The following is a 144,179-nucleotide window of genomic DNA, read 5'->3' on the forward strand; positions in this document are numbered from 1 at the left end:
GGAGTATTCTTGATCAATGGCAATGCAACAGTTGCATTTGATTGCTTATAAAACATTCTTTGAGACGTATTTAAGATGTTGATGTTCATGGTTTTCTCGCAAAACATCAATATTATTCAATACCTCGATGGAGATTCTATAATGCATTATGGAATTGTCCATTAGTATTGCTGATAGTATTATGTGGTAGCTGATCTCCACGGAGGTATTCACTGTGAAGACAAGATATGGTAAAGTCATACATTAGAGTCTGATTGTACAACACACGTGTTATTGCCATTGTGCATAGAAGGAAATAGAGAAACGAGTAATAATGTGAAAATGATGAAAAATGCAATAGGTGAGATCGCGACTGCAAGTTTCTTGAGAGTGAGATAATTTGCTGGGTAATTTGGCATACAGCTGGGGAAGTGATGTAATGATTTTTAAGTTGGAACAAATATTTGATACAATATTGAAGCTATATACTAAATAAATTAAATACAGATTAACTAAATTAGACGAAGTGCAAATGTTAACACATAAAGACTGGACATCACATTACATTCCAATGATCACAACGATAATCAATAGCGAGACACACATGCATGTATACACACTTGCCCATCCACACTTGTCATCATACACTTTCACTTATATACTTAAATGCATATGTATATACTTATTTACTTATATTTATATTGTCCATACATACATATACACATATACAAATACTTGTTGGTCTTAAGGGCCCCGAGTGGCCGAGTGGTCTAAAGCGCTCTTCGTTACGGATCACTGCCATCTCACCTCTGTCTGCGGCGGTTCGAGTCTAAGATTCAGCCAATGTGGGTATGTGAGAAAGCTTGCCAGTAGCTTCTCGTGGGTCGGTGGTTCTTTCCGGGGTTTTCTCTGGTTCTTCCTCCATCATTAATACTGGCCGCCATGTATAGCCTATCATGTGCTGCAAAATGGCGTTAAACCCCACAACAACAACAACAACAACTTGTTGGTCTTAAATGTACATATTCCAGTAACTGAGCTTAATGCCATTTTTGTCAGCTGAAACAGCATTACTCAAACAGTTAATGCACGAGACACAGATATAAAACACACTGTGTGAACAATGCTAAGAGCCGATCAAAATCACTGATACAAGTTAAAAATAATTAGCCGCACATGCAGATTGGGCTAAGCGACGGTTGAAAATGAGTAAGGAGTACACAAAGATTGCAATGTGTACATCATTATTGCATAATTATTGAAAATATTTAACTTGTGTGCACAATTTATGAATTGGAGATTACGTATTTTAATTAATTAATGTGAATTAGGAATATACTGGGATATCTTATTCTGACTTTACACAGAATATCTCACCTCCTACTTCCCTGAAGGAGATATTCGCATCCCTTGTCCAGAAAGAATAGATTTTATTCTTTTTCTAAAGTTATCTCATTTTTTAAAAAAGTATTTGGTTATACTTAGTCTTGGTTAAATCTTCAGTCGTGATGGTTCTATTTTCATTTATTTTCAGTTTCCTTTTCTCCTGCATAACAATAGCTCATGCACGATTGCAATCATTCAAAAATCTTTTGACTTGATCACTGACAAAACCCAAGACGTTGCGTGTTTCAGTTCCTAACAGGATTCCATATTAAAGAAAAGCTGCTGACTTCTGTCACTCATGCCCATTCCTATGACATCCTGCCTGTGGAAAATGTTGAAAAACCACTGCAGCCTAAACGGATCAACAACTTAAGCTCCCCAAAGCATTTGAATGAACCCAGTCATGCAACCTATCTACTATTATTTGGCATACAGCAATGGATAGACAACTCTTCCAATTGAAAACGGGAGAAAAATCAATGGCAGAGCTAATTTTGCTGTATAGTAAGAATAAAACCCATTGAAATGTCAGGGCTTTTATTATAATAACTAAATAGCAATATATCTTGGTTACAGTTGGTGCTTCATGGCACAGCAACACAAGTAGGCAATTTGTGTGAAGTGCCGTGCTCAAGGACACACCAAGGTAGCTGACCCACGCTGGGTCTGATGTTAGGATTCGAACCAGCATCCTTTCGTTCGCGAGTCCGGCACGCTAACCCCTGAGCCACAAATATCAATAAATAACACAGCAAATGAATTTTAAATTTGATCTGAAGTAATTATCTCTGATTAGATCGATGTATAAGACGTCTAAAAATCCTGACTCCCAATTTTTTGTATCATGACCTACAAATAGCGCAGAAAATCACACTAACAGGCAGGAAATCTAAAATCGTAACATCTGTACTCGTATAGAAAAGTGCACAAAATATGCAATAGGTACACGATGAATTAGCTCAGACTTGAATTCGAATGTATGAGGAAGAAAAAAAAACCACATGTAAGCATGCAAGACATATTTACAATATATGTTGACCATGTAGTAAGAAATGGAAAGACATCATCGTGGTCCTACGCACTACAAACTGAAATGACAGTGAGCTTTTGTTACATCGTGTGTTAGTTTTGCAGTGCTCCAATCACCAATGACTTTTATCTTGAGCACTGATCAAATACAGGAAGTCGGGTGTTTTAGTAGAAGAATCTATATGATGACCTTTTTCGCTAAGAGAAGGGCTACTGACTTCTATCAATCCTGGCCGTAACAGATAACAATTATATATATATATATATATAGAGAGAGAGAGAGAGAGAGAGAGAGAGAGAAAGAGGGAGATTTCATTATAATATTTAAGCTCATCCCTCTTCATGCCTTCTAATTGATCAATATTTCATATATTTATATTTTTTGTCACAACTATTTCATCAGACTCTATGAATTCGTTTGGATCGTATTGTGATGAAAGCCAACAATAACCGGTGGACAAACCAGAGATATCCAGGTAAGGTACCGGAGGAACCTCCAAAAAAACAAGAACAAACTATGGCGGCGTCCAGTCGTGGTCGTGGCAGAGGCCGGGGACTTTTGCAGCGTGAACTACCTACAGTAGGTCAAGGGGGAGACTCAGATGCAAAGGTTTGTGTGCTATAATACAGTCTTTAGTTGTGCACTCTATAGCGCAGTATAATGTTTTAGTGGAGCTACTTTTTCTGCAGATTTGCTACAGCCAGTGAATGTTACGCAACAGGATCGGATTTTTTCAGAATTGTTGATGTTGTTGTTGTTGTTGTTGTTGTAGGGTTTAACGCCATTTTTCAGCACAAGAGAGGCTATACATGGCGGCCAGTATTAATGGTGGAGGAAGAACCCAGAAAAAAACCGGAAAGAACCACCGACCCACGAGAAGCTACTGGCAAGCTTTCTCACATAACCACATTAGCCGAATCCGAGACTCGAACCGACGCAGACAGAGGTGAGATGGCAGTGATCCGTAACGGTGAGCGCTTTAGACCACTCGGCCACTCGGGGCCCCTTTCAGAATTGTAAATATATCAAAATTTAATGTTTTATGCATAATTTGAGCTTTTCGAAATTCTTAGAATAGACTCGTCTATTTTGAAATAAATGCAAATGATGCATGAACTGTCCTGGTTCGGGGAGGCTTCCCTGGTATTTGTGTATTTTAGGTCGCTCCTTAGTCCTACAATGTTAGGCCGATACATTAGTCCTGCATGTAAGACATTGACGCTGATGTTTATGTTTTGGGCGTCAGGGTCTTACAGCCTAACTAACAGCACTGTGTGTTGTGTTTTGATGTTGACTAACATCGTAATGAAAATCAAATTTTCAGGAATGTCTCACAACTGTCAATTTTCTACAAAGTAAAGTCATAATGTTTTAGTCAGACTTTACTTACTCTGGTGTCTTTTCTCTAATAAATTCAAATTCTCACAAATGAAATGGACCTGTTTTCAAGTTTCGTTGGCCTACATTTCATTTGACTGGAAAGCGATGAAAGCCGGGAATGCCAAAATCGGGTTAAGTTGAAAATATTATCCTTAACGAAATGAACAAAACTATATTATTCCTATTGGGTGAGGGGCTGATATCACCTGTTCATTAAAGCTGCAATTATTTGCATCTAAATTTGGCTGAACACATCAGTGTACATTTTATACACTTACCGGTATTTCTCGTGGCTGTGGAGCTACCATCAGCTGTAGAGTTCTTTTGGTGACACCTACATTATATTTCTGGAGCACAGCGTTCGTTTGGTGACTTGTAAGTTTACCTGAAATAGCAACACTATCTGTCCTGTGGCCATTTTGAATTTCACGCTTTATATGGCTGTTACCAATTAGGGTATGTGTCTAAAGTGTATGCAGGTTTGTTCCGGAAAGATTTCTTGCAGCAGAATTGCACATTTTAATGAACAGGTCACATCAGACCCACATATCGTACATCAGTATCAACACAGATTTGGAGGGGTGGGTTGATTTATTGGACCACTACGATGTAAGAGATAGCATATGTTGTTTTTGTTTTAGTGCTATGTCTTACTACCCAAATAATGGCCTTGTATAGCATGTTCCGATGTCAGTTGACATAGGAATGAGTAGTCAGAGTTTCAGGAATATCTCACATGCTTGGCAGTCCATTAATTTATGTGTAAATAACATACTTACTGTGCTGTCTTTATCCTGGCAGAATGAAAATATAACACTAGCAAATGGACACATTTTCATGTTCCGTTGACATATATTTGAATTTGTTGCAGTGCGTTGGTAATAGAGGTGTGCCGAAGTATGTCAGAGATCTTGCTAGGATTTTAAAAGTAGGAGTTCAGGGCTCCAATTTTGGTAAAAATAGGAGTCCCACCATCAAAAGTTGCAGTCCCTTCTTTCCTACAGAATCAACACGGATGTGAGTGCATCTATTTTTAGATGGAGAGGTTTTCGTAATGTAATCACTCACTTTAATATAGCTTCATTACAACAGTCCATTGACAGGATTGCAGATTTATGGTTTATTTATTTGTCTACGTCCTTGTAGTAATTTTAGGCAATGATTAAATAGTATCTGATTTGCTGTTTTTCCCCCGTATTTTCGCAAATACGTGTTATGTCGGAAAACAACTTAGACATAAAAGTGCATCTTGTGAATTCCATAACATAGCTTTGTCCCATACGTTTCTGACCTACATAATTTGCATTTAAAGTTAAATCTTTGATAAAATAATACCTTGGCTTTGCTTTCAATGATTTGTGTATTTTTCTGAAAATATTTGCCCGATGATTTACGAAACAATCTAATAAACTGGTACATCCCAGATTTAGTGAAGTCTGCCATTATTTCCCATTAGGCCTACTGGTTCACTTACAGTTTCAAACTAATTTTATGATGAAATAGTGTATAAGGGGCGGTTAATATATATCCAGATCACCAATTCTGAACTTAAAACACATGTTTGTATGTTTTATCATCAAAGGATATCATGCAGGAAATTGATAGTTGCTACCTTACTCGGAAAAAGTTTAATGGTCAGTCAGCTATCAGAACATATGCTTGTGAATGGGCAAGAGTTTGTTTGTCAACGTAATTTATATCAAAACTAGGCCAAGCTACTAATGTCTTGATGAGTACATTTCGCTACAACACTAGAACTTACCGGAATAATGCAAGGGCATTTTTAAAAAAAAGTAGGGTCAGTCAATGTACCTATTAAATAGCTCTTGTTCGTCCATCAGAGTGATATTGAATTTTGTCAATTCAAGTAAGGACTTATTCCAAACACTAAGCTAGGCATCACACACTTTCTTACACTTAGCTACTGTCCTATCCGAACTATCAGTTCTAGCAGCTTTAGCACTCTTCTGAATCTCGTTACAATCTTCGTAAGTTTGCCATTTAACCCCAAAATACTTATCCAAATTTATGAATGGCATTTTGTCTAAGTCTCAACATGTTTTGCTTTTGAGGTTACGTGCACTACTTATTCCAATAAATTCGGAAATGAACACAATAACAAAAGCTAAAGTTGTTTATTTGATGTACTTTTATAAATGACCACATGTACATCTCTGGGTCTTTCTGACTCTGAATTCAATCACTGTAAATATAAGTACATTTGCCCACCTGGCCGCCAGTCAAAGCCTTTGAACTTGCCGCCCAGCTATTGCGTCATGTTCTTTTTGATGTACTCTTATAATGGCAACATGTATGTACATCAGTGGGTATTTCAGTCACTGAATTCTGTCCTTGTAAATATCAGCATGGCTAATTTATCCACACATTTTCCCACAAAGCAGGTGGCTGAAGCAGGACTGGCAAATCTTTGAATTTTGCTGCACACCTTTTACGTGCATACGGAGGACTCCGCCTCAGTGATTTTCTATGTCCCAGATCAAAAATTGGCGCCCAATGACGTGTAATTATGCGTTTCCAAGATCTCTCTATGTTGAAGTAGGTTCATATGGGAGATATGTTTCATGAATGAAATGAAACATTGCTTACAGTTCCAATAGGCACACTATACATGTATTTTTATTAATTTTGTTAAAGAATATTTCAACTTAACCCGATTTCAGCATTCCCGGCTTTCATCGCTTTCCAGCTAACTGAATGTAGGCCAACGAAACTTGAAAAAAGGTCCATTTCTTTTGTGACAAAAACTTTATAACTTTACTACGTAGGAAAGCGTTGTTATTGGTTGCCAGTTGTGTGTGATGTTCCTGAAAATTTGACTTTCGTTACGCTGTTAGTTGACATCAAAACACGCTAAACAGCGCCATTATTTAGGCAGTAAGACCTATCACTCCCACAGAACAAAAATATCGGGTGATGTGTCTTACGTTGTAGGACTTGGTTGCCCCATAGTCCTACCACAGGAGTCTGATATTTTATTAATAAAGTAAGACGAAATCTCTGACAACATGAAATCACCTTATCAGTACTATACATTAACACAAGGAGTGCTAGCATGACCCAACCCTCCACTCGATTCGACTGTTTTCGTGTGATGGTCGTCTGAGAGTTATGTAACAATAGATTCCAGAGCAAGTTATATTCAGCTGTAATGTTGCCAAAAAGATCACCTGCTGGTATATGTTTGTTGCCAATAAGGACAAAAAATCACAATTTATAACATTGGTGAAGCTCAAGGCGATCCCTAAATATTTCACACACTTAGCAGCCCATATCAGCACTTTTCTACAGATTAAAGTTATAATGTTTTAGTTAGACTTTACTTACTCTCATGTCTTTTTCCTACTAAATTCAAATTCCCACACAAGCAAATGGACGTGTTTTCAAGTTCTGTTGGCCTGCATTTCATTTGGCTAGAATGCAATGGAAGCGGCAAATACTGAAATCGGTATTCTTCATGAAACATTGAAGGAGTCGACAATAACACTATTTTCCTCTAATATATTAAAGTTTATCCTCTGTTAAATGTGTGTCTTGTAAGTAATATATGTTACACTGTTTATTTTTGTAAGATGATGAAAAATATCCAAACATTTTTCAAAATCTCCAAGTCCCCAAAACTTGGGAGGTAATATTTTTATGTTTGAGCTATCCATTTTCACTATAAAAATATAAATTCATCATGCTTGAAATGTACCATGTTTTGTGATCAGTTGAGAAAGTGGTGATAAATACCAAATATAGATTAAGAAATATTACATACGAAAAGCATCAATGGATTGATATATGCCAGGAAAATGTCCACCTAGAACTCTAGAACGCACACATACACACATAATGATTTGCCACAACTATTTGGGAGGTGAAAATCACAACATATAGGATCATCAACATTATGCCAGCAGAGTTACTGTTTTTGCAGTTTTGATTGACCTTAAAAAGACATCAGTTTGATTTTTTTCCCCACAAACTTTCACACACAATTCACGTTTATTCTTGTAAAAGAACAACTCCTAGCCTGTTTAAAAAGCAAGTGTACATGAAAATATATGGTTTTCTTCATTTCCCTGATTTTTGAGAAAAATCAGTTTTTTATGTCCAGATATGCTGTGGAAAATATGGGCAGATAACCTTCCAACCTGATAAATTTGAGTGTAGAACTGTCAGTTTTGTACCTTCGGTAGTGGAGAATATACCATGTGTAATTCTGAGGTTCTATTTTGATCTCCTGCACCATTTAGTACTGGCGTCTATTACGGTTGCATTGAACTATACTTTATCAGACAGTTCTCAGTTCATTCCAGTTGGACAAGTGCAGTCTGGGACATACAGGCTTGTGGTATGTTACTTTCAATGTTCTAACCATAGAAGTCCAAGACTTACAAAAATTAAAAAAATATGAACAAAGTAAATGGAACCTTAGATCTTAATTACTAACACATTCATGCATTTATATTATTTATATTACCTGTTTGAGTGTATGGAAATATAAATGAATGCACCTAAGTCAGGTAGGAATCTAAATAGTTATTACTACAAAAAAAGCTGGAGATTGAATATTTTTAGAAGGAAATTTCACTCCCTAACTGACAAAAGTATATAGTTACATTATGTTTGCTAGTCTGTGCCAAATTTTTCTCTGCATCTTTTTAAATTTAAAACAAATGATGATTAATATTCATGGCCTTAAATTCCTGTTTCTTCAACTGATAAATGCCACTTGGGAATCATGACCAAAGCAGTCTGACCAACTTTTAAGACTCTTTACTGCAATTCTGATTTTGCCAGTACTAAAGATGCATTTATTTGTGGTATTATCAAAACTGCCCTAAAAGGTGACCATTCACATATATTAGACAACAAATGTTTGAAGTACATTTTGTGGGAATTAAGCGAGGAATTGAAAGTTTTACTGCTGCAGTGGGACTTGAATTGGAGTGTCAAAATATCATGTGTGAGTCATCAAAACATTCATAAGTTCAGAACCCAAAATGATATGGGCTGTGGAGGCTGCACAATCTGCAATTCAGTAGCAGGTAGCTAGACTCCTACTGTGTGGGATTTTAGAGGAGGCTTGTAGCTGATAAATTCATTTGTTTGAGCCAACTTTTATATGCAGATAGAATGTCTAATCTATCTTTATCAATCCATTTTGCTGAATATTTAATCCAACTTTATCAGTCCTTTTCACTGAATGTCTAATCCATCTTTATCAATCCATTTTGCTGAATATTTAATCCAACTTTATCAGTCCTTTTCACTGAATGTCTAATCCATCTTTATCAATCCATTTTGCTGAATATTTAATCCAACTTTATCAGTCCATTTCACTGAATGTCTAATCCATCTTTATCAATCCATTTTGCTGAATATTTAATCCAACTTTATCAGTCCTTTTCACTGAATGTCTAATCCATCTTTATCAATCCATTTTGCTGAATATTTAATCCAACTTTATCAGTCCTTTTCACTGAATGTCTAATCCATCTTTATCAATCCATTTTGCTGAATATTTAATCCAACTTTATCCGTCCTTTTCACTGAATGTCTAATCCATCTTTATCAATCCATTTTGCTGAATATTTAATCCAACTTTATCAGTCCTTTTCACTGAATGTCTAATCCATCTCTGTCGATCCATTTCACTAAATGTCTAATCTATCTCCATCAATCCATTTCATTGAATATCTAATCCATCTTTATCAATCCATTTCACTGAATGTCTAATCCATCTCAATCCATTTCACTGAATGTCTAATCCATCTCTATGAATCCATTTTGCTGAATGTCTAATCCTTCTTTCTCAATGCATTTCACTGAATGTCTAATCAATCTCTATCAAGCCATTTCATTGAGTCTAATCCATCTCTCATTCCATTTCACAAAATGTCTAATCCATCTCTATTGATCCATTTCACTGCCTGTGTATTCCAGCTCAATCAATCCATTTCATTGAATGTCTAATCCAATTCTCATTCCATTTCACTGAATGTCTAATCCATCTCTCTCAAGCCATTTCACTGAATGTCTATTCCATCTCTGTCAATCCATTTCACTGAATGTCTAATCCATCTTTCATCCCATTTCACAAAATGTCTAATCCATCTTTGTCAATCCATTTCAATGAATGTCTAATCCATCTTTCATCCCATTTCACAAAATGTCTAATTCATCTCTCTCAAGCCATTTCACAGAATGTCTATTCCATCTCTGTCAATCCATTTCAATAAATGTCTAATCCATCTCTCATTCCATTTCACTGAATGTCTAATCCATCTCTCTCAAGCCATTTCACAGAATGTCTATTCCATCTCTGTCAATCCATTTCAATAAATGTCTAATCCATCTCTCATTCCATTTCACTGAATGTCTAATCCATCTCTGTTAATCCATTTCACTGAATATCTAATCCATCTCACATCCCATTTCACAAAATGTCAAATCCATCTCTATCAGGCCATTTCATTGAATATCTAATCATCTCTCTCAAGCCATTTCACTGAATGTCTAATCCATCTCTCATCTCATTTCACTGAATGTCTAATCCATCTCTCATCCCATTTCACAGAATCATTCCAAACACTTGCTGTGAAATGCTAATTTCTGAAGGAGTTGACAACTCTGTATCAGTCTGTTGAACTATAATGTGGAAATGATGACACATTTAGAGGCCATCAGTCTCTTTTTTGCAGCTTGTGCAGTTTTCCACCATATCCAGTAATGTCAAAGAGCAATGTTATGTATATATTAATTTTATTTGTTAGTTTTTTTCCCGCCAAGATTATAGGTTATGTATAATTGTATATGGGACTTGACCTTGTCCAGAATCTAGTTCACTGTGTACTTGACCAGGAACATTTGATTTTATTTAGTCAACAAACAATATATAGTTAATATTTCTCTAGGAGTATTGGTTAAATATTAGGATCATTATCAATAAAGGTAAACATGTTTTTTTTTTATCTGCGTAATGGATTTTATCTTGTTGATAGCTTTACATTTCTAGAAATTAACTTTTGACCTGCATCCTTGTTTTACTTTTGTGTCTTAGTTTTTTTAATATATATAATATAGTTTACTTCAGAAATTACTGAGTCTTGCTATAACATCTTTAGCAGAATAATTGTTGTGTTCGGGATTTGATTTTGATATGATTATTTATTCAATTATTGTTCACTGGAAATACAAAGTGCTTTTCAGTAATATTCTTGGACAGAAACATTAATTTGTAATTATAGTGAATTCAGACAAGAACATTTTGAATTATATTTTTATGGTTTATCACAAGACTCTTAGCACGTTGCCACATTCCAATCTACTGGCACATTAACATATTCAAGACTACAGGCACATCAATTCCTTCAATATTGGAATTTAATTGGAATTCAGTTTTTGAATTTTCCTAAACTTGTTGGTTTTTGCTCTTTTCTGTTAAATAGATTAAAACCATAGTCATAACAGTAATAACAAATGACAGGATCTGATGGACACTGATAAGCAGCATTGTTCTATTGGCTATTCAAATCACCAGTCATATTACAAATTTCAGATTTCTAATGAAAAAAACTTCATTTAGAACATGTAGTTTCTACAGATAACCCTCCCTAACAATGCAGTATTTATTTGGATAGGTTACTAAAACTAAGTGGATCAGGTATTCCAAAAAGTCAGCCAGACTCAAACCTTTATCAGTGCCGTTCAGGTTTAATTTAGAAGTTAGGCTTTATTTTAATCAGATTTTGATTTATCTGACTTTGAAACAACCCTGGGTCTCCATCTCAGTCTATCTCTACTGCCAGTGCTCAAAGAATATTTTTTTTAGATAGGCACCGGGCTGGTGACTTAAATTAACTCAAAAGCCCTGACTGAAATTCCACAAGCTTGGACATCAGTTTCCACATGCCCAAAATTTCCCCTATTTTAATATTGTCACACAACATTACAATAGCAAAAATTCGAATATAAATTCATAAGGGTTCAAAGGGTTTTGCAGGAAATGCAAGTGCTTCACAAAGTAAAACTCCATCAACCAAGAGTTTTGAAATTTATTTTTGTTGGGATTTACTGATAGCTAACCTAAATCAAGTTTAAAAAATGAATTACACTTGAACACTATTCTGACAACTGAAATGACCATGCTTTGTATTGTATATATGCAGTAAAGTCCGAGTTCAAAGAAATGTTGCTGTTGTTCACAAACTTGTTAAAAATACAATACGTGTGGCTAAAGCATTCTAATTTAAGGCAATAATGTGAAATAACTTTTCTTTTTGTACAGGCATCTGTCATCACTTTGATTTACCTATAATGGGTTGTTCCACTTCTTGATCCTACCTATGCTAATTAGCATAAACTGCAGCCTTCAGACACATCTTACTAGCTATTGTCAGCCAGCAAAGTAATATGTGAAATGGCAGTTTGTACCTGGCCTCTTTGACTTTAATTGCAGCTATTGAAACTGCCCAAGGGATAGTTTTACATCAGCTTCAATCATGACTATTTACCATTTATACATGCTACATGTAAGGGGCATATACTGAAAGTGGTGGTGTTTTTTTTTAATTGTCTTGAAGATTACTGAAAAAAATTGTGTTTTCTCGAAACACAAACATGTCAGTGGGTTTGTGAGTACCAAATCGTAATTTTAGCATGACATGCCATGCTTCAGTCTGATTAAAGTCAGATCTCAATTTTACATAGGACAGTGGTGATCTGATTTAGATTGTATTTTATAGCAGGTATGTCAACATCTTGAAAATACATCAACACATTTCATCAGCATGATCAAAGTTTCCTCAGGCAAGTTAAAAAAATTCTGCAAGCAACACAGGCACCTCACCTAGAATACAGGATGGGCCTGATCTAAAATTAGAGGGACCCCATGCATCAGGCTATCAGATAGCACTGACTGTTTGGCCTGTAAACCTTAATTTCAGTAGAGATGGCATATTTAGATGAGTGAAACATACCATTCACCTGTTCCAGCTTTCTCATTTTTAGTTTACCTGTCTATAAAGACTAGAGCTTTTTCAGGTATATCCCTGCATCCGTCATGCTTCCATCAACACTTGCTTATTACCTATACAGATGCCTTAGTTATCATCAGATTTTCTATAAAACTTGAAATTTGGGATGACGTCATCAGGATCTCAGACAACTTTGAAAATAAGTTAGATCCATGCATAGGAATGAGGTGATTTTGCATCTCATTGACTGAGATTGTTACCAATCAAGAAGTCATATTTATTATCTGATTTTGATTGTATTTGGAATATGCACTTATATCAAGGTCATCGATGACTTTGATAATGAGATCAATGCAACTAAATTATGCGATCTTTTGTCAGATTGGCTGGAGTTGGTATCATTCATGTGATCCGATTTTGATCCAACTAAAAATCAAGGCCTTTGTCAGCAAGATACAACACTGATTTGATGATGAGTGAGATCATCACATATTTCTGACTGACTCTGCTTGCCACCACTTAAAAGGTTGTATTTCTAATTTGATTGTTGATCATACTTTAGTAGAACTCTTTATATCATGCAGATATCAAATACATATAATTACTGACAAGATCAATGCATTATTTATTAGGTGATCTTGCAGCTAACTGAACTTTGTGTTTACAGACTAGCAAACCAACGAAGTCAGCACAGAATGTGGACGGAGCAGCTGGAGATGGTGGTGGTGGAGGTGGTAGCAGTGGCAGCAACTGTCTGAAGGACATGGAGGACATGCTGTCATCTCTAGCACTAGATATATCGGAACAAGATCTAACAAATATTTATCAGCTAGCTGAGTCATCTGTGAAAGATGACAAGGATTTGAAAATTCTGGCTTTAATGATTTATAAAAAGTGCATGAGTGACAGAGAATTTGCCAAATCAGGAGCCTGTATTTGTTATAAATTAACCAGCCTAGAAGCAAAGGGAGCCAAGTTTAGATCGGCTTTACTTAGTTTAGTGCAGAACGATTTCACAGGTGATTTTATTTTTTTAAATTTTAAAGTGTTGATGTTTATAAAATTTATTGTTTAAAGAAAGAAACTGTACTTTAGCATGTAAAGCAAATGGAATTAAAAGCAAGGCTACAGAATCATTTGTCACTTTAAAAGTATTTCAAATGTTCTTCTGCCAGTTTCTTGCTTTATTCCTGATACCAGGCTTACCAGTCCTAACACAAACCTGTTAATGATGAACATCAAGCGAGACAGCTGCTGGTACCATTTTTATGTCATACCAAACATTTAAAAAATGGTACTAGCAGCTGCCCGGCATGGCACTCGGCATTAAAAGGTTTGTGTTAGGACTGATTGGCCTCGTGTCAGGATAATGTGACTGCTGGGTGGGACATGATGCTTCATATTTGCAGCATGATGCCCCAGTGCTAGACATCACTATCAACTGCCACACTGCAGACATCGTAGTAAAAAAATTGTTAAAAGCTACATTAAAATCCAAACCACACACACACACACAGTCTTTATTTAAGTCCTTCGGTAAGCAGTCACAATGACAAATATACCTAAATTTAATTTGATTGGAAAAGAGGACATGGAGAAGTGTAAAAGAGGTAGTAGTGTATTGTATGTGGTTTCTAGAGCTTGGTACCCAGTTGTTGATTCATTTTGATGGTACCATATGCTGTTTTTATTGATTAGCAGCGGGGCCAATCAGTGTATGTAGGACTTGAAATTAGCAGTACTGTGCTAGCCTGAGGCTGTTAAATTTTCTGTGGGTTTATTAGTTTTTATAATTTCAGTAGCCTGATAGCTAGTATGTTTCAGTTGTAACTAGTAAGCCATTGTAGAAAGGGCTAATGAAGATTCAGCAGGACTCATAAAGTGGTAGGTGTTATACGGCTTTTTTTTGACCCTAAAATTCCCAAATTTTCAAAAATGTTATTGATCTGATAATGTCATGGCAATGATTGTATCAACATTTGAAAAATTAGTTTAAAAATTATTTGGGTGTCAAATAGCCATTTTATGCGGACATTTGAGTTATTTTTAGAAGTTTAAAATGGTTCATATTTGGCAGCCAAATTCATATTTTTACCAAATATAAAGGTATGAAAAATAACCTTTCGCTAGAATATTGTTTGGTACAAGCATGTGAAAATGATAAAATTCGAGTACGTCAGCATTCATTGGTACTTTGCATTTTGTTTCGGGACTTTCTGGTTTTGGGACATTCTGATTTTGGGACTTTCTGGTTTGGGGACATTCTGATTCTCTAAATATTGGGATGAGGATAAGTTAAATATAGAAGAGGCACTTGAAGGAAGTCGACCCACAACAGCAACAATAATAACAACAAGCAGCTGTAGTATTATTTTACTAATGGGGTCTATAAAGCAATGGAGTGATGATAAAAATAATACAATCAATATTTCCAGTTTGATGAATTACTTCAGTACTGTGCAGTTTCACAGTATCCTCTCCCGAAGACTAGATCTCCAGCTGACAGTAAAATGGAACAGAAATAAATAAGAGTGTCACATAGTTACTAAAGAGTTATTTTGTGTTGATGAAATGGATTATATTGCAGTGTTATGAATTTTTCTCTACTTGTAATGGAAATACTTGTAATTATGCAGTATATGCTTTAAAATGGGATAAAAGAATTTTTAGGAGTAATTGATCTTATCCCAAAAAATCCCACTTGGCAAAAGTGGCCCATACGTAATAATTTGCCTGACATTACTAAGGCATTGGAGTGGCATAGTGTTATTGTGCTTAACTCCTGAAATTGTCAATCAGCATTTTGAGCGTGTATGGGAGCATACTTTTTTATTTTTAGATTCTATATATAAGCACATTTTCTTTTTTCTTTTTGCCTTCAGTGAATTAAGATTCTTCCACATGCACTGTTTTATTCTTTGTTTTTTCTCTCCATGTTTGAGAGAGAGAAAGAAAGACATGCAATAAGAAGGGCCTTATTAAAAAAAAGAAACATGAGAAGACAGAATCTTTTGAGATCTATCTTTCACATTTTTATTGGTGTTCAGTTGCTGGATTTTGTATGTTATATGTTTGTCTTCTTTTATCTTATAACTTAAAATGTATGAGCATGTTGTGTGTGTGCATATATATATATATATATATATATATATATATATATATATATATATATATATATATATATATATATACTCTGTGTGTGTGTGTGTGTGTGTGGATCATCGTAATTGGGCAATACAGTCTGCCATAGCTGTTCCATTCTTTAAAATCAAATTATAAATGAACAGTTCAGTTGTGGGTCTCACCACTGGTGGAAAAGCCTCCTTATCCTTATGTAAACAGCCTCGTTCAAAAAGTCTCGAAGTTCATGGACTGTGTGTGTCTGCCCGTGCATTATCCTTGTGCACAGACATGTGAGAGTTTGTAAATTCTTATGCATGAACACGATATTGATACACATATTTTTCACACTAGAAATTGTGCTGATTTTCCTGTTTAATTGTTCTAACACTAATATAAATTGGTGTATGTCTTTTCAAAGTTTAGTTCTGTGTTTGCATACTTATGAGAAGGAAAATGTTACCATACCAGCTTGAAACTCAGTGTCATATGACCTAGTGTATTTTAAGTTCAAGGGGTTGGTAATACAAACATCCTAAATATAAAATTCTGTGGTGTGTATTTGTATATTTATAATGCACTATCCTTCATTTCTAAGATATTTGATGTCAAATTTAAAAACTCCAGGGATATAAATGCAATAATATGTTAAATTCTCTGCCTGATATTTATTTTAAATCTGTTTTGCTGCCATTTTGATGTTTAAATAGGAAGTAAGTTCACTCTTGTAAAATTTGAAATGTTGACTTTTTAATTGTCTGTCTTAAGTCAGGCATAATACGTAATCCAATTATTTATCATGACTAGACAGTGTATACCATAGCTATGCCTTCTGGTTAATAGTAAAGGAAATGTTAACATGTCATTCTGTGACATGTATTCTTATCCAGAGTATAACTTGTGAACCATTGAACTTTGCCACAATATATATATTGACTAAATGGTGTGTTGCATTTCATAGTCATGCCCCATAACTCATTTTTGTCGTGGCAGTGGGAAATGTTGTCCTGTGACTTGTAGTTTGTTTGAATGATAGCTTTTGAAACACTGAAGTTATTTTAATGAAACCTCTAGTGATATAACTTGACCATATTGTGTAATATATACCATAGCCATGCACCATGCCTCAGGGTCAGGGTGATTACATAAGTGGCCTCTGTCCGTGCAAGATTATAGATTGTGAATCACAGTAAAGATTGTCTGTTTATGAGTATAAATTTTGAGCCATTCAAAAGATGTTAATGAAACTTGAGCCTGTTATAAGGGCTAATGCAAGTCAGTGGCCTCTTTCTTTGTCCATGTTGTCAGTTGTTTTGCATCTACAGGTACTTGGACAAAACGTTACTCAAACCCATACTTTACCATTCAGTAGTTAAGTTCCTTGCTTAATGGTCAGGATCATTAGTAGGAAAAAGGTCACAAATCAGTTGTTGAGCTTTTTGTTTTAAGTTAACATAGCATTCAGGATTTTTTTCCCATACTGGTACTTTGATCATTATATCCCTTCTTAAAGTTTAAGACATGCCTTTTAGGAGTTTCTGTTGAGTTTCTTTATTTCAGACAAAATCATGGTACATTTTAATCTGTATATGTGTAAGACAGAATTTTAATAAATGTATGAGACAGAATCATGGTACATTTCACCCTATGTGTTAGACAGAATTTGTATACACGTGTGAGAAAGAATCATGGTACATTTCACTCTGTAAATGTATAAGACAGAATTTGTATATACATGTGTGAGAAAGAATCATGGTACATTTCACTCTGTAAATGTGTAAGACAGAATCATGGTACATTTCACTCTGTATATGTGTAACACAGACTTTTTATCTGTTTAGGACAGAATCATGGTATGTTTCACTCTGTACATGTGTAAGACAGAATCATGGTACATTTCACTCTATACATGTGTAAGACAGAATCATGGTATATTTCACTCTGTACATGTTTAAGATAGAATCATGGTACATTTCACTCTGTAAATTGTGTAAGACAGAATCATAGTACATTTGACTCTTTATATGTGTAAGACAGAATCATAGTACATTTCACGCTGTATATGTGTAACACAGACTTTTTATCTGTTTAGGACAGAATCATGGTACATTTCACTCTGTACATATGTAAGACAGAATCATGGTACATTTCACTCTATGCATGTGTAAGACAGAATCATGATATATTTCACTCTGTACATGTTTAAGACAGAATCATGGTACATTTCACTGTAAATTGTGTAAGACAGAATCATGGTACATTTCACTGTCTGTGTGTAAGGCAGAATCATAGTACATTTCGCTCTTTATATGTGTAAGACAGAATCATGGTACATTTCACTCTGTATATGTGTAAGACAGAGTCATGGTACATTTCACTCTGTACATGTTTAAGACAGAATCATGGTACATTTCACTCTATACATGTTTAAGACAGAATCATGGTAAATTTCACTCTGTACATGCTTAAGACAGAATCATGGTACATTTCACTACATGTTTAAGACAGAATTATGGTAACTTTCACTCTGTACATGTGTAAGACAGAATCATGGTACATTTCTGTCTGTATATGTGTAACACTGTCTTTTTATCTGTTTACATTTCACTCTATACATGTGTAAGACAGAATCGTGGTAAATTTCACTCTGTATTTGTTTAAGACAGAATCTTGGTACATTTCTCTCTGTAAGACAGAATCATGTTCTCTCGGTAAAATGTATTTCAGTGCAGATACTTATTGTTAGTCGTAAAACTTCAGTTTTTGTTAAATATACTGTATATACTTGCTAATAAGTCTAACTGGACAACATTACACAATTCCCTGGCATATCTGAGTTTTTGCAATTTATTATGAAAAATCAGTCAAGCAAACAACTTTGACCCTGGTCTGTATTTGAATTAAGTGGTGGCATATCAAGGTCTGTAATGTTTGCAGTTGGACTCAACTTAGAATAAAGTATATATCAGAATGCAAATGAAACATTTCGCTAACTTTTTTCATTTTATTATTTTAATACATTGAAGATTATTTGATACAACATTCACTATAACAAACATGAAATACTATAATGTGTATGCTTTGATTTATTATTTTGCTTTATTTTCAGTGAGAGAAGAAATTAGAACCAGTTCTAAGTCAAAATATCTTAGTTTCCTGACTTTAATGTGTCAGTTGTTTGGCATAATGAAAACAGCATCAGGAGAGTCTTTAAGAGTCCTTGTTGCACCACTATATGATTGTCTAGAACTTATAGTCAACACACAGGGTGCAGATGATGATGATGAACTGGAGTGTCTCTCCTTGCAGGTGAATTCAAATGTCTAGTATAGTCTTGTGTGTCTGAATTTAGTTTGTGCAACTCGTGACAGCCTGGATAATAAACGTAACTATATGCCTTTAGCTTAAATAAGTGAGTTTATAGATAGTTTATAGATGCTTATTATTGATATTGAAATTTACCCTTGATAATAATACATGTAAACTTCGTATGTTTACACTTACAACAGAATTTAAGAACATATTACATGAAATGGTTGATTTGATTACAGAAAAAAGATGAAATAAAAACAGTAAATAGATCGGTATGTTGCAAAGATCACTTTTTGCAGACTTGTGGCAAAAATGAAATTTTTGGCATACTCTTAGCTAATGCAAACATAATTGACCTAAATGTTATATTTGTGTTTGTTGTTGTGTACCATTATGCTTTAAGCCTTTGTCTTGGTTTTTTTGATGCAGACTCATACACTAGATAAACCATTCTTTGTTACACACCAAATAAATTGATACAAAAAGGGATACACTGAAATCAAGTACAGAAAGCCTGAGGTGTAATGAATATGCAAAGCAGGAGTCATTGAATATGGAAACCCCAAGTATGAATCTCAGCTTTGCAAGGTGGTGGAAACTCCAAGTACACATCGCATGTCAGGAAACCATGAGTTCTGAAACTTTTAAGTACGCATAACAAGGCAACTTTGATACTTGAGGAGGACATGGATAGAGAAGCTACAGTCTAACTCGTGTCTTGGTCGTTTCTTCCATTTGTCATTTAAACAATGGGATGGGTAGCTTCCATTCAGACGATGCATCAAGATATTTCATCATAACATACATGTTTTCTACATGCACTTGAAAAACTGCACCATTGAGACCATGGCTGACATTCACTGACTTTATTGACAATTACTCAACTCTTGGTAACAAATAAAGGCCTTCTATGATTTGACATTTTGACATTAGATCTGTTTTAGACCTGTCTTGCTTTTTCGCTGAAATTTCATTCATAATGACGTGTGAATAAAAATGTATTGAATGTGTATTTACTCACTTGCTCAGATGAAATGACCTATGTCGTTTAATATAACTAAACAGTGTTCTTTTGAATCAAAGTGTACCTCCACTTTCTTAAGTTTTGTTCATTATTACATGACATCTGTTGGAAAATATTACAAAGATGGCAAAATCCCCTGCTGGAGATAAGAGATGGTCTATAGTCCTGCACACTCTGTCCAGCATTGCAGTGTGATTGGATTCCGTGCATGCTGTATCCTGTCTTGCACTATGTAATCAGGGATGTCTGTATTTGTTGATTCCTGTCTTGCAGGGTGTACATTGGGTTTCCATAATTGTGATTCCTGCTTTGTAGGGTGTTCACATGGTTTCCATACTTGTGGATTCCTGCCTTGTGATGTGTACTTGGCATTTCTGTACTTGTGGATTCCTTCCTTGCCAAATGCTCCAATTTGTACATGGGGATTTCAATACTTGCTTATTCTTTACTCGCGAATTCAGTCCCTGTGACCAAAAAGTTACATTTATAAAATGTTGCAATACTTACAAGCTACAGAAATCTTATTCGTATCCTTGATAGAACATTTATTACACCAGGACTTTTATAATTAGCAGATTTGCTCAGGCATTTGTGGCCACATTAGATGTATAGTTTTAGAGCCAGTCTATTCATAGTCAGAAAAATTTTGTGTAATTGTTGTCTTTTGTTTAATTACTGATTCAGAGAGTGTGCAAGGCCTTTATAAATAAATTAATGGTTTACTTATAAACTCCTCTGATTGCACAGTAATTATCATAAATACTCACTTTAATTAAAATGCATTGGCAAACAATGTAGACTCTAATCTGCTGTCACATTATGTGCCATGGCAAATGCAGATCTATGTAGTATGCAGTTGGACTTATAAGTGAGTATAGATGGGAATTCAATTACAGTATTTTTTTCATGACAAGACTATGGGACTTTGCTAATAAATTAGACAAGAAGTACAGACCTTTACCTTTGTTGGCCATATTACTTAAATAGGCAAGACATACTCTCTTCACATATCATCATGTAAACATTAGACAGACAATAATCTTAGCAGGGATCCTACATTTTTAGTTGAATACAGCAGTTGATGTTGAAGATATGTGACTGACAATCTTTAGCCAAAACTTAAGCATTATATACAGTGAAGAAACAGTTGAATAATTATCTCCTTGAATGTCAGTGTAACTTAAGACGTATTGTAATATTATACCAAAGTTTCATTTGAATGCAGCAACAAATGTAAAATACCTGTTATCTTTCAAAACTTTAACACAAAACATTTAATAATGTACACAGTGGTGAACCAAGCTTTCTTCTTAAGCAGGCTAGACTAGCAAGAAACTCGTAACACAGAAGCATGTCAAATTTAGACATACTGAAATATTATCATAAAGTTTTAGTTGAATGCAGCCATTAATGTTAAAGCTGTTATTTTGAAAACTTGAACATCATTGATCATGATGCTTATGCCTATGAGGGAAGACAGGGACTCCTAGCATAACACAAACAGGTGATGCAGACAAGACAGGGACTCCTAGCATAGCACAAACAGGTGATACAGACAAGACAGGGACTCTTAGCATAACACAAACAGGTGATACAGACAAGACAGGGACTCAGCATAACACCAACAGGTGATACACAGACTGTTGGAGACAGGCAAGACGGGGAAAACACAGGTGAGACAGAGCAGACAAGGAATCCTAGCATAACACAGACAGGTGATACAGGCAAGACAGAAACTCCTAGCATATACATGTGAGACGGGAAAGAAAGGGACTCCTAGCATATCAGGGGATAAACATCAGACCTACAAAAATATTTGTTTTACTTGAATGCAGCAACTAATGTAGAAGATGTGATTTTCAACTTTAATGCTGATAATGTTGCCACTGGAAAAGTGATTACCGTATCTAACAATGCTTGTGCAGCTGCAACAAAAATGGGAAGTGGGCTTACTATCAAGCATGGGGAGTGTTCTGCCATCAAGCTTGGGGAGTTTACCATCAGGCATGGGTTGGAGGCTTGCCATCAATCATAGGAGGAAGTTTATCATCAAGCATTGGGAATGGGCTTACCATCACGTATGGGGAGTGGGCTTGCTATGAGCATGGGGAGTGGGTCTACCATCAAGCATGGGGGAGTGGGTTTGCCATCAACATGGGGAGTGGGCCCACCATCAAACATGGGGATGGGGCTTACCATCAGACAAGGAGAGTGGGTTTGCCATCATCTTGGAGGCTTCTTACCATCAGTCATGGTGAATGGGCTTACCATCAAGCTTGGGGAGTGGGTTTGCCATCAGCATGGGGAGGGGGTTTACCATCAAGCATGGGCTTATGGTTGAATAAATAAAGGATGCATTTTACAATCCTTTTCTTGTTAAATGCTATATGATATTTGCAGTGTAATCTCTTCATGTTCTTCATTTCAGCTACAGACTATTGGTAAGGAACTGGAAGGACAAGACAAGGCTAGGATGACACGGTTACTTGAAAAAATTAGAACCAAAATCATCAGAGATGGGTTAGTACAGGTCAAATTTAATTTGCAAAAGTTTTTGTATTAATCTGTTGATAAATTAGCAAACCATGTCCCATTGTCAGGACTGTGAAAAAAATCTGACACATATATTGATTAAAAAAACTGCACAGATATCCAGGTTTTCCTTCATACCTACATTAAATGGGGGACAAAATAACACGTTTACATGTTTAGGAAATTTGTAAAGTTGTCTGGCTGCCAGACAAGTGCATTTTTTCTAGTCTTGGCTATGGTATTATGTTAAAATCAAGTTTGCAGAGTTTACATGAGGGTGTGTTCAGATATAATCGGCATGAACTGATGTTTCATTTGTGATTATCTGCAGGGTTTTATTAGGATTTTTCTACGGCTGTTCCATTTAAACATTCATGGCACCCAGGAAATGACAGTTTAATATATGTGTGCCAGGGTACTTTGATTTCACGGAGTTCATATTAAAATGATAAGAAAATTCTAAATTGCATCAATGGGTGAGTATCCCACTTTACAAGTGCCTTGCCTGGGTCCCATGTATGTTTTAAATGGAACAGCTCTTAAGACTAACTGTTAAAACACAGTCAATGCTTTTGCCTCATAGTGGCTGGGGTATATATTAACCAAAGTGTCCATCCATTCATTCTTAACTCTGGCACACACTTGTATGGTCATTATTGAAGATGCTCATATTGATCAATCTAGAAGGTTATTTTCGATTGGGTAATGTTTTTTTTTTTTAATAGAAAATGCTAATTGTGACCTGAGAACTATATAATCTTGTGACTGTGAGGATTTTACCAGTCATGCTTTAACATCTTGCACCTTCAAGTTGTATTATGTTGTGACCAGTGTGTGCTGAATTTTATTTTCTTCAAATTATTGAATTCAGGTGATTATTTTCTCTGGAAATATGAAAGTTATCTGATACAATTCTTGGATAAAGACAGTCACTGGAATTTATGCTGAATTCACACCTAGAATAATATTTCTGGATTCAACATGAGACTGTTGACACATCAGCACTTCCTAGGCTATATCAGACACATCATTGCCTCCAATTTATGATTTCTATGTGACTTGAACTGGGTTTATTAGTAGGACTTGTCTATAATTCAGTATCATGTTACACGTCTATGCTCTTAAATATAAGTAACAGAAAAGAGTGAAGCACAACAAGCTTTGTAAAATTCAACAAATAATTTTCCCTCCTAGAATACAGAGGTAAAACTGTAATAAAAAGGAACACGGTATTACAAATCAAATCCCAAATACAGTGAAACCCCGCTATAACGCACCCCAATTTAACACAAAGTACATGAAATAGTGTATAAATAAATTGGTATCATTATGGAGAGGAGATCGCGTATGGATTCCAATATAATATGATCGTGGCGTGGTTCCTGAAATTGGGTGTAAAATGTTTATTATCATTTTGGGGGAAGAGTTTGTGTATAAATTTTATTATAATCATGGCATAGCTTCTGAAATTTAACAATATCACCAGGTTCTTAAAGTGTTATGCCAAAGATAAACATTATCGGAAATGTTACTTATTACTGATCCAGTATTTTAAAAAAAGCCGCCAGCATGTTTGCTGGGCTTGGTAGTGTTATTAGACGCAATTAGTTGACCAGTAAATAATGTCCGCTTTATTAGCTGGAAATTGAAAGGGTATGAAATTGTACATGCGTTCAGCTTTTTTAAAAATATATAAAAGTAACTCGTGACATTTGCAGGCATACTACACTTAGTTCTCGGGTTTTACATGTGCATGGGGTTGGCTTATGAACATGTTATTAATTTCCTATTTTTTAAAAAAATAAAAATATTTTACCGTTATGGAAAAGCAAGTTCACAAATGCAATTCGTTCTCTGCACTTTGCACAGACAAATTGATTTTCATTTTGGGGAAGAGATCGTGTATGTATTTGAACACAATACGATATATAATACGATTGTGGTGTGGTTCCTGAAATTTTAAATACATGTACGTGTATTTTTCTCGCACCCGAAAAAAATACTTTTTTTAAAGTAAGAGAAATTGTGTGTAAAACGTTTATTATCATTTTGTGGAAGAATTCGTTTATGAATTCAAATATAATACAATCGAGGCTTGGCTTCTGAAATTTCACCAGGTTCTTGAAGTCTTATGCCAAAATAAACATTATCGGAAATGTTACTTATTACTGGTCCATGAGTAAAGCCAGTAAGTCGTCTTTGTGGTTGTCTTCAATTAATTCTGTATACAATCATTGCTCAAACAATAGCCGACATGTGTTTCTTCTTTAGCTGCATACACAGTCAATCAGCAGACAATGCGGTGGTCGATAAAAGATTCTCACAATTTAATAAACATCAAAAAACGAAAGCCGCTGACATGTTTTCTGGGCTTGGCAGTGTTATTAGACACAATCAGTTGACCAGTAAATAATGCCCACTTTATTAGCTGGAAATTGAAAGGGTATGAAATTGTACATGCGTTCAGCTTTACATTTTACTTTAAAAAGTGACTCGTGACCAATGCAGGCCTACTGCACTTAGTTCTCAGGTTTTACATGGGTATGGTGCTTGTTTATGAACTCGTTATTAATATCCTATTTTTTTATAAAAATATTTTACTGTCATGGAAAAGCAAGTTCACAAACGCAAATCGTTCTCTGCACTTTGCGCCATGATTAGTATAGTAGTTATTACACGTTCTTTCGATATTCACAAAATCTGAAGTAAAAGTTACATGTACGCTGAAAGCATGTGTTGATTTGTAATTATTCTGTTGTAGTCGTTCAGACGAATAGGCATACAAGCATTAATTATTGGAAATTTGCAATGGATAAATGTACATGGAAACGCATAAGAAAATTTTAGCAGTATGAAATTTGTACAGACACCGTTCATATATCCTGTAACGTAATGAACCATACATATGCTTTGCCTTTCTTAACCTAATTTTGCTATTCATTTTTTCCATTGAATTCAGACACATAATGATGTTTGACAAAATTATTGAATGGTTTAAATATGTATGCAATTTTTGCAATGGAATTACATATTTTATGTATTAATTTCAGCCCCGATGGTACGATATCAGACAGCAAGTAAACGGTGTTGATACTATGTTTATGCTATATATTAGATGTTGAATTCAGATACAGTGATTAGGAAAAAAAAATATTGAATATCGTAAATCTGTGTGCAATTTTTCAGTGGAATTACATGCATTATAGATGAACTGAATGCCACGATGGCACGATAGTAAATGGTGTTGATACCCTATTCATCATATACATTAGACATGAATACATGTATATGTGCCAATGAGTTGTTCTCTCAAAAAGTAAAATACTGCAAAACCCCACATTAACGCGACCCCGATATTAACGTAATCCAATTTTGTGGACCCAATTATCGCGTTATAGTGGGGTTCCACTGTAATCTTAGATTTACAGGCTCAAGTCCTAATAATTTAAAGTCTTGAATAAAATTCAGTAGAAGGCCAAATTAAATCCAAAGCTGAAGGTGTTGATATGTATGTTATAACCTGTGTAAGGCTGATTTGTCAACAGTCTTTTGTTGGATCACAGTAATATAATTCTAAGTTTGAATTTCCTATATATTCTAGTGAATGTCTCTATCCAAGAATTTTATCAGAGCACTTTTGTATTTCCAGAGAAAATAATTGCTTGAATTCAGAATTTTGAAGAAAAAAATAGATTCCATCCCAAAGTAATACTGGACTCAACATATAATACAACTTGATTGTCTTAGAATTATTACCCAATGGAAAATAACCTTCTAGAACAATCATGATGTTTACAAAATAAATATAGTTACTATTAGAAACTAGAATCTGGACTATGTCAAATACGCTAAGGAAATTCCAAAACATAGAATTAGACCAAAATATACATATTGACTTATATTAATGATTCTGATTTTAAACCCATACACAGTGAGAATAATTTGGCTATGTATTAGTTGTTTACAGAATACATTTAAAAAAAGTCAATTCAGGTCAAGCAGAAATGAACTTAATTTTGGATAAGGTCATATCCAAAATACAATGTATTACAAGAGCTTGTAATGAAATATAAAAAAATTATTAAAAAGATCCCCTAATTAACAAGCAATGCAAATTAAATATATATGTGTACATATGTTGCAGTTGATATATACTGGATATGGCATAACCATAACAAGTACCACAAATAAATTACAAGTAATAGACAATTCCAAAAACTGATTTTATATATAAGATTGAACATCCCATCAATGTCCAGTGATTGGTAATGCATGAAGTAGAATCTGACCTTTTTCTTTTAAATTAATATATCACACACGAGTGAAACAACATTATATTTTCATAGATTTCAACTTATCTAATAAGGTAAACTTCTTGAAAGTTCCATGTGGTTTCCTGACTGGTGGGATAGATTAATTTATGTAAATACATTCCAGTCAGCTGTATTTTTCACATTTACCACATTTGACACATTGCCTCTGGTCACTGATGATGTGACCATTCATTGTATGCCCCAAAAATATTAAAAAATACAGCATCTTTTTAAATATGAAGATATGTCTATACAAAATATTATAAAGCAAATTTTAAAATAAACTTTAGTCATTTTCTGGAGCCTTTACAGAGATCTGTAGTCCTAGTCCATTTGTATTTAAGTAATTTCATGTATGTGGTGGGGCATCGATTTGATTGTTTGTAAACCCATTTAGTTTCATATCCGTATTATAGGTGTTCAGCTCAGACTCGCTGCACACTGCTAGAGCTGGTGGAATGTTACTGCCGTGGATGGAGACAGATTCCAAATGACGTTACAAGATTCTACTGTGATACCATGGCTGACATCCTTGCAGGAATGGTCATTTAAAAAGAACAAGAATATGGAATTATTTAGAAAGAAGAGATTTTTTATAAAAAAATTAAACTTTATGGCACACAGAAAAACATTACAGTCAAGCACAAAAAATATTGTTTTACTGTCATCTCTTCATTGTTAGGAAAACCAGTTTATTGCAAAAGAGAGGATGTTGTGTTCTAGTTTTAAGGCACAGTATGACATCTAAACCAGGTTAAAAATAAACTTTAAGGCAGATTAGGAATGATTCATATATTGGGGGATAAAAAAAAACATATCAGAGAGGTGCAATATTCAATGATTTTAATTGTTTGGGTTCTTATATTTTTTTTAAATGCAGAACTACATGTATGAAGTGTGTGTTTCTGAATGCATGAATAAAACTCGGCTTAAATATAATCTTTTATGGTAATATTGGGCTTTGTAAAATACTGCCTCATAAGCAATTTATGAAACGCTGATGTTTTGTAAAATACTGCTTACTCATGAAATACTTGTGCCTCATTGCAGCGAGGTAAAGGTTTACATTACTTTCTCCAGAACAGTAGATAAGCACATTTGAAGCCAGAATGATTTGTTTTACCAGAGGCAGCAAGCTTTTAGACAAAAGTTTTATTTTCTAGTCACAGCATATAAGTATTTTCCAGTCTCTTTGAAAGCTTCAGTTTAATCATTAGTGTTCCACAGTAATGTCATTGAGAAATTGTAATTACAGGGAAACCCCCAGTATAACCTGATGGTCATAGGGCCATTGTATTATGTTGTGCAATATTGAGACAAGTCAGTGAACTAAAGAAAATGGTGGATGTGTATCCTCACAACTCAACAAGATGGTGGTGGGGGAATTAGTTTAGATACTAACTATGGCAAAGTGTATGTAATTAACCTTAAGTACAGTCATCTTTCATATACTTAAATTAGTTCAGATACTAACTAGGTCAAGTGTGTGATCAACCTGGTGTACAGTCAGCTTTCTTGCACTTGAAATTAGTTAAGATACTAACTAGGTCAAGTGTGTGATCAACCTGATGTACAGTCAGCTTTCTTGCACTTGAAATTAGTTAAGATACTAACTAGGTCAAGTGTATGTGATTGACCTGATATACAGTCAACTTTCATACGGTTGAGATTAGTTCAGATATTAACCAGGTAAAAAGGTATGCAGTTAAACTGAATGCCCTATTTTGGACTGGTAAATTGATTTTGACATGAAGGAACCATACAATACAATAAAGAATGGTAACCTGAAATGATTAAAATGGGGAGGGGGAGTAGTTGCTTGCTTGTAGAGAATTGACTTTCAGGAGGTGGCTGATTGAATGAGAACATGATGAAGCATAAAGGTAGTTATTGGTTTTTGTGTGATATTTTGCTATTACAATTTACAGTTACTTAATATGTTAGGTAAACTGTCTTATCAATGATAAGGATAAGCTTAATGGCATTGTTGTCTGTACTTGAGTGTATATGCCATAATGGCATTGTCAGCTGTACATGATTGTATATGCCATAATGGCATTGTCAGCTGTACATGATTGTATATGCCATAATGGCATTGTCAGTTGTACATGAGTATATATGACATAATGGCATTTTCAGCTGTAAATGAATGTATATGCCATTATGGCATATTCATCTGTACATAATTGCATGTACCATCGTGACATTGTCAGCTGTACATGAGTATATATGCCATAATGTCATTATCAGCTGTACACAAGTTAGTATGCCATAATGACATTATCAGCTGTATGAGTGTGTATGTCATAATGCCATTTTCAGCTGTACATGGGTGTGTGTCATAATGTCATTGTCAGCTGTACTTGAGTGTATATGCCATAATGACATTGTTAGCTGTATATGTGTATATGCCATAATGGCATTGTTGGCTGTACACGAGTGTATTGGTTGAACATGAGTGTATATGCCATAAGGGCATTGTTGAGTGTATATGCCATAATGGCATTGTCAGCTGCACATGTGTATATGCTATAATGGTATTGTCAGCTGTACAACTTGCATATGTCATCATGGCACTGTCAGCTTTACATTAGTATATATGTCATAATGGCATTATCAGCTGTACATGAGTGTATATGCCATAATGGCATTATCAGCTGCACATGAGTGTGTATGCCATAATGCCATTATCAGTTGTACATGTGTATATCTGCCATAATGGGATTGTCAGCTGTACATGAGTGTATATGCCATTATGGCATAGTCAGATGTACATAATTGCATATACCATCATGCCATTGTCAGCTGTACAGGAGTATATATGCCATAATGTCATTATCAGCTGTATATGCGTTAGTGTGCCATAATGGCATTATCAGCTGTACGAGTTCATGTCATAATATGATTGCCAGCTGTACGAGTGTATATGCCATTATGACATAATCAGCTGTACATAATTGCATATGCCATCATTACATTGTCAGCTGTACATGAGTATATATATGCTATAATGTAATTATCAGCTGTACATGAGTTAGTATGCCATACTGGCATTGTCAGCTGGATGAGTGTGTATGTCCCAATGCCATTATCAGCTGTATGAGTGTGTATGTCATAATGCCATTATCAGCTGTACATGAGTATGTATGCCAGTTTCAGCTATACATGAGTTAGTATGCCATAATGCCATTGTCAGCTGTATGAGTGTGCATGTCATAATGCCATTATCAGCTGTACATGAGTATATATGCCATTTTCAGTTATACATGAGTGTGTATGCCATAATGGTATTGTTAGTTGTACATGAGTGTATATGCCATAATGGCATTGTTGGTTGTACATGAGTGTGTATATGCCATAATGACATTGTTAGCTGTACATAAGTGTATATGTCATAATGGCATTGTCAGCTGTACATTAGTATATATATGTCATAATGGCATTGTCAGCTGTCCATGAATGTGTATGTCATAATGGCATTATCAGCTGTACATGAGTGTGTATGCCATAATGCCATTATCAGTTGTACATGTGTATATTTGCCATAATGGGATTGTCAGTGGTACATGAATGTATAGGCCATAATTGCATTGTTGGTTGTACATGAGATATGCCATAATGGCATTGTTGATTGTACATTAGTGTATATGCCATAATGGCATTGTCAGTTGTACAAGAGTGTATATGCCATAATGGCATTGTTGGTTGTCCATGATTTTATATGCCATAATGGCATTGCCAGCTGTACATGAGTGTGTATGCCATAATGGCATTGTCAGCTGTACACGAGTGTATATGCCATAATGGCATTGTCAGCTGTACATGAGTGTATATGCCATAATGACATTGTCAGTTGTACATGAGTGTGTATGCCATAATGGCATTATCAGCTGTACATGAGTGTATATGCCTTAATGGCATTCTCAGCTGTACATGAGTGTATATGCCATAATGGCATGGTTGACTGTATGATGCTTTTAATGGCATGGTTAGCTGCACATGTATTTGTATGCCAATTGATTGAACAAATATTATCAGGCTATAGGCAAATAAATTAGATTAAATAAAAATTATACTTAATACATCAAAGACAATTATGGAGCACTGTTATTAGCTTTATTGTTGATGTACATGTGAGATTAACCAATAATAGCTTTTATGAGAGCAGAAATCGTAAAAATAACTAACTTACAGAAAAGTGTGATTAGAGACTTAGAAATGTTCATAAATAAAAATTTCAAACGACTGGATCCTTTTAAGATTTTAAAGTTCTTAGAGAATTATTTATCTTAAGGATTAGGAAGCCACATTGCAACCATGTTATCTCTTTTTTTATAGTTATAACAAAACATACTGTAGTGGGGTTTCCCAGTATGTGTTAGTTGGAAGAACCCATTACAACATGCAGTGAGTCATATAGTCTCTTGTATTTTAGGATGAGTGTTTTACTTGCCTACATACAAAATTCATTTGAATTTTTAGACAGTGATTGTAACTAAATCAGTTTAAGCAATGGAAAATAGGTTTTGTTTTGACCATACCATCACATAAATACATGATACACCTTATTAAGGCTACAGTGTACCTGTGTGTCAGGGGTTCACTTTGGACCATTCCATCAGAAGAAATCATGGAATAGGGTGTTATGGTTAACAGTATCATTATATAGCATAGCAATTTTTTTAATGAAAGCTGTAGTTGTATGAGTCAAGCATCTGTTGCAAGCGGACATGATTCATTCCATCACTATTCAATAGTATTATTCATTTTCATCCCAGCTAATATGTTTACTTTCTTTCACTAGTGTTAGTAGAGTTAATAGTGTTCATATACACATTTATTCACCATTCATCAGAATAATCATTCAGTTTTGTAACTAAATTAATTGTATAAGGATAATTTTAAAACATTAGCGTGGAATTGATACAAGTATTATTTATTATTCTTTTATCTATTTATCTCTTGATTGTCATGATCAGTCAGTTGGTACCTTTTTCATCATTGCTTGATTCACAGTTAATTTTCTTTTACCTACTGGTTTGTAATTATCAGCTTGCACAAATAATCAATGCATTTATTTTCCTATGCACCTGTTCCAGTTGTTTGCATTGGTATCACCTTTCCTGCAGTGCAGTGAAATGTTCTGACATGTGATACACTTGTATTACTATTATGGTCACTACCCACCTAAATACCAGGATTTCACAGTGAACAGACAGATAAGGCCTTATTTTAGTGAGCTCCTTCAACTTAAGTGTACCATTAAGGCTTTGGTTTAGTGAGTCCCTCCAGCTTAAGTGTACGATTAAAGCTTTGTTTTAGTGAGTCCCTTCAACTTCAGTGGACCATTAAGGCTTTGGTTTAGTGAGTCCCTCTAGTTTAAGTATACGATTAAGGCTTTGTTTTAGTGAGTCCCTTCAACTTAAGTGGACCATTAAGGCTTTGGTTTAGTGAGTCCCTTCAACTTAAGCATACCGATTAGGCTATGTTTTTGTGAGTCTGGTTAACTTAATTGTTTCATTAGGTGCCTTCATGTTTTAATGGGGTTCAGTTTAATAAGACTGCATAGGCTCAAATTTCTCAGTTTTGTGAGTGCCACATTTATAAACTTGTGTCACAGCTTCGTTTTTCTTGAAGAGATTTAATATATGATAATTTGAGTAAAAACAAACATGGATATTAATTTGGCAATTCTTAATTCAGGTTTTTAAGGAATGAATTTATAACAGTACAGAAATGTAAAATTTTTAAATGTTTGGTGTGGGTTTATCATTGTTTTATTTGCCAAAAATGTTTGTTCCAGATATTTTATGTAAAACTAGAGTGTATTAAATGATAATTTCGGTTGCATAAATGTCTGTATCATTTAAGTGAAATGTTGGTTTTATGCAACTTTAGCTTTTTGGAAATTACAAATTAAAGTAACATTAAAAAATGTGTTGGTATTATGTTGTAATTTATCAGTATGCAATCAGTATGAATGCTGTGTATTATTACAAGTAAAACAAAAGGCAGACAGTTTCTGTTGAATAGTATACATGTTTGGAATATCAAGCATGAATACTGATTTAGAAGGCATTGCACAGGATTGTTTTTATGTTTAATTTGAAATAAACATACGTGATGTACAAAACATAATATTGTTCTGACTAAAGTTTGCAACATTCAGAGTGGAGATTTTACTTTACAAATTGTTTAAATTAAGACAAACCTTGCATTCTTATTTATTATGAAAAAAATACAGCATACATTATACAACATGGGCTACCTTTCAACCATTACCCTTCACTTTAGTCACAGTGGATATCACATTACAAAGATTAATATTTAAGTTATGCATGACTGTGCACATTTCGTGACATATCAGACATACCAAATTGTCATATTATTTAGTAAATGTTTCCGTAACAAGATATAAAATTCATAAGATTTGTGTTCCAAAGATCCACTAGTTCAGCAGTGCTTCAGCTATTGATTTTAGAGGCACTGGGTAAGAGAGTTTTTCCTCTTTTTTTCTTCTTCTCCATCTTGTGGCATTTTTGTACATGATAAATGATGGTTGCATATACTGTAAGATTTTCAAACATAAAAATCACACAATTGGCTCTCATGAAGCAAGAATTAATATGAAACAAGTGAAAATATGTTCGAAAAAGCAATTTTTGTAATTTCATCAAAGGTTGTATGTCCTAAGTAAATTAGGAAAAGAATCCAAAATAAACCCCATATATCAAGGTTATCAAGTGATGTCATTTTAAATTTAAAACTACTAGAATTTTGTCCGCTAGAGTTTCTACAAATCAGAGTACAGTATACAATTCTTCTGCCTAGTTTCAATAAATGGAGTGATATTTGTTGGGAATGGGTGACAACATGACAAACCCACATGCACATGATGGTGGCTTTTGCTGTTTGCTGTTTTTATAAAGCAATGCCTGTCAATTTCAGCAACCTTTAACTGCGAGTCTGACTATAATAATTATCAATTATTTAATCAGGTAAAATAATTAGCTGATACATTTGGGTGAGAAACCTTTTCAACCACCACATTGGTGCTTGGTTGTTTTGACTGAACAAATCTACTGGCTATTGTTTACCTTGGATTGAGCAATGATTGTATACAGGATGTATTGAAGACAGACACAAAGCAATGATTGTATACAAGATGCATTGAAGACAGACACAAAGCAATGATTGTATACAGGATGTATTGAAGATAAACACAACGAAGACTAAAATGTCCTTAATGATGATTGTTCAATAATAATTTGATTAATGATGGCTGTCACGTTTGCCTGCCCGCGATTACGTAAGTTAGGAACAAAGGAATGGGTTAGCGCAATGAGTATGTTGACCCTGCACTGTTGTGGCAATTTTGTTTGTACAAGAACTGCCCTGTTAGGTGTTAACATTCGCATATAGATGTTAGAAGCTTTGTTCTAAGAACAAAGGACCCTCAACACTATTGTAAATCTTCCCACTCTGACAGATGGCCTGAGACTCGTCTGTTAATCTGGACCGACTGGGGGTAGAATTGATATCCAATCAGAATTGAGGAAGGGTGGGGCCATAAATTCGAACCAGAACTTAACAGTCAGTCGGACTGATAACGAATTAGTGATTTGTAAGCCGTCGTACTGGTAAAGCAGAATATAATCACTCCGAGGGAGCCACTCGTGATTTGGAGGGAAAACTCTTAGTACATTCTAAGGACAGAAAGTTTCGTAAAGGTCAGTAAGTTATTTGCTCGATTGTTGCAGAATGTTACGGCATTGTAATTGTAATTAAGTGCAGTATGTATATTTACTTACTAGAATCGTTAGTACATAGAACTACCCTTGTATTGTTTAATTTACATGTGTACTTGAGAAATGAGCTATGATTATGTAGATTGCTCGCTCGTCAGAATTAATATTGTATTCGCTATTTAGTTACTTCATAGTAAACTAGTGTATTTATTCATGTGATATTCTAGATTTTGCCATTGTGAATTAAATGGTAGCTTGTAAAATGGCTACAGTGTGTAAATTTAAATATGAATATTTGAATATTTGTGTACACTTGTGGGAGTGTAATGTACAGAAATGTGTCGGATTATTGTGATATTGTTGAGAATAATGAGATTAAGGAAATATATATATTGATGTGACGCAATTTAGTGATTTCTGTATGATAAGTAGGATACCGCTCTTATTGCAACGTTGTTTCTATAAGAACGTGTGTGTTTTTCAATGTGCACAAATGCGTGACCAAAGATGTAGATAACCTTGATCTGATGATTGATTGATTGTTGATTTAGTGTGAGCGAGATGGCTAACACAAAAGCTAACTTCCTTGTGTTTTTCATAGGAAGCTTTTGGGGACAGAATAGTCAAGTCCTGAGTCTCAGAGAGACAGGATAGAAGTAGACAGAGAACAAGGTTCGTTGAAGGAGAAATAGAGAATAGAAGTAGACGAGGAACAAGCCTCATTGAAGGAGAAAGAGAGAAAGAAAAGGAGGAGGAGAAAAGAAGACAAAAGGGGAAGAGGACAGGAAGAATCGGAAGGAGGAAAGCAATTGGCATAGTAAACACAGATGAGTAGAAACCAAGTACAGGGGAAAGCCATCTTACATTAAAATCACGTGATGAAATAGGTTGTCACATGGTCGAGAGGAAGTAGATTGGTTGAGAAATTAATATCGTTTAATTTGTATTAAATTGTTATTCTTTTGGATTTCACCTTTGTGTTCTTAATAATTTAATTGCCGGTATTGCTGACTGGGGGCTCTGAGCTTTACCTCTCTCTATCACTAATTTCACTTCCTACAAAAACGAGCCAGGGTGGGAATTCCTCAGTAATTCAAATAAATATTGGGAGCATCCCACCCCAACGCATAACAGGGAGTCACATAGAACTTCACAATGGCCAGCTACTGAAGGATCCAACACCTTTTAAAAATAAGCTAAGATCTAAGTGCCGTAACTAATGTTTGATACATTTAACACATTAACCCCTGGTGACGAGTTAAAGTGTCAGGAGGTAGTAGCCTACTGCCGAGCTCTGTAGCATCAAGGTCATGTATGATACACTAAAGTGGGTGGTATTATAGATAGGTAGATAGATGTAGCTCTACAATGATACCAAATAATCTGGAATTTCTAGTTGCACTACAAAATACAGAGGGAAAGACATCATTTTTTGAACCCAATTTTTTTCAACCCAAAATTCGCCCGTGGTCAGAATCTGAAATATATGTCTGGATTTTAGAGTTTTTGGTCTCTGATCTAAGGTACACCAGTATGAACTACAAACAGACAGATGAACCTTTGCAAAAAGTAGGATAAGATGGGCATTTGGAATAAAGAGTGGTCTCGATACAAAAATAATGGGTTTGTTAAGCCCAAATTATTTTTTTTAAATCGAACTTTTACCCTTCTGCTCATGTGCAAGCCAAATAGCCAATGAAAAATGATGTCTCTAACACAAGTAGGCAGTATGTTATTGCAAGATCACCTGGAAGATGGTGTTTTCGGACGTATTCAGAACTAGCATTCAAAATGTGTTTTCTAGTCTAATTTCAGACGAAAACGACAAAAACCTCCAGGGTTAATGTGTTAAGAGGAAACTATTACAGATTCTGCAGCATTTATATTTATACAAAGAATCAGTTAACACATTTTGCCAAATTATTGAGTCATTTAGTCTGACACCATAACCATTAAATACATCAAGAAATTGAAAAATTGTGAATGTTTAGGAGTCACTCCACAACTATATTATTATAGCATGGTTTCCATTACAAGGCCATGAATAAGGTCCCAGAGTTCTATAGTAAAAAGCAGTTACTACTATCAACAAATGAAATTTTAATGCATTTATTCCTATTCTGTACTAAACTGAAACTTATAAAATAATTTTGCATCAATTTTAAACAGATCAGTTTGAGGTAGCCTGAATGGGCAATATATGGAATGCAAAATTATTAAAGGTCATTACCTCATTAAGCCTAAGTTAGCAGAGGTTACATAAAGCTGATTAAATATATTCAAAGGTTTATTTTATATTTTTCCATTTATGGTTTACGACTTGATAAACTGTTATGATGGGTAGTCTGATTCAGTCAAAACTAACAAAACTCCTAACTTTGGCAGCCTTTTTAATGTCAACTAATATAGAAGCACATGTGACTGTTCAAGTGGGAAATAATTTAAGACTACCTACGTTGCAATAAGTCGCTAATCTCTACACTAGGTTAATACTTCCATCTACAAAGAAAAGAAACGGCACTTTAAAAAAAATATCCTCTTGCAAAGCTCATTCAAAAATTGCTTTGCATATGTAATTTTTCTGACAGTATAACATTCAGGAAAATAAAGCTGAATAGTCAAATCATGGCTACACGATTTGTACATGAAGGATAAAAAAATAAAACCATAAAAGAATCAATTATGTGCGTGTCCGATAACAGAATTATGTTGTGGAGTGATTGTAGCCCCACAATTTTCCCTAGCATGACTGCCAACTAAATTATGTTTGGGAGTGAGGTTTTCTGTAGGACTGTATAGTAACAGCATTTTTGATAAGTGTGTGATTAGGATTTTTAATGTAGCTTTAACAATTTTTCAGTCATATCGCTACGATGTATGCAGTGTGGCAGTTTATAGTGATGTCTAGCACTGGAACATCATGCTGCAGACATGTAGCATGATGTCCTACCCAGTCACATTATCCTGACACCATGTTGACCAGTCCTAACACTAACCTCTTAATGCTTATTGCCTAGTGAGGCTGCTGTTAGTACCATTTCTGCAAGTCTCAGCTGGGGTTTGAACCCTCGACCTCCCACTTCTGAGGCAGACGCTCTAACCACTAGACATTCTGATAAGAAGAGATTGTATGATTATTCTTTCCATATACACAGTGACATCTGCTAATAGAATTCTGTTAGACCCTTTATGAAAAGAATGTACAATAATTCTTTGAACGTGTCTGTTTGCTAACAGAATTCGATTAAAATAATTTAGAAATGAAAATCTGGACTTGATCTAACAATGCTGTGTACACAATATAAAGTTTATAAAAATGACAAAGACGGTGTTGTGTTCATTATTTGTAATGTATGCTAGCAATACTGAGTAATTAATACAAAATGTTATGAACTTGAAAGTATGCATACTATCAAATGCAACTGTAAACTGTTCAAAATATTTTTAAAAGAAAATATTTAATGCTCAAACCTGATACAATATTTAACACAAGAAAACGTGAAAGCATCAAAGAAAATGGAAAATACATGTACAATAGTATAATGGCAGAATAAGTTATATCCTTTCCAAGTTTTGTACTTCAAAAAGCTGATGACAATGGACCAGACCTTCGTCTTGTGTACAGCAAGTTACACCACATGAATAGTATACTTACTTTTAAGTCCAACTGCAAAATGCACAGACCCAAACCTGCTATCGCATAATGCACTTGCACATCTAAGTCTATGCAGTAAGTAATCAGAAAAAACCCAAACTGCATAGGTCCTAATCTTCTGGCACATTACGTAAATGCATATCAGGGTCTATACTGTTTGCAGTTGGACTTTAGTTATAACTGAGTATATACAGTTAATTAACAGAATACATTCTACAGCTAAATCAACTACCTGTACTTAAGAACAACTATCCTATTTTATGTCACACCTTTCCAAATTAGAAATTAGTAGCATTGAATACAAAATTAATGATCTTTATCTTCTGAAATATACAAGATTATAAGTGTAGTAAATATTATATATTAAACATCAGAAGGAATAAACATGCCTGACAATTACCTGTATCATATTTTACTGAGAAAAATACAATGAGTCGAATGCACAGCACCACTTATAAAATTCAGTATGAACTAGTTTATGATGCAACAGTTATGATGACAAGATTATTTACCAACTGTAAATGTAACACATGGACAACACCAGGCAAGATTATCATTTCCAGTAGGTGAAAACAATTGGTTTACACTGTTCTTACCATTAAGGCTGTCTTGAAAATTCTCAAAATTACATCACCATAGAATTTTTAAATTAATATTGAAAAATAATGGGAGTAAATTTATACATGTTATCTGCAATAAACATTTAGTTCTAAAACAAATATGGCAGGCAAGAATAAATTTGTTCAATATCAAAGTTAAAGGCCAAACAGAAACCAATTCAGTCACCTACTTGAGCCAGCATATTTTTTATTGAATGTCAGTGATAACACAATAAATTTATGAATTCTAAAATTGTCTCAAAACTTTGTTATATGGCAATAAATAAAACATGGATTACAAACATTTACATTTTTTAATTAAAATTTATATGTAGTGTATTATTGCATAAACTACAAAGGTAACTAACCAAAGGTAATTCTTGTATCCATAAATTGTAAAGTTACCTACGATAACAAAAACTCTATATATTTATTTTTAGGCAAAAGTCAAAATGTAAGTCCCACATGAAATAAATTATAAGTGGATCAACTGGATACACAAATGGGAGAACACAAAAGCATTAGGATTAATAGGAGACTGTGGCACTTTTGGCATTCTGGTTTTGGTAGTATTATCGATAAAGTAAAGAAACAAAGAATATGATATTTTACAATGAATATACAATTAACTCCTTCAGAAAAGTGCAAATAATTTAAAGTAAAAAGATGAAAGTTTTTATTCACTCCACACATTATGTATTATAACTCCACAAATGATTTACTACAGTATCTGACAAGCTACAGTGAACGGCGGGTAATAAAATCTCTCATGATACTATCAGCATTATGCAGCTTTTCACAACAGATACACTATACAAATCTCTTAACTATGTGTATCCATGACAGTTCCTTTAAAGACAGAATGGCTGATCATATTAGGGATTTAACTCAAATGTTTATATCTAATTATGTGGTAGTATCATGCAAAGTAGGAATTCAGTACAGTCACGCACTGTAGGCATTCATGGATGTCTGTACAGTCATGCAGAGTAGGCATTCATGGATGTCTGTACAGTCGTGCAGAGTAGGCATTCATGGATGTCTGTACAGTAATGGAGAGTAGGCATTCATGGATGTCTGTACAGTCATGCATAGTAGGCATTCATGGATGTCTGTACAGTCATGCATAGTAGGCATTCATGGATGTCTATACAGTCATGCATAGCAGGCATTCATGGGTGTCTGTACAGTCACACATTGTAGGCATTCATGGATGTCTATACAGTCATGCATAGTAGGCATTCATGGATGTCTGTACAGTCATGCATTGTAGGCATTCATGGATGTCTATAATCATGCATAGCAGGCATTCATGGATATCTGTACAGTCACACATTGTAGGCATTCATGGATGTCTATACAGTCATGCATAGTAGGCATTCAGGGATGTCTATACAGTCATGCCTAGTAGGCATTCATGTATGTCTGTACAGTCATGCATAGTATGCATTCATGGATGTCTATACCGTCATGCATAGCAGGCATTCATGGATGTCTGTACATCACAGTCATGCATTGTAGGCATTCATGGATGTCTATACAGTCATGCATAGCAGGCATTCATGGACATCTGTACAGTCACACATTGTAGGCATTCATGGATGTCTGTACAGTCATGCATTGTAGGCATTCATGGATGTCTATAGTGTCATGCATAGTAGGCATTCATGGATGTCTATACAGTCATGCATAGTAGGCATTCATGGATGTCTATACAGTTATGCATAGTAGGCATTCATGGATGTCTATACAGTTATGCATAGTAGGCATTCATGGATGTCTATAGTCATGCATAGTAGGCATTCATGGATGTCTGTACAGTCATACATTGTAGGCATTCATGGATGTTTATACAGTCATGCATAGCAGACATTCATGGATATCTGTACAGTCACACATTGTAGGCATTCATGGATGTCTATACAGTCATGCATAGTAGGCATTCATGGATGTCTATAGTCATGCATAGTAAGCATTCATGGATGTCTGTCATGTCTACAGCAAACTGATCTGTGCTTGACATCTGATCATAAATGACAGGTGGTCACTCAAAACTACCCAAATCAGGTTTTACAATATTATCATTGGGATAAGGTTAGGACAGTGCAACAATTACAAGATGGGTTCATTCAAAAGCAGTCTCTTATTTGGGGATAAACCTTATTATCATCAAAGATAATGCTTAAACAGTAATAATTATAGGATGGGTTTGTTCAAAAGCAGTCCATTCTCATGCTTGGGAATTAAAGTTTAAAGATTAAAGTGAAAAGACAGAAAGATACGTGTTCTGCAAAAACCATCATCTTACCTGACCCAAAAGAAACCCAATGGGAATCATTGAAAAACTTTAATCTGAAGGGTGAATACAAAACTTGACCTGGTGTGATTGATGCCACTGCTAGCAACACCGTAGAAATGATCCCCATGTTTTTGCTTATTTTTGCTGATATCATATTCACACGCCTATAATGGCCATATAATTGTAAACAGCACAATCCCTGACCTGTAAATGCATCATGTGAACCCAGAGTAGGGTCTATTTATTTATCATTTCACACTTTATTTCTTGAAACCCAAAGCAGAATAAACAGCAGTGACTGATATGTGTATTATCTGGCATCTGATCTGGGTCTAAACTATACTGTTCACAGTTGAAAGACAACTACTCTCATGTGCTGTTTATTATGTGATACCTGATCTGGGTCTATACTGTTCACAGTTAAGACACAAACGTTCTCAAGAGCTGTGTATCATGTGATACCTGATCAGGGTCTATACTGTTCATAGTTAAGACACAAATAGTCTCAAGAGCTGTGCATTATGTGACACCTGATTTCAGTATATACTGTTCACAGTTAAGACACAAATAGTCTCATGTGCTGTGCATTATGTAACACTTGATCTAGGTCTATACTGTTCACAGTTAAGACACAAATAGTCTCATAAGCTGTGCATTATGTGACACCTGATCTAGGTCTATAATGTTCACAGTTAAGACACAAACCGTCTCAAGAGCTGTGCATTATGTGACACCTGATTTCAGTATATACTGTTCACAGTTAAGACACAAATAGTCTCATGTGCTGTGCATTATGTAACACCTGATCTAGGTCTATACTGTTCACAGTTAAGACACAAATAGTCTCATAAGCTGTGCATTATGTGACACCTGATCTAGGTCTATAATGTTCACAGTCAAGACTAATTTGCTGTGCATTATGTGACACCTAATCTGGGGATGTATTATTCATAGTTCTGAGACAATATTCTGATATGCTGTGAATTATGTGACATCTGATCTGAATTTATGCTGTTCACAGTTCCAAGCCTCTTGATGCACTGTTTAGTACCTGATGCATAATCTGGATCTATACTTTTCACAGTTCAAAGACACATTAATTGATGTGCTGTGTATTATGAGACACCAGATCTGGGTCTATGCTGTTCAGTGTTAAATGACAAAGACTGATGTGATATGCATTATGTGACATCTGATTTGGGTATCAGTCCCAAGACATGTGATCTGGCTCCATACTGTTCATAGTCCCAAGACGCATGATATAGCTCCATGCTGTTCATTGTCCCAAGACTCATGATCTCGCTCCATGCTGTTAATAGTCCCAAGACATGTGATATGGCTCCATGCTGTTCATTGTCCCAAGACTCATGATCTGGCTCCATGCTGTTCATAGTCCCAAGACACGTGATCTGGCTCCATGCTGTTCATTGTCCCAAGACTCATGATCTGGCTCCATGCTGTTAATAGTCCCAAGACACGTGATATGGCTCCATGCTATTCATAGTCGCAAGACATGTGATCTGGCTCCATGCTGTTAAAGTCCCAAGACACATGATATGGCTCCATGCTGTTCATTGTCCCAAGACTCATGATCTGGCTCCATGCTGTTAATAGTCCCAAGACACGTGATATGGCTCCATGCTGTTCATTGTCCCAAGACTCATGATCTGGCTCCATGCTGTTCATAGTCCCAAGATACGTGATATGACTCCATGCTGTTCATTGTCCCAAGACTCATGATCTGGCTCCATGCTTTTAATAGTGCCAAGACACGTGATATGGCTCCATGCTTTTCATAGTCCCAAGACACGTAATCTGGCTCCATGCTGTTCATTTTCCCAAGACACGTGATATGGCTCCATGCTATTCATAGTCCCAAGACACATAATCTGGCTCCATGCTGTTCATTTTCTCAAGACACATGATATGGCTCCATGCTTTTCATAGTCCCAAGACACGTGATCTGGCTCAGCCAGAGAATATTTACTTACATCCAATTAAATACACCCTTTTGCTAAACAGTTTGAATCAGAGGTTAGAGAAAACAGTTTTGTTACAATGAATTTACTTTGCTAAACAGTTTAAATCAGTGGTTAGAGAAAACACTTTTGTTACAACGAATTTATTTATGAAAAGGTTACAATGTCTTCCTACAAGGCCAGTAGAAGAGAATTGTGTAATTTCTCGATATAATCCATTGCACTTTCAATACAGAGACTATCATTTACATGCATGCTGCAAATTAACTGAAGTTTCCATCCCATAATATTTAACCTGAGCAATGTCATCAACTGGATGATGGCCAATGTCTTCATGTTGATCCAGTTAATTAAGACGAGACATGAAAATCGTCAATCGGCATGCAAGTTATTTCACAGGATACTTGTAAATTTAATAACAAAAATACATGAAATGAGTTAATTAACAGAAGAGATGAAACATGTTTGAGTTGTGCATGAGATAAGTCAGTTGTGACTTGAAAATTCAAATAGTAAATGCATCAATTTTATTTACTGAAAATGAATGAAATACAAAATATGGTCATAATTTGTTTTGTTTTTTGTATAATTACTGTGTTCATAAGTTTGGTACAAAATACAATCAGTTACTAAGGTAAAGTAGATTTGATCAGCACCATTTTCAGACCGAGACATCTACAAGTCCTAAGAAGTCTTTCAGTGAAAACAATAATAGTGATGAGATCTATTTCAAAATGGCCACCATGGCAGACATGTTGGAGGTCAGATTGGCACATTTTCATTTAGGACCATTTAAACGTCATATTCGTCAAGGACAATTTACAAGTTGCACAAAAGACTTTTAGTGAAAACCTTATAGAAAACAAAATATCCATTTTGGAGGGATAGCAAAAACATATTTTCAAGATGGTCACCATAGTGACCATGCCAGCTGTCAGACTGGTACTATTTATTCAGGATAATTTACAAGTTATGAAAATCTTTAAGTGAAAACCCCAGACCTGCCAACCCTGACGAGTCCGTCTCAGTAAGGCAGTTTATTTTATTTCTGTAAGATGGACAAGTTTTCAGTAAGGTGTAATATCAATAACTGCTATTACAAAGCTGGAAAATGTAATTAAAAGTTTGATGCAGCAACGATAAACATTGTGTTCAAATGAAAAGTTTGTAAAGTATGCATGGAGTTTATTTACCACATTAGAGTTGCACAAACATTAGACCCAAACCCTATGCAACTCAATGGCTTGTTGCTATCTCTCAACTTGACGTAATTCTTGGAAATTCTTTGTCCATTTCACATGACGACGGCAATTATATCTCCGACCACGAGATATACTCAAATTGGCACATTATGACCAACAAACATAATTGTGTCCTTTCCAGCTTTTAATCACAAGAATCTGAATATTCCTTTTTATTCTTTTGTTTTAATTATTAACACTTTTTTAAAAGCTTATTTCCCTTTTGTCTTAAACATGCATATTCTGGATGCTACTGTAATTTTTTTAATATAATCAACCGTTTGATCATGAGACGCTTTGCATAAACAAATAGGTGCAGTTTAAAGCATCTGGGATGCTGCTGTAAAGTTAGTCTGGTTCCCTTACTTATTTCACTAATCTTAATATGCAATCTAGATCCAAATCAAAGGATGGATGAACCGATTATCTGGATTTTTGGCAAGAAAAATTTTTCTGTAGTTTTTCCTTCCATGCCACAAGTCCGTATTTTAAGGGTAATTTTCGTAAGACATACGGCAAAATCGAATGAGTTGGCAGGTCTGCAACCCCATGCTGATGTGGCCATCCATTCAGGAAGTGTAGTGATAATAAGAGATTCAATATATTGGGTTTATTGGATATTCAAGAGACACCATTTTCATTTTGGATCACCTAATCACAGGAAGAAGAAAAAATACGCCATGGGTCTTGACATTCCTTTCCATAGTTTTGGAGGAGTAGTGATAACAAAGAACTGCAAACATACAAAGGACAGATGATGTAAACAGACCCATTACATATAATCTTCAGGTCTTCAACCAGTAGAGCTAAGAATCAAGTTCTTTTCTAATGGGTTGCATTGAATTCCTAAGAGGGCAGCACCATAAAGCTACCGTACAACTAACTTTTAAAAATCCTAATATCAATCTATTTCATTTGCTAAGCTGATCAACATCAACATTCTTCCTGCATAAATCATCTTAGTTGTTCCAAGAATTATCAAAAGTTGTACATTATAAAAATGCACATTCTGCTATTAATACTGGCACCAAGATCCAGCCTGAATCACATGAAGCTTATCAAATAATTTTAAATTGTGAGACACAACCCATTACCCAAAAAAAGTTACGCATACTGTCTGTGACATGGCATTTACTATGCATAACTTTATTAAGTATATGATATAAAAATAATTTCCCCATGCCCTTCAAACATTGCTTTATCACGTTATATACCTCTCTAAAATGCAAGAGGGATTCTTCTTAAAACTGTTCTCACTGAAAACTGCAGTATAGCTTCCACACAATGCTATGAAGATATTTAACTGTGACAAGCATTCATTCATTTCAAAAGTGGCAGAAAATATTATACAGCTGAATCTCCAAAAACAGAGCTCTATGAAACTGATCTAATTTTATAGGAAGCTGTTGGTCACAGTAACCTATTTTGGGTCTTAAAAGCAACACCGCTCAAGAAGCACTTGTACAGAAAATTTCACTATTCTTAAAATATCACATATAAATCCTGATAATAAAGTACACAAAAGTCAATGGAGAATCTTCTACATTTAATAAAAATGCAGACAACACAAAGTGTCATTATCCTTGAAACATATTTGTTGGGCTTAATATCTAAGTCAGTGTTGCAGAACTCTTTACAATACACAGACACTTGCTATCATTCCTCAATAGACAATAGTACACAAACAGGTCATAATAAATGATCCAGCAAAGAAATGGATGGATGCAGAACTCTTTACAATACACAGACACTTGCTATCATTCTTCTATAGATAATAGTACCCAAACAGGTCATAATAAATGAGTATATTGCTGCATCCTCTACTAAGATGTTGATTGTATAATTATATAAACCTGTATCTGCCAGAGCAGAACAAATTCTAAAATAACTGAAGCTACTTGTTATACACAAAATTCCACCACTTTTGTAACAAATGAAGGACGAGTTTTCCTAGTACTTTGGCACTGTAATTATAGATTGTTCTGCAGGAAATTCAGAACCATTGTCTTGTAATGTTCATTGGCCTCATGGTTTCTTATCCCATGTCTCTCATTGGGGTACACCTATAAAACAAAAAAGAACAGGCTCTTGATCCCATGTTATATAGAAAATAAGATCCGGATCATAAACATATGTCTCTAAATACTCTTATGATCTTTTCTGGACTTTCTTTTCCTTATGTGTCGAAAGAGAATATATTGTTATGTGACTATTATTTGAGGAATGACTAATGTATTCTGGTTCATTTTAAAAGCATTTTCTATTCTTGTTTCATCAGGGTAACAAAATCCAGGGAAGATAATTACTATTGGGTAAAATCATTTAGTTTCATCTGAGTTATTTTCCCTTAAATTGTCCCATATGGCCGCTGGATCTATATTTTGTTATTAATATTTAGAAAGACCATAAAGTTTGCAATACAAGCTATATTTGGAAAAAGGTATTGGCCTTTGTCTATTTAAAATAGGATAATATGATTTTTGTCTTTTAGTGGGGCTGGATTCGCGAGGTAGGTGGTTAATATTCCTAATATAAAGTGATTGGGGAACATATTCGAAGGAGAAGCAATCTTAACATTTCTTGATGATGTTGCTGTAGCATTAAAAATGTGTGTTGGCTATGTCTCAATTGTAAATGGGATGACAACTGTAATAATGATTTTATTTCCGCCTAACTTGTAATCTGCTAGTGTCTTGGTAGCCCACTGTACTTTATCTGCACAGTCTCTTTTGTGCTGAAAAAAAGTGCTGCAGTTAACCTTGTATGTGTAAGGGCTGCCTCAACCCAGATGTCTTAGTAAAAATCTTGATTTAGCACAAAGAAAAATAATGACAAGTGTAGATTTCATTTCATAAGAAATTACCAATCCTATGAAACTGTTAGAGCTTAAAAAAACACACTTTGTCAAAGTCAGTGGAAACATATATTCCAGGAACATAAATACTAAACTTAACCTGACCAGCTCAGGTGTGAAATGTAGGCCACAGTGACCTTATTTTGGTTATATGACACTGTTCCCACCAGGAAACAAAACACAAGATTGTATGCTGCCAATAATCCAAGAGAAACCTAAATATAAAACTCAACTGAATTTATTTAAGTACACAAGTTAGGCAACACATTCTAACTTTGATTTTGACTTTGCTGAACTTACCAAGTCATATTTACATACAAAACTGCAAGACTCATCAGCAGTCCATGCTTCAAACACTGACCTAATCTTAAAACTAGAGAACATTATGTGCCCGGTCCACATCTTTGGAAAGATATAAATATATACCTTGACCTTCTATTTTGTACAGAATACAACTTATGTAACCTACCTGAAGCTGGTATGGCTTGCATGCTTTCACTAAGGCATTTATCAGAGCACTGGTGTGTTGAAAATGAACATTCTCGTCTATCAGGCCATGAATAATCAATAGGCGGTTATCTCTGCAAAACAAACCACTCATGTTTGTCATGTCATCTATGAAGCAGGTAGACAGAGGCAATGAACATCAGCATCACAATATTCAAAGATATCATTTATCATAAATCTGATTTTTCCAAACTTCTTGAAAAATCTTCAGCTAAATGTAATGCCTGCCAACTTGCTTCATAACACTGTTACTTTTTATACAAGCAAATATATATCAACTGAGTAAAAATTAAGCAGATATGAAAAAGGAAGTTATTTCATCCATTTAAGGAAAACCAATTTCTCATACAAATATCTTACTGATCTGGAAAGTTGTCTACGTAGGTTGTGACAGCACCACACTGATATCCCCGCCGGTTGTTGTCTGGCGTATCCATGTAGCGTTCTGTGTATCCAGTGTCATACAATGCCCAGTCCACCACAGGGGCACCTACTATTGCCACCTATAACATGAATAATTTGAAAATTAACTAATTAGTAGTATAAAGTTATTATGACTCTATGGACTTAAAATGAGTAGAAGAAAGAGTAAGAAGCATCAAGCTTTGTAAAATTCAGCAAATGTTTACTTGGCTAGAATACAAAGAGAAGATGTAAAAGAAGAACTTAGGGTATTGAGAATTAAATTCCAAATAATCATGTAATTACTAACACAAGTCCTAGTGAATAAAGTTCTGAATAATCTTTAGTGGTATTCCAAATAATTTCCAATGCCGAAGGTGCTGATATGCATGTAGTGGCCATTAGTCTCTAATGTACTAATGTACCAATGGCCTAAACTGTATTGATGTGACAACAGTCTTTTATTGAATCAGAGTAATATAATCCAAGGTTTCCTTGCTTGAATTCACTATAAATCAATCAATCCTCTCTGCGCCATCTGGTGCTTGAGGTGACAGCAAGGGAGCACCATTTTGGTCTGTCGGCTGCTGTTATGGGGGCGGTCTGCAGGGTGAGGCCTCTGGTCTTGAGTTCTCACTCCATGGTACAGCGCCAGGTCTCTTTGGGTCTGCCACGGTTCCTTTTCCCCTGTGGAGTCCAACTCAGTGCCACCCTTGGTAGTGAGTCAGGGGGCATTCTGCAGACATGGCCGAGCCATCTCCATCGACGAGTTGCAATGGTCTCAGCGATGGTGTTTGCGCCCGCTCTGTTCCAGAGTTCCTCATTCAAGATCATGTTTGGCCAGAAGATCCTCATGATCCGTCGCAGGCATTTGGTCTGAAAGACTTCGAGCTTGCGTTCTATGTTAGCAGTGGTCTTCCAACATTCTGACCCATACAAAAGGACGCTCAGCACGTTGCTCTTGAAGATACAGATCTTTGTGTGGGCGCTGAGGTTTGTTGTCCTCCAGATGGGCTTCAGCAATGCGAAAGCCTGGTTGGCCTTGCTGATTCTTGTGGTGACTTCCCTTGTGCAATCTCCATCCGTGGTGACCTTGCTGCCCAGGTACGTGAATTCATCTACTTCTTGCAGTGGCTGGTCATTGATGGTGATTGGGTTGCCCACTCTAGTGTTCTTCCTCAAGACTTGTGTCTTCCCTATGTTGACTCGAAGACCTATGGTGCTTGAATTCACTACAATTCACAGTTAATGTCTTTTTCAAAGAATATTATAGAGCACTTTGTATTTCCAGAGAATAATAAATAATTTCACCTAAATCACCAAAATCAAAATCTGAATACAACAATATAAATGATTTCTGCCCAGATGTTATTTCAGGAATGACTAGTTTTCCAGTAAACATGATTAATAAAAAATTCTAAGACATGAAAAAAAACCTGAATGAGGGACAAAAGTTCATTGTTCTAGAAGAATCTAAGTTATAATAGGAAAGTCAGTTACTTAAACCACAATAAAGCATGTGACAATCATCACAGAGACCAGGTCAAGCTAAATGAGAGAATCCCAAGCAAGAAAGCAAAGGATGAACTTGTGAATGTTGTTCAGCAGCATGGATGTGGTCAAAAAGACAGGTCTTTCCATGACCTGGAGATTAACTGAAGCAGCAATGGTAATAGAGAAGGGATGCTGAACAGCTCTGTCGAGTACATGAGCCATAAGCAAGACTGACTTAAAGGAGTCTGTCAGTGGGTTTCTTAATGGATGGGTTTAGGCTATGGGTGAAAACTGCCAGAATGTTATTACTGTGATACATTGTGATACAGGACAGTGTACTGCGATACAGATTAAAATATTTTGGAAAGATCTGCAAAAGTGTAAAAACAAAATTAACGAGTAAACAAGATGTCAAAGTTCATGTAACTGTAATTTCTTTTAAATCTCTTTAGAAGTATAATGTTGAAAAACTTCCTTACACGTGGGTGTGTCTGAGCTGCATAGGACAGGCCAGTTTAATTTGCATCTTTTTAACTTGGGCCACATTGGCAGTTTTCTTGGGGGCCGTCTGTGGTGTGTACCCCTAATGACATGTTACTAAATAAAGCACAATAATGCTAAATTCTGCATAAAAATGGTTAAAATTCTTCCATACATTCTGAATTTTTTAAAACAACCTTCTGCATCTCCATGCAAACATTAATGTAGTCATTTCCAAGTGAATTATGGTGTGTCTAATGTTAATCTCGTGCCATGAATTTGGAACCACAAAATACCTCTTGATTAACTAGACTAGATCCATGATCTAAATGTATGCTGTGATGGTGGACGAGTCTATTCTTAAAAAAGGGGAGAATACCACAGAATAGCTCAAACAACATCCTGTATACCTACTATGGGTAGAGTGACTATCTTCAGCCACCTTCAATTTCTTAAAAAACCTACATTTAAACCTTTCAGTTGAAAACAGTCAAATGTTGCACACACCTTACAGTTAAGTAGATGATATGAACTAAGATAAATGCAAAAGAAAATTACATTAATTATCTTGTTCCTAGGAATAAATGATGACTTGCTTACAAAACTGGTCAAGCTGAGCGATGAATTAAAAGACCACAGGGCAGGCAAATAAGATGGTGCTGAAAAGCTTATTGTACAAGAGTCACACAAATGAAGTGTCTAATATTCATCTACAATGATGATAGTGTCAGATTTAGTCAGAAAACAGATGGAGCATGCTTCCTGTAATGAGAAGAATCTAACTGATCACTCAAATTGATGAGATGGCAAAAAGTAGAAGGTTTTTTTGACACCTTGTCAAAAAGAATGCTGATTAGACACAACCAGTAATTGGTGATTTATGGGATTTGGCATTCATCCCACTATCCAAACAGTGACCATATTTATTTGAGCTCTGTCTTGACAAGCAGAAAACTCTGTAGCATGTTTGTTGCCAAAACAAGCCAAAAGAAATGGTGAACATATACTGGAGAGAGGGGGGCTTGGAAGGGCTGGATTTACAAGGTAGATGATGTGCTTCTACCACATCGTGATTGGGTAACATATTTAAAGAAGAAAATGAACTTATGAAAATAATTTTCACGGCAAAAGCTTCTATTCAATATACATTTGATCAATCATTACAATGTATTTAATATGAATCATTACTAAATTTATGCATGTCTGACATAAGTATAATACTGTGTTTTACATTATTGGAACAATCTTTAGAAGGACCATTGATCTCAGTTCTTACCTTGAAAATATCCGGTCTCTGCGCCAAACCCATCAGAGACAGGTATCCTCCTGTAGATTAATGGGAAAAGAAAAATTCCAATAATAATTTGTCTCATTTTTTAAAATGTCTAAACAACTTCATACCATGATTCTAGTGTGGTTTCATTTATTTTCATGGATCTAAATATTTGTGGGGGTTTTTTATTTAAAAAAGTAACTGTTTGGGGGAGGGGTACTGAAATTCATGGATTTGAATATCCTAGTTTGCATATGCATAGGAATTTCATTTAATGGATTAACTTCTAATGAAACCCAAAATAAAGAATACAAAAGAACAAAACAATGCTGAAAACAAAAAATTGTCGCTTCAATGGCTAAAACAGTACAATCAACTGCAAAGCACTAATCAAACACCTATCAAGCTCAATCACTTGCACCATAATTTGCTCTACATCAAACGGGAGCCATTGCAACTAACAAGAATAAGCTATTGTCTTATTAAGGCACTTGTGTAAAGATGTATGCTCTCTTTTTACTTGAAACACTATCCATAATGCTGCACCATCAGTCCTTTCTGATAACCATAGCATTAAGACAGTGGCTTACGAGTGGTAAATTTCAACTTAGATCCCTTGTCAGTTTGGATACTATCACCATTCTACATATGAACCTGGGTATGTGAGAAAGCTTGCTAGTAGCTTCTTGTGGGTCAGTGGTTCTTCCTGGGGTTTTCCCCGGGTTCTTCCTCCACTATTTATACTGGCCACCATTGATAGCCTATCATGTGCTGCAAAATGGCGTTAAACCCTACTACAACAACAACAACATATGAACCTAATGCATGATTAGCAGCCCTTGTTCAACGTAGGAAGCAGGTAGTGTCAAGATTTTATGTTTTCAGACCCCATCAAAGAGCAATCACGCTAACTAATTTGAAAGTCAATCAAATCACTCCCTTGCTTGAGCCTGCCTCTGTAAATTCGTCAAAATGTACCCAAAATCAAAACATATCCAATGATTTGGATTTTTAATGTAGCTTTTTAAAAACTTCAGTCATATCACTATGATCTCTGCAGTGTGGCAGTTTATAGTGATGTCTAGCACTGGGGCATAATGCTGAGACATGTAGCATGATGTTCCACCTAGTAACATTATCCTGACACCAGGCAGACCAGTCCTAACACTAACCTCTTAATGCTTAGCGCCTAGCAAAGCAGCTGTTAGTACCATTTTTATCAGTCTTTGGTATGACTCGGATGGGTTTGAACCCATGACCTTCCACATCCTAGGCGGATGCTCTAACCTCTTGGCCGCTGGAGTGGTATTAGCTATGATACTAAAACACCTTCATAGTTATGCCAATGAGTGTGTGCTCCTGCAGCTTTGATTCAATGAATCAGTTGAGAAGAAAGAGAGTAGATAGTTATTTGTTGGTTGCCTATGAACAGTAACCTGTTTATCAAATTGAATCCAGGCTGCATCGTTAGTATGACTGAGCCATCAGAATGGAATTGCATGTAGTTCTGATCATCGGTAACACAAGCAGCTCACACACCTTGTAAGCTGAAACTAGCACTATTGGGATGCAAGTACTGCATGATAACTGCCTCAGTGAGGTGGAAAACAGGGACTCAAACCTTGATGAGTTGAATCACATCAAGACCCAAGAGAGGTTCCATGTTGGAAACAAGGTGAGTATGGCCTGGATATGTTGATATTGTACAAGAAGTCAGAAAGGTCCTTGTAGCCAATATCATCACTTCCATGATGCCTGGGATCAAGGAATGGTATGCCCTGACAGTGATAAAGACAAGCGTCTTGTCTAAAAAGAGGAAAAGAATGAAATTTACCAGTAAGGGGATGAAGGTTGAGAATGGTGTGAGGTCATTAATTTGACACCATTTATTAAAAACATGCTACCTCCTCTTGTATGCCTTCAACGTGGAGGGCCATCAAGCTGTCTCAATCCTCTCCACAATCAATGGGATGAACTGTTTTTCAAACATGGCACCCCAGATGATGGAAGAATTTCTCTGGGCAATGATGGAATAATGGCAACCTTGGCCACTTAAGTACATACATGCCAACCCCTGGCAAGGAAAAAGTGTAATCCAAGTGGACAAAAAGAGTAATCCACATATAACATGATAAAAATTCAATGAGCATATGTACAAAGTGATTTATGTATCCCTCTGGACTTTTAACATCAATTACTGCTTCAAGTTTCTGTATATAACACTTTGAGCTTTAAAAAGCAACAGACTCTCATATTGCATTTCAAAACACTTTGTACCAGCTGAGACTAAAAATGTTTTGCACAACAGTAGAGCACTAAGTAGTGGGTTATTACAGAGCCTGGATCTAAATTCAGTTTTACTTTTGTGAACAGTGCTGAACAATCTCACACAGTCAGCATTAGAATGGTAATGAACCAATATTCCTTTCATAACCTGATAAAGAAGAGGAAATTTATATCTTACAGTTATTGGGTCTTTTAGCTGGGAAATAAGATGAAAAAATCAACTCTATCCATATGAAGTAAACTGTCAGGTAGAGTGGAGTGCCAACTTGATACTTCAGGCATGGTGCATCATACGACAGAGACAACCTGATATGTACAATGATGGAGACATTTTTCAAAATATAGAATGCAACTCCTTTATAAATTCCAGTCATCACTGATGCAGTATCAGCTTAAAACCCCATACAATTATGCCAACTTAAGTTTATTCAAAGTATTATCAAGCAAATAAAAAAAATGTTTCTCCAGAAGAATCTACAGTTAAATCTGGTAATGAAAGAAGAGCACTCTGACTTTGCCCTTTTCATTGTCAAAGTCTCTTGCACAGACTGAGTACAACTTTTGTCACAATCACTACTCCTGTCTGTTGCAATACTAAACAGTCAAATTTTCATGGCTTCTGCAATTTTAAGTGAAGTATCTTCTGTTAAACACCTAACAACATTACATGATTTTGTTCTTGCACATGCATATTTTCTGCAATTTTGGAATCAGGAAACAACCATCTGAACAAAGGACCAATGTAGTTTTCTACCACTAGAGGCTGTCTGTGTTTTATTAAGAACTCAGTAGATAATGCATCTGCATTTATAATATTTGTGTCCACAATTTAGTTCTGCTGTATAAAAAGAAGTTTCCTCAGTACTGGAGTTAGTAAACGAGCCAATTCAAGGTTTCTTGTTTTACCACCATGACCAATATTAAAATCCTTTCCATGCAGCCTGCAAGGGGCATGAAGATCCTTAGAATGGAATGCTGTATTGTGTAATTGTTGTTGTTGTTGGGTTTAACGCCATTTTTCACCACACAATAGGCTATACATGGCGGCCAGTATTAATGGTGGGGGAAGAACCCAGGAAAACCCCGGAAAGAACCACCGAAACATGAGAAGCTACTGGCAAGCTTTCTCACATACCCACATTGGCCGAATCCGAGACATGAACCCACGCAGACAGAGGCGAGATGGCAGTGGTCCGTAACGGAGAGCGCTTTAGACCACGCGGCCACTCGGGGCCTCGTATTGTGTAATTCATGTATTCATCTCTGAAAATTACCCATCTGAACTTTCTGTCATTGAACATACCAATTCAACAACAAAAATTTGTTCAAAATGGGGAATTACTGAGACGAAAAAGTGCCCAATAAATTAAAATTTAACAGCGTTAATATAATTACACTTGTGAAAACTTTTTACCAACTGATATCACATGGACAATAACTGTAAAAATAATGCATCAATATGAATAAATTCACCAGGTAAAAATGCAGCGGTAGTATATATATATATATAAAATTTTGACTTTTACTATATTACTGAAATTAAATTTAGGATGGTAACAATTAAATATAAATTCAAATGTATTCTTTGAAGGCAATGTTCATTGTTGCATGCAAAAGTTTAAACTGGTTACATCCAGGTTACTTGTGACAGCCAGCAAGAAACAAGGGGAGTTAATCTGTAAGAATTTATCCACTTCATCTACATGATATAAGGATCACATGATGTTTTCTGTATTTCAGAGAGGGGAGGATTTGAAAGTAGTAGGCATCAATTTCCCAATGTTTTAATGTACTTGGGTAATCTGATGGAGAAACTTACGAAAGCATTTTTGTATTTCTCTACTTGCAAAATGATTAAATGCTAAATTTCATCACTGACATCGTCATTTTAACGCAAAATAAAACATCCCTTTGTTATAAAATGTGCCCCTTTTACAGCCTCCTTTGTAAAAAATCCTAGCTGGAACACTAAAAGCTATGTTTCTGGCCATAACTAGGGCATAAAAGTGGTGGTTTAAAACTTTACATACCATAGGACCATCCATGTATGGCAACTCGAGATAGATCAACAAAATCAACATTTGAAGCAAGCCATTCCAGGCCCTCAACTTGTTCCTCAATTTCTGTCAGACCCTGTAAAATTACCACAAAATCTTACTAATTATTGTATGTATATATAACTATGCTGCAACTTCTGTCAGACCCTGTAGAAATACCACAAAATCTTGGTCATCATTGAATGTCTATATAACTATGCTGCAACTTCTGTCAGACCCTGTAGAAATACCACAAAATCTTTGTCATTATTGAATGTCTATCGGTATAACTATGCTGCAACTTCTGTCAGACCCTGTAGAAATACCACAAAATCTTTGTCATTATTGAATGTCTATCTGTATAACTCTTGTGTAGCTACAGGCAGGATGGATTAAGTTTGGTTGGGTTGGCATTTAAGTTAAATATGCAAATGATATGAATACAAGGGAAAATATAAACCTGCCTGGACACAAGATGTTGCTTAAAGTATTTTATCGCTGTACAGTATCTAGCTAAAAACTGATAAACAACTAATGCTGGTTTCAAATGGCAGCATGAACGGTATCACCTGCTGCATCTGAAAATGTTTTAATGCAAACAGCTGGCAAAAAAGATAAAGAAAGTTTCTTTTCTAGTGAAGCAAGTAGTTTTTTGTTACGTGCACATCTGAAGTAAGACCATGCTGTATACACTATAACCCAAATTACATCCATCAATCATACACTAAAATAAAGGAAATTAACATTAGAAGAACACTCACCAAAAGGATGAGTTAAATGTATAATGCAGGCCTTAATGGAGGAAAAACAGATACAGAATTAATAATTAAAGCCACTGTAGGTGGATTTTAATCCATTTTTGATGTATTAATACATTTTTACATCCAGCACCAGAGCAACATACAAAACTGGGCATATATGACCAGTAAAATTATCTTACCCTTCATTTTCACTAATGTTACTGAATTTAAGTCAAAGCTGTAATAGGAAAAATTAAGTAATATAAATTGTTTCAAAATTATGACCAAAATAGACTGCAAATAGTTTTATAATTAAGCCCGTTGAATTTATCTAGTTTTGTGAGCCTCAGTATTTTTGTGTTGCAAAATTTACAATTTTATGGTTACTAAACAATTCATGGGTATAATTCTGATGGAAAAATAATTATACTGTGATAGTTCAAAGGTCTCTAAATTGGTGGTGGTGAACAAGGAAACCAAGGAAGATTTTAAAAAAATTACTCAAGACTTTGTCTGAGAACATGTTACCAAATGTTTTATAGATCATGTATCCAGTCCATTTTATCACACCTAAAACAATGAATTCTGTGACACAGGCAATTTTGTTTGACAAACTACATCTGGACACATTTCTTGGGAACTAGACATTTTGAAAAAGACATGTATCATAATACAGACAGATTTATCAAAAAATTAAAGTTCAATATGGGAAATACAGAGTATAAAAATTCAAATTAATTGAGCTTTGTGAAAAAATGAATGTTCTATGAAGGTGAATATTCATGTATTCATTTCAAAATCTGTTTTTTGCAGGACAAAAGAAATGAGGTACAAGTGGGCCTCTCACCTTGTTGACAATAGGCAAATGCAAGTGCAGTTGGTCAAAAACTCTGGGTCAGCATGATCCTTTCTGTAGAAACTGTTGCCAGTGGTGTTGACTGCATGTTACAAAACAATTATTTCAAGGTTTCTCTCAAAGATCTGTCACGATGCATTCTGTCAAATTCAGTTAAAAACTGTTAAGCAGTTTTCAAAAAGCCATCTTTAGGTTTTCCAAGTGTAATGACAGCAGCCAAACTGATAGCAGATCAAAAGCTTTCTATCAAACTATCTCAATTTCTGACTGGTCTGTGAGAAGATGTTGTCCAATGATGTTTATATTTTCACTAATGGCAGCCATATCTGATGGTGGATTTCCATCAACTGAATAAAACTGAAAGACCTTCATACCATGATGGTTTCTGTCAAATTTGGTCAAAATCTTTTGATGAGTTTTTAAAACATTATTTGTAGGTCTTTTATTTTAGCAATGGTGGTTATTTTAAAATGGATCAGCTTTAGCTGTAAAAACTACAGCAGGATGCTTCAATCAGATTTATCAAACTCTACTGAGCAGTGTTTTAGAAGCAATTTAAGGTCATTTTCCCCCAGCAATGGCATATTTTCATCATTTGAACAAATCTGAAAGTCCTTCATGCCAAAATAATTTCAAACAAATCTAGAAATTGTTTAAAGGTCTATCTATTTTTGGCAATAGTGGCCATACTGGAGGATGGATTGGCATCATTCAAACATGTTTAAAAAACCTTCCAGCTAGGATGTTTCTATCCAACTTTGGTCAACTTCTACTAGCTTTGGAGAAGCTGTTTATAGGATTTTCTATTTTCTGTCGTGGCAGCTTTGATGGTAGACTGTAATCATTTGAACAACTGTGGCACAATGCTTTCTGTCAAATGTGGTCTGTAAAGTGGATTTTTAGAAAACATATATCTATTTTAGTAGTGGTGGCTGTATTGAATAAAGGAACAAATTTAAAAGATGTTTTAAAATCAAGTGCAAACTGGTCTAGCAGGGTTTTTAAAAAAAAAGTTGAGGACAACAAGACAATGACAAAATGATGATGGACAATGCACAAAGGAACATATACCATAAGCTCAAATGGTCTTATGACCAGGTGAGCTAAAAACTTAAAACTACCTACCAGTCTGTGCATGATATGGCTCTCAAATCGTAACCCTCTATTACAGGACCCTCGACCATCTATCACCACTACAGCATATCCCTGAGAGGCCAGAGTATGGAGACGTATAAATCTGAGGAAAAAAAATAAATTCATGCTTATTTTAGAACAGAATATGAAATATCCCTGAATAATTTCAGAAAAACACAAAGACTCTCTAGAATGCTATTTTTCAAATAAGAATAACCCTATCATGTATATGAATGTTTATATGTGATTTTAATGACTCTATTATACACAATCCAAAACCTGATACTAGTGATGACACTGCCAGATAAGAAATATCAAATCCACTCTATCTACCAATGCAGGCTAGAAGCTAATGAAAACTTTTGTTTCACAGTGGATAAATTAAGATTAATAAGCACTGCAGATTATATCGACATATGTAATGATTTTCGTAGCAGTAGTGTAAAACCTTTTTTAATACTAGTCTGATTTTTTTCCCTTTACAGAACAAAAATTAAAACAAGAGACCCACGTGGACCTAATTTTTCTAACCTGGCATATACTGGCCTAAAAAAAAAATTGTGACATCTATTTCAGGATAATTTCCAGCTATTTGGTAGAAACTGATGGCATTACATCTTGTTTAATCTTCAGTCAGACTGGATGATGAATTGGCATTTTTTGAATGAATGTCAAATGTGTTCATGTTAACTCCATCTACCACATCTGGTTTGATATGGAGAAAAGTTGCTCAACAATAGTGTCAGTATCTTTGCAACAATTTCTATACCTGAAGGGAAATATGTATCAGTTGTAGAATTTCACCCTTTTGCCTGGGCAGTAACATTGGACAAAATCTCCATAAAACATCTCCTAAGAAACACTCCCACCAAATCTGATGAAAATTAGCCCAGCTAATCTACCTATGAATAGATTTTCAAACTGGTTCTTTGGATTCCACACCAATGATAGGGAAACTACTCCAGATATCACTTCGATCTATTTTAGTTTTGTTTTAGGAGGGGTATTAATGGCATATTCAAATGTTTAGACCAAGTATAGTTAAAACTGGATCAGCTTTTCTAAAAAAAGTTAAAAAATAGGTTTACTTCATCCTAAGAAATGTTACTGCTACGTTTGATTGAAATTAGTTCAGTTGTTCAAGATAAGTTAAAAATAGATTTTTCACCCAGTCATCACAAGCTTATTGGCACCATCTTCATTTAGGACTTACTAACTAGGTATAATAAGAAGTCTACTTGTGAAAAACTCATTTTGATATAACCATCCATTTGGGAGGATAACATATACTATTTTTAAGATAGTCACTACAATGGCCATGCTGAAAGTTAGTCATTTTCATTTAGCGCCACCTCAACAACATAAGAAGCCATTAAGTGACAATCCCAAGTTGATTAAACCATCCATTCAGGAATTGTGGTGACAACAAGATTTTCAGGCTGGCTGCCATGGTGGCCACATTGGACATAGGATTGGCACTTTTAGTGCTCAAAGAAAAGTTTTTTTGAGACACAGGCCCAGGGCTGGTGACTATAAAAAAAAAATCACAAGCCAGTACTCAAATTTCCACATGCACAGACTCCAATTTCCAAAAATTACCCCTTTTTTTAAATATTATTTGTCACAAAATGTTATGTTTGCCACACTTCAAATATGAAAAAATAAAAACAAAATCATATTAAACTCGAGTCTTTATTTGGATCTCAAAAAATTTCATGTAAAGCACTGATTTCCTCCAGGTCCTGAGTCTAGCTCTTGTCTAACTGTCCTTCTTAGTAGTGTATCAATAGCACTGACGTTCATTGGCATCAGAAGCATGTTTTGATTAATAGTTTCTGTTTATATTTTTGTTGTTCATAGGTGCTGCTTAATCTGTTTAACCATTGTACTAGTGTAAGCACAAGCCAGGGAAAGCTCAATTATTTCTCATGAAAGTTTAACTTGAAACAGCTTGAACAATGCAACAGCAATTAAACAAAACCATAAAAAATACTTCTCAATGATCTGCCAAAATCATTTTTGGTTGGGCTTTCCGTTTCCAAAGGATGATCAATTTTTAAACAATGACTCGGAAGCAAACACTACCACATTTGATCCCTTTATTACTTAAAAAACTTCTGGCATCTGGCCAAACCTCTCCAGATTACAACAATAAAGTAATCAATTAACAGCTTGTGTATACATGCTAGTTGCATTATGCAGACACACATCATTGCACTGGTTTAAACAATTGCTGGAACATTTCCAGTACCCAAAAGACTGGTTTTGGCTTGTTTAAAGCACATCCAAAATGGTATTTAAGAATCACATGTATGCTAAAGCCATGAAAGCATTAGTTATAGTAACCCAGGCAATCTGTTCCCCATTCATAAATGATGTACTCTGCTTTCAACATAAAGTTTTCAGCTTTCGATATAAGTATAAACAGATGATCTTCATAAGGTAAGGGGCATACATGGGGATAAATATTAATAATGTTCTAGTCTTTCAACATGATCCATCTTGAAAAGAAATTCTGCATTTCATCAGTACATCAAAGTTTTCTCAGCAATTAAATCAGGAGGGACCTGATCTAAAATTTGAGGGGCCCAGAGTAATGGGCTATCAGATCTTTTGAGAACTGACTATTATCATTTAGAATCTTAATTAGATCTTACTAAAAGTCTTTTAGTGAAAACCCCATTTTGATATCACCATCCACTCAGAAGGAGTAACAATAACAATATTTTCAAGATGGCCACTGTGGCATCTATACTGAATATCCAAGCTGAATCATTGTCATTAAAGACCAATAAACCATGGGATGAATGTGTGTTTAAAGTTTCATAGCAATCACCCAAGTAGTTTAGGAATAGTGATGACAAACTTGTATAGACAGACAATGAACAGCAGATAAAAATTCATCCCCTAAGTTCTTCTGGACTACGACCATTAGAGCATACAAAAATATTCAATACAATTTTAACAATGTAAGACAACACCTTTATTTTACAACTTTACATGGTAGATAAATGTTGCTGACCAACCATACAATACTGATGCTGTTATAAAAATAGAAATATCATTAAATGACTTATTTTCTTCAAAAATAATATAATACAAAATATCAATAAACTGATTTTGTCCAAGCCACTGTCACTCTAAGACAAGTGAATCCCAAGTCTCCACAGCTGTTAGTAGTTAAGTGGGGCACCCTAGGGACAATGGGACTTAGCATTAAAAAGACCCCTGGGCAACTCTAGGGACAATGGAAATTTAACATGGAGAAAAATCGTGGGCAACTCTAGGGACAATGGGAATTTAACAGAGTTTGGATCTGTCTAGGGACAAGGGGAAATTAACATGGGAATAGAGTTTGGGCTTGTCTAGGGAAAAGGGGAATTGAATATGGGATTTTTTTTTTAAAAAAATTTTTTAAAATTTAAATTTAAATTTAGGCAATGGAAAGGCTATCTCTTTTCGAGAAATATGGCTGGCCCTGAAAAGGGCCTTTGGGTTTATGTTAATGTATTCATTAACATAAAGGGTACCGCATTGGTCTTCTTCTTGTCCTTAGGCTACGTCTCACTGTTGGTCCGTAAATCAGCACTCTTTTCAGGCATCCTTGTCTTTCAATGTAGATCCTACGTATCCACAGGCTGGTGTTTGTCCTGTGGACAATGGTCCACTTGGATCGGACATACATGGGTATGTCCGTCCGGAACATCATGGAAGACACAAGCGTAGAAGATTGCACATCGGTCCACATCTTGAAGCGACGAGAACAAGTGAATCAATGCACTGAACTGCGCTTATTTATAGGTAGAGGTAGGATTGAAACGGATTGACTTCATTCACCAATCCAAACACGCGTTACAAAATTCAGTCAGCCCGCATCCAATCCGAAGAGAGTAGTCTGTGACGTCAGTTGGTCTATATAGATTCGCTAGCGCTTGTGTGCAGTCAATCTATGCGACAGTGATTCAACATGACGGAAACTCAGAAAACGATCCATTGGGGTGCACCAGCAGGGGAGACTGCCCAAGGGAACCCAGACTTACTTTCAGAAGAGGTACATTGGGATTTTGTGGATTTTCTTACCTCGCAAGAATTTGTTCCGGAACCTTCGTTACCTTCTTCATTACCGCAAGTGGATCATTTTAGACAGAGACAGAAAGAAGAATTGGAGAAATTTATGCAACGACAAAAGGAAGCGGAACAAGCTTTTCTCCTACAGCAACAGCAACAGCAACAAGAAGAGGTAAGAAAAAAACAACAGCAACAACAGCAAGAAGAAGTAGCAGCAAAGAAACAAGAGGGTGAAAATCAAACGGCTACGGTACTGTTGGACATTTTAGCGGAGTTAAGAAGTCTGAAACAAATGTATCAGACTTCTTTATCATGACCGAAGAGAATACGACCTTGCCGAGCTAAACACGCCAACCCTGTGACTAAGCCTGTCGTACCACCCTTAGTGATTTCAACCCAATCATCAGAAGTAGGCCTTGGCCGTGGCAAAGGCTTAAGGCAGTTAAAGTTGATTGGTTAAACTCACCCCTACACCAAAATAAAAAGGCCCTTTTCAGGGCCACCCACATTTCTCGAAAAGAAATACAATTTCAATTTGCCAATAACTCAAAAATAAACCCCACCCATTTTACCCTTATAGTACGTGTCTGTGTATGAGTGCGTGAGTGTAGCTTCTTATTTTAAAATCAAAACTCAAAGACACTTACCTTATATCATTCATGTATTCTTTTATCCATTGTTACAATCCAATTCACAATTCACCACAGAACACTTTAATTAAAAGTTCATTGACTTCTTCTTTCTCCTTGTTTAGTCTCTCTGTTTTTTGAATTTCTTCACCGTCACACTCTTTTCCTCTTCTTCTTCCTCCTCGCTTTCTTCCCTTCTTTTTTGCTCCTGTTTCTTTGCTTCTTTTAAATAGAATTGTCTTTTTTCTTCCTCTTCTTCCTCTGAAGAATCCCTCTCTTCTTTCGAAGAATCCCTCTCTTCTTCTGAAGAATCCTTCTTTTCTTCTGACTCCTCTTGTTTCTTTTTTGGGCAATCTGGAGACCAATGTCCTTTTTCTTTACAATAATAACAGGTATCTTGACTTTTGTCTTTTTTAGCCCCTGTTTTTTTTTCTTTTTTGACGGTCTGGACACTCTGAAGACCAATGCCCTTTCTTCTGACAGATATAGCAAGTATCCTGACTCTTATCTCGAAAGGAAGGAGAGTAGTCCGTCGGCTGGTCTGAAGAGAATTTTCTAATGACCCCTCGCAAAGCTCTGACGAAACGTTCCATCTGGGTAGTCTCTTCCATCGTTCTCCTCGGTTTGAGAGTGAAATGAATAGTGAAAGGACAAGACACACCCTTTTAATATACGCTGGTTTGCTATGACTATAAATTAGTCTATGGTGTTTGAACTTGAGTCATTTGACGTTTTGCACTCAAGATGAAACGATCCTATTCATTCGAGAAGAAAGAAGAAGAAGAAAGTAAGAGGCAGAAACGTGATCTATCGCCTCGTACCAGGGATGAAATCTTGGCACAGATTCATGCCAGTGATTTTGAAGAGGACATGAGTGAACCAGAATCCGAACCCTCTAAACCAAGTTCGTCACCCTTAGTCAACCCTGAAAAATACTATTCCATTCGAGAGACGGAAAAGCGCTCCTCTAGAAAATTTAGAACCACGGTTTACACCTACACGGTGAAGTTTAAAGATTTCAAGGCCGACGTACCCTTAGAGAAAGCAGAAGGGTTTATCACCGAGATGTGGGATTCTTTGCTCACTGCACTCAAGCGACAATGTCAACCCAAAGAAGACGATCGCTTGACACTATCCATAGATCACGACGGTTTGAAATCCCCTGTTTGGATCGAGTTTAGCAGACCCGCAGAACTGACCCCTTCCAAAGTCATGGACAAGATTCAACACGTACAACAATCTAATGACCAGTTTGACATCACCGATGGTAAAGCCACACTGAAAATGGCTCACGTCTCTCTTCCTCAAGGGACAGGACGCAAAAAGATGTTATTGGTGGACGACCTTCGCAACACCAAAACAAGTCTCGTCCGAATTAACAACCCTCAAGACCAGATGTGTTTAGCTCGAGCCATCGTGGTGGGACGAACCTATGCCAACAAGAACGACACGGTAGAATGGAAAAGAACCTGGGAGAACATTCGAAAATCGAACCGAACCAAACAACGAAACGAAGCAGAACTCCTGTTGCAACAAGCTGGCCTGTCCAAAGACACACCCTGTGGCATTCCTGAGATGCAAAAATTGCAAGATGCCCTAGCTCCACGCTACACCTTGAAAGTGCACCCTCAAGAAATGCGCAGGTCTCTGTTGTTTCGAGGCCAGGATTTTAAGGACGTAAAATACATTCATGTCTATCATCACGATGACCATTTCGATACCATTACCAGTATCATTCCTGGGATACAGTTATTATTGTGAGAAATGTGATTATGGTTATAACAATCGAGAGCAACACAAGCATTGTGGATTGAAATGCCCAGGATGTTTGGCCTCTCCACCCTGTCTGAGCGAAGAACCAGTGCCTTGTTCGACTTGTCTGCGCACGTTTGTCAGCCCTGCCTGTTACCAGCAACATTTGAAAACACAAGGTTCACAGAAGAAATGTGCTTGTCAACTCCTGAGATTGTGCCCAACATGTGGACAAGGCATACTTACCAACAATGCCAAGGCACACCTATGTCGAGGAAAGAAAAAATGTCACATTTGTCACCACATCGTTGACTTGGAACACGAATGCTACGTGCAAAAATACCAACCCCCACCAGAGAAATAGGACGGTCACAAGAAGAAAGGCAATTTCATCTTTTTCGATTTCGAATGCATGCAAGAGACCGGCATTCACATTCCTAATTTCTGCGTGGCTCATCGAGCATGCGAGAAGTGCATTCAAGAACCTATCTTCAGTCATTGCCCTCACTGCAGCAAGATTCCCGGAGGGCATGAAAAAATCTTTTGGGGACCAAACACGTTAGCCGATTTTGCCCAATGGGTCTTAGACCCCATCGACAAGACGTGGAGCCAAGAGGACATCGAACGTTATGGAGATTGTCATCGTCATGCCACAGTGATGGCTCACAATTTCTCCGGATACGATGGACAGTTTCTTTTGAGGTACTATACGGAACATGGCACCGAATGTCCTAAAGTGATTTTGAACGGAGCCAAAATCATTTTCATGCAAGTGGGACAAGTACAGTTTAAAGATTCGATGAGTTACTTGGCCATGCCTTTGAGCCGAATGCCTAAAACGTTTGGAATGACAGAAATGGCTAAAGGGTACTTTCCACACTTTTTCAATACGGAAGGCAATCAACATGCTGTTCTACCCCATTTGCCTGAGGCTCACTATTACGACCCCGACAACATGCGTACCGAACAACGAGAAGCTTTCTACGCTTGGTACCAAGCTCACGCCTCGGACCCTTTCGACTTTCAGGAAGAAATGTTAAAGTATTGTCGTTCCGACGTGGACATTTTACGGCGTTGCTGTGGAAAATTTCGAGAACTGTTCATGGAACACGGAGGAGTCGATCCTTTGAAAGAAGCTTGCACCATTGCCAAAGCGTGTTCCTTAGTGTACCGCCAACGATTCATGCCTGAAAACACCGTGGCTGTCATCAGTCCTCAAACGACCCACTATGTCAAGCGTCAATACTCGGTCAAAGCCCTATGTTGGTTACATTACTTGTGCGACAAGGAAGACAAATGGATTCAGCATGCCTGCAAAGGAGGAGGCGAAAAGACCATCGGAACGTATTCGGTCGATGGCTGGGACTTAGAAAACCCCAAGATCGTGTACGAGTTTAACGGTTGCTTATTTCACGGATGTCCCGTCCGCTACCCTGACCGTGACACTAAAAATCAGTTTTTACAACGGACCATGGAAGACCTGTACCAGGACACTTGTCAGCGACGCCTAAAGCTAGAACAGCAAGGATACCAAGTGGTGGAAATGTGGGAACACGAATACGATCACCGTATGAAAACCGATCCTGAGTTTAAACGCCTCGTGGAAAGTTACCAGTTCATGGACCCACTGAACCCGAGGGATTGTTTGTACGGAGGAAGGACCAATGCCACCTGTTTGCTGTACCAAGCCGACGAAGAGAAAGGAGAAGAAATCAAATACTTGGACGTGTGTTCGCTGTATCCCTACGTGTGCAAATATTGTCGCTTTCCTGTAGGGCACCCGCAATTGCTGACGGAACACATCGACCTGAAAAACATTCGACAATACGAAGGCTTGATCAAGTGTAAAGTTTTGCCTCCCATGAACCTATACCATCCCGTCTTACCTCACCATTGTCAAGGCAAACTGATGTTTCCCTTGTGCCGTACTTGTGCCGAAACGTGCAACCAGGACCAACCTTGCCATCACAGCCAGGAAGAACGGGCCTTGACGGGAACCTGGGTCAGCGTGGAACTGTTCAAAGCTCTGGACATGGGATACCAACTGTTAGAAGTGTACGAAATTTGCCACTTTCCCAAGACACAACAGTACCACACGGGTGACCCTACTCAGAAAGGCATTTTCGCCGACTACGTGGATGCCTTTTTGAAACTGAAACAAGAAGCCAGCGGCTATCCTTCCTGGTGTCACACTCCCGAAGACCAAATACAATTCAAAGAGAAATACTACGAACAAGAAGGCATCTCTTTAGACCACATCAAAAAAAACGAAGGCAGGCGATCGTTTGCCAAAGTGATGTTAAATTGCTTGTGGGGTAAAATGGCACAACGACCGTGTTTACCCAAGACGGAATATTTGACAGAACCTTCCCGCTACTTCCAGATGATTCACGACAAGACCAAATACATGAAACACGTGGATGTTGTTCAAGAGGATTTGATCTTGGTCAATTACGAAGAAGATCTGGACTTTGTACATGACGACCCTTTTGGAAATGTCATCATTGCGGCTTACGTGACAGCTCATGCTCGCTTAAAATTGTACGAAGCTTTAGAACTGTTAGAAGAACGCGTCCTGTACTTTGACACAGACAGTTGCATTTACATCCATCACCCGAGTCAACAGCACCCTGACATCGAAGGAGACCGTTTAGGAGCCTGGACAGACGAGCATCCCGACGACAAGATTCTAAGTTTCGTCAGTGGTGGTCCCAAAAATTACGGCTACGAATACCGGGACAAACAAGGAGAAGTGCACACGACGTGCAAAGTGAAAGGACTGACTCTGAATCATCGTACCAGTCGAGTGGTCAACTTTGGGGTATTGAAAGAAGCCTTGCAATCGGGAGAGGATGGAAACTTTAAAGTGACCACCTATCAACCGAACAAGATTGTACGTTTACCCACTCACCACATCGTCAGTCGACCCTTGGAAAAAGTCTATCAAATTGTATACCAGAAGCGAGTGCGACTTCCCAATCACTTCACCTTACCGTACGGTCACGTCGGTATTGGTCTGTATATGAAAAGGAACCCTAGGCAAGATCGATAGTTCATTGTTCATTAACTTACCATGTCGTTGACGAAGAAGAAACCAGATTGGTTAGGAGTCAAATGTTGGACATCACCAAGACCAGGGTTTTGAGGCTTGGACACAAGAGGTGGCCTAGTATGCACGAGAGTTATTCAAGGAAAAAAGTTACTTTTCAACCTGTGTTAGTGACGGTGCCAGAAGAACCCGTCACCCAGGACGGGACTGTCGTGGACAGGCCTGAAAGACCCTTTCGGGAGGACACTTGTGTGACCTTATCCCCTACTATAGAACTGGTTAGAACTTTACCCAAAACATGTTGTACAGACACTTGTGTTTATTCCACGTTCATGGTTATCATGTGCCTTTTATTCTTGTACTTAAGCCTTTGGCTTTTATGTATTTTTTGTCTTTCGTATTCATGTTTGAAAAAAACATTCAATAAACGTGTTCTGAAAAAGTATATAAACTCTTGTCTTGTTTGTTTTTCGTGTCACAAGTGACATTTCTCACACCATGGCTACCTCTGCTGTCTCTGCTCCCTCTTCCTCTACTGTCAAAGTCATCGACGAACACTTAGATCGTGCCAGTTGGGAGGCTTTGTATCTTCGCCATCCCTTTAACATGCTCACTGCTGGACCTAGCGGTTCAGGCAAAACCGAATTCGTCAAACGTTTGATCGAACATAAACATCATTTGATCGATCGACCCCCTCAACGAATCGTGTGGTGTTACAAAGAGTGGCAATCGGCATACAGCCTCTTGCGAGAAAGTCAAGGCGATTCCATCGTGTTTGTGGAAGGCATTCCTAAAGAAGACGATGGCATCGTCTCTGACTCCCGTCTAACCCATTTGGTCATTTTCGACGACATGTTAGGAGAAGACGAAGAAGAAATTAAACTGTGGTTCACGCGCAAAGGGCATCACCGTAATGCCAGTGTCGTTTACATCACCCAAAATTTGTTTCAACAAAGTAAAGCCCATCGCACCATCAGTCTCAATGCGCATTACGTGGTGTTGTTTAAAAACCCTCGAGATAAATCGCAAGTGCAAGTCTTAGCCAAACAGTTAGGAACGCCTTGGTTGACTCAGGCGTACGACGATGCCACTCAAACTCCACACGCCTATTTACTCGTCGATTTGAAACCTACGACTCCCGAGGATTTGCGATTTCGTACCCACTTGTTTCACCACTGGTGCCAAGACGGAGGGCCTGTTCTGTACACGTCTCCGTCCTCGACTTCATTTCACTCCCCATAAAAAAATCTATAAACACCTCAGACCCTTTTTCGTCTGTCTCACTCTCAGTGCGAACATGACGTCCCTTCAGTCGCATCTTCCCGTCAAATTGATTCGTGCCTTGTATGGCATCAGTCGAGAAAAAGATCCACAAACACGAGCTCGTGTCTTAGAAGCTAGTCTCAAAGAAGTCTTACGATGGTTCACGGTGACAGCACGTCAATTACTCCAAGGAATCATTCAGATTCCTCATCAAACCAAACATTTTTTCGATCGAAACAAAGTCGCTTTGGTCCAACTGGCCGATCCCCGCATCGACACTCAAACCAAAAAACAAATCATTTTGAAACCTGGAGGGAGCGGTACTCTAGGAGGGGTCATCATTCGCTCACTCTTAAGATGGGATCCTAATGCCCCCAAAGTTATCCCCAAGACAAAAGTCCAACGAAGCCCCAAGAAGAAAAAGACCAGGTCCCCAAGGAGAACTTCTCCAGTGGCAGGACCCTCCTCTGACCAGACACCACCACCACCCCTGAAAAAGAAAAGAAGCCCCCAGAAAAAGAAAAGTCCACAGAAAACTAGTCGCAAGAGAGGCACTTCGGCCAGGACGCAACCTTACACTCGCAAACCACGACCTGCCACGGCGGTGACTGCGTCTCCGGCAGCTTCACGTTTGTCCACTTCTCCGTTAATGACACCCAGAACTGAAGAGTACTTGGAGACGTTGATCACACCAAGAACTTCTCCGTTGATGACCCCCAAAAGAACTTCCCCAGTGGCAGGACCTTTCAATTTAGTGGCACTGGCTGCTGCTCACAAAGTACCTTCTCCCAAAATCAAAGTTCAAGAAAGATCGGGCATGTTACAAAGTTTGCTGGATTTGTCCAAGCAAGAACTGGCTCGATTTAGTCCGTTACGTACACCTGCACGACGTGTCATGCCTGTCCTCAAACTAATACGACGTAAAGACAATCAGTGGCGACGCGTTCCAGTATAAAAAAGGCCTGTGACCAAGTCGGGTATCAGTGTTTTTTTGGTGCTCCTGAAGACTCAAAGATGTCACCCTCCAGAAAACCCCAAGGAAAGAAAAGGAAAGGACTGCCACCACGTTTAGCCAAACATGGGGACATGTTATCTGTCCTGTCCAAAGCTTCTCCACCCCTACGAAAAAAACTCATTCAAACAGCCTACAAAGAGGTCATCGATACCGTGTGCGAATGTTGTTTGAACGTTTTGAAAGGCACGATCCCTTTGTCCAAACACCAGAAACAATGCTTAGGCAAACATCGTCACGTTCTTCGCCAAATGGTTCAAAAGAAAATTCCCAATCGTCAAATAAAGAAGATGTTAGTGCAACGTGGAGGTATTTTACCTCTCTTGTTAGGCCCCATACTGAAAGGAGTCTTGGGAACCATGTTGGGAGGACTGGTGGGAGCAAGATAAAAAGGCCCTCGGAAGTTCCAAGATCTCAGAATCGACCCCTGACAACCCCATGGAAGGACGAAAACTAGCTTTAGTACCTTACAAACGATGGATGGAATACCATCGATGGCAAGAACAACGCACCCCGCATTTACCTCCCAATCCCCATTTGAGCGAGATGTCCCAGTTACAACACGAATTGCAGTCCTTGATGGATCGCCAAGATTTGTCCGAAACAGAAAAATCGCAAAAGTACGGTCAACTCTTGCAACGACTGCAACTCTTTCACCAGAAAGCTTTAGACGAAACAGCTCTACCCACTCTGAAAGATTTTAAGACCTTGATGAAAAGTCCAGCACCATCACCAGTACCAGTACCAGTACCACCAGTACCCGTGACCAAGACAGAAAAAGGAGAAGAAGAGGAAGGGTTTCAAACTCCACCAGAAAAAGTACGCAAGTTAACAACACCACCTACCTCCAGAATTGGATGGATTAAAAAGATGATGGCCACCCCTTCTTCATCACAAGAGAAAAAGAAAGTGAAGACAGAAGTGAAACAAGAACCGATATCCCCCGCTCAGACATCCTTCTCCTCTTCGACACCTATTGCTGGCCGCACACGCAAAGCATTGCAATCCAAGAAAATACCCCAAGAGAAAAAGAGTAGCATCCTCCAAGAGTGGGTGTCTTATTAACACACCAACCAACACAAAAAAATGGAAAAAGTCTTAGCCAGCATTTATTACGATCCCTCCCATCCGGCAGGTTACGCAGGAGTTCAAAAATTGTATTGTGCTGCCAAAACGCGACTGAAAAGTCTCCGTTTACCTCAAGTGCAACGATGGTTACAAGAACAAGCTACCTACACTTTACACAAACCCATTCGACGCAAGTTTTCCAGAAGTCGCACCCGAGTGGAAGGCATTGATCATCAATGGCAAGCCGATTTAGCCGATGTCTCTCATTTGGCCAGCTACAATCGTGGCTACAAATATTTGTTTTGTGTCATCGACGTCTTTTCCAAATTTGCCTGGGTCGTGCCCTTGACTTCCAAATTGAGCAGCAAGTTAGTGCGAGCCCTGCAACGGGTGTTGAAACAAAGCGGTCGTCACCCTCTTCGATGGCAAACGGACAAAGGCACCGAATTTCTGAACCAAGCTTTCCAAAAAGAATTAAAGAAACGTGACATTCATTTTTTTACCACTAGAATCCCGAAACCAAAGCCAGCATCGTGGAACGTTTTCAACGCACATTGAAAGAACGCATGTGGAAATATTTTACGCATCACCACACTCTGAAGTACATCGACATCTTACCGCACCTGGTGCAAGCGTACAACCAATCTTACCATCGAAGCATCGAACGTGCCCCGCAAGACATGACTCCCGACAACGAAGTGTTGGTGTTTGAGAGCCTGTTTGGTACGTCCCCGACGAGGGCTGTCCCTGAGAAAAGTGATTGATTGATTGATTGTTTGTTTTTTAACGGCGCATCAGCACTTTTAGGCTATTTAGCGCCAAACAAAGTGTTACTTGTATAATCTTTTAAAACTTATAAAAGGTTCTATATCGACCAGCGATATAAAAGAACAAATGGTTGAAATTAAAAACGGTAAGATGGTAACGGTGCAAAATAAAGCTTCCCGATCAACGGGAGATGTAAAAAAGATGAATAGGTATTAAAATGGGACGGTATATATATTGCATAAAACTGCACAAGGTGATAGCATAAAAGTCAGAGTTTTGAGTAAATATTTACGGCTTTCAAGAACTCGATAATACGAGTGATGTTTATATTATCAAAAAGTTCTTTCATGTCATGCACAACGTAATAACGAGCTTTGGGTGCGCATTGGCAAAACCAAACGCACTTTCGACAAAGGTTACTTACCTAACTGGACGACCGAATTGTTTCGCATCACTGGACGAGTGCATGGCCGTCATCCTGCCGTCTATAAATTGGAAGACATGAACGGAGAAGTGCTCAAAGGAACGTTTTATTTGCCCGAGTTACAACGTGTCACCAAAAAAGAAGACGACGTGTACGACATCGAAAGCATTCTCGAACGCAGAACCCGTAAAGTGGGCAAACGACGTGTCAAAGAAGTGAAAGTACGTTGGAAAGGATATCCACCCAGTTTCGATTCTTGGATCGACGCTTCGCAAGTCATCGACTATAAAAAGAAGTGACCATCATGCCCTTTCACACAGCAGACGCAGCTACGTTGACCACTCCTCCTTCACCTAGTTCTTCTGTGCAAGATTTACAAAAACAACCCTTGTGGGTGTGGTGTGGAGAACGTGTGCCTAAAACGCAAATCGTCTTTTTCTGCCAAATCTTCGTGGTGTATTGTGTCATCGGGGCAGCCATCGCCAATTTGAGTTTGCAACAAGGAGACAAACAATTGTGGACCATTTTATTGAGCAGTTGCATCGGTTACCTGCTTCCTAATCCCTCCCTGAAATTCACCTCGAACGGGAACCCCGGGAACCTTGTGTCCAGTGCCAGTGCCAGTCACCACTTCAATCACAACCAGAACCCCATTTTGGGCGGAGACACGCCTCTGACGTCCAGTAACCCCTCGGACAGACACAGAACTCTGGAATTATGAGTCACCAAAACCAATTTTACTTAACTTTACCCAGTGACAGTTCCATGGAGGTGTTTCCCAAGAACACGTTGTGCTGTTACACGGCCAAATTACCTCAGGCCATCCAGGTAGATCACGAAGCCCATTGGGAAGTGGCTTTAGTAGAAATGATTCACCCGACCCAAGTCCTCAATGTCCTTCCCAATCAAAATTTTTTTGATGTGGAAGTTCATGACGAGCAAATGCAACAGTGGATGGATAGCAATGTCAAATATGACAAGAAAACCCGTACACAAAAGTACACACCTATCACTTGTTCATTCCCCCAGGCTATTATTTTAGTGGTCAACATTTGGTCAGCACCATAACCTCCAGGTTTAATGTCGTGTTTCTGAAAGCTTTGGAGCATGTCAACAAAAATGTCACCATGGAGTACCACAAAGCAGCTCGTCGCTTCTTGATGAAATTTGAACGGAGTAAAATCCTGTCCATTTTATTTTGTCCTGAATTGTATGACATGTTGGGCGGAGACATGGACATGAGAAAGACCATGATCAAGAAAAACGAATTACCCATCGTTTACGACAACGAGTCTTTTAGCAAGTTATATCGTGCCCCGGTAGAACTGAACCAAGGACTGAATTTGATGTTCGTGTATTCCGATGTGGTGGAGTACAACGTGGTGGGACACACCTCCGTACCGTTACTGCGTGTCATTCCTTTCAAAGTGGATTCTGCCACGAACACTGACGAGGAAGGTGGAAACACTTACCACGTCCACCGCGAATTTGTCCATCCTCACTATTTGCCTGTCAGTAAGTCGTATTTGGACACGGTCAACATTGCTATAAAAGGAGATCTGGGACAAAATATTCCATTCACCAAAGGAAAAGTCACGGTGAAACTCCATTTTCGAAAACGGTTCTCTCATGACTCTTAAGTCATGTATCCAGTGTACCGAGGGGTTGCTCGACAGCGAGGACACGGCTTAGGAGACATGTTAAAATCGGCCTTTCGTTTGGTGGCCCCGGTGTTGAAACCGATGGTGACACGCGGATTGCACGCCTTGAAAGATGCGGCACTGACGCAAGGCAAAGAATTTCTCCAAAATGTCATCATCGACAAACAAAACCCTAAAGAAGCCTTCATGAGGGCAGGCAAAAATGTCTTGCTGCAAACGGGCAAAGACATTTTAAGCCAACGAGAAACACCTATAAATGCCCTGCACGCTACCGAGTCAGGCATTCAGCAAGGACAAGGCAGAAAGAGACGACGAAGAAAACACCCTTTCACCAGACTTCAAGCGAGAAAGGCCAAGAAAAGAAGAACCGTTCGAGACTTAGACGTTTTCGATTATTGAGAAAAGAGACAAAAAAATGATGCACCGAGAATCTTGCGCTTGTTCCAAGACGGAACTGGATCTGTTTGCCATGCCCCCCACCATGATGACCATGCAAGAATCCCAGTGGGTGGAATTTCACCCCGTCTCCTCACTGACCGATTCCGCTCCCATCGAGTTTGAAATCAAAGGACAGCCCGAAGATTACATCGATCTGAATAGCAGTTACTTGTACCTGAAAGTCAAAATTCTAGATAAGACTGGAGGTGCTATAGACGATGAAGCAGTAGCTCCCGTCAACAATTTCATGCATTCCTTCTTCAGTGGAGTGGACTTGTACTTGAATAACAAACTGGTCAGTAGCAGCATGGATACTTACCCTTATCGTGCCTACCTGGAAAATCTCTTGACGTACGGAATAGATGCCAAGAACACTCATCTCAATGCCTGTGTGGTATGGGAAGCTGACGAACCTACCAAGTTTGAAATATTGGAAACTGATGAAAAGAAAGACAACAATGATGGATTTGTATAACAAAGAAAGAGAATCATGGGAGCCGACACAAGTTTAGAACTGATGGATCGTTTGCATTTGGACATGTGGTTGCAAGAAAAGTATTTGCTGAACGGGGTGGATGTCCGCCTGAGACTGAATCGTAGCAGTGCCGCTTTCCATTTGATGGCTGATAGTGACGGTTACAAAACCAAAATCCTAGAAGCCAGACTCTACGTACGCCGTGTGGAAGTGTAACCTAAAGTGGGAAACGACATCAGTCAGACGTTGAGCAGAACGACCGCCAAGTATCCCATACGACGCGTGGATGTGGAAACCTTCACCATTCCCAAGGGACAGCGATCCATGATCGAAGATCATCTGTTCCAAGGACAGTTACCCAAACGTTTGATCGTTGGTATCGTCGAGAATACAGCCTTCAACGGAGCTGCCGAAAAAAATCCTTTCTACTTTCAACACTTTGGCGTGTCCAAAATCGAAGTCAGTCGCGATGGCAAGACCTTGTGTACCCGACCTTTCGAACCTGACTTTACCAAGAAGAATTACTTGAGATTGTACTTGTCCCTGTACGAAGCCACCGGACAGTTAGGAACCAATACCAGTCACGGTATTACGTACGAGGATTATGCAGGAGGCTACGCTTTGTGGGCTTTCGATTTCACTCCAGACCAAGGCAGCGACGAGGGACATTTCCACCCTATAAAATCCGGTCAGATTCGTGTGGAAATTCAGTTTAAAGACCGAGACCCTGATGAAACGGTGAACGTCATCCTGTATGCAGAATTCGATAATACCATAGAAATCAACAGATTGAGAGAAGTCATCCTAGATTACTAGAAACCATGGAAGACTGTTATCCCTCTTTACCTAGTGGAGAAACTTTAAAGATGGAATGTGATGAGACTGTGGAAAAAATGTTGTATTTTGAAAAAAATTGTTTGATGTTATGATGTTGGATTATTGTTAAAAATGTTAGAGTTGTTGTTTAGTGTTAAGTGATTTTTGAATAAAAAATGTTGTGTTTTGAAAAAATGCCTTTGTCTTTTGTTTAGCTATAAGAATGTTGGATTGATGCTCTTTCATTTCTTACTATCCCTCTCATGACACTCACTAAACGTTGCGACTCAAAAACCGTGTGGGGGATGTTTTCCTTCACGTCCGCGCTTTGACTTTAAGAACCGGGTTGTTTCCAGTCTAACCATCCATTGTCGACTCATCCTCCTAAGAAGATGTGCTCCAAACTAGCTAAACTCAACGAAGCCTACGTGAATTTGCATAGGGTCAGACACAGTCTGATACCGAAGCCAGAAGAAATAGAGAATGTGAGAATGTTAAAAGTCACTGAAGACCTGATAGAAGAGCTCTTCAGAGAAGAAATGAACAGGGAGAAAGAAGAATGGACAGAGAAGTACAGACTTCAGAGACAGCAGCAACAGCAGCAACCTGAAGCTGACAGAGGCTTTGTCGATTGCCGTATCGACACCAAAGAGTTCTTCTTCTCTTTCCGAAGAAGCAGACCTATCGCCAGAAAGTCTATCCTCAGAGGACATCGCATTCTTAGAAACTAAAAAAGAATGCCATAGCAAACAAAAAAACAGCCCTTTTCAGGGCTACCCAAATACTCTAGAAAAGAAATAACGATCGATTTGCCAATGTGTGTAGGTAGAGTAGTGTGAATATAAACACTAACTCTTTATTGATAGTGAGAGTGTATGTGTTTGTGTGTTTGTAAGTGCTCATGTACATTGGTGTGGATAGTAGATTAAAATGATGTCTTTATTTGGTGTTTGAGGTGTAGATTTGAGGTTAGATTGGATTGCTTTGCGTATGTGGATAGTCTATTGAAGTGATTTATAAAAATTTTAAAATAGTGATGGGTAGCATAAAAAAGTGAGTGAGTGTTTCTTTTAGGTCCGCGCATTGTTGTTTTTGGTCATGATGTAGGTAACATCAATTTTATGTTTTTTAGGGGGATGTTTTCCTTCACGTCCGCGCTTTCACTATAAATTGACACTCGCTGGGCAGTCTAGCTACCCTTGTTGATTGATCAACACCAAAAATGAACACGAGACTGTCTAAACTGTTGGAACTTCATGTGCATCTGGAATATGCCAGGCGCCTGTTGAATGAACTGGCCGCGGAAGCCATTGTGGAGGAGGGAAGGATAAGAGAGGAGGAGGAAAGAAGAAAAAAAGAAGAGGAGGGGAGAAGATATAAAGAAGAAGAAGAAGAGGAAAGAAGATACAAAGAGGAGGAGAGAAGAAACAAAGAAGAGGAGGAGGAGAAGGAAAAGAAGAGAAGAAGAATAAATTTCAGAATCCCAGAGAGCGAAAATTGGGATTCTGAAGCGACATATCCTGCCTCTGCTCTCTCCCCAAAAAAAGTAAAAAGTAACTGGGGGATAAGATGTGTATGTGGCGCCAGGCCTGGAAGGTGCCACCATTAACCAGGTGTCCATGAAGTTCAAAAAAAAAAAAAAAAAAAAAAAAAAAAAAAAAAAAAAAACCAGCCCTTTTCAGGGCTACCCAATACTCTAGAAAAGAAATAACCATCAATTTGCCAATGTGTAGGTAGAGTAGTGTGAATATAGACACTAACTCTTTTTTAAGATAGTGTGAGGGTATGTGTTTGTGTGTTTGTGTTTGTACCCGCTCACGTACGATTGTGTGAATAGTAGATTATGGATTTGTTTATTGTTCTTAGCGTATGTGAAGAGTATAGTTTGGGTTTTGTAAGCGCTCACGTACGATTGTGTGGATAGTAGATTATGGATTTTGTTTATTGTTTCTTAGCGTATGTGTTTGTGTGTTTGTGTTTGTGTGTTTGTGTTTGTACCCGCTCACATACGATTGTGTGGATAGTAGATTATGGATTTGTTTATTGTTCTTAGCGTATGTGAAGAGTATAGTTTGGGTTTTGTAAGCGCTCACGTACGATTGTATGGATAGTAGATTATGGATTTTGTTTATTGTTTCTTAGCGTATGTGTTTGTGTGTTTGTGTTTGTACCCGCTCACGTACGATTGTGTGGATAGTAGATTATGGATTTGTTTATTGTTTCTTAGCGTATGTGGAGAGTATAGTTTGGGTTTTATTATATGAAATGAAAAAGTAGGGGATGTTTTCCTTCACGTCCGCGCGTTGTTTGGTCATGATCTAGGTAAGATCAATTTTACGTTTTAGGGGGATGTTTTCCTTCACGTACGCGCTTTAAGTATAAGAACCCACAGTATTCGTCGTTCAAACCATTCTGCAAAGAATAAAAAAAGAAGATGGCTTCTAACCAAATGGACAAAATACAAACATTACAAGACGTTTTAGACAACTTAGGAATGATGGAGCAGATGTTGATAAGACTGGTTGAAGACCATTATTCCTATAGTCCCCATCGTGTAAAGATGGAAATTAATAACTTAAAAAAGGTAAAGGACAAGATTAGTGGTGTCATGAAAGAGATAAAGGAGGAGAAGGAGGATGAAGAGGAAAGAATAAGAATAAGCAAATGGAACGAAAAGATTGAAAAAGAAGAAGAAAATGAGAAGAGGAAGAAAGAAGAGGAGGAAGAGAAGAAGAAAGAAGAGCAGGAGAAAAAAAAGAAAGAAAAGAAGAGAAAGAGTGTTGGAGATAAAATAAGAACTTGGTGGAGAAAAAGAAGAAACTAGAAGCAGAAGAAAACCCAAAGGCCCTTTTCAGGGCCAGCCATATTTCTCGAAAAGAGATAGCCTTTCCATTGCCTAAATTTAAAATTAAATTTTAAAAAATTTTTTTTTTTAAAAAAATCCCATATTCAATTCCCCTTTTCCCTAGACAAGCCCAAACTCTATTCCCATGTTAATTTCCCCTTGTCCCTAGACAGACCCAAACTCTGTGTTAAATTCCCATCGTCCCTAGAGTTGCCCACGATTTTTCTCCATGTTAAATTTCCATTGTCCCTAGAGTTGCCCAGGGGTCTTTTTAATGCTAAGTCCTATTGTCCCTAGGGTGCCCCACTTAACTACTGCTGTTAAAGCAGCCATAACAATGAGAGAGAGAGAGAGAGAGAGAGAGAGAGAGAGAGAGAGAGGGAGGGAGAGAAAAAATGTCATGTATCTTACTTCAGGCCTTTGAAAGAGTTGGTGACTAGTTGTACTTGTGGCCCTCCATACACAAAAAGCACTGTGGGATACCGTCGTCCAAGCTCCTGGTTATGTGGGCGATAATACATCCCGTGTACTGTATGCCCAGCAATACTTTGGTAACTGAACAATTCTGGTGGGTGGTATTCTTTGCATGCTTTAAAATACCACAGTAACACTATAATTACACGAGAAAGCCACACTATTTTATAACATGGGGTTTTATTTTGAACATTATGTCATGTATGACAAGAGGACCATTGTATATGTTCTGTGTATAGACTTTCCAAAACTTTAACAAAAACCTTCACATCATTTATGCCATCTAAATTTAGTTGCCACTGGAATAATAATGCACATATCTAGGTCTTGCTATCTGCTAATGAGACTTAAATACTATCAATATTTTATTGCTTTTTTACCCTTGATATTTAAATCTGGCAATGCATGTGGATAACATATAAATAGCAAATGCTCAATCATTTTTCAGAGAAATGCAATTTTTTCCTCTATTAAATGCTAAAGTTACAAAATACAAACTTCAACTAATTTGCAATTCATGGCACTAAATATATGAAAAACCCTAAGTTAATGCTCAGTGAATGTTAAAAGATATAAACGATGTGTCATTGATATGAGTGACTTTATGAAATGCCATAAAGTTCAAAGCACATGATTAGACTTACAGATGACCAATATTTTAAATAACTGAAGATAGTGACTGTCAAATCAATTCATCCGGATAACAAACTTACTTCCAAATATTTACACTTTTCAACTGGTGTAAAGTTTTTCAAAATAATTCTCTGCAAATAACGTATAAACTTAAACATCCTTTACAAGAAATAATTTTCTTATTACAATTAAATCAATATTAGAAGAAAAAAACAATTATCTTGAATTGTATCAAGAAATACTGATTTTTAATTAAACAATGCACACTGTTTAATCTAGTCTGCCGCTTTACATTGTCGCTAAAATCAAAGCATCTAATTAATATTTCTCACAGTCCTCTCAAAACCCACAACACATCATTATACAGAACTGTCTTGCTACTGTATTGATTTATCAGCCATAACACAAGATTAAGGTGGCTTATAGTGCAACTGATTATACTTCTTTTTAGTTTTCTTTCAGTTAGAAATTAAAAATTGTTCAATTTAATCCCTAAAATGTATTTTGTTAATTTGTATGTGCTGTTCTAGTGAAATGAATGAATCTGTTTTCTGCAAAGTATGTAACCACAAACCTGTGAATTTCAATGGTTAAAATCATGGGTTACTTTCCCTGCTTTCCTTTAGTGAGAGGGAGAAATATGTTAAATGAGGGAATAAATGAATGAAAAAGCACACATGTTCATAACTATTTCTAACTTCACTGAAATTGATTAATATGTGCAGATCTTGTTGATAATAAAATTCACTGGATATCTTGATCATATAGGCCTATTTACCAAGTTTGATCAAAATTGTATCCGTCATTTAAGAATGCCACAAGCTCAGCCAATTAGAAGCAAGATCACCAAATCAACATGCATTCATTTGCTCATCTAAGATCATGATGACTAAAGTCTATTTCACCATGTTTACTCAAACTGGATCAAAAATACAATTTCTTGAGTGGTCACAAGATAAGCTTATCAGGTTCAAGATCACATCATTATTATAAATGGATTTCACTCAGTACTGAACTAATAAGGTTTTAAGGTTTTGATTATATGTGCCTAAATTCCAGGTTTGTTCACAATCAATCAAATAATTTTCTGTCTTCGAAATCCAACCTTTTTAAAGCTGTAACAAGATGATTTTCCTAATTTTTCCTTTCAAATGCTTGAAAAATTATGAAGCTAACTATTATGTCAAGCAATATCTGAAAAAAATCTTTTTTACTGTGTTTGGGTAACAGTGATCCAAAGACTCTTTCACACAAGCAACAAAGGCACAAATTAGCAAGTCACAAATTATACAGGAAATGATGTAAAAGTTGCTTACATGTGGGCCCCATGAGAACTCCTAAAAGCTGTGTTGAGACACGTTGTCCCACATGCTGAATCTTGTATACATTGCTCATTGGAAACTGATCAATGGAGCTGAACACAGTGACAAACATGCTTAAATCCTGCAATGAAAATGAAAATGCAATGAAAGAAAACCATCATCTTAAAATATTCATTAGGATAAAAAGTTGACAATATCAAATATTAATTATCAGCTTGCAAATTGTCAGTATGGTACATCAATATGTTCCATCACTGTTTTACACTCATCAACCTGTGTATTTTTATGAAGTTCATCTGTTTTAATTGGTCTAAATCGGTATAAAATGACATTGATTGGTGTAAATTTTCATGGTTAATAGACACATATTTCTCCTCTGGGAACTATATCATAATACTTAAACACAAAATCAACACTGACAATGATAAAGACATTTACTGTTACTGCAAAGGAAATTTTGTATGATAAATTATGTTTTACTGACAATAATTTTTTGATCACAATAAATGTTAAGAATTAAGTTTCACTAACAAGCCCTTCTGGAAAAACAATTGTTTTTTATATTTACCATCTATGTATCACACAGACTATAGAAATAGTATCTCTGTGAAGAAATTATTCAAGGTAACCATTGTAATTACCTCTCCACCCCACAGCTACCAATATACTAGATGTACCTCAGTTTAAGATTGTATACATCAATGAGAATGTCTGCACAAAAAGGAAGGTGTGGGAGGGCAAATCATAAAGTGATTGGGCATGTTTCAAAGAAACACACCTAGCAACGAAAATTAATTATTCCATTTAATACATTACCCTATAACATTAATGCTTGGAGAACAGATAAGAGATGAATAAACTGCAGAGGATGTTGTGATATGGGTCTCTGAGTTAAGAGTAAAAACATCCTGCAGAACATAAATGCCATGAAGCCTCATTCTAACAGGAAAGAAAATGTGTTCCTTTTTCCATCTTGAAAACAATGTTCAGGCAAAATCCAGCCAAAGCATTAAGTCAATGTAAATGACTTGGTTGTCCTGGCATCAACAAGGTCTGACTAGACAACCACTAGCTGGTCCACATGAATAAGTTTTCTTTTCTACGAATCTCAAAGATAAAAACTCAAGAATCCAAAGCCAACAAGCCTGACAACAACCTAAATAATGTGTCAAATTATGCATCTGATCAAATGAGATCTCAGAACATGCAAAGTTAGAGCCAGGAAACCAAGGCTAGGGGGGATGTATCCTTCATTGCCTCTTCCATAGAGAGGAAGAGTCTTCATAGGTCTCAATGGCTGCTTTCCATGTATTTAAGCAAGCACTTGCGAGCACAATTTTGGGCCTCTCTCAAAGAAACTAGTGTGACAAAGAGTGAATAATCACTGTCAGGAGATACATCTGGTATGATACATCTTCACTGACATTCGAGACAAATGCTAAAAGTTGAAGGAATTGAACCATGCAATGTTTGTACTTTGAGTTGAACTGGTCAAAATCACTTGCATTGTTTCACTAATGGAATCTCCCATGGGTCCCATGATTCATGTGCACCTAACCTAGCATCCTAAGATGGCAATATCATCTATACTTGCTTATAAGTGGAGTCCAACTGCAAACACAACAGAGACAGATCTGCATAACATGCTAGCAGATCAGTGTCTATGTTGTTTATTCTACTATTACTCCTAGCAAGCTGCATAGACCCTGATCTGCCAGTGCATTATGTGATCTAGCTATGACCAGTTTGCAGTTCAACTCAACTTATATGCAAATATATATGGAATACACAAGCATCAACATGATTTCTGTATAGAACAGCATAGTATGAACCTATATGATATGAAAAATAAAGAAAAGAAATGACAGACTGGACTGTTACATATCATTACTAAACCTTTATCCTCTCTCCTGTATAAGAATGTTAGTGATATAGCAATATTAATAAATGAGAGGGTAATTTTATGGGTGTATTACAGAAAACTAGCTGTTGATGTTAGCAGTCATTATTCTTTAGCTGGAAGCTAATACATGAATTTTTGAACTGTGAATTAGATGACATCCAGTATTCTTATGTGGTAGAACTAAGATTTTGATTAACACAAACCAAGAACCTGCATTAAGTTCACTGGTAATATGCAAAACAGCTGTAGTTGGTTGGTCCAATGTGAAACATACACAAAATCTTTAAATCAAAGTTTGGTTAGCATGATTTTTAACCTGTCCTTGAAAGAGAAACTGAATCTAGTCGGGTGGGTTCCTTTAAAAAAAAGAAGTTACAAATAGCAACTATTAACAGATGACAAATTGAATTTTTTACTTTTAGTAATGGCAGCCACATTAAAGGTGGAGTGGCATCGTTGTTTTAAATATGAAAGCCATTCATGACAAGAAGCTCCAAGCCAGTGTGGTTTTGGAGAAGAAATTTAAAATAGCAAACGTTAAAGAATACAAGATACACAACTGATACAAAGCCATACCATCTTACAGCCAGATACATTAAAATAAAGCTGCATAGTTGGCGACAAAGTCCACAATAATTGGAAAAATACAGGCAGTTACTAATAACATTATCAATGCTTAACATACAAAAAAACCAACAACTTTGCAGGCCAATGGTAGCCATTGATGCAGAAATAAAATGATTTCAAGACATATGTCAACATGATGTTGCCTGTACAGAGGGAAGGCTTAAAATGAGTTACATTCGGCATGTGGTAGTCAACTAATGTTGGAAAGAGGAGGTAAATATAATGGTACCTTGGAAGAGTTACTTTCAGGGATACTATTTTTATTATATAGCTTATACGGTATAAAGACAGGAAAAATATGCTTTCGATTTCATGGGAGGGCTGAATTTGGGATGTAACAGAAATAAATTTCAAACATTAATATGGTTAATGTAAGTGGGTAATATATTCAACTAAGAAATGTTACATCAATAACTAGCTATATGCCAAGTAAGTTTCAACTATAATTACAGTAATTATTGTCCTTTCGATTTCATGCACATAGCATCTGACTAATAATTATTCCCTCGTTAAGTGCATATGATTAAACGTAACTCAGTATACTTACTGAGCTAAAGAAAACAGTATGGGAGTATTTTCTCTCTGTTAATCTGACTGGCTCCACGGGACTTCTGAAGGACACAACATACCTGAAGTGGGAAGCAAACATTTCCTATCAGCGTGAAATTTAGAAGGATTTCACATGAAGAACATCTATTCATAAAGGACACATGGATATTACCATTACAATTTTCTTTAAAACTATCCTTAATATGTAAGAAACATGTTGAACATGAATACTCTTTTGGGATTTTAAATGTGTTCCTCAGCTGACTAAAGCTGAGCTCCTCAGAGAAAGTTTTGCAAATAAATACATGAAATATATTTTTGTACAATAAAATTTGATCTGAGAAACTAATAGTTATTTTTAAATTATACAATTTTATATAGTGCATTAGCATTAAGTCCATTAGGATACAGAGGATCTAACTTATGAATCCAATAAGTTTCTTTTATGAGTCTATTCATGTCACCATGCACAATATCTATTGGCATGAAAGAAAAATCAAGTAGAGAGTGATTATTGGTGTTAAAGTGTGTTGAAACATTAGAGGAAAACTGAGGATCTCTATAATTTTTTATATGAAAGCGATGATTATTCATTCTCTTAGAAACTTGTTGTAGTGTTTGTCCAACATATTGCATGCTACATTTTTTACAGGTTATTAAATAAATCACATCAGTTGATATGCAGTTAGTGTTATCGCGTAAAGAAAATACCTCTTTTGTATTAGCACTACTGAAAGAAGTACTTTCTCTTATGTTTGCACATTGAGAACACCGGTGTCTGTTACATTTAGATGACAAAAAGTGTATTTTTTAATTTTCTGTCTGTTTAGTTCTGATTAAAAAATCTTGCAAATTCTTGGGTCTTCTATAAGCGAGAACTGGTTTAATTTTGAAAAGTGATTTGATGCTAGTTTTATTGGATAAATTTAGGAGACTATAATATTTATTAATTATACAACCTATATTAGGTAATGAAGGATTATACTGTATTGTGAAAGGAATTACATCTCTCTCTATTTTACATTCTGCTGTGTTTAAAGCCTCATGTTGAGTAAGATTAAAGGCTTTGTTCAGTGCAGAATCAATTATGTATGTAGGATAATTTCTATTTTGGAAATAAGTTCGTAATTTATTCAAAGAATTTTGTAATTGACAATCATCTGAAATAATGCGTCGGTATCTTTTGGCCTGGCTATATGGTATACCATTTTTACATGACATGGGATGACATGAAGAATATTCCACATATTGGTGGATATTAGTTTCCTTGATATGAATATTTGTAGAGATAGTGTTATCAATATTTTTTATTACATTTACATCTAAAAATGAAACATGCGTACTTGATGCAGTATAAGTAAATTTAATTGTCAGATGAAAATGATTCAGGTGATCAATAAATTTTTTCAGTTCTTCATTTGAATGGTTCCAGATCATAAATATGTCATCTAAAAATCTAAACCAAACAGATGGAATAAAGTTTTCGTTTTGAAGAAAATCTTTTTCTAATTTACCCATGAAAAGGGAAGCGAATGAAGGAGCCATGGGACTACAAATTGCTGTACCCATTATTTGCATGTAATTCATATTATTGAATTGAAAATAATTGTTTTCCAGGATAAGTTTTATTATCTTACATATATATTGTATAATTTAAATTGATATATTGTATATCCTTTATAACAATATAATTATGTGTATGACTGTTTGTCTCTAGTTTATTTTATTATTTTACTAATTCAAGTTTCATTAGAGACTCATGTATCTTTTAGATCCTGTCATATATAATTGTTATGATGATGCATATCATTTATGACGTTACGTAATGACGTAATTGTTGTTTTAAAATAAAAGACGTCATCCGTTACTTTCAAAACATTTCATGCCTGAAGAAGCATACATTAAATGCGAAACTAGTTGCACAGAATTTTCAGCGTTTGTGTTGTTTTTTTTAATCACAATTCTAGTTATTTTTAGAAACAAAATTCATTGAGACAAATTGTAGAACCTTTAGAAGAACCCTTGATGTAAAGAACCTCTGTCCATGAAGGACTCTTTGGTCTTGTCCCTTGCTTATTATAGTCAGTGTTCAATGTATTACATCAACCATTTAGCACAGTACTGCACTTAATCATTAGAAGACAATACTTAAAGTGCTGACAGAGCTATGTACCGCACCACAACTACACAAGAATTCTACAAGATATGAAGACTACATGATTGCTTGAGGTGCGGGTGGGAGGGAAATAAATACAATATCAGTAATATGTAGCACAGTGACTTTTGTTTATTTAAAAAAAAAATATATTTTCGCTTAATGGTAACTGTACATTTTATTTTGTCAAATATAAAGGAAATAAAGATATAGTACTAAACTTTATGTTGCTATCTTTCAGCTAATATTGTCAAAATTTTTAAAGACAAATGCAAGGATTATTGTTTAATTTTGGTCACAGTGTCCACAGAAGTACAACATTATATCAGGAATTACATTATAATGAAGAGTGTTATAATGAAGGCGAGCTGTATCAGCTTCAATTTGTCAAGCTGCATGACTTACATTTGTTCGCTGAAAACCAATATATGGCATGGAACTTTCAACTGCAAGTGGTATATAAACTGTATACAAAAGTTGTCAATAATTTTAGAGCCAATACCATCAACTTTTGGTCAAGAATCAATTAATGGTTAGTGGTCAAAGAGGCAGCAAACTCAGAGTAAATATGTTTAGGACTACTGTTTATAGATTTAACTGAGCTGTGCAAACATGGAAATTGTTGAATTAATGACAACGAGAGTTTGCAAAAGCACTATCTGAAATCTTTCATACTGTTCTGTCAAAATAAAAATGGATCATTCATCTTGCACAGTATCCTTTCTGCACAGTTGGCTGCATTCCAGACCAAGAAGAACTTGAAAAATTGAAACATGTTATTCCTGAAGTTTACTTAAAAATGTTATAAACATCAAAGAGAGCAAAAGGACAAAATAAAATTGTCAAAAGGGCATATCAAACTGTCTTAAGAGCATATAAAATTATCTTAAGGGTATATAAAATTGTGCAGCTAGAGAATAATGGAATTACACATAAAATATATCAAAAACAGAATATTTACAAGTGTGTTTCTATGGGACTGTCCTTCAGACCTAAGAAATAGATCAGTTCCTTCTCTTCATTCACCCAAATCTGGAAATACACATTTAATTTTCAAAGAAGAATGTCAGGCCCTCATAATAACATTAATACAGCAGTGCCTTTAATCTCACTGCCTACCGGCTAACTTAAACCTGTCATTTTCTAAATTTCTCACATAATTCACAATTGTAATTTACAACTTGTATTATGGAGACATAATACCTAATCAACACACTGTATCTGATACGTACTGAACAGCTGAGAAGGACAGAGGTTATTGAAGAAAATGTATCCATAACTGTAAGACATTTTGGAAATTATACGTTGAACGAATGCATGTATTCTGTATACCAGAAAGACAATTATAATTTCAATTCTAAATGAGGCCAAATGTGTGGAAATTTTAATCATCCCTTTTGTTTTAACAAACTGGAAAATGAAAAGCTTGATCCATATGACCTCAGACCTCAACTCCTGATGCATTCTGAAATGGTATTGAAAGAGCTATAGGTACATGGGTTAATCTCAACAATAAATATGCTTTCTGTAAAGTCTGCCTGATGTGTTTGAGTACCTTGATAACTTAAAACACCATGGAAAAACACGATTTAAGAATCAGAAAGAGAACACATAATTTCTAAAAAATTCATGCTGAAACAAGTTCTTACTCGCTTTTCAATTGCTGTCAGCATATCTATTAATTTCTATTCTTACTGGGCGAAAGAATGTAAACTGCAATTGTGCTTTAGCTTATTTTGCTATGTAATTTAATCTTCACTGACAAAGTGGCAAAACCACATGAATTTTGTTAATAAAAAGAGTCTTTTCACTTGAGGTCAGCAGTGACTGATGTAAGCTAAGATTAGATTTTCTCTTCAGATACCAAACTTTGAAAACAAAACCTGCAGAATAATAATAAATGGAGGCAAATGGTTATGCAAAACCATGGTCACCTTTCATCTGACAAGGCTACTGAGAAAGAAGTTTTCATGAATGCATATTGTTGGACAGAGGACATCAATGTGAAGTACCCCAGCCACAGAATGTTAAATTATTACAAATTACCTCTTATTACAAAATAGAATCTTTACCTGCTTCTTTGAAAGTTCCTACTCTTTATGAGATACCTCAATATAGAATATTTACCTGCTTCCCAGAGACTTCCCACTCCCCTCTTGTCAGTGGGACTTCAGTTGTCTCAGACTTCATGACACCTGGAAAGGATACAAGCACCCTATATGAGAAATTTTCAAGTGGTTTTAATTGTAAGATTTTGATGACCTGGTCATGAATTCTGAATATGTAACCTCATGAAATAAAAACATACAAATAATAACCGGAAAAAGAGAAAATGGCAAAAAGTAATTTTTATCATTTAAAAATTCCTAACAAATCCTAATAATCCCCACATTTCTCCATCTTTGCTAGCCAAGGTTAAGATAGGTTATCCCTATCTACAACTTGGCAGATCAAGCAGCTATTTTAGTGCTTTGCCCTAGCAATTTCATGAGTTGCCTCCCCTAGCATGAAATGATGACTAACACAGTGTGTAATAGCAGTGCATTTTACATCAGCCAAAATAGTGAAGACAATTGACTTTTAAAGGATACTTTGTGAGTCTGACATTAAAAGCATGAATACATACAAGAGAGAAGCCAATACAGGTGTATTTGAGTGAAAGGTATTTGTACCAACATGGAATGGCAGTAGAAAAGTGCTTATTTATGAGTCAATTCAAGTTGTGTGCTCCAAATGTTTCCATCATGTAGAAAGTGTTCAAATTTGAACAACTTAACTTCGATTGGATGTGGTGGCTTGCTGATGCATCCAATGAAATTCACAGACAAGAAGCACAGACATATCTGCTTGATCTGCCATAGTGTATATAGGGTTAAAATATCAAAACATTGGCTAGCCAAGATGCAAATTTCTCAGAAACTGCTGAACTTATACGATGTAAATGCACCCAAAGCATCTCATTTGAATTGGGAGTTTTCTTGATGAAAACACAGAAAATAATCAGCAAATAAACATTTTAATGCATGGACTAAAAAAACAGTTTTATTTAACAAGTGTTGATTTACTCCAGGCACAAATGTTGCAAGAAAAGTTAGAGGTATGGTTTTCTGTTTCAGTTAATCAATTTGGCAATTACATATCATGGTCTCAAGCAGCTGAACAGATCAGCTAGATCACCTCTGGACAAATAGCCTACTCATTTTGCATAATAGCAAACACTATCATGACTAATTTTAAACATACTGAGGTATTTGTATCAAATTCTAAAGCTTTTATATTAAAAGCTACTATAAAACTTGCTTTAGCATACATCTCAACATAAAGGACACCTGCTTATAAAGGACAGTAATTATAAACCCTTTTCTTAACTTAATATTTAACCTACAAAGAATGCCTGTATAATCAGAACTAACTGTATGCTGAAAACAGCTACATGCTAATCTACCATTAACTTGATGACTAGAATGGATTTAACTGTGGAACCAACCTTCACTCAGATCAAACACATCTGGATTGCTTGAAGACTGGCCTGTGTATGCTGTGACCTTGTATAAATGCCGGAATCCAGACTTCTCACTGGACCAAATGAATGGCACCTCCTCATCACATTTGCTTGGCAGAAAGTGGAGAATATCATGAGTCTGCAATGAATAACAGAAAATAACTCAAAAGGTCAATAGAACATCTGAATTCTGGCATTCGCAATCTTGGGTAGATGCATGAATCCAGATTTCTAACTAGACAAAATTAACGGTAAGTTTCTCAAAATCAAACTTACTGGGCAAGAAAAGATCAAATGTCTGAAAAAAGACTTATTTGCATGGCTCACTGTGGCAAATGTCCAGGCTTTTTACTAAATGCCTCCCTCCCCCACTCCATTCTGGTCTGTGACCTAGTGGTTGCATAAATTCTACTTAGGGAACCAAGGTGTGAGATTTTAGATTTTTATTTAAGTAAAAATTGGATGAATAGGTCTGATAAACACTTATCTTGACCAATATCCACTCCACCATGATGTCTTAGTGTGTCTGAGATCATGCAGCAGCAGCCTTTAGGGTAAGCTAAATGTTTCTCCTCAAAAGCCAAATAAAAAAGTTAGCAAATTGTGGGGTTGATGGATTGAATAGAATGATGGTATTGACATTGCATCAGTCTCTGAAAACCTGCCACTTTCCCTCAAACACATTCAAAGTGGAGACCTTCGATTTCATGAAATTCTCAACACAAATGAAGGCTTATATTCTTTTCTTCACAAGGCTATAATGACATGAGCCAGGCATGAAAGATATGCTTGTTGGACTGGGGTGACTGATTCTGTGAGACCTCCGAGTATGCCAAACCTATAACCCATTTCAGCCATGAGGCAAAGGCTATCCAACTTCCCATCTTTCACTGGAAGAAAGAGGGCTTTGCATATACCATAACTTGTCTCTGTGCGCTTCATTAGTGCTTGAGCGTGCAAACAGGATCTTGCATGGCTGCTAATCATGACCTATCAATATAAGAGAGTGAGAAAATAACTACTCTTTGATTACTGACAGATGGTAACCGATTTTTGGCTACAAAGCCTTGTTGTTCTAGAGGATCACCAAACCATGCAATCTGAACTACATGCTGCAGCTAAAGCTATCGGGAAACATCTTTTGCATCATAGTAACTTTAGTGAAGTGTGGGCTAAAGGCTCAAATTTATTTGAATAGAGCCAGGTTAAGACCAAGGACATATTCAATTTTTGAAACAAGAGTGAGGGATTTTGGTTGATTGAGATCAAAATTGGTTAAAGGATCCAACAGATCTCTATCATGCCTGCTATCATGTCAAACATGATGCTTGAATGTGTCTGATATTGAGTGGCAGCCTTGTTTCTCTTTAAAGAGACATATAAAAAAGTCAGCCAGTTGAGGGATTGAGGCACTCAATGAGATGATATTATTCATATGGTCTTGCTCTCGAGATATTGTCTACAACTGAAGGTTTTAATTGTTTGCCTTGCAAAGCTGTCCTGATAAGGGTATAGCATGAAGGAGAAGATGCTTGAGGCAGTGATGGAACACCCATGACTGTAGTTGCTTGAGAAGATTGTTTGTCCAGAATCTTCCTGGGCAGAACTGTCGCCAGATTGAGTAGATCACTAACCCAGGACTTATCCCCTTTGAGAGGTGCTATCAGAATCATCTTGCATTTCTGACCCTGTTACTTCTGGATTATTTTTTGTACCATGACTGTAGGAGGGTTAGCAAATACCCACAACCCCTCCCAACTGACTGACAGAGCATCCACAGTCCAATTTTCTGGGTCTGGAACTGGAGAGACAATATTTGGCAAATTGTGATTCCACCCTGCTACAACAAAATCAATCATTGTACGCAAATCCGAAGAAAGACCAACTGATGGAGAGACCATTCCATGTGAAGGACTTGACCTTTCCTGGACAGAGTGTCCAACAAAACACTGAGTCTGCTGGGAATGTGTCTGATTTGTACATTGATAAGAGGTTGTCACACCAATATAAAAATTGCCAAATTTGAACGCACAGGTTGGGTGATTTGGTGCACTGCTGTTTGAGGAGGCAAGTCACCACCACAGTTGTTGGACGTAATGAGGACCATTTTGCTTAAGAGTTGATCATTCTGGAAGTAAAGACTGCCTTCATTTCTAAAAGGTTTATGTGGTGGGGTTGCTCCCCTGGCTCCCATGTGCTGCTGATGGTAGTGAAGTCAGTAACAAGTGGGCACCCCAATTGTACATGATGGCATTGGTTAATAACGTTATTTCCACTTGAGGCTTCTCCAGTGGGATCCCTATGGTCAGCCAGACTGAGTTGTACCACTGACGCAGGAATGAACATATCTCAAGCATGATCATGACTGTTTGATTGAGGGACTTGAAAAGAGGCACCATAGTGCTAGCAACATCATTAGTAAGAGGCGCATACAAAGACAGTGGGATCAAGGCTGCTGGCACAATGAATAATCCAACGAGTTGCAAGAACTCTCTTGATCAAATCCAAATCTTGTTGGAAATGGACCCATGTTTGATAATGCTGATAATGCGAACATTAGGATTCTGTACTAGTTGGTGAAAAACTACATACCCAGATGGACAAGAATGGAGAAAGGCTGGACTTTTCCCAATTTACTAAAAAGCCAAGAAGATCTAAATGTGAGCGGAGATAATCTCTGTCTTGGAATGGAATAAAACTTACCATGTAATTCTGGAGGACGTCGTCCAGGTATGCTGCTGTCATTGTAAAGTTGATCAGAAGTGGGTGAAGCTGTAATCCAAAACCTTGGTAAAAGTCTAAGGGCTGACATAGAGGCTAAAAGGTAGGACTAAGAACTGATGAACCATGCTGTGCCAAGCAAAATGGAGAAATTGCCATGATGTGGGTGGATACGGACATGAAAAAACTGAAGGTATAATTATCCCACTGAATGGAGAAATGGATTGATCTCAGTCTCCATCCTGAATTTCAGTAGCAAAATGAATTGGTTCATGTGACTCAGGTTGATGATTAGCCTCAACTTGCCATTTGCATTCCAAATAAGAAACAACCTTGAATAAAATCCTGGCAACTATGGCTTTTGCACAATCTCCACCACCTGTTTGTTGATGAGTGACCATATCTTCTGTTGTAGAAATGCATCCTTCTCCCGATCTGATGGTGCATCTGTGAAGAGGTGGTAGGAGGATAGGGAAGGGGGTAGGATAAATGAAATCCTAAGTAAAATGTATCATATTATCAGTAGAGCAGTGAAGCTAAAAAAGTAGCAACACCTGGAAGTGGCAAGGGCAGGTAATGGGCAAGAGTTATTGCCTTTTAGTAGGCTTTATGAGGTAGCAGGCTAATTATCCTAACATTAATTTGATTGGGGAATGTATTTGAAGGAGAAAACAAACAACAATAGGCACCTATTATGCAGTGTGAAACAAGACCTGAAAAGTGAAGTGAACGCATGCAAAATATTAACACAAATACCAATAAATGTTGTAAAATAATGGTTGCTACAGATAAAGTAATACCTTTATACACAATATTATACTGTCTTTTCAATGGATGGTCAATCATCCTTAAGGCAGATTTTATGATAGACATGAGAAATGATGTATGTCACATTTAGCAACAGCTAAAACGGGGTAAACAACCACAGCCAAATATCAGTCATAAGGGGAGGCAATGTGAAGGGGTGGGAAGACTTTCTATATGGTATTTTGGTGGATTCAAAATACAGCAGAGGTTTTCTAACATGAATGTGATCGTGGAACATATATAAAGAAGAAAGGTCTGTTGAACAATGAAATTGTTCAGTATCATAGTAACTGAGATAATATCAGTTTCGAACAAAACATTTACAGTTACGGTTTCCAAAGGCATCATATATTTTTGTTACTTTACAATTTTCTTTAAGACTTTGAGATTATTAAAATTATAAAAGAATTACTTTTCATTATTTGAAAGGCAAAAGAAATAATAAATCATTTATATCCAATCTCTCTTGGGAGTTCACATTTTTCTGATACACCAAGATAAAAAGTGATGGCATATTGACGGTAGTGCAATGTAATGATTATGTCATTTTAAGCTGCATAGCAAACATTGTTTTTGAGAGAGAGTATGTGTGTGATTTTTTTAATGTACCTTTAACAATTTTTTCAGGCATATTGCTACGATGTCTGCAGTGTGGCAGTATAAAGTGATGTCTGCACTGGGGCATCATGCCGCAGACATGTAGCATGATGTCCCATTCAGTCACATTATCCTGACACCAGGCCAACCAGTCCTAACACTAACCTCTTAATGCTGAGCACCTAGCGAGGCAGCTGTTAGTACCATTTTTATAAGTCTTTAGTATGACTCGGCCAGAGATCGAACCCACAACCTCCTGCATCCAAGGTGGATGCTCTAACCACTAGGCCACTACAGTTGACATGTGCTAAGGACTAAGCATGTGGTTGACATCTCAGTGTACATATACAATTATGTGTGCATTCTGTTCTTTTCTTTTTTTAAACAGTACATGTTGCCACTTGGAATTTAACTGTGCAAAGGTCACATTAAACTGTTCCCTTTTTATCACTAGGATAATGTGTGTTACTCAGAGAGAGAAGCTGAAAGCTGTTGCTGTTGTCAAGTTAGTGTTTCAGTTAGTTCAGAGTTCTCTGAAATAAGGCAAAAATGTTACATTTCTGAATGTGAAAATGATATCCACTTTCCTCTGATCACGATGTAAAATTGGCATGCTTTGTTATTTAAATTAAAGTAAGAATCCAGAGATTCTTCAAATAGGCAATAAAGGTCAAATAAGTAAAGCATCAGAGTAAAGAAACTCTATTTCACATTATTCTTTATTAAAACCTGATATTTATTACTGTTTAAGCAAAACGCTGAATCAGATTAAAAGCTGATGTGAGATGATATTTTATACATTTACCAAGCACTTTCTTATCTGCTCTTGTTTCTTATCTGCTCTTGCTGATGAGAATAACTTCTATTTTCTGCAACTAATTTTCAGCATTAAGGACTGAATCATGACTCTGTGACATATCATTTGTTTACCACGTAATCAATGATGCCATCATATAATTTTGGGGTTATTAGTTTCCTTTTGTTTTTTAATCAAGGGTGGGCACATAAAGTAATAAAAATTGTTGCTTATCTCACATGAGGAAATAAATTAACACAAAAACTAAAGTATTTCTGTAATTTCCCTTACCTCCACATAAAATCCATAAAATGTGTTTTGGGGTGGGTGGGGGTTGGGGTTAAATCAATATGAAAGCCAACTAAAGAAAGTTGAGGGTGGGGGCATAATTATATCTAACCATCAAATTTTAAATAAAAAAATCTATATATGATCAAACCAACAACAGTGACTCACATTTATCCAGATATCTGAGGTATCTTCATAAATTATTTGTAAAGGGGGATAATTCCAGGATTCCTCACTGAAAGTCATGTCTATATCACTATTCTCTATCACAAAGCAGGCAACAGGAATCAGAATTAAGGCCAGTCTTCGTTGTCGACGATCCAGTAACTGAACATAAACACTGCAATGAAAAGAATGTTCAAAATAAATGACTGAAACATCTCCAAATCAATTAAAAAAATTCTTTCTTAAAAATTTAACCAATTATATTAAGCCAGCCCTTACGAAACTGACAAGCAAAATGGCCTAATAAGCAATATTGCAGAGTCTGTATTAAAGGATAATTCCCCTTGTGGTCATTAATGCTGTACTCCAAGAAAAGTATTCCTATGGTTTCGTGCTATTTAGGTTCATACAGTATTTTGGATATCAAATTTTCAATTTAGCATTCTAGGGTTGTTGAGCTTGTATTTTATTTTGGGGATGAGGGTGATAGGAAAAGAAATCTTTTTTGGGATAAGGGTGCGAGTACTATCAATTCATTATATATATATACCCGCCAACCCGTATGCTGTGGCCTACAAAATGATTGGCATCACAAGGTGTCATGAGAGATAAAAAAGGTGGTGCAGCCCTTAAGCCATCCAAAATGCCGTTATGCGGCCCTCAGGGTGGTTTGAGTTTGAGACCCATGATCTAAAAAATGTGACAGTATACTCTATCATATCTAAAACCCAAACTTCCAAGATGTACTGCAGTGATTTCCAAAATGATTTCATTCAACACAACTGCCAGTAGTTACCAATATCTGCTGGTGGGTAAACAGTGATGGATCACATTAAATCCAGGTGGTAATGTAACTTCACAGACATACCATGGAAACATCATTGTCATCAGTCTTTCAAAAATAAATGTGTGTGTGTGTGTGTCATTTGGATTTTTAATGTAGCTTTAACAATTTTTCAGGGGCAACAGGGCTGGTGCTGTGCGAGATGTTCATATTAATTGGGATTGCCATCCATGTTTTTCACTGTGCACTTCATAAACACATTACATGCATGGCTGTAATTTGAACAATTTATGTATGTAACATTGTCAGCCAGCACTTAATAATGATTTGACATCTGTAAAAAAAATGCATAACAATGACAACCAAAGGTGAAAATAGTCATATGAGCTGACCTTAATGTGAAGGAGATGATATGAATAAAGAAAAATGCCGAAGAAAATTACAGGAATGGTTATACAACATGTAATAACAAATCAATTACTTGACAGAATTGATAATCAAGAGTTGAATATGGGGTTAGACTGAATAAACAATAAACCATAGGGCAGGTAATTCAGACTGAGTGAACACGTAAATTGTCTGATGATGTTAGACCACTAAAGTGCAAAATTTTCATCTACAGTGAAGATAAGGCAAGAAAGAGAAAAATGTACTTCCCTGAGATAAGAAACTCCAAAGAATCACTCAATTGATGAAAAGCACAAATCACTATTCAGTTCCTTTCCTGAAACAGGTTTTTTATGTAAAAAATTGGTAATTTTACATTACTCTGAAATATTTATATTTGAGACAGAGACCCATTACTTAAGAAAAAAAAAAAAATTAATGTTACGAATGATATTTTCATGTATCTGTGGATAATTCATCAGTGCAATGATCATGGCTTGTAAATTACTTACTATTTGGAATCTGGGGTCCAGCCCGCACGTACCAGGTACTCCATCCATGGGAAAAAGAAGGCCAGGGGTCGATACAAATGCTTCTCTGTAATCATATCTGAGATCTGAAAGTGCAAGAAAGGCATTCACAGAAGGGATTGTACACATTGTCTTCTTAGAAAGTTTACTTGCTTTATCTTTAATGATTTAAGGTATTCAAAACACCCAAGGTGATGACATCAAGCAAGCATTAAAATTAAGGAAAATGGAAATCTTACAAAAAAGACCATGAACCCTGGATGTGTTCACCACTAAACAATATACACTTATGTTCTGGTATCAAACTTGGACTGGGGCCCCGAGTGGCCGAGTGGTCTAAAGCGTTCACCGTTACGGATCACTGCCATCTCACCTCTGTCTGCGCGAGTTCGAGTCTCAGCCTCGGCTAATGTTGGTACGTGAGAAAGCCTGCCAGTAGCTTCTCGTGGGTCAGTGGTTCTTCCCGGGGTTTTCCAGGGTTCTTCCTCCACCAATTATACTGGCTGCCATGTATAGCCTATCTTGTGCTGAAAAATGGCGTTAAACCCTACAACAACAACAACAACAACAAACTTGGACTACACACGTGCGAAATGTATTTGTGGAGATAAAATTTATTTTAATTATGTAATACTTACATGTTGCTAATGCAAGTCATCAGTGCAAGCTAACTATTCCCTGCTCCTATTAGTACTGAACAACCAGAATAAAAAAGAAGATAATCTCAGTCTAACTTCTTGGTCACAACCGACATACAAAATAACTTCCTCTTTTGACTTGGATCTAAAGTACAGGACATCAGAGCAAGGAGTGAGGAAGAATCTTAGTAAGCTTGTAAGCATTTTATAATTAAATTTTGTTTCCACCACACACATTTCAATAGGAGTAATACATCACATGCTATTACTGCATTACTAAATTTACCAGTTAGGAAGGAGGGTGAGAGTCTCAACAAATCTGGTCTAGAAAACTATGGCACTTTTAAGGTAGCAGAGTTCACTACTTTCGGTAATGTTTGGGCTTAACAAAAAAAATGACTTTATTATGATGTACCAAAGATTTAGGGTAAAAGGAAAACAATGTAGAGAATGACTGCCAGAAGACGACACTCATTACATTATCCAAAGAGCAGTGATTCAAATGGGCCCAAGATGTAGTGATGGCCCTAATTTCATGGGGTTTCATTCTCATGAAAGACCCCTCTTAGGGAAGGACTGATAAGCTTTCCCTGATAGTGAGACCAATCCATCTCAAATACCAGAGGAACCCTTAAGAGGCTGTGAGGGATGATTCCTACCTTTCTTCCTTCTTTAGAAGACAAATAAAAACCATAAATCCATGACTAAGCAAAGCAGCCTATCTGGATCATCCCCAGCACAAACATGACTGAAGCTAGGGATCTCAACAGGAAGTGGAATTAATGAAGATAGCTAGATCTTGGCCAGAAACCCAGATTGGCAAAGAATAGAAATCAAATCAAAATTACTATTTAATTGTTTACAACCCTTTCCACTGGCATGATGCTTGCTTCTTCTCTTTACTGACACTATGCAGAGCAGAAAAAAAAATGTCAATGATAAGGTTCTTGAAAGGAGAGTCACTCAAAAGGTTCATAAAGGGGTTTTGATAACACCAAAAAGAATACATGAAAGTTCCATCTCGGCAAAAGTGAGTGAGATACTGGTTTCTGAAGCACAAAAACCTAATCTGATCAGACAGATGAGGGTCTGACACAATGGCTGAACCCCTAGAGAAGTTGAGAGCATTGGAAAGGACTGGAACCTTGTTTTGATTCCACTGTATCAGATTCTGTTGCCTTTGTAGCAGTATCAATGCTGTTTAGTTTTACTAAACCAAGCATCAACAAGCTATAACTTGGCAAATAAAAAATAATTACATTTCTTTTCTGCTAGTTTTCAGTAAATGATCAAGGACACCTGATTTTTTCAACAATAAAATACATGAGTATTTTGTTTTTTATACCTTGAAATTGTGTATTCTGTTTTTTATACCCTGAACTTAAAAGATAAGCCTACAATATTTGTAAAAATGCATCCAGATGTAACAGGCTGATATAGAAGAATTACCACAAAGAATGTACTGATATACAGAACCTATGCCATTCTCTCAAATTATGAATTTTGATGAAAAGTACAGATCCTGATTGTGAAATCATAGAACTTCTGAGCAAAAGTGTAAGCTTGTGATTCTCTGTCAGCAAATCGCAAAGGCCTTCTTTAGCTCAATTTTAAAATGAAGCTTCAAGTCTTATGATCTCCAGACCTGATGGATCTTCACTGTTTGCAGAAACGTGTACCTTCTACATCAGCAATTATGGAAGTAAAAAAAACTGCTCCTCAGTTCAAATTTTATGTTTTTTTGCTACATATTCAAACCCTTCTTCCATATTCCCCAACATAATCACATGCATCTCCAGACAGTAAACCGGGGAACACAAAGCAAAACCTGTATAATATATGATGTGTTTTCCTGGCATTACTGCATAAATAAAGTTTGGTCTGAATATATATGAAAAGATCATTGTAGCTGATTTCTTTTTACTTCCTATATTTTACCTTTTCTCAAAGATCCTATGGGTGTGAGCCAAAGATGACGATTTCCACCCTCATTTGCAGATGGTTACCCCAAGGGCAACGTAAGAACAGTTTTATGAATTTCCACCCAGTACTTTATGAGAAGATATAGTAAAAGACTGGCAGATGCACAGAATGACGGATGGACAGAATGACAGATGGTTGGACAGTCTGACAGGTGGATGGACAGACAGTATTACAACATGACTGACTAAAGCATGGAAATAAACAGAAATATTCATGTTGCCAAACATAATAAAATGTGGGAACAAAATAATTTTGAAATCATCTCACCTGTCCATCTTCATCAACAGTAAATTCAATTATCTTCAGAAAAGTGTGGGCATTTTTACTTCCTGTAAAAAGCAGAACAGAGTTATTAACATTAAAATCTTTACCAGATCTATGCCTATCATTTGTCCTTCACACCTACATAAGTGATACCATCTTGGAAATGATAGATGTATTTGAAACTATTTATCTGACAAAGTTACCATATAAAAGACTTTTTAAATCAGTACTCCAGAAGAAGAAAAAAACTGTTTGACTCACAGGCCAAGACATGCAGCTCTTGAAAAATTAACAATCCCTTTTAAAATATATATGTCAATAAGAGTTTATATCTAGTATCTCACATAATTAACAATTCCCTAGGAGGATGGGGAGAGGCAAGTGATATTTTGGCAGGTCCTTGTCATAGGGATATCATATTATTGAGAGTACATATATACTCAATGGTAAAGTGCACTAAGACAAGGCATTCTTGTAATCATTATAATCATAACAGACAAACTTCAGTAAAACCAAACAAGTTTTTCTCTTTTATCACAAATCTTTCTATATAATTCTGAATATGTAAGTTCTGGGCCACAATTCAGGGGTTTCATTAATGTTTTAATTATGGAAGTTCTGGACTTCCCTGGATGAAATTTGGAAGCTCTATACCTAAAGTCTGGAAGTCCCATCATTACACATCCAGGAAACATATATAAACTTAATGAAATTTTAGTCATTTTCATGCAAAGAAAGACAGTAGAATGCACAAATAAATAAATCCATTTCTAACAAATAAAGATATCATCACTTATATTTTTTTAAATCTACTTTAGAAATATTTCAGTTGTTTTTTTAATCCACAACAGAATTACCAAAAGTAACATAATTGCACCTGGATCCTATCATTAAGGTCTGTTTAGAATGGTTATTTTAAGCTTTAGACTTGTACTTTATATTGATACTGATATAATAAATATAAATTGAAATACCTGGATACTACACTTATTTTTGATGACTTTTTTGATAAATGATAAATCTGATTGCTGAAGAACATAAACAAAACACATATTTTAACAAATCAAGCCTTATTAAAAGACACAAATCATCCTTTTCTATCTCACAAAGACAAAAGACAATACCTCTTGCACATTACCATCCCTTGCCTTTGCCAGGTGTCGCTAGTTTTTTTAGCAGAGTGTTATACTAACGTTGATGCTTATGTGGCGGGCTGGTTGGGAGGGTTTTTATGTAATGTGATTTGTTAAATATTCTCAGAGAAACACAATTTACTTAAAAATCTGCTTTTTCCTTCAAACAGTACCCCAATCACATTATGTTAGGAAATAGATAATAGGCGGGAATGCTGAGCATCCAACCTCGACCTCAGGTATCCTTCTAGGGAATAATGGCTGGATTCCCCATGTGAATGATAGCATGTTCTCCTAACTACATAAGCAACACAGCCTGGGGTCAATAGACCTGTGACCCCTACATATGGTTAAGAAGATACTGACCAAAATCTTCTTACCTACAAAACTGCACTGGCAAATCCAGCAAAGTTAATAACTCTGTTTATTGTTTTAATTGGGTCTGGTGGTCATCTGGGCTGCTGCCATTAGCCCTACCAGATTCAAGGTTAGCTTATGCAAAGCTAAATCTCTGAGATAAAACTTGAGAAAGTTGACTGCATGCCAGCCAACAGCTTCTACTATAGCTTGGATGAAAACGTTATGTTCGAATGCAAGGCTTGCAGAGATCACTCTAATCTCATGAGTGGTAATCTTCATGAGGTGACTCTGACCTTGTGTGACCTCCGAGAATGCCAAGCACAAGGGGTTGATGGGTGATATCCTGCTTCCCGGCTTTCACAGGAAGCAGGAGGCATTTGTGCATTTCAAGTGGTGCTTGACTGTGCGAACAGGAACTTGTATGGGTGCCCTTTATGACCTATCCAAGTAAGAGAGCGAGCAAATGATGACTCTTTGATTTCCGACAGATGGATATGAATCTGGGATGAACAGAAGTCTGACTTTTTTCAGTTCACTAGAAAGTCTGGATAATCTAAATGTGAGAAATTCCTATAATGTTAGGTGGAAAGGGACATGAAAATATGTGTTGGTCTCATCAAAACTGACAGCTTACTCGTCCCATTGAATGGATGGATGGATTGATCCTGTCGTATCCATCTTGAATTTTGGTGGCAAATGAATTGGTTGAGGTGACTCAGATTCGTGAAAGGTCACAACGTGCTGTTCACCTTCCAAAACAAATAAAAAACCAGCGATTGTGGTCTTTGCACAATATCCACTGCCTGTTTTTGATGAGTGACAATATCTGCTATTGTAGAAAGGTATCATTCTCTCCACCTGATGGTTCATCTGTGAAGACGGGAGAGGAGAAAAGTGGTGTGAGTTTGATAAATGAAATCTGATGCCCCTCTGAAATGATCTGGATCACTCAACTGTTTTCAGGGAATAGGGTGATCCAGTGAGCCTGAAAATGTAGAAGGCTGTCTGCGGGCAGTGAAGAGGGTAGGTCAATGTCTAAAGCTTGGAGGCTTGAAGGTTAAGAAACTTGGATTCTTGCCACCTTTGTATAATTGCATCCTAGTTTGACCTGAGTACAAATGGCAGGTTTATCTAGCCTACGATCGGCCTGGATGATGGTGCATTAGAAGACGGTCCAAATATCACCGGTACCAGCCACTCCAAGGGCCTGGCTGGATGGACAGAATCTTTACTGAAATCTCAATCATAGCAAGGGTATGTCGCTGACAGTATGGCTAAATGGATAGATCTGTTACTAATATCCCCATAAATCCTAGTTGGCTAGACCATTTGATCAAAAAGTACATATGCTGGGATGGTTGGTTGGCTATCCTCAGTACCAGCACTCCAAGGGCCTGTCTGAACAGACAGATTTCTCACTGAAATCTCTGCCATATTAAGGTAATGTCACAGTAAGTATGGCTATACAGGTGAATCTGTTACTAAGATTCCAGTAAAACCTAGTTGGCTGGACCATTATATCAGAAATAAAGACCCCTATGTGGACAGTCAGTGATGGCTGGATGGGCATTGACAGCAAGAATGTATAATGAAATAGACCCAATGGATCTGTACAAACTCTGCATCTGGACTTACGCACAATGGGCTGCCTAAAACTGGGGGGGGGGGGGCCACTACCTCAATGAGTAGGAACTCCAAGTGAAGAACTTTTGGTTGTTGTTGTTGTTGTTGGTGTGACAGAACCACAGCATCCCCCAAAAGACTTGCAATGGAGGTTGGCTTTGGATATATACTGAGGACATCAACATCTTTCCTTCCCATTTGATGCCTTCTGGACTATTGCAAAACAAAGCACAAATTATTAATTTGGTATGTTAATAACTAATACTGAAGCCCAGACTTCCTATGTCTCCGTATTACACATGCTGATTAATACTTATTCATACAAGAGTCATAGTTGACTTCCTTTGCTTTGAACTTTTGTGTGTCATACATTTAGTTAACATTTCTACTTAAACAGCACACGAGGATAAAACAAAGCATAGATTAGTAATTCAGCATGATAGTAACTTGCTAATATCACTACCATTACTAACATAGTAAGTGAAAATAGTGTTGCATTTTAGATGCATACAAGACTATGCTTTGAACTTGTGCACTTAGTCGACACTCTACTGAAACAATACAAGAAAAAAAGAAAGCATAAATTAGCAAATCTTAATCAGCATGTTACTAACTCACTAATAACCTCTCCATTACTCACTGAGTAAGAAAAAATAATGTCATGCTAACTTATAAATGACAACATGAGGACAATGATATCATGGTGTAACAGGGTCTTAAATAGACCAAGTCCATAAATGTGACAAAATCACTTCAATTGACAGATATTGAAAAAATAATGTGTAGAACCTGTAGAAGAATACCAATAATTCCAAAACAAAAGTTGAATTGTCCAATTTTAACACTAAAATGACATGGATTGTTGGAGGTATTGCTCTTTCTCTATCTCTCTCTCGATATATATATATTTATATATATACACACATATATACATATGTATGAGATGGATAGAAAAAGAGGATTTTCATCTTTTAGTAGAGCTGGATATGCGACATAGCAGGCTAATATCCTAACATTATGTGTTTTAGGAACATATTTGAAGGAGAGACATGAGACCCTAAAAAACTATGGTGAAATCATGCCAGTTAAGTACTCCTGTTTGGAATATTCTTGATATAAGGCCACATGCAATTGAACACTGAACACGAATAACCTTTAACTCTTTAATGTGTAATTTACAGACTGCATGAAAATTGATTTTAATACAAGATGCAACCTGTATCAATGATTTGGTCTGGTATGGTACTTTACAGCACAGAAACACCAGTATGTTATTTAGTGCTTAGGCAGTTCGAGTAAAATAGCTTGCTCAAAGACACACACCAAGGCTGGTCAGATGAAAGGATTTGCAAACAAATGAGCCACCACAGCTCTCTACCTACGTCTATGAAGCACAGATAATATGGTAATATGACTAATTTCTAACAGAAGTATTGTTTGTCTCACAGCCACACACAAAGTTGCTTAAAATGCAATAAAAAGTAAATCATTAACTGATTGAAATGTAAAACACGTACGTGCATATCTGTGTATGTGTGTGTGTGTGTGTGTAAACATGTAATCCCCAACTGCAGATCAAAAAAGGGAAAGTTATGTTTTTAAAAAGCCAACATATTTGAAAAACTGACATAACTGCGTAAAAAGTTATTTACACATGCTTGCAACAACAAAAAATTCCATGTCTAACTGAAGTGGTTCTTGCTTAATCATGAAAACAAGTGCAAAAAGTATTAAAAAAATATATGCAAACAGACAAATCAACAGAAACTCTTATCATGTCAAAAACAATATAAATATAAAAATATGAATGCTAATATTAATTTATCTTGAGTGGTTTTTGCTTCATCATGCCAAATGATTTTGTGAAGAAAAAAAGATTAGATATAACCTGAAAAATGTATAATTGTTTTCTTTTAAAATGGAATGAAAATCTGATTAGGTCATTCACTTATGCCCAAGATAAAAAGAGTAAAACTTCATTGCTCTAAATTGATTAGTTTTTGTGCTATCACACTAATAGCTTTGGGAAGGACACACAGAAGTACAGTATGCTATCACACTAATAGCTATGAGACGGGCACACAGAAGTACAGTGTGCTATCACACTAATAGCTATGGGAAGGGCACACAGAAGTACAGATATGCAGACACATTTGATGGACAGCAGCAAAACAGTAAGCCCCCTTCTGCCATTTATGTTAGAACATAAAAATTTATACAATGACCTGAAAAATATAAACAGGTATGTACTTAATACCACGACTATAAGTATACAGTTTCACAGATCAAAGTGTAATAAGTTATGTGCTATTGCATAATAATCAATTCAGGATATATGTACAGAGATATATGCATGAACTGTTGCAATACACACACCCTTGTGCCAACACAGGGTGTGCATTTGTGCCCATGTATAAAACAGAAGAACAGCCTGAAGACAAGGATATAAATATATGCCCCTTCCAAATCAACATTCGAAAATCGTAAGTGCTGAAACTTTAAAAGTCATGCATTTCAATAAAATATAACATCAAAGTTATTCCAAAAATGTTGTAGCTTTTGCCTCTACTGTAATGGCTTTGATACATTTCAGACCATTCAACTCACCAGCCCTTGGGTATCTATACTCATCAATTCCAACATTGTCACTGCTGGGGGAGTATATATGAAGTATTTCCACTTCAGATTCATCCACTTCCTCCACAAGCAGTCTGTATTTACGAGGCCAGCTACCTGTGACTACACAGTACTGAGGATCTGTTCGAGGCATGTCAGCAGGCTGCCACCAGAAACCAGTGTAACGATCAAACTCCTCCTGTATCACAAAGGATGGCACCCCGGATGAAAGAGGATCAGTCACCAGCTGACCGGTACCTAAAAAAGGGAACAACTAAAATGTAGGTAATATTTCATTCAATTGCTGTGATTTTACTGGTTATAAAATGTGAGGATATAGTTCTCATTTGCAATAAAATCACAGAAGGATACTCAAAAATCAGTCAGAAAAGGCATCACTATTTATCAATGATGGAAAAAAACTCAACTTTAACAACAAGAACCAAAATTATGATTTCTAACTTAACAGGGGAGGGTTAACTTCTGAGATCAGTAACATAACAGACTTGACTTTAAAGATGAAACTGTGTTTTTCATTGCTATATGAGACATAAATATAAATCCTTTCACTACCGACACAGAAAGACATGTTTATCTCTCTTTCAATTTTGTAACTTTTATAACTTTTTGGGACTCCTTGGATATTTTCTCTTTTATATATATACCATAAAGAGTATTTACACTATGGGCTTATTATAACCAACCCAATTTACCATACAATAAATATACAATACTGTATTTATAGCAACAGTTTATTACAAATGACCCAATTTACCATACCATAAATATATCTTATAGGTCCACATATATTATACAAACCTTATATATATATATATATATATATATATACATTCAGATATATAGTGTGACCCCGCTATAGCGCGCTCCATTATAACGTGAATTCGGATATAACGCGGTCGTGATGTGGCTCCCGAAATTTCATATACATGTATTTTACTTGTGCACAAACAAAAATCTCAAAAAGTATGAAAAAAATGTAAAACGTTGCTTATCATTTGGGGAAGAGATTGCGTATGAATAATACAAGATGATTGTGGCCTGGCTCCTGAAATTTTATACGTATTTTTATCGTACATGAAAAAGTATTTTCTTTCTTCTTCTTAAAAGTAAGAAGAAGAAAAAACACATAAAAAATTTATTCTGGGGCTGCGTCGGTCTTCGCCAATGTCGCAAACTTGGATTGTTTTTCCTTACTGGCTGAAAAACATACCATATGGCTTTTTTATTTGTTGGCAACATTGTTGGCTGTTTAAACATTTATATACAACCATTGGTTTGGAGTGCAGAAATTCAGAGGCCCGATGAAAGAAAGCTGCAAACTGGATATAAAATGCACTGAAATTTATATATTGTTACATAAACAAATTCTTTGTCCATACTGACAACCATCTAAACAGTGCATTGTTATAACATAATCCGCTTATCCTGACATCTAGCATCAGTTCTGTATGTTGTGAAATATCCGCTTTTTTGTTGTTGACATTTCTGGTAATGGAGCTCAACCGGACGAGGCATCGTCTCGTAATCTATCTTTCATCGGATTTTCGGCCAATCGCTAGTAATTAATATGTTTACAAAGACTGACATTTGTATGTGGATGGTAAGTAAAATTCCTCTTCGTTTCACTCAGAATTAAATCCTTCAGAACGCTCACGTTTTCTGTAATAATCCCTGTCATCAGAACGCCTGCGTCTCTATCATCCGTTGACCCTTTGTTAATTTTCAGATGCATGCATGGAAGGCAGCATCACGCTACTACCACAAATGTGAAAAAATTATTTTAAAAATTACATCTTACTTATTCGTTTATTCAGTAGGCATGGAGGGGCAGTAACTAGAATAGTCTAAACGACGGCCAATTCCTTTTTAAAAATGTACCCAGATAATATAGTTTGCTGAAATTTCAAAGGAAACAGATTACCTTTGAAGCACCGACTGTTATGAAAACGTACTCAGCAAATGGAAAAAATACCAGTCTCAATCATGTAATACAGTTATTTGATGTTACCACCACAATAAGAAATTGGCATTTATTTGGTTCTCCAAAGCTGTCCTTTAGCGGTGACATCGATAGTGCATGCACCCTTCATCAAAGAATGCCGACTACAATCTTTCAATAACAGCAAAGATCTTTTCTTCAAAGGAAGTCAGTACCAAACTTAATAAAAGTGATGGAATCTGATGGATTTTTGCATTTTCCAACATGACGGGAAAAAGTTTATGCCAATGGCAGCTTAAAACACAAACTTACTTTTACCGACTTGGAATGTACTTTAAAAGTAAATGTGTTTCATCATTGTGCTGTTTTTCCACTGAATTCAGACCAATATGACCTGTTACAAAATTAATGAATATTTTAAAGCTGTGTGTGCATATTTTCAATGGAATCACTTGTGTTGTGGATTCAGTGCATATGATGAGGTTCGCAGGTGAGTACATGGTGTTGATACTCTATTCATGCTATACATTAGACATTTATATATAAACAGGATTCACGTATATGTACCAATTCATGGTTCTCTAAATAACTATTTTATTATGTCTTCTCTGTTTTCACTACAGGTGTATTTCTCATTTAATATGCATCAATTCAAGATGGTAACTGCTGACGAAGCACGTATTTTACCACCCGCATTTATTACTCCCACCCCCAATTGTTTTGTTTTTTTTGGGGGGGGGGGGTATATTTTCTTCAGTTAACTGACTTGGTTGCATATAACATGGTTCGGTATATAACGCGGTCGGGTTTTATGACTCTCAACCACCGTGTTATAGCAGGGTCACACCGTATATATATATATATATATTTTGAAAGGATTTATATTAAGGGTTTATTATAAATGACCCCCATTTACAATGACATAAATAAACAATAGATATATCCACATATACAATACAGGTCCACATTATTATAGATACCCTCCAGAGTATTTATACTAAGGGTTTATTACAAACAAACCCATAAAATGTCTGGTGAAAGTATTTCTTATTTTAAAAGTAAAATCTCTTAGAATTTACCATTTTCCAGCTTTATGAGTAATGTTAAAAATCTTACCTTTATGTGAGAATGTCAGACGCCTTTCCTGCCCACTGGAGAGACAGGTTACCCAAACATCATTACTATGTACAAATGCCACGAGGTCGATATTATTTGGACAAATCTGTGGATCCATCCGAGCACCCAGACAACCAGTATTTACAAGTTGTGGAATACAGGGTTCTTCTGACTGCAAATCAGCACAAAATATCAATTTGAATTGATTATTATAATATTATAACTGAAGGTTCTAGAACTACAACTTGGCAACTATAAAACACAGAACCCATCAAACAATGTTCTAATAATTTTATAACACTGAATAAACCATGACAAAAGAGTTTATAGTTAAAATATCTCTGAGTAACACTTAACTATGATGCAGCTGGCATCATGATGTCTGTGACGGCATAATAGTAAACATGTCAGATTATGTCATAGTGAACAAAACTCACTAATATTTATCATGTAACTGAATTTACAAAATGGTACTATTCTTAATTGTTTCTCAATGTATGACTATATATTCATGAATTCATCATCATTCAAGAAAGGTTGTTTGAAGTCAGCAGAATAGTGTGCAATTTGTTCAAATATACTACTTCTGCAATGAAGGAAAAGTGCTTATTAAGATGCCTCTGCTCATAATGTTTCATGTATGTACAGCATGCAAAAAACATATGGGGTCATTAGCTAATTGTAAATGTTTAATCCAGGGGTCTCAACAGAATTTTAGGATGAGGAGCCTGGACTCTTCACTCATGAAATTCACACATTCCCAGTCTATATCTGAGAGTCCCTGGCATAAACTTGGGAGTCCCTGACTTTGAAATAGATGGAAAGAAAAATGAAATGCATGCGCTCATTTCTGTAATAATATAAGGATTGAATTCTTACCCATTTATAATATCACACAACAAAAATAACAATATTTGTTTTTAGTAAATTTAATGTTTAGTATACACATACATTACTTTACCCATACAACAATATTAAAAATTTAAAAAAATAAAAACAAGTTAAAAACTAAAAAATTAGTTTCAATCCCAAGACTGATAACTGGAAATGCATTGTGGTTTTCTGTACAATCATATATCATCTCCATTTCCATGAAAGAAACAGGAGTAAACACCAGGCAATACATTGTACCAGATATACAAACTAGAATTAACATCATTAAATTAAACAAAGATTTGAAGAAATATACCAAGCAACATACATGCAAAAAAAACCTAATTCTGAATATATATGTTAATTAGCAAACAGTGTTAGGTGCCTTACAAGTTGACCATATGGAATAAAAGTGGGATATAATATGGGCTATGTAGAAAGAAAGATCTTGGTACATGTATGATTTCTAAATATATGTAGCTTGATACTTCAGATTTGAATTCACACCCATTTATTTTTTTCTTCTTCTTTGTGTTGGTTCATTTGCAGCACAAGTCTATTTCCCAAAATTAAAACATATTTTGCTGATCAAATAGGGAGTATGTACTTTTTTGCATAAAAAGTTTTTACTGAAACTGATTTGCCCTTTAGAAGTCACACATAATGAAATAGCATATATTATTATGTCAAATTGACTATCTTATTTATAAAAAGCCACATTTGTCTGTGTATAACGCTCACCAAACAAGATATCACTCGTTCACAACTCATGGCAGCATCCCAAATTTTTTCCCCCTTACTTTTTTATATTTTTATGTTCAAACTTTCTTTTAAATTCACTCAATCCAATTTTTTAAAAACTTTATTTTCTTATTCAAACTTTTTTATATTATCTATTTCATACCTCACCATTAAAAAACTAAGGCATTACATTCTGACAGCTGAAAACTTTGTATAAAGTGTAATAGAAATTCGAATTCATAATCAAGGTATAGCATTTGTTTAGATGCATTTCCACACTAAGTTTTGATTTCATGTATAAAAATATATACACACAGGCTGCAAAATGTGAAATTTAGCTCACAGTGACCTTTTCTTGTTGTAAGGATCAGGTAGAAATGCATACAATGATGAAATTTGATAATATTTAGCATTAACAGAGCTTTAGAAATAAATGAAAAATCATAAAACATAACTAAAATCAATTAAGTATGAAATATCAGTCACAGTGTCATTGTAGTGCTTGTCAACATAAATCTTTTCACAATTCCTGACATAACAGTATATGTACAGGGTGCAAAAACAACCTGAGCTGTGTGCAAAACTTAATCAAGAATTATCTCAGATGAACATATATAAATTTGGCCCCATTAGCCTCATACCCTAAGTTAGGTGCTGCAAAACTCACTCCATTCTGCTGCCTATGACCTAGCAAGAAAAATGTATGAGATGCAATGTGTCTGTACTTAAGCATATGCTTTCATACATGCAGACATTGATGCTGATACTAATGTTGGGTCATAGTGCAACAGCTCTCTTCTATTCCACTGAGGCGAGCTAACAAAAATCAAATGTTTCCATCATATTTCATACAGCATTCTGGGAAAGGGGGAACAAAACTGCTTGCCCAGCATATTTTTTGGCACTATCCCTTGCTGCCTGAGAAAGGATTTTTCATGTCCTGTAAATGTGGACAGAAATGACCAGTTTTATAGATTGTTTTAATCCCAAAACAACACACCAAGAAATAAATTGTTCAGTGAACAAATACTTACACTAAAATTTTGATCATCACATACATATAAATTATTACACGCTGGGAAGATAAATCTCCCTGCTGATTCTGCAAAGTCATAGGATGTAATTCCAAAGATTCCGACACGTTTTCTCTCCCTTTGCAGCTGTTCCTCACGTGACATTTGTCCTGCAGGTGCCCCTGCTGGGAATGCATCAAGGAGATTACACCAAGGCAGTGTTCCCACCTCATCCTGTTGTTGTGTGGGAACATCAACATATATCAGAGTGTTTTCTCTATTCTTTGGTGGAATCCCCAAGAAGTAAATTCTCGTCACTGGTCCATGATTTGTCTGGATGGTTCTAAATTTAAAATTGGATGGTATCCTGCTAGCAAAAGCTGGGAGCAACTTTCTTGTTTCCCTAACAGCTTGACGCAAATCATCCCATGATCTCCTTCCATGCGGATTTGAATACTGTATAGAGCTCATTGCTGACTCATAAAGATCCAAAGTTGCTTCTGATGCCATCCTGGCTCCCTTTGCCCTTTTGAACATGTAGTTTTAAACTTGTGGGTTTCAACAATGGTTTGGCAGTGACATAATTTCTACACTATCCTGCAAAGAGAGAGAGAAATACTGAAAGCTGAATGCAGGCTTCTATCTAATTTCCATCTTTTCTATTGTCTTTCTAAAAGCTTGCACCTTAAGATGTCTCTTTCAAACATCAACTGCTCTTATGTACATGCTGAACATCGCTCAAGGAAAAGAAACTAGGTTTTACTGCATTGCATACTAAATAATATTTGTAACTTATCTACAAGTGGTTTCTTTTTCTTGGATGACACCAACTCAGCCAGTTTATACAAATGAAGGACAAGTTGCATCATATCATAAATCAGTCGTAGCAAGAAGCAGAAAAGATTAAGAGGGACTGTGCCCCATTGAACCAGATATTATATAAGCTTATTTCTATTTTACCAAATGCAGATATTGTTCAGAACAAGAAACACGCAGCATCCTGAGTTCTGATATCAATAAAATGCATCTCTGGGTGTTGACTTCAGTTCCTATTTGTTCCCAAAACCATGGCTTACTCAAACTTGTGTTAATTAGCTATGGCAGGTTAAGAATGTCTGCTTTAATAATCTTTAAAAATCAACGAAAAATATGAGGCAGTCATGTAGCGTTTTATGTTATTCTACAGTAGAGTTTGTGCTTGTCACAATACTTATTATATTTTTGTCTGTCAGGAAATAATTTTGTTATACAGTAAATACAGTATACCCCTCTATAATGGGAGGTACAATTCTTTTTTAATATAATCTTGGATGACTCCTGTACCTTGGATACAATCCTGATTTAAGAATAATGAAAAATATTAATACTTTGGCATACAGATTTGTCTGCATCTGACCCTACAAACTGATTAATTTCTTTTTTCTGGTGAATGATAATGTCTAATGCATTACTACCAGTTCTTGTCAGCAACCAATTTTAATCATGATTCTCACTCAAAAGCATACATTTTAGAATTTAAATTATATTTTTTACTTGAACCTGTAATGGCTTTAAAATAAAATTTGAAGAGCAATAATCAATCGCACTTTCAGAGGCAGACCTGAATCATAATGGATACATTTTGTTTACATTGCTTCGTTGAAAGAGCAGACCTGAATAGGGAGAAGACAAGGACTATTATTATGTTCACACTATGGACAACTATGAAGATGTATAGCATTTATTACTAAATTTGCAATCATTTATGTTTAGCAAATGCATTTTGTCCACAAATAAAATCAACTTTAAGCAATTCTGTTCAGATCACCAATTTGCATGAATTTGGATAGCCATTGATTGCAGTTCGGTCGACATTTCTATAAGCATCTTCTTGAAATGATCATCACTAAGATATTAGGTATGTAATGCCAATTTTTTAAATAAAAATGTGCATGTTTCTGGTCAACTAACCTTCCGTTTCTCAATTCCAACATTAGCACTTTTCCCCTGCATGATTAAATAAAAATGACCTACCTACCCTAAATTTAAAACCAGTTCGATAGGAACATTTTTTCTTGGCCTAAAAGTTATAAAAATGGTTATACACATACCAGATTAATGAAATAAAATGTATCCACTAAAGGAATGTACCAAAGTGTGTTAAATGCAGATGACAACTGTTTAGAAAATGAAGACTGCTGTACAGTTCCAATTTAAACTTTCAGAAATGACCTAAATATCATTAGTAGTAACAGGATTTTGGGGGTAAAATTAACAATATATAACATTTCTGAACATACAGTAATTTACAGAAACAAAAAGTACAAGCTGCAGGGATACCATTGAAGATAATGTGCTAAAATAAAACAAATACTAACACATTACATATGTAATGGTGCAAACGTTTTGTAGATGTTTTGTTGCAGCCCATTTTGTCAAGGTCAGTGTGAAAAGTAGCCATTAAGATTGCCATATGGGCTAGGCTTACAATAACTTGCTGTCTGCAAAAGATGGGATTTGCTCTGTTTAGGGGCATGACTGATTTCTCAAGGAAGATTACTTGAAACCTTTAATTTCATCTGGGAAAACAAACACCTCATTTTGCTTTGCCAATTAGGATAAACTTTCTCTAACCACCAAAAACTGAACACACCCATCAAAGCTAGAATAATTCTCTCTATTCCAGCTATATTAATAATGTCTGGAAATTTTCATTTTATGACATTTATTTCAAATGGCCCAAAAATGTCTTGGATTGTCTCTACTTTGATGTTTCATCTACTTAACCCTACATCAACATATCTGTCAGTCAATTATCCTAGTGGTCCTAATTAAAATCCAATCATGATAAAGTTTGTAACTATTTGCTGAATTTATTCATTTTAAATTCATACTTCAATTTTCCTCGTGTTCAGGATGTTAATCGTCAATTCATTATCCTGAATGTTATACGATTCATACATTGTAAGAATCATAAAATATTTCACTGAGATGAATGTGTTCAAATTTCGTGGTTTGTATGTAAAAGAAATCATGTATTGTAGGAATTCCATGCATGAAACAAATTGTGAGAATTTATCTATCCTAAATGATATGCAGCATGACTGCAAAGAATTGATTTTACTATCTCTATCTCAATGAATCACTAGTTAGCAAGCAATGTAATTAAGACATGAAGTCCACTAATTAATTTGTGTATTTATGTTGTGCATTCTATTAACTTAAGAAAATCAGTGTGTGTTGATCGACATCATTAAACTAGTAACTTGTTGCTGTTGTTGTGGAGTTTAACACCATTTTTCAGCACACGATAGGCTATGCATGGCAGCCAGTATTAATGGTGGAGGAAGAACCCAGGAAAACCCCGGGATGAACCACCGACCCATGAGAAGCTACTGGCAAGCTTTCTCACATACCCACATGGCCGAATCCTAGACTCGAACCCACGCAGACAGAGGTGAGATGGCAGTGATCCGTAACGAATATTTATGTTGCATATTATATTTATATGAAGGGGACAAAAACAGCACGGTACCTGTGCTGCAGAGTGGGAAGGAGTGCAGACCCAAACCAAGCTACGGTTGATGACCCAAAGAGGCTGCAGAGAGAGTAAGAATGAAAAGAAATATGGCAATGCTGACCTTATGCCAACAGTGATTTGGAGAGGGCCAGAAGCTATCAGGTTATGCTGACATGCCGGTAATTTGGATTCTACCAGTTACTCATCCTTCAATGAAATTTCCTTTGTTTGGTATTACAGACTGTCTAATTGTGTTTTTGCACAAATTTGGTCATTCTATTTCTCAGAGAAAGGGAATCATTTAAATATCATGTTCAATTGTATTGTTTATGTAACTGATTAAATTGTTATTTTTTTTACATATGGAGGCTTGTGTTCTTCTATTCCATATCTCCTCTGTTACTCCATCCATTTATTTCAGTTGATTTTATTATTTTGCTCGATCAGGGCAATAACATCGTCATCAATCATCTCCTTGATAAAGCACCATAACAGATGGGTGAATCATATAACACCTCCCTCACAATGTAAGAGAGGTACACATTACACAAGAAAAACAAGTTGACTATAGTTAAGATGGCCCAAAAATCTCTTACTGGGCTCTTTCCTATTTAGGTCATAGCTGCAACTCAAGATTTTGAGGGTAAAAACTTAATAAGATCCACACTTAAGAAAACAATCTGACTAAAAAAACAGATTTACAATAATGCTAATAATAAGTTACCAAACATTATTACAGGATTTCTAAAACATCGTGCTGAAAAAATCAAACTAATGAAAGAAAATCATACAAAATCCCTGCTATATTCAGAAATGTACCCATTTTATGAAATGGAGGGGGATTTCCCATTTCAATTTTAAACTCTAGAATAAACCCTAATTATAAGAGTAAATATTATATCATGTGTGATTTACACAATATAATGTACTTTCATGACAATGCAATACATGACTGCAATATACTCGCGATTGAACAATTCAGTTTTCACTTAGTTCTAATAAACTAGTTTTAATCTTCAAATAATCAAAATATTCTAAAAATGCATTCAGAGAAGAGAAATATTTAAAATTACTGACATGAACTGGGAGGACGCCAGTAATGTGAAAATTTCACCGAGTCTCCGAGAGAAAGCCCAATTTACGTTTCACTCGGTTAAGCAAAACACTAAAATACTTAAAACCATTCAGCTGAAAACTGTATAGATAATTCGCACAGAAGTTTCACAAGGGAAATAAAACTATAAACAAATTTAAATACCTTTTCAGCAAACGATAAGATTTTGGAGTTTTTACAACCCGAGTTAAAAATTCATTGCTTCATAATTTGCATTCGGCAACCCCAAGCTCTTTTCCTACATATCTTGTAGCTAATTTTTGTTACGGCTACGCAACCGTAGAAATATCCGGCGACAAAGAGAAAAAGGTTTCAAATCGCGCGTTGAACGCGCGTGATAGGATATATATATATATATATATATATATATATATATATATATATATATATATATATATATATATATATATATATATATATATATATATATTATTTGTGTACATTCAAAGTTAAGAAAAACAAGATCGAAACACTACACACAGACTTTGAGGCTGCACTATAAGATTCATTTATTTGAGAAACATTGTTTGTTTCGACGATAGTAGACCAGCAAGTAGATTTTTTTCTGATATTACTAGAAGCTCCCAATAATGTCAGAAGAAAAAAAAAAGAAGACAAAAAGCGGAGACATACTTGTTGGTCTACGACGAGATGTGTTTGAAAAGAAAAACATACAACTTCACTGCATTCCGGTTAAATGGAGATTCTGTCTTCTTTATTTTGTTTTATGTTTATGCACTAGACTGTGTATCATTTTGTTGATATGATTACTGCGCATGAAACCGAATCAAAGTGTCGCTCTTTTCTTGACATTTGCCCGTTATATCTTTTATTGTATTTATTCCCGCAGTTTAATACTTTTAATTATTTCCAAATATCCCGATTTGGTTTTCTTTGTTGACATTTTAAATGTCAGGACTTTGCAGATTCCATTTAATATTACCTGACAGAGTATTGCGGGTGTTGTACATAATTTTTAAAAAGTTCTGAATCCTTGATTACGAGGTCTTTATTAAAATATAAGATCACACACACACACACACACACACACACACACACACACACACTACAAACTCTGTCTCTCACACACACGAGCACACAATGCGCACTCTCAAACACAAAGAAAAATATAGGTGTGTGCTAACACCCATCAACACAAACAAGGTGTTACTCAGATTGGAAGATATTACGTAAATGTCCATAACTCACTAGTAGATACAACGCTTCGCTGAAGAATTCTACAAGCTGTCGAAGTTTAAAAAAGAGCTCCACTCTTTATCAAACGTGTTCGTTTTGTTACACAGATTTGCTAAATATTTGTTTATTTTAATCTGTACAAAGCATTACTCTTGGAACATGTACATTTTGTTGTTTTATTACAAGTAGAGTGAGTCTTATAAATTAGATTTTTTTTTGCTATGAAAACAAGAAACAAATTAATTAGATCAATAAACTTGTCATTTCCAAAGAAAGCATTAATTTTTTTAAAAAATCACAATATCTGGTATTTAATTCTTAATCCATACAGCAAATGATTTCCAAAACTCATCAATAACTTGTCAGTCATACACTAGATATTGGAAATTTTCAACTACTTATTTACAAAATTACATGTATCGTCATCAATCAATGTATTGTTTTCAAAAATGATTTGTAGCAACAAATATGTACATGAATTGTAACTGAAAGATAATTTAGTTTGTGTCTTTGGTGCACTTCTTTGCTATAATTAGATATTTTTTCAAGGTTTGATCACTTCAGTTACCTGGCACCCTACTTGTCTTGACCATGCGTCATGTTTTCCATAAGGTTTATTTGTTCTACTCTTTATAAAATATTTATATACAGATTCTAAATTCTTATTTGTTACAAGTTAAAAAAATATATATGACTTTACATTCGTAAGCATGTTTGCATTGTTAACAAAATTATTAATTTCTCTTTTCCAATTGCCAGTAATTTAAAAAAAAAATTGAGAAATATTTAATGAAATTATTAATGTGAGCCTTTGGACGTATTGCCACAAAATATAATAATGACCCTTGATGATCAAAAAGATTTTTTAAACATCTGTTATTCTGTTTGCATAGGAATTAAAGAAATTTATATCAACAAAAGTTAAAATATCCTGAGAGAAGTATTTTTCCACTGACTAGAATTCCTTGTTCCAACGTGCCAAGGGCAAGGATGACATCTTGCCAAAATTTATTACTACTATATTTACTAGTCTCTATTAATTTTATCTACTTAATTTTAATATCTGGATGATCCCAAATTTTAATGGAACTTGTTAAGCGGCAATATTCTAGTCTAGTCTAGTCCCGCTTCGTTTGCTATAAGGTATTTAATCCAAGTGATTTTCTTGTATTGAATAAAAGAGTGTACATGAACCACGCTGAGACCACTGTGTGTAGTTGAGGCTACAAGTACATGTATGTCCTTGGTTTAAGTCCACAGAGTCGTAATATGCATGGCCGTAGAGAGCAATCACGGGATCTGGGGTAAGAAACACCCGGGCATCTCATAGTTCTTGTTCAAACAAAACGTTTCTTTTATAAAATTAAAACGTGTTGTTCGGCCCGGGGCCCCTTACCGGCCCGGGCCCCGGGTATATATTCCCGGTTGACTGCTTTCCCCCTTGTCGGCCCTGGTAACATGGAAAATTAGGCAATGCCGAGAATAAATGAATACATTTTGGCAAATTAACGATTTAATCAAAGTTATTTTTTCCTATAAGGGACAGATTTCTTCTCAACCAGCTGTTACTGCACTTGCTATCTGCTCTCAGAACAGGAAAAACAAGTCCAGTATTGTTGGAAAACAATTGTGTTTTTGTGCACGAGGATAGTAACCAAAGACAAATGTATTTATACTGCTTTCTTTAATCTTATCATATGGGACAAAGGTCAAGGTCACACTGTTTTCATTGAAACCAAATCACCAGGCACTCTTCTTACTGCAGTGTTATCACATGTACACTTCAGAAACAATCTAACTGATGTTCATGCTATACTGTTTATACAAACAAGCTGTAAACTGACCAATAGGAAAGTTACTACTTGTCTTATAACAGAACAATTAGTCTCATTGCTTATAGTGAACAAAACTTGTGCAGGTAATCCTCGTTAAATGGTTGCTTAATTGTCTAAATGCAAAGTAAGAACAACGCAATAATTGTAACTGATGACTTTATTTCTCCTAGCAATGAACATGAATTATATAAAATAATAAAATATTTAATTTTCCCAATTAAACAGGAATATATAAAATTCTAAAATGTATTAACCTGTTACACAGCAATCTAATATTTTGTTTTAAACTTCTTCTTTTTTTCTTTTAACTCTAGCGTATCGTCTAAGTTGAAAGAGAACTTTATTCCGAAAAATAAAAAATAAAATAAATATAAAAAAAACCAACAACAACAAAAACAAACCCAGACCAAATGAGTTCAATGTCTGGGGATATTTTGTCTTTAGAAATTTTGATTTAATACATGTACAATGTGCTGTGAACCAGAGACTAATGAACTATCGTAAAGTGTTTCGTTGGTAAACCTAAAAGACGATGACCTTAGTTTTATTCACGAATTATTGTCAGTTTAAAAAAATGATATAGACACATCTAGTTTCAGTACCTAAACTTACCTACCCAAGTGCACACTTCCATATATCAACATTTATTTATTTATTTATTTATTTTTCTGTATTGGAGTGGATTCCAAATGCTGCCATAATAGGCGTGGTTGTTTGATTTTGTTAGGTGGCGCTCTACAGTTTCGTATTTTGTATGGGCGTTAGCTTTTATAAGAAAAAAGACATCGTAACGATATGATTGAAAATTGTTAAAGCTACGTTAAAAATCTAAATCATACACATACGCATATACATGTAACGAACTATGTCGTAGTGCATATATATATATATATATATATATATATATATATATATATATATATATATATATATATATATATATATAATGGAAAACTACACATACAACGAACTATGTCGTAATCCATACATATCATCGAAAACTACACATACAACGAACTATGTCGTAATGCATACATATAATGGTAAACTACACATGCAACAAACTATATCGTAACCGCTCCGGTGGCCTAGTGGTTAGAGCGTCCGCCTAGGATGCGGGAGGTCGTGGGTTCAATCCCCGGTAGAGTCATACCAAAGACTTACAAAAATGGTACTAACGGCTGCCTCGCTTGGCAATCAGCATTAAGAGGTAAGTGTTAGGACTGGTCGGCCTGGTGTCATGATAATATGACTGGGTGGGAGACCATACTACATGTCTGCGGCATGATGCTCCAATGCTATTTTTCACTACAAACTGTCACACTGCTGACATCGTAGCGATATGACTGAAAAATTGGTAAAGCTACGTTAAAAATCCAAATGACACACACACACACACACACACACATATATATATATATCATGGAAAACTACACATTCAACTAACATTGTTGTAATATATAAATATAATGGATAACTACACAAACAGAACAACGTCGTGATGCATATACATTATGGAAAACTACAAATGCAAAGATACATAAAAAAGAGAGGATCATTGAGATGCAAATGTCTCTATCTTCGGAACATCATCGACTTTTTCCGTTAAGTCGAGTAAGAAGTTTCACGATCTGACGGAGCTGGTTTAGCGAAGTTCCCGATCTATGTGTTTATTGAAGACTCTTACAATAAAACTAATATAACGAAACAGAGACAAATAGTTTAAATTCCATTCAAATGTACATAATTGATTAAATGATAATATAATCATAGAATCTGAAACTTTTGGATAGTCATTATCCACACGATGAATCCAAAATGTTTTCTTTATCAGACTTTTAAGTTCAAAATTAGTAATAAATTAAAAAATATAAGTTATCGAAACCATGATTAGAATATGTGACATCGTGAGATGAAAATGAGAAATCGATGAAATATTTTTCTAAATATATATTTTTATGTAAAATCTTTATTTTCATGCGTTTATATACTTATTGATGAGTTTGTCCAAAATATTGTACGCCAATATTATAAATGGCTTAAAGCAAACAAGGAAATATTTTAGACTGTTAACTTGTCTATAAGCGTGTGTATGATTGCCTTTGTGAATTAATTAATACTTAATTACACGAAAATTGATGAAGATTTAAAACATCTTTGATCATCCGATCTAGAGTAGGTCAAATATTATTAAACTCACAATCGAAAGAAATCGCATTATCATCTTTCTTTCCAATTTTACATTTCACCGAATCAGGCTGTATCAGAGAATATACCTCAGTGGATAATTTATTTTCCAAACGTGATTACGTTATTCTGTCTTTGAATTTCTATTAAACACCCATTATCAGAAATAATAATATTGCATCGCTCTGTTTCAATGTCCAGCATTCAGTCATTACATAATTTTGGATGACAACAGGAATATGCATTATACTGATAAACGTGCATACTTTTAACATGTGTACTAGTTTTTAAATTATTACATTGGAAGTAATATGTACTCCTTGGGACTCAAACAGGAATTAACATTACACCTTAATTTGAGATTGTGGGCCAGTATGTCCTAATACGGGAAATACTATAGTAAAATATCTCTTGGTTTGGTCACTTGGGATTCAAACGTAGTTTTAACACTGAGGCTATGTATCATATGAGCCTCAGAATTTATTTCCACAAACTGGAGTATAACTTGAGGGCCACTTGGGGCTAAAACTGGAATGGTGATGTTAAGTTGTGGAGTTTAATAGGCTGTTCCCATGTAGAAATATTTATGATCTCACATGAAAAATGCAATTTTTAAATATTTTGATTACAACCCAACACGCACACTTAACAATCCAGCACCCGCTTTTTTTATTACGATCCACATCCACCCGACTATCTAGTACCAGCTTTTTCAATAAAATCCAACACTCACCCCTACTATCCAATGACAAGGGTAGGAGTGTTTATACATATGTCATACTTACATACATACAAGCAAACTATCGCACAAGGGTAGGAGTGTTATACACACATCATATTTTACCTACATATTAACAGATTATACTATCACATACGAAGGCAAGGATTGGAATGTTTATAGACATGCTATATCCACAAACACATTTTCACATGGAAACATAAAAAGGGATAAGAGATTCTAAGTTTTAGTTGACAAAGATAGATATAGATATACAAGATATGCACAAACACTAAACAGAATTTGGCAATTATTTTGAGTGGTATCTCTCTTTTCTAAAGATCAGTGTGGCCCTGAAGCGGGCTTTGAACTTGTTAACCGAAGAAGAGGGTCAATACATACCACACTGCTTCGCTGTTCTTCTCTGCAAACTTCTCAAAGCATGGTCGTAAACAAAGGCCCCCTTTAGGTACCACTGTTTATACACATGCACACTTTAGCTGCCTGTTTAATTTTTATTTATTTCTCCACTGGCATGGCTTATTCTTCTTCTCCTTCAGTTTATTCGATTTGCCTTGCATTCTTGAATTTCTTGCCTGATATGGGTTCCACTTGTCCTTTTTCTCTTTCCGAAGAATGGTCTTTCTCCTCCTTCTCCTTGTCCTCTTATGCTTAGGACACTCTGAGACTCATTGCCATTTTTCTTGACATTGATAGCAGGCATCTTTACTCTGTTTCCCTTCTCCTGTCTTCATTTCTTGTATTGAGATATGTCCTGGTGTTGAACTTATAGACCCTGCATTACTGAAGCAAAATAAGAAATTCATTGCTCTTCTAGAAAGCGAGGTTTTGTCAGTCCATCATGTTACGATAATAATCGGATGAAACAAGTTCAACAAAAGAGAGCATGCTCCACATCTTGTACGAGTGAATAACCAGAAGTCACACGTTTGTCCAGGAGAAAAAATGACGTTTTTGTGACCAAAGCGTGCACCTCGAGCATCAATATTACGTTCGAAAATATTTCATTTAAATTCAGGAAAAAATAAAGAGTGGCCAGAACAAGGATAATAATAATTAAACAATTGGGTTGATCTTTATTTGACTTAAAGAAAGTTGCATAACTACCTGGTTATATGCAGCTTATGTGATTTGATTTTCATCTTTGTAAGGAGTCATTTACGCTATATGCGTTCACATGTTTTAGTTTTGTTTTGTAAAGTGACTTGAAAAGACGATTTTGTAATTTTTATCATACTATGAAAACAACTTAGACGTGTATACAATGTATAAAATGCCTTCTGTCGTTAGGTTGTTGTTGTTGTTGTGGGGTTTAACGCCATTTTTCAGCACGATAGGCTATACATGGCGGCCAGTATTAATGGTGGAGGAAGAACCCGGAAAACCCCGGAAAGAACCACCGACCCACGAGAAGCTACTGGCAGGCTTTCTCACATGCCCACATTGGCTGAATCTTAGACTCGAACCGCCGCAGACAGAGGTGAGATGGCAGTGATCCGTAACGAAGAGCGCTTTAGACCACTCGGCCACTCGGGGCCCCCTGTCATTAGGTAGTAGCTCATAAATTTAATGCCATTGTTATGGCGACCTCCACAGTTCTCAAAGTAGTTGGCTAAAAAGTTAAAGAATTAATGCATAACAAAGACGATTCTGCAAGTTTAATGTATAGCGCTGTATTTGTACTTTAATGTGTGCCACGTATTACGCAGCTCAGTCATCGTACTTTTAGTTATTACGGGAAGTCGTCGAACTCTAGAGGTTTTGTTGTAACCCAGATACTGCGGTCAATAGTTATGATGGTCTGAAAGACACTATTGGTTTATTCAATGTGAGGAGCCAGAGGTTCTGGACCAAGAGGTCATGACGATAAAGAGTTTCTTGATAGCTTTTTCGGTAGGCTGAGTGAAATGGGCCAAGTGAGGCCGTTCCTTAACCTTTGGCGACAGCCGAGGAATTGGAATCTTGTACTCTTCCAATAAATGCGGCGTCCAAGTCCAAAGCGTTTGGTTTCTGTGGTAAAGCATCTCGTAAAATAGTTATGGTGTTATGCAGGATTACGTCAGCGGATTTAAATCCGGCCATACACATAATTTTATTGTTTAACGCTGCTATGACAAAACGAATAAGCGACGTTAGCAATTCATGTCGATACGGATGATCGAATCAAGTTTTCGTTTAAATCGTTACACAATGGTCTTATCGCGATGAACACCGTCATGTCACAGACGAGACCGCACATGGTGTATCACCAACAACGCAGCAACAGCTCCGAAAAATTATTTTCCCAGGTCCAGCTGCAGAATCGCGAACATGTTACCCGCTCAAGTGTGTAGATGGGCTTGAGCGCCTCTGCGAGACTTGTTATATCTTTAGACTAAAAGGCTCGGCTTCCTTGCATCTGCTAGCAACATCTGCGACGGTTAGTGAGTATCTGTAAGTATGTGTAAGTACATGTGCAAGATTATGTGGGAGAAACAAGATGTCAGCACAGTTAACTTCGTTGGGTGTTGCAATATCAAACTACCACGAACATATTTTCTAAGAGCGGGTAAATATATCTCTTACAATACTTGTTTGACTTATTCGACCTTCCAATAATCACATGGACTGAAGTGTAGCACAGACATGATACTCTCAGAACCTTTGCTTTTCGTGTTCATATTTGTTATATCGAAGCTTTGCTTCAGAGTGCAATCTTGTTTTTCATCCCTCCTTTCACAATCCATACGGTGATTCCTTCTCCGAAAGCCCGTCAGGCGATGGAGCTTGAGTCATGGATAAGATCAACATCGACTTTATTACGAGTATGGATATTGTTGTGTGCCCTTTTGGCGAGATTGGACTTGGACCAAAAGGAATACATTTGAACGATTGTGGCTTAGTTATTACGTCAAAACCCGAATTCGGCTTGCAGTACGAGTTTTCAAACTGAATCGCATGCAATATAAATACATCTTGATGCTGTATACAACAACTGACATCCAACCTATCATGCGTTGGCAAAGCCTCAGTCATCCAAAAACAGCTCTTTGTTTTCGAACTCGGTTCATGCGCTAATCATTGGCCTGGTCGGATTTGGGAGAACTCAACTGTTGATGAATCTGAACATGCAATGGCTAAATTAGGATCAGCTGTATGCGATTGCCGAGTTAGGACGTACTCAAAGGATTCGCGGGTGTGGATGAATCTTCGTCATCCACGAGTAGAGAGAGATTCCTGAGTGGCATTCAGTTCTTTTGCACAATCAATCAATCAAACGCCATTGACAAGTTTTGACCCCAAAATAACAACCTAGTGATTCTTGACAGGCAAGCCAACCCCGCGAGAATATTTTCCCGAGGCTGGCACAAAAACACAGACGTGATGTATGTAAACAATGATATGCGTATGCGTCCAAAGTTGTCCGGGACAACTGCAACAAGTTAATGTCATTTCGTTGGGTCGACGGCATGGCATTGAAAATATTCAGTGGTCCTTGTGTGCCGCCAGCGCTTCGTGGGATGAGTTTTGGAATATGTTCGTGGAGGTCACCCGGGGCACACCTAGTTTCATTAACTAGAAACTTTGGTTCTACCGAGGGAAAATATCGCTCGGGTTTAGACAAGTCAGATGATCACATAAGAGTTTATAAATGGACGAAACAATTCAGCAATGTCAGCAAACGGTGTAGATCAATGACGCAAATTTTCTCGCTAACAAATGGAACTTTTCCGTGACGAAATAAGTGACAGCGAACGTATTCAAAGATAATCTATAGTCACGAGAATCCGCACAGGAAGACCTCAATCGCGCCTTAAGTTGCAAAAAAGATAGGGTCAGAAACAGAATCTGATCCGACTGACAAAAGAGCTAAACGCATCAAGTATATCAAGAAAGCCACTAGATATATTGCGGATACTTTTAAGCGCTAGCCAGAGCAGATCAACAAATTACAAGAAAGCCGAGATGCAACCAAAGTCAAAATCTACAACCACAACCAGTCGCGTACCGGTTAACGATAAAATCAGCGCCTATATATTTTAATGAACAAGGTCACCAGTATATTTTTCTAAGTCCAATATGTGCCGCTTTTCTCAGACCTCTCAACCGGAAATACCTAGTGAATAGTGTACTTGCGAGGTCAAATGATGCAGTCATGGACAAAATATGGCACAAGTAGTATTTAAGAAGAATACTGGCAACACTCTATCGGAAAGCTATGAGAACCATATTTAAGCGTGATTACTGAATTTGCAGGTAGAAACTTTGAGTTAGGCAACGAAATGATTGAAGCGATAGTAGAGAAGCAGAAACGATTTTGTGCCGCTTGTCAATTAATATCTGCGTGACAATGACGTTAATAATCCATCGTCTATGCTCAGATATTACGAACTTAAGGGACAGATAGAAATGAACCGTTGGTACCACTCCGATATAAAAATACCAACTCGAGGTCAGCTTGGATTCTCCTCGTTATTATGCAAAACGCCTGGTCACTGGAAACTACAAAGTCAAACGGAAAATATTATTTATTCAACGACGAAGTAATATTCATCAACATATAAATTGTGATAACACTTTCCGTCAATAATGTCGAACCATCGACAATTTGGCCAGCGGAAAAAAAAAACCAGACTGATATGCAACAAAGACACCATTGTCCGGATAACAATTCCTTGCTTAAAATGAGAACGACATGCGTGTTATCAACGTATTTCTAGTCAAACAACAAGGGTGCAAACAGTCGCCAGATACATAAATATTTCCCAGGAAGATATATTGTATCACTGCAGGTTGGTTGTTTTGATAAATAAATAAAAAGTTCTTGGTCGGAAGTGCGTATGGGTCTTGCAACCGACTGAAATCCGTCTGTGCAAGGCCAGCCTATCGAGCAATCATACTAAAAGTATGATAGACCCTTGAACGTACCGACGCAAAAAGATAATTGAAACGGAACAGCAGATGTAGATGGCATCGGTGTTGCTGAATTGTGACTACGGCAATTATCATAGATAAACCAGCTTGATGCTTCCGAGGGCAATCACGGACGCCATTGGAGGTTGTCATGGGGGTTTTCTCGCAGGAGGCCATCATGGTTACTGACCACCAAAAGCGCGTGCCGACTCACCCATAGGGATTCACTGCGTCTCAAGCGGAAGTAAAGGGATGAAAACTGATCGGTAACCAAAATTTCAAACCCTACCGATCGCGTGCGTGGCGATATCGGGCATCTGGTTCGTCGCCGATGGCGATTCATCGTATATATATAGGCTTCTGCATAAAGGGAACAAAACTCATGGGGTATAGAAGGACCTAACAATAATTAGTCACCAAAATTTCATACCTTCGTTTTTGTACTAAAGATTTTGTCTGTAATTAAACTCATCCATCATCTTAATACTATAAGACTAACACATTCAATCAAAATCATAAAAGATATGTAGTTGTTAATTTACTAACAAACTCAACTAAATAGATGTCAGTCCACATCTGTAAGATGCTTGACTTCTAATGATCATCACTGAAATGACAATGACTAATGATGGAGGTTTGAGCAGGGCATATGATTTATCTTCTAGTTCATCACGATTAGGTCATGAGTTATTCATGTAAGGACACTTTCGAGTCCTAGGGCTATATAGCCGTTTCCTACACAGCAAAAATGTGCTGAACTAATCATGACTGCACTTGAATTATCTTATCGTGGAATTTCTTATGAGAGCATTTCTGTCTCTGAAATTTGGTAATAATAAGATACCGATGGGATATTGATACTGGACCAAGATTTTAATTTGTTTAATCTTTGTCTAACGCGTCTTCACATCAAATGACATTTTATTTGAAAAAGAAGTAATCACGTCGTAGTGCACGAACCATTGAAAAAAGTTATATATATCGACTTATTAAACAGCAAGACTTGTTTTGTAATGACGTCATCGAATTCTACGAATTAAATCAATCTTACAATTCAACCAATGAGCAACAACGAATCTAAGGTACTAAGATAACCCTTCCTGGTAATAAGTTCTGGTTGCTGCTTCAAATCAGGCGTTTTTCCTATGTATCAGGTAATTAAAAATTTGGTATCACAAAATGTGTAGCTTGCAAATATTTTGTCCATTCTGCAATGGAACAAGACAGAAACCGAAGTTCCTCCCGCGTGGAGTAGTTTAACGAAATGCTTGATCACCAATACATAGTGTCGTACCACCTAATACATCGACTATTCTGACCTCGGTAAGAGACATATTTCCATACCTGACGTGACATATATCCCAAGATATGCGCATCAGACAAACAGCTGCGCCTAAACGAAACCTTATGACTTGGTGGACACGGTGCACTAATTAAAGATCACGTAGTACACTTAAGTGCATATCGTAGTGCACTGTAGCAAATAACGCAGTCCCTAGATTACAAAGCTAGCTCAGCAAAGAGAAATAAGATGTTGACAATTGTCAAATAATTCTGAGTGAATACTTAAAAATGTGCGAAAATTATATAAAATCTACTGTTGCTCCTTTCATTCATTGCTTAGTGAGGTATTTATCGAACGATGTTTCTAGGGATCTTTTCAAAATGTTGTCCACAAAAACAAATCACTGTAAAAGGCAGTGAAATTAAACAAAATAAAAATTAAATGTCTTTAAAGAAAACAAAGTCAAAATCACAAAACAATTAATTTAATTTAATCAAGGTCTAGGCAAATTTCAATGTAATTGTTGCAAAATAATTTTTTTATTCTGCTTGTTTTTCAGAATAGAGCAATTCGGTACCAACCATAACTTTTGGACATCGAATGCTAAAGATATATAAAAATAGACCACACCTTTATTCCGTGGGATCTGCCTCGCGGGTAACGGTGGAACAATAATTAGCTCTTCTTAATTATTGTTAATCATTTACCATGATATCTGATACCGCTCCGATGGCCTAGTGGTTAGAGTGTCCGTCTCGGATGTGGGAGGTCGTGGGTTCGATCTCGGACGAGTCATACCAAAGAGTTTTAAAACTGGTACTTGGCGCTCAGCATTAAGAGGTTAGTGTTATGACTGATCGGCCTGGTGTCAGGATAATGTGACAGGGTGGGACATCATGCTACATGTCCGAGGCGTGATGCCCAGATGCTAGACATCACTATAAACTGCCGCACTGCAGACATTATAGTGATATGACTGAAAGATTGTTAAAGCTACGTTAAAATTCCAAATAACAGACATACATACACACAGACACACATGCCATGTTATCTGAATTTTTACAAGACGACATACCGTGATAGTTAATATGATTTTACATCCACCTTTATATGATCACTCCTTCCTTGTTAGCTGTCTATTATACTATAGATAAACTACTCTAAAACTGTGAACAAATATAAAATATTCTGATTTTCATGATATTTCACTGGAAGCGACGATAAACCACAATACGGATATGGTATTGGTTTCGACAACATAGAATTTAAAGCGGTTAATCGAGCAAAGGGCGACATTGCAGAGCACCTGTTTAGACTGGAAAGGAACTTGGTCAATGAGAGTGCTGAATGATCACTTATAGCAATGAGAAAATGTGGTGTATGGGGGAAACCAAGCCATATCAGTAGTGTAGAAAGCATAACTCCTGGCTCTCAAATCTGCATGGAACATTTCAAACCTAATAACCATTTTGTGTCAGTTTTAAACCGGTTTTACACTAATATGTGACCATCCGCCATTTTTAATTTTGAAATAAAGTCATCGGCAAACTCTGATTCACTAAACGTGTACTACTTTGTTTTTAAAAAAATTCCCAGGCATCCAAATTATATGAAAACTGTGGCTCACTAACACACAACATTTCATCAAAAAACTCATGGCTAATTTATTGGCAATATTTTCAATAGAAAGAAACGAACTAGGCCACTTATTATCAAAATGCTTGTTCCGACAACAAAACTCCATTAGCACCACCACAAAAATATACGATAAATAGCCGGCGCCTATCGTAAACCAAACCCCATGTAATTAATTTCACTACGCAGTGAATACAAACAAATTAAAAATATTGATTCCAAACTACACACCTTACTACCTCAAGGGCACTCCACTTAGACAAACATAGGAAGGGTACAATGTTTCCATAGCGAAGATGCTGCATCTCTTGGCATGTCTTTTCCATGTCCCCGCTTTCAAAACGTTGTGCTCCTGTTTGCTCCAATATTCTTTGTACCGATTCAACATACTTACTTCAACATGCTTCAGCATAATGTTTAATTTTGTTTTGTGTTTATCTGTTTTAGCTGCTTTTTTGCATACACGATACTTAGGAAACAAATTTCATTTCATTTTAGTTTTCTCTGAAGCTTTTCTTTACTTCCGAAGATGTACTTATATCTTCTATTTATTTTTAGTTTCTAAATATATTTTAATTGGAAAACCTGGGTAACAAGACCTACAGAGATTGTGCCATATCATTCCGTTAACAATACTGTAATTTCCAATCGTTATGCGAATTTATTTTCAAAATTCCCTATGTAGTAAATCCATTTACCGGCTGTTGACTATGAGATAAATAAATTTCATATTAAACATACACAGTATTGCAAAAATTTAATTACTTGGTTAGTAAAATAGTCATAAAGGTTCTTACATAAACAGAAGAGGAAGTAACTTCCTTTATTATTAAAACATGTCGATCTAGGAACTAACCCATGTTTTAAACGCAGACCAGACGATTCACGAGCATAGGGCTCTGTCTGTCAGTAGTGAAGGGGGGCACCCTACGTACAATGGGAATTAGCATTAAAAAACACCCTGGGCAAATCTACGTACAATGGAAATTTAACATGGAGAAAAATCGTGGGCAAATCTACGTACAAGGGGAATTAACATGGGAATAAATTGTGGGCCACTTTACGTACAAGGGGAATTTAACATGGGGAATAGAGTTTGGGGTTGTTTAGGGACAAGGGGAATGGAACATGGGATTTTTTTTTTTTTTTAAATTTTTTTTAAAAAAAAAGGGGTAGGCAATGGAAAGGCTATCTCTTTTCGAGATATATGGCTGGCCCTGAAAAGGGCCTTTGGGTTTATGTTAATGTATTCATTAACATAAAGGACACCGCATTGGTCTTCTTCTTGTCCTTAGGCTGCGTCTTACTGTTGGTCCGTACATCAGCACTCTTTTCAGGCATCCTTGTCTTTCGACGTAGATCCTACGTATCCACAGGCTGGTGTTTGTCCTGTGGACAACGGTCCACTTCGATCGGACATACATGAGCAAGTCTGTCCGAAACATCATGGAAGACACAAGGGTGGATGACTCAACTGTAGTCCACATCTTGAAGCGACGAGAACAGGTGAATCAATGCATTGAACGGCGCTTATTTATAGGGACAGAAAGGATTGAAACGGATTGAGTTCATTCACCAATCCGAACACGCGTTACAGAATTCAGTCAGCCCGCATCCAATCCGAAGAGAGCAGTATGTGACGTCACGTAGTCTATATAGATTCGTTAGCGCTTGTGTGCAGTCAATCTATGCGACAGTGATTCAACATGACGGAAACTCAGAAAGCGATCCATTGGGGTGCACCAACAGGGGAGACTGCCCAAGGGAACTCGGACTTACTTTCAGAAGAGGTGAATTGGGATTTTGTGGATTTTCTCTCCTCGCAAGAATTTGTTCCGGAACCTTCGTTACCTTCTTCATTACCGCAAGTGGAGAATTTTAGACAGAGACAGAAAGAAGAATTGGAGAAATTTATACAACGACAAAAGGAAGCGGAACAGGCTTTTCTCCTACAGCAACAGCAGCAAGAAGAAGAGGTAAGAAAAAAACAACAGCAACAACAGCAAGAAGAAGTAGCAACAAAGAAACAAGAGGGTGAAAATCAAACGGCTACGGTACTGTTGGACATTTTAGCGGAGTTAAGAAGTCTGAAACAAATGTATCAGACTTCTTTATCACGACCGAAGAGAATACGACCTTCCCGAGCTAAACACGTCAACCCTGTGACTAAGCCTACCGTACCACCCTTAGTGATTTCAACCCAATCATTATCATCATCATCAACATTACGCAGTCCAGAAGTAGGCCTTGGCCGTGGCAAAGGCTTAAGGCAGTTAAAATTGATTGCTTAAACTCACCCCTACACCATAAAGAAAAAAAGGCCCTTTTCAGGGCCACCCACATTTCTCGAAAAGAAATACAATTTCAATTTGCCAATAACTCAAAAAAACACACCCATTTTACCCCTATAGTACGTGTCTTTGTATGAGTGCGTGAGTGTAGCTTCTTATTTTAAAATCAAAACTCAAAGACACTTACCTTATATCATTCATTTATTCTTTTCTCCATTTTTTACAATCCAATTCACAATTCACAACATAACACTTTTATTAAAAGTTCATTGACTTCTTCTGTCTCCTTGTTTAGTCTCTCGGTTTTTTGAATTTTTTCACCGTCACACTCTTTTCCTCTTCTTCCTCCTCACTTTCTTCCCTTCTTCTTTTCTTCTCCTGTTTCTTTTTCTTCACCTGTCTGCTTTCTTCCTCAGAATAATCCCTCTCTTCTTCTGAAGAATCCCTTTCTTCTGAAGAATCCCTCTTTTCTTCTGACTCCTCTTGTTTCTTTTTTGGGCAATCTGGAAACCAATGTCCTTTTCTTTACAATAATAACAGGTATCTTGACTTTTGTCTTTTTTAGTCCCTGTTTTTGTTCTTTTTTGACGGTCTGGACACTCTGAAGACCAATGCCCTTTCTTTTGACAGATATAGCAAGTATCTTGACTTTTATCTCTAAAGGAAGGAGAGTAGTCCGTAGGCTGGTCTGAAGAGAATTTTCTAAAGACCCCTCGCAAAGCTCTGACGAAACGTTCGATTTGGTTAGTCTCTTCCATCGTTGTGCTCCGCTTGAGAGTGAAATGAATAGTGAAAGGACGAGACACACACCCTTTTATATACGCTGGTCTGCTATGACTATAAATTAGTCTATGGTGTTTAAACTTGAGTCATTTGACGTTTTTCACTCAAGATGAAACGATCCCATTCATTCGAGAAGAAAGAAGAAGAAAGTAAGAGGCAGAAACGTGATCTATCGCCTCGAACCAGGGCTGAAATCTTGGCACAAATTCATGCCAGTGATTTTGAAGAGGACATGAGTGAACCAGAATCCGAACCCTCTAAACCAAGTTCACCACCCTTAGTCAACCCTGAAAAGTACTATTCCATTCGAGAGACGGAAAAGCGCTCCTCTAGAAAATTTAGAACCACGGCTTACAAATATACGGTGAAGTTTAAAGATTTCAAGGCTGAAGTGCCGTTAGAGAAAGCAGAAGTGTTCATCACTGGGGTGTGGGATTCTCTGCTCACTTCACTCAAGCAACAATGTCAACCCAAAGAAGATGATCGCTTGAGACTTTCCATACAACACGACGGTTTGAAATCCCTTGTTTGGATCGAGTTTAGCACCCCTGCAGAATTGACTGCTTCCAAAGTCATGGACAAGATTCAACACGTACAACAATCTAATGATCAGTTTGACATCACCGATGGTAAAGCCACACTGGACATGACCCACGTCTCTCCTCCTCAAGGGACTGGACGCAAAAAGATGTTATTGGTGGACGACCTTCGCAACACCAAAACAAGTCTCGTCCGAATTAACAACCCTCATGACCAGATGTGTTTAGCCCGTGCCATCGTGGTGGGGCGAACCTATGCCAACAAGAACGACACGGCAGAATGGAAAAGAACCTGGAACACTATTCAACGATCCGATCGAGCCAAACAACGAAGCGAAGCAGAACTCCTGTTGCAACAAGCTGGCCTGTCCAAAGACACACCCTGTGGCATTCCTGAGATGCAAAAATTGCAAGATGCCCTAGCTCCACGCTACACCTTGAAAGTGCACCCTCAAGAAATGCGCGGGCCTCTGTTGTTTCGAGGCCAAGATTTTAAGGACGGAAAATACATTCACCTTTATTATCACGATGACCATTTCGATACGATTACCACTATCACTGGATTTCTGGGATACAGTTATTACTGTGAGAAATGTGACCATGGTTATAACAATCGAGAGCAACACAAGCATTGTGGATCTAAATGCACAGGATGTTTGGCCTCTTCACCCTGTCTGAGCGAAGAACCAGTGCCTACCTGTTACCAACAACATCTGAAGACGCAAGGTTCACAGAAGAAATGCGCTTGTCTACTGCTGAGATTGTGCTCTACGTGTGAACAAGTCATACGTACCAATAATACCAAGGCACACGTATGTTCAGGAAAGAAAAAATGTCAAATTTGTCACCACATCGTGGACTTGGAACACCAATGTTACGTGCAAAAATACCAACCCCAACCAGAGAAAGAGGACAGTCACAAGAAGAAAGGCAATTTCATCTTTTTCGATTTCGAATGCATGCAAGAGACCGGCATTCACATTCCTAATTTCTGCGTGGCTCATCGAGCGTGTGAGAAGTGCATTCAAGAACCTATCTTCAGTCATTGTCCTCACTGCAGCAAGATTCCTGGAGGGCGTGAAAAAATCTTTCGGGGACCAAAGACGCTAGACGATTTCGCTCGATGGGTCTTAGACCCCGTCGACAAGACGTGGAGCCAAGAGGACATCGAACGTTACGGAGATTGTCATCGTCATGCCACGGTGATGGCTCACAATTTTTCGGGATACGATGGACAGTTTCTTTTGAGGTACTATACGGAACAAGGCACCGAACGTCCTAAAGTGACTTTGAACGGGGCCAAAATCATTTTCATGCAAGTGGGACAAGTACAGTTTAAAGATTCGATGAGCTATTTGGTCATGCCTTTGAGCCGAATGCCTAAAACGTTTGGAATGACAGAAATGGCTAAAGGGTACTTTCCACACTTTTTCAACACGGAAGCCAATCAACACGCCGTTCTACCCCATTTACCTGAGGCTCACTATTACGACCCCGACAACATGCGTACCGAACAACGAGAAGCTTTCTACGCTTGGTACCAGGCTCACGCCTAGGACCCTTTCGACTTTCAGGAAGAAATGCTAAAGTATTGTCGTTCTGACGTGGACATTTTACAGCGATGCTGTGGAAAATTTCGAGAACTGTTCATGGAACACGGAGGGGTCGATCCTTTGAAAGAAGCTTGCACCATTGCCAAAGCGTGTTCCTTAGTGTATCGGCAACGATTCATGCCTGAAAACACCGTAGCTGTCATCAGCCCTCAAACGACCCACTATGTCAAACGTCAATACTCGGTCAAAGCCCTACGTTGGTTACATTACTTGTGCGACAAGGAAGACAAATGGATTCAGCATGCCCGCAACGGAGGAGGCGAAAAGACCATCGGAACGTATTCGGTCGATGGCTGGGACCTAGAAAACCCCAAGATCGTGTACGAGTTTAACGGTTGCTTATTTCACGGATGTCCCGTCTGTTACCCTGACCGTGACACTAAAAATCAGTTTTTGCAACGGACCATGGAAGACCTGTACCTGGACACTTGTCAGCGGCGCCTAAAGTTGGAACAGGAAGGATACCAAGTGGTGGAAATGTGGGAACACGAGTACGATCACCGTATGAAAACCGATCCCGAGTTTAAACGCCTCGTGGAAAGTTACCAGTTCATGGACCCGCTGAACCCGAGGGATAGTTTGTACGGAGGAAGGACCAATGCCACCTGTTTGCTGTACCAAGCCGACGAAGAGAAAGGAGAAGAAATCAAATACTTGGACGTGTGTTCGCTGTATCCCTACGTGTGCAAATATTGTCGCTTTCCTGTAGGGCACCCGCAATTGTTAACGGAACACATCGACCTGAAAAACATTCGACAATACGAAGGCTTGATCAAGTGTAAAGTTTTGCCTCCCACGAACCTCTACCATCCCGTCTTACCTCACCATTGTCAAGGCAAACTGATGTTTCCCTTGTGCCGTACTTGTGCCGAAACGTGCAACCAAGACCAACCTTGTCAGCACAGCCAGGAAGAACGGGCCTTGACGGGAACCTGGGTCAGCGTAGAATTGTTCAAAGCTCTGGACATGGGATACCAACTGTTAGAAGTGTACGAAATTTGCCACTTTCCCAAGACACAACAATACCACAAGGGTGATCCCAGTCAGAAAGGCATTTTCGCTGACTACGTGGATGCCTTTTTGAAACTGAAACAAGAAGCCAGCGGCTATCCTTCCTGGTGTCACACTCCCGAAGACCAAATACAATTCAAAGAGAAATACTATGAACAAGAAGGCATCACTTTAGACCACGTCGAGAAAAACGAAGGCAGGCGATCGTTTGCCAAAGTGATGTTAAATTGCTTGTGGGGTAAAATGGCACAACGACCGTGTTTACCCAAGACGGAATATTTGACAGAACCTTCCCGCTACTTCCAGATGATTCACGACAAAACCAAATACATGAAACACGTGGACGTCGTTCGAGAGAATTTGATCTTGGTCAATTACGAAAAAGATCTGGACTTTGTACAAGACGACCCTTTTGGAAATGTCATCATTGCGGCTTACGTGACAGCCCATGCTCGCTTAAAATTGTACGAAGCTTTAGAACTGTTAGAAGAACGCGTCCTGTACTTTGACACGGACAGTTGCATTTACATCCATCACCCGATTCAACATCACCCTAACATCGAAGGAGACCGTTTAAGAGCCTGGACAGACGAGCATCCCGACGACAAGATTCTAAGTTTCGTCAGTGGTGGTCCCAAAAATTACGGCTACGAATACCGTGACAAACAAGGAGAAGTGCACACGACGTGCAAAGTGAAAGGACTGACTCTGAATTATCGTACCAGTCGAGTGGTCAATTTTGGGGTATTGAAAGAAGCCTTGCAATCGGGAGAGGATGGAAACTTTAAAGCGACCACCTATCAACCGAACAAGATTGTACGTTTACCCACTCACCACATCGTCAGTCGACCCTTGGAAAAAGTCTATCAAATCGTGTACCAGAAGCGAGTGCGACTTCCCAATCATTTCACCTTACCGTACGGTCACGTCGGTATTGGTCTGTATATAAAAAAGGAACCCTAGACAAGATCGATAGTTCATTGGGACTACCAAGACCGAGCGAACAAGATGAATACTTTGAAAGAGACATCGTTCCAGTTTGGGGATTGTAAAAAAGTTGTATCTTCCTCTAGTGTGACTAATATTGGATGGATAAGACCCATGCATTGCGACGGAAAATGTCCGGAAGGAAACTGCGATTGTCCATGTGGTTACCATTGTAATTGCGTAACGGAGTTTGCAGACGAGTGCGATTGTGAGCCTTGCGATGGATACGATGCTGTACCTTGTGACCTGAGCGATGCCGTAAAGCATCATGGGAACTTTGTTCTCACTGCCCCTATCATGGAAAGTGATGCTGTGCGTGTCAAACCTGAGGGATGCGAAAGCGATGCCGCTCGTCCTCTTAGACATTTTACCGGGTTTAAAGGGGAATGTCGACCTTCACGTTTACCTCCCTACGGATGTCATCCAGCCCTGAGCAAACTCCTGTTCCTGTCACCCAACCCTCATCGAAACGAACCTGTGAAAGACGAATATTCGTTTCCTGTGCGTTTGTCGGAATACTGCGACTTTGAAAATCGTCTTCAATCGTTCAAAGGAAAATGGCCAAAGTATCTGGGAGGACCGACCCCCGAAGAATTAGCCAGAGCCGGATTTTTCTACTTGGGCGAAGGAGATAAAGTCAGTTGCGGTGTGTCACTTCACCACTGGGAACCGCAAGATTCAGCCTACGTAGAACATGCTCGATGGTCACCGAATTGTCATTACTTACCCTTAGTGGGACCGAGACATTGAAGTAACTTACCATGTCGTTGACGAAGAAGAAACCAGATTGGTTAGGAGTCAAATGTTGGACATCACCGAGACCAGTATTTAAACTTCATTTCAAAAACGATATTGAATCATTACCTAAAGAACTGCAAGAGAAGATTTACAAGGAAGTTTGGCAGGGGTTTGCCAGAGTGAAATCTCAATGGGTCACTGTAGAACTTTTGTGTCGAGTAATTCATAAGAGGAAAGTGAAAAAAGTCAACCAGTGTGTTAGATTTCTTTGGGTCAAGGGTGCATTCCTCCTATTGTATCGCTTTAGACCGTTTACATCAAAAGAGTTCAGTGACATTCTTGGACGTTACCCTGAATGGCAGTGGTCAGAAATTACTCACTATGTGGATTACTTTTGTGAATTGTACGGACTGACCTATTCATGAACACTTTACAAGAGAACATTCGTGCTTTGCCTGTGGAGTTGAGAGAACGCATTTATCGAGAGCTGGTCAAAATACAAGTGAAACGTAAAGAACAATTGCATCCGTTACGTCACCGGTGTTTGAACCACTGGTACCTGAAGGCTATACAAGGATTGATTGAGTTGAAAGTGTTCCATTGGACAGACATTGATGAACGATCCTCTAGTTTTAAAAAGGATTGGTTTGGTATGGACGATTCTACCTACATCATTGTAAACGTACTGCATCGAATTCCAGAGGAAGAGTTAACGAATTACCAACATCTTGAACACAATGTCAACTTGGTGAAAGAGGAAACTTCTGAACGAATTGTAATGTGTAGATTAGTGACTCAACGATTTAAATTCGACACTGAAGTAAAACCATGTTTGTGCAAACAGTACATTTCTTGTGTCAGACCAAAGAGGATTTAGTATGACCTATTCATGGATACTTTGCTAGAGAACATTCGTGCCTTGCCTGTGGAATTGAGAGAATGCATTTACCGAGAGCTGGTGAAAATACAAGTGAAACGTAAAGAACAACTGCATCCGTTACGTCACCAGATCCTTAACCACTGGTACCTGAATGGTATAAGAGAACTGATTCGTCAGAAATTCTTTCAATGGTCAGACATTGTTCAAAACTTTGAGGTCGCTAATGATCGACATGTTCATGATTATGGTTACTTCGAGATTCACCTAGTGCAACGCATTGAGGAAGACAAGTTAAAGGATTACCAACATATTTTACGTGGAATCTACTTAGAGGAAGAGGAAACACCTAAACGAACTCTGACGTTTCGGTTACAGTATGCAAGATTTAGATTCCCTACTGGAGAACGAAGATCTCTGGCTAGAAAGTACGTCTATTGCATCCGAAAAAAAGAGAATATAAAAACAGGCTGCCATGCCACGGTTTATGTCACATGTCATCCAACAGATTCCGTGGAAGGAACTCAATGACCATATTCAAACCGTGGATCATTACCATCAATTATTACAAGAACTGTATCCATTCAATTTGGGACGACAAGTGGTGTGTGTCTTAGTGACTTGTTTTCTGGGATTTCGTTTACCAGCCGATTCTTTGTGGACTCTTTACGATCAGTACTTACCACCTCCATGGCCTTAAATGGTCACGACAAACTCCTTTTGCTCAAAGCCTTGCGTTTTCATCTGGATACTTCTCGACCTCAACAGGAAAAAAAGATTCGTCAACTTTTAGCTACCCAAGACGTGTATGACGATGTGTGTGTAGCTTGTGACTTACATCCCCATTGGACAGATGTCCGTGCCTGGAAAGAATGGGGTTTTGAGGCTTGGACCCAAGAAGTGGCCCAGTATGCACGAGAGTTGTTCAAGGAAAAAAGTTACTTTTCAACCCGTGTTAGTGACGGTGCCAGAAGAACCCGTCACCCAGGACAGGACTGTCGTGGACAGGCCTGAAAGACCCTTTCGGGAGGACACTTGTGTGACCTTACCCCCTGTTGAACTGGTTAGAACGTTACCCAAAACATGTTGTACAGACACTTGTGTTTATTCCACGTTCATCGTTATCATGTGCCTTTTATCCTTGTACTTAAGCCTTTGGCTTTTATGTATTTTTGTCTTTCGTATTCATGTTTGATAAAAAAACATTCAATAAACGTGTTCTGAAAAAGTATATAAACTCTTGTCTTGTTTGTTTTTCGTGTCACAAGTGACATTTCTCACACCATGGCTACCTCTACTGTCTCTGCTCCCTCTTCCTCTACTGTCAAAGTCATCGACGAACACTTAGATCGTGCCAGTTGAGAGGCTTTGTATCTTCGCCATCCCTTTAACATGCTCATTGCTGGACCTAGCGGTTCAGGCAAAACCGAATTCGTCAAACGTTTGATCGAACATAAACATCATTTGATCGATCGGCCACCTCAACGGATCGTGTGGTGTTACAAAGAGTGGCAATCGGCGTACAGCCTCTTGCGAGAAAGTCAAGGCGATTCCATCGTGTTTGTGGAAGGCATTCCTAAAGAAGACGACGGCATCGTCTCTGACTCCCGTCAAACCCATTTGGTCATTTTCGACGACATGTTAGGAGAAGACGAAGAAGAAATTAAATTGTGGTTTACGCGCAAAGGGCATCACCGTAATGCCAGTGTCGTTTACATCACCCAAAATTTGTTTCAACAAAGTAAAGCCCATCGCACCATCAGTCTCAATGCGCATTACGTGGTCTTGTTTAAAAGTCCTCGAGATAAATCGCAAGTGCAAGTCTTAGCCAAACAGTTAGGAACGCCTTGGCTGACTCAGGCGTACGACGATGCCACTCAAACGCCACACGCCTATTTACTCGTCGATTTGAAACCTACGACTCCCGAGGATTTGCGATTTCGTACCCACTTGTTTCACCACTGGTGCCAAGACGGAGGGCCTGTCTTGTACACGTCTCCGTCCTCGACTTCATTTCACTCCCCATAAAAAAAATCTATAAAAACCTCAGACCCTTTTTCGTCTGTCTCACACAGTGTGAACATGACGTCCCTTCAGTCGCATCTTCCCGTCAAATTGATTCGTGCCTTGTATGGCATCAGTCGAGAAAAAGATCCACAAACACGAGCTCGTGTCTTAGAAGCTAGTCTCAAAGAAGTCTTACGATGGTTCACGGTGACGGCACGTCAAATACTCCAAGGAATCATTCAGATTCCTCATCAAACCCAACGCTTTTTCGATGGAAACAAAGTCGCTTTGGTCCAACTGGCCGATCCCCGCATCGACACTCAAACCAAAAAACAAATCATTTTGAAACCTGGAGGGAGCGGTACTCTAGGAGGGGTCATCATTCGCTCACTCTTAATGCCCCCAAAGTTATCCCCAAGACAAAAGTCCAACGAAGCCCCAAGAAGAAAAAGAAAAAGACCAGGTCCCCAAGAAGAATAACTTCTCCAGTGGCAGGACCCTCCTCTTACCAGACACCACCCCGGAAAAAGAAAAGAAGCCCCCAGAAAAAGAAACAGAGAAAAAGTCCTCAGAAAAAGAAAAGTCCACAGAAGAAAACTAGTCGCAAGAGAGGCACTTCGGCGAGGACGCAACCTTACACTCGCAAACCACGACCTGCCACAGCGGTGACTGCGTCTCCGGCAGCCTCACGTTTGTCCACTTCTCCGTTGATGTCACCAGGAACTGAAGAGTACTTGGAGACGTTGATCACACCAAGAACTTCTCCGTTGATGACCCCCAAAAGAACTTCCCCAGTGGCAGGACCCTCCAATTTAGCGGCAGTGGCTGCTGCTCACAAAGTACCTTCTCCCAAAATCAAAGTCCATGAAAGATTGGGCATGTTACAAAGATTACTGGATTTGTCCAAGCAAGAACTGGCTCGATTTAGTCCGTTGCGTACCCCTGCACGACGTGTCATGCCTGTCCTCAAACTGATACGACGTAAAGACAATCAGTGGCGACGCGTTCCAGTATAAAAAGACCTATGACCAAGTCGGGGTATCAGTGAACTTGTAAAAGATGTCACCTCCAAGAAGCCACAAAAGAAAGAGACAAAGGCAGACGCGTCATCCGACAAAGCGCTTAGCCAAGCATCGACGTTACCCTAAGAAAAGACACAGTCGTTCCAAGAAAAAGAGGCGTCAACAAAGGGGAGGATTCCTTGGCGATTTTGGGAAAAACATTGTCACCTTTATGACAAAGCGATAGTCCCAAAAAAAGATAAAAGGGTGTGTGTTAAGTCATCGACGTTAGTGTCTGTTTGGTGAATGTCCCGGAACCCACAAGCAAAGATGTCACCCTCCAGAAAACCCCAAGGAAAGAAAAGGAAAGGACTGCCACCACGTTTAGCCAAACATGGGGACCTGTTATCTGTCCTGTCCAAAGCTTCTCCACCCCTACGAAAAAAACTCATTCAAACGGCCTCCAAAGAGGTCATCGATACCGTGTGCGAATGTTGTTTGAACGTTTTGAAAGGCACGATCCCTTTGTCCAAACACCAGAAACAATGCTTAGGCAAACATCGTCACGTTCTTCGGAAAATGGTTCAAAAGAAAATTCCCATTCGTCAAAAAAAGAAGATGTTGGTCCAACGTGGAGGCATTTTACCTCTCTTGTTAGGCCCCATACTGAAAGGAGTCTTGGGAACCATGTTGGGAGGACTGGTGGGAGCAAGATAAAAAGGCCCGCGGAAGTCCCAAGATCTCAGAATTCACCCCTGACAACCCCATGGAAGGACGAAAACTAGCTTTAGTGCCTTACAAACGATGGATGGAATACCATCGGTGGCAAGAACAACGCACCCCGCATTTACCTCCCAATCCCAATTTGAGCGAGATGTCCCAGTTACAACACGAATTGCAGTCCTTGATGGATCGCCAAGATTTGTCCGAAACAGAAAAATCGCAAAAGTACGGTCAACTCTTGCAACGACTTTCTCTTTCACCAGAAAGCTTTAGACGAAACAGCTCTACCCACTCTGAAAGATTTTAAGACCTTGATGAAAAGTCCAGCACCATCATCATCATTACCACCACTACTGCCATCCCCAAGGGTCACCAGAGATGCTACCCCACAATTACCTGAGGAAGAAGAGATGCGCGAAGTGTTTCAAACACCGTCAGCAGCTCCCATTTCGAGTAAGATTGCAGCATCCTTGTTGACCCCGTCCCCCACACCCCAACGAGAAGAAATGAAAGCTTGGGTTAAAAAGATGATGTCCACGCCTCCTTCGACAGAAGTGAAAAAGAAAGAAGGGAAACCAGAAGTGAAAAAAGAAAAGAAAACCAAAGCCATTTCATTGCCACCTCCACCACCACTACCTTCGACTTCTACTCCCGTATCCCATCGGACACGTAAATCCGTTTCCAAACCACCCTTTCGTCCCACCCAAAGTAGCATCACCGAAGAGTGGGTGACTTATTAACACACAAAAAATGGAAAAAGTCTTAGCCAGCATTTACTACGATCCCTCGCATCCTGCAGGTTACGCAGGAGTTCAAAAATTTTATCGTGCTGCCAAAACGCGACTGAAAAGTCTCCGTTTACCTCAAGTGCAACGATGGTTACAAGAACAAGCTACCTACACTTTGCACAAACCCATTCGACGCAAGTTTGCCAGAAGTCGCACCCGAGTGGAAGGCATCGATCATCAATGGCAAGCCGATTTAGCCGATGTCTCTCATTTGGCCAGCTACAATCGTGGCTACAAATATTTGTTTTGTGTCATCGACGTCTTTTCCAAATTTGCCTGGGTCGTGCCTTTGACTTCCAAATCGAGCAGCGAGTTAGTGCGAGCCCTGCAACGAGTGTTGAAACAAAGCGGTTGTCACCCTCTTCGATGGCAAACGGACAAAGGCACCGAATTTCTGAACCAAGCTTTCCAAAAAGAATTAAAGAAACGTGACATTCATTTTTTTACCACCGAGAATCCCGAAACCAAAGCCAGCATCGTGGAACGTTTTCAACGTACTTTGAAAGAACGCATGTGGAAATATTTTACGCATCACCACACTCTGAAGTACATCGACATCTTACCGCACCTGGTGCAAGCGTACAACCAATCTTACCATCGAAGCATCGAACGTGCCCCGCAAGACGTGACTCCCGACAACGAAGTGCTGGTGTTCGAGCGTCTGTTCGGTACGTCCCCGACGAGGGCTGTCCCCAAGAAAAGTGGAGAGTTGACCGTAGGAGATTGGGTGCGCATTGGCAAAACCAAACGCACTTTCGACAAAGGTTACTTACCTAACTGGACGACCGAACTGTTTCGCGTCACTGGACGAGTACATGGCCGTCATCCTGCCGTCTATAAATTGGAAGACATGAACGGAGAAGTACTCAAAGGAACGTTTTATTTGCCCGAGTTACAACGTGTCACCAAAAAAGAAGACGACGTGTACGACATCGAAAGCATTCTCGAACGCAGAACCCGTAAAGT

General features: G+C 37.1%; 2 protein-coding genes across 2 annotated transcripts; one reads left to right on the plus strand and one right to left on the minus strand.

The window, feature by feature from the left end:
• Positions 1-2,840: 2,840 nt before the first annotated feature.
• On the plus strand, positions 2,841-32,997 carry LOC149794204 (CBP80/20-dependent translation initiation factor-like). The gene is made up of 5 exons (XM_089968313.1): positions 2,841-3,004; positions 13,427-13,778; positions 18,989-19,188; positions 22,644-22,735; positions 27,477-32,997. The coding sequence occupies exons 1-5, from the start codon at positions 2,912-2,914 to the stop codon at positions 27,610-27,612; spliced, it is 873 nt and encodes a 290-aa protein (XP_089824439.1). The 5' UTR covers positions 2,841-2,911; the 3' UTR covers positions 27,613-32,997.
• Positions 32,998-38,139: 5,142 nt separating this feature from the next.
• On the minus strand, positions 38,140-116,352 carry LOC149794205 (dipeptidyl peptidase 9-like). Its single transcript, XM_089968312.1, has 19 exons — positions 116,229-116,352; positions 111,493-112,068; positions 108,845-109,016; positions 105,760-106,026; positions 100,040-100,101; positions 97,134-97,237; positions 95,454-95,625; positions 90,062-90,215; positions 88,702-88,769; positions 87,536-87,606; positions 84,418-84,499; positions 81,335-81,461; positions 79,323-79,500; positions 58,635-58,746; positions 55,908-56,010; positions 51,595-51,644; positions 48,303-48,445; positions 47,905-48,016; positions 38,140-46,644 (listed from the first exon to the last, which is right to left on the minus strand). Exons 2-19 carry the CDS (start codon positions 112,006-112,008, stop codon positions 46,552-46,554), a joined length of 2,586 nt encoding a protein of 861 aa, XP_089824438.1. The 5' UTR covers positions 112,009-112,068; positions 116,229-116,352; the 3' UTR covers positions 38,140-46,551.
• Between the last annotated feature and the right edge of the window lie 27,827 nt (positions 116,353-144,179).

Source organism: Sinohyriopsis cumingii, chromosome 8 (assembly GCF_028554795.1).
Source record: "Sinohyriopsis cumingii isolate HCF-2022 chromosome 8, ASM2855479v2, whole genome shotgun sequence".
Taxonomy (NCBI): Eukaryota; Metazoa; Mollusca; class Bivalvia; order Unionida; family Unionidae; genus Sinohyriopsis; species Sinohyriopsis cumingii.

Coding starts and splice junctions, on each gene's coding strand:
- LOC149794205 (XM_089968312.1), bottom strand. CDS start 112,008: ATGTTCAAAAGGGCAAAGGGAGCCAGGATGGCATCAGAAGCAACTTTG. Junction 84,500..87,535: donor AGTCCCATAGAAACACACTT/GTAAATATTCTG, acceptor TTCCCACTTCAG/GTATGTTGTGTCCTTCAGAA. Junction 79,501..81,334: donor AGTTCTCATGGGGCCCACAT/GTAAGCAACTTT, acceptor GGTATTTTAAAG/CATGCAAAGAATACCACCCA.
- LOC149794204 (XM_089968313.1), top strand. CDS start 2,912: ATGGCGGCGTCCAGTCGTGGTCGTGGCAGAGGCCGGGGACTTTTGCAG. Junction 3,005..13,426: donor GGGGAGACTCAGATGCAAAG/GTTTGTGTGCTA, acceptor TTGTGTTTACAG/ACTAGCAAACCAACGAAGTC. Junction 13,779..18,988: donor AGTGCAGAACGATTTCACAG/GTGATTTTATTT, acceptor CTTTATTTTCAG/TGAGAGAAGAAATTAGAACC.